This window comes from Pelodiscus sinensis, chromosome 3, assembly GCF_049634645.1.
Source record: "Pelodiscus sinensis isolate JC-2024 chromosome 3, ASM4963464v1, whole genome shotgun sequence".
In the NCBI taxonomy this organism is placed as follows: domain Eukaryota; kingdom Metazoa; phylum Chordata; order Testudines; family Trionychidae; genus Pelodiscus; species Pelodiscus sinensis.
Window position 1 is genome coordinate 62243305 of NC_134713.1, and position 144179 is coordinate 62387483.

At 45.1% G+C, this 144179-nt stretch overlaps 2 protein-coding genes across 3 annotated transcripts; one reads left to right on the plus strand and one right to left on the minus strand.

The window, feature by feature from the left end:
* Positions 1-17230: 17230 nt before the first annotated feature.
* HTR1E (5-hydroxytryptamine receptor 1E) lies at positions 17231-73629 on the plus strand. Its single transcript, XM_006133328.4, has 2 exons — positions 17231-17662; positions 72148-73629. Exon 2 carries the CDS (start codon positions 72348-72350, stop codon positions 73440-73442), a length of 1095 nt encoding a protein of 364 aa, XP_006133390.1. The 5' UTR covers positions 17231-17662; positions 72148-72347; the 3' UTR covers positions 73443-73629.
* A 41883-nt stretch (positions 73630-115512) lies between these two features.
* On the minus strand, positions 115513-137370 carry CGA (glycoprotein hormones, alpha polypeptide). Of its 2 annotated transcripts, XM_006133327.4 has the most exons (5): positions 137191-137370; positions 133723-133767; positions 123719-123825; positions 120198-120382; positions 115513-117854 (listed from the first exon to the last, which is right to left on the minus strand). In XM_006133327.4, exons 1-5 carry the CDS (start codon positions 137199-137201, stop codon positions 117777-117779), a joined length of 426 nt encoding a protein of 141 aa, XP_006133389.2. In that variant the 5' UTR covers positions 137202-137370; the 3' UTR covers positions 115513-117776. The 2 variants fall into 2 exon arrangements, with proteins under 2 accessions (XP_006133389.2, XP_075779271.1); XM_075923156.1 differs by lacking the exon at positions 133723-133767 and having other exon boundaries at positions 137191-137368.
* Positions 137371-144179: the final 6809 nt, after the last annotated feature.

The window sequence follows — 144179 nt, forward strand, 5'->3', positions numbered from 1 at the left end:
AAGTGAAACCCATACCCATCATCTTTATCGTCTATAATAGATCACATAGAATTTAACCCCAATAAAGGCATTGGGCGTTTGGTAGTATATTAAAGTTTTGCCAACTGTTTAGAGACAAGAGAGACAAGGTGGCTGAGGTGGCATTTTTTATTGGACCAATTTCTGCAGATAATAAAGACAAGTTTTCAACCTTCACAGAGCTCTTCTTCAGTTCTGGGAAAGGTAACTAGTTTGTCACAGCTAAATAGAAGATGGGACAGATTGCGAAGCATGAGGCATTAATATATGTTTCAAAAAACAACTTAAAAGGACGTGGCCTCTTTGCAGTGACAGAACAAAAGATGCTTAGTATGTTACAAATTGCTATAATGAGTCATAGAACCAATGTCTCATGACTCCTAGGGTATGTCTACATTATAGAGAAGATTGAAGATGCTACTGTTGATCTTCCAGGGTTTGAATTAGTGGTTTAGTGAAGACATGCTAATTTGAACTGAGAGGGGCACTCCAGTTGATGCCAGTAACACTGCTTCCATGAGGAGTAAGGGAAATTAAAGGGAGAGTGTGCTCCCTTTGACGACCCACAGCCTGAACGGCGACAAAAGTCAAGTTAAGGTACTTCGACTTCAGCTATGCAAGTAACATAGCTGAAGTTGTGTATCTTAAATTGACTTTATCCTGTATTGTAGACAAGCCTCCTAGGGTATGTCTACACTACCACCCTAGTTCGAACTAGGGTGGTAATGTAGGCAACCGGAGTTGCAAATGAAGCCCGGGATTTGAATTTCCCGGGCTTCATTTGCATCTCGCCGGGCGCCGCCATTTTTAAATGTCTGCTAGTGCGGACTCCGTGCCGCACGGCTACACGCGGCACGGACTAGGTAGTTCGGACTAGTTCGGACTCTGTGAAACGAGGAGTAACGGTAGTTCGGACTAGAAAGCCTAGTCCAAACTACCTAGTCCGTGCCGTGTGTAGCCGCGCGGCACGGAGTCCGCACTAGTGGACATTTAAAAATGGCGGCGCCCGGCGAGATGCAAATGAAGCCCGGGAAATTCAAATCCCGGGCTTAATTTGCAACTCCGATTGTCTACATTACCACCCTAGTTCGAACTAGGGTGGTAGTGTAGACATACCCCTAGTGTTTAGCAGACGTATGAATTTAAGTGATCTTGTTTGTCTTTGAAGGAGTTGTACCAATTTTCTATGAGAACAAAGACTGATAGGTAAAAAGTGTTCATCATGGGTGATAGTTTTTTTTTTCTTTTTATCATTTTTATGTGAGTTCATTGGAGTGCATAGTGATTGTCTGATTTCACCCATGTAGATAGAAGTTGTTGTGACATTTGTTGGACTGGGTGAAGTACATCACATGTGATAGGAATGTGTAAGCCCCATGGATATTCAATGTTTGTTGTAGGGGTATAGATCATTGTAATAAAGAAAATATGTCTACTGGTTTTGCATGTGTTGTTCTGACAGGGTCTGGTGCTACTATGAGTTAGTGTGTCCTGGTCTGTGAGGTGCTTGTGTAAACCACACACTTGCTGGATGTGGTGTATTGTCCCTTCTAATGGCATTTAGATCACATATAGAGAGAAAGAATAAGTCTGCTCTACAGACTCAGCTGGCTTTTAGCTCAAGCTATAGAGGTTCATCCACTAAGCTCCAGATGTCCCAGGTTTAGTTCCATCTACTAGCATTACATTTGCTTCTGATCATGCACTTGGAAGGCCTGGGCTGTTGTTTGAAGATCATAAGGAGACCACATCCTGGAATAACATCTTTCCCAGTTCCCCCATCAAACATGGGTTGTAATTGGCCAAAACTCTCTTGTACGGGTTATAATGTGGGGTGACAATTAGGCCTCTGTCATCAGAAGGGTGGTGTGACAAGGCGTCTGCCCTGCATTGCCTCTTTTAGGGCAAAACACAGCCCTGAGTGAGGGCTGAAAACAAAGCCCCTTCTGAGGCAGGTATTGCTAATTAGGGCCCAGTTGGGGGCTATATAAAGAAGGGCTCCTGGAGGGATATAGGAAGACTTACTCTGGCTGGAGAGCCAAAGTGAGCTGGCTGCCTGGGAAGCAGGAGGTTTCGTGGAGTAGGAGCAGTGCTGGGGAAGCAAGGCAGTACTGGGGAACCTCTTGCCAGGCAAGCTCCCAGGCTGCAGGGCCTGAAGCAAGACCTGAGGCTACTAAGGCTTTAGAGAGGCATCCAGAGTAGGCAAAGGCAGCTGCTCCACATCCCCTTGTCAATTTCAGACTGCAGTTCGCCCCTGAGGTAAGGGGCTAGATGAAAATCTGGCAGTGGATCACTGAGGCAAGGAGGATATGGGAGATTGGGGGTTCCCTAGAGGGGAGCTAGGTGTTACCTGGGAGGAGAACAGGGTGTTCCCTGAGATGGGAGGATCCTGGAGTACAGAGACTGATAAATACACATACTTAGAAGGGGGTCGAGAGACACTGGAGTGGGCACTGCCGGAGGGCAGTGTCCTGAAGAAGACACCGCAGTCCAAGAGTGATGCAGGTTCAGACTGGAGACTGAAGTGAGGATATGGAGAGACACCACCCAGAGGGATGCATTTAGCGAGCAAACAAAAGCTAATTCCCCGGGCTACCGCAGGAGGCACCGTGGCGGTGAGCCTGCCCCGTGACAGGTGGTATTTTTGTATGGAAGCAGGTCCTCTTGCTGTATTTAGGTGGCCCATTCAACGATGCAATCTAATGAAGGCAATTTTGTGTGTGTTCAGGTGTGTATCTCAGACTCTTTCTTCAGAGCATAGTTTGTGGTACCTTCTTGCCTGGCTGTAGATAACAGATTTCTTGGTATGTTTCGTGTGCATTGTGCAGTGTCTGTCACACCCTGGCAGAAGGATTATAACAATACTGGAGAGGCTGTGTGGGAGCCAGCCAATTAGGAAAGGGCTTGTAGAGACAGCCAATGAGGAAACAGTTTAGAGAGACAAACAGTCAGGGCCAGGTTGGGACATTAGGAAAAACTTCCTAAGTGTCAGGGTGGTTAAACACTAGAATAAATTGCCTAAGGAGGTTGTGGAATCTCCATCACTGAAGATATTTAAGAGCAGGTTAGACAGACAACTGTCAGGGATAATCTAGACAGTGCTTGGTCCTGCCATGAGGCAGGAGACTGGACTTGATGACCTCTCAAGGTGCCTTCCAGTTCTAGTGTTCTATATAAGAAAGGGTTCTGAGCAGAGCAGCTTTAGTCACTCCCTTGAGTTTGAGGAGAGAGAACTGGCTGCCCTTAAGGAGGGAGAAGAAACAGCCCCATAGACAGAATAGTGCTGGATCAGGTAACAGGCACATGAGTGACCTCCCCGCTGACTGCTGCCAGACTAAGGCCCCAATATAAGGGCAGAGAAGGTGCTAGAGCCGCAGAGAAATGGCCCAAAGAAGCAGACAGTGAGAGTGGTAGGTGATGCTGTGTGTGGCTGCAAGCTAGATGGTCTCTGGGCCAGGACCCAGTTCTCTCCTCCCCCTTTTGTCCTCACTTGCCACTGAGGGGAATGGCTAGACACTGAACTGCAGCCTGATACTCAGGCAACTAGCTGGCCAGAGGCATGCCAGCACTCCAGAAGGGGGGAGAGAATGGAACGAGGTACAGCCAGAAGGCTGTTTCCAGAAGAGGACACTGCAGTCCTGAGATTAACATGAGTCCCGATGACAGAAATGATGATAGCAAAATGAAGCCACTAGATGAAGGCACACCAATGAACCAGAGCTAATTCCTAGGACAGCCAGCTGGAGGTGCCATGGTGGTGAGTAACAGCCTATTACGGTGTGGTTACTGTATCTGTGGAGATAAGTCTGGTCATTTGAGTTTCTTGTACATAATTGTCTGTAGGTTTTCACTGCTGAAGCAGATCATGGCATCTGGGAAGTTGATGCTGGTTTGGGAGTTTTCTAGGGACATGGATAGATGATGGTTGAAGTTGTGGTGGAAATCAATAAAGAAATTTAAGTTGTCTTCTTAAATGAGAATGAGAATGAAAATCTTATCACTGTAGCTCAGATATGCCATTGACGTATGAAAAGATAAAAAATTGGCTCCTATAGACACAATTAGGAGAGAAAAGGAGAAAAGCTTAATGTTGCATAGAGCTTTGATAGGACAGCTAAAAAACAGGTTGCACAACTAAATGTAAGAAAAGCAGAAGTTTGGGCCTAAACATGAGATGAACAAGACTGAAGAAAAATATGAAGAGTAGGAAAGTATCAACCACCGTATGTGATCAATATTGGTAATTTGAAGAGAGTGACAGCTAGTAGGTCTTGTCAATAAAGCTTTAGGAATTTTCTTATGACAATTTATAGTTGTATATTTTTGTATATACTGAGTTTATCTCTACTTAAGTTGTAAAACAAGTTTGCTCAAAATTATGTTATAAATAGATCTGTTAACAAATAAAACTTTCAAAAAAGCAACAGTCATTCCCATTCATTCATTATCATTTGGCCAAAAATGTTATTTGAAAGACATCTGCTTTATGCTGAACCCACATTAGCAGAACATCATGTAGTGGAGTCTGTAAATTCTACATGTATCTCATGGCTATACAAGTACTATGACTGACAAAATTATAGTGGGAAGTCACCAAAATGAGTGAAGGTTTTGTGGGAGTTATTTCAAAACTATAGCTATATAGTGCTTTTCATCCCAGAGTAGTTAAACTATGGCCCTACTCCTACATATACTTACACATGTACATAAAGTTATGCACAGGAATATCTATTTCATTGAACTCTCTGTGAAACTGATCTTGCTTTTTTACTATTCCCAACTGTGTCTTTTCTGTTGCTTTCAAGCTTCAAATTCAATTAGAGGAAGCATCTGCTTCTTCAATGTTTTCAGTTTTCTAAACTTACTTTACAAATACACTTAGATATTTAGAATTATAAAGTTTTAATCTATCATTCTTTATGTATTCATCTGTGATCTAGGTGTGTGAAAGTCACTTTAGAGAATTTCTGCTACGTTCTCAGGACATCACTGAACTGTTAAAAATACATATAGAAACTTAAAAGCTATCTGTCATTTTAATCTTTTGGAATAGATTGCAATGTACATATTTTAATACAAATCTATTTTCCCCTGTGAAATAGTCTGACTCTGCATACTGGCACGTGTTTTGTCTGATGTATTAGAACCTGCTCATAATATACACTGTAATTGAGTAAAATCAATATACATTTTGAAAGAATTTTTAGCAAGTGTGTAGTTTGCACATTGCTCATTTTTGTGGGTTTTTTTTTTTTAATGAATTTTCTTTCCAGCATCTAAGGCTATGTCTACATTACAAGGGCCTGGCAGGTAGCAGCTGCCCAGGGCTGCTCAAAGCCATGGACCACGTGAGTGTCCTCTGCCACCCACCCTGGGAGGAAGGCCTTCCGCTTGCACTCCACTAGATTGTGGAGCACACAGCAGGCCAACACCACCTCGGGGATATTCTGCTCCCCAACATCCAGGTGGGTGAGGAGGCAGCGGAAGCGTCCTTTGAGGCGCCCAAATGCACACTACCTGCATGCAGGCTCTGTTGAGGCATGAATTGAAAATGTTCTTGGCTTCATTGAGCTGGCTGGTGTAGGGGCACATCCAGCCAGGGCATTAGTGGGTATGCAGCATCCCCCACTATGCACACTGACATCGTGTGCTCACCCACAGGAAACTCCCGGCGGGGGAAAAAGGTGCCCACCTCCAGCTAGGCACACAGGCTGCAGTTCCTGAAAATGCGGGCATTGTGTGCACTGCCCGACCACCTCATGTAAATGTTTGTGAAGTGGCCATGGTGGTCCACCGGGGCCTGCAGGACTACCGAGAAGTAGCCCTTCCGGTTCACAAACTGGGCCACTTGATAGTCCAGGGCCTGGATGGGGATGTTCGTGCTGTTGATGGCTCCCCCGCAGTTGGGGAACTCCAGGACAGCAAAGCCACCCACGGTCCAGGTCCTCCACATAGATGACTGCGCAGCATCAGGGAGTTGATAACCCGGACAACCTGCAGGAGACAAAAAAACCACACAGAGAATGGGAGAGGGGTTGTGTGATCCCAGTGGGATGTGCCCACTCTCTCTCCCTCCCCCGGACCTCTGCACTCCCAAGAGCCTCCCCTGTGAGTCTGTTCCCCCCCCCCCCCCCCCCGCGCAGCAGAGCCGAGAAGGCACAAGCCCCTAGGGCCAGGGCTTTTGCCCCACCCCCAGTCCACCCCATACAGTCCCCAGCTCCCCTGTCCTGAGGGTCTCCCTTATGCAACACCCTCCCCCCTGGACAGCCTGTGATCTCCTTACCTGGATCAGAATGGCCCCGACAGTGGACTTCCCCACCCCAAACTGGTTAGCCACCAAGCGGTAGATGTCTGGGGTAACCGGCTTCCATAGTGTGATTGTGACCCACTTCTGGAGTGGGATGGCAGGCCGCAGGTGTGTGTCACATCATTGGGGGGCGGCTGTGAACCAGGCACAGAGCTTCTGGAAGGTGGCCTTGTACATCCAGAAATTCTAGACCCATTGCTGGTCATCCCACCTCTCCAAAACCACCCAGTCCCACCAGTCCATGCTGGTCTCCAGCCTCCAGAATCTTTCCTGTATGGTGGGGTGTGGCAGCCAGAGTGGAGCACCCGCAGCTAGACAGAGGCTGATGAAGAGGATTTTGGGGTCCACCTCCAGCTAGAACAGGAATGCTGCTTGAAGCAGGCACTGCAGGGAGTGCAGCATGGCCATGGGGGTCCTTCTCATGTCCAGGGGCAGCTCCGGCTCCAAATCACACAAGGGAGAGGAGGAAAAAGCTGTGGCATCCCCAGAAAAGCACAGGGCACACACAGCAGGCACTGCTGAAGCTTTGCTTTCCCAAAGAGGCTAGCAAGTTGGCAGCAGAAACAGAAGCGGCTGTCTGAGGGGGTTCCTTTAAGTGCGTGCCTTTGGAGGGCTCCAGCAACAGCACTCAAGAGCAACTGATGACCTAAAGCCCGGCTAGATCTGGTTCCAGGGGGCTTTATATGCAAGAGCGCATCCAATAGTGTGGACGCTCTCTTGTGCAAAAGCACATCAATTTTGCAATGCGCTTTTGAGATGTGGACACACTTTTGCACAAAAAATTTTCGTGGAAAAGATCTTCTAGAAAAAGCTTCTTACGCAAAAAGCCTGTAGTGTAGACATAGCCTAATTGTCATCAGACAGCAGAAGTTCATAGTTGAAACCCCTCGCAATTTACACTAGTGCCATACAAAGATTAGGACTGGTTCTTTGTTTATTTTAGCATATCCTAAAAATGTAGCTATAATGTATGACATTCTGAGTAATTACAGTGAATAAACTGTATAGTCAGTTGCTGGTCCTGCCTTGAGGGCGGGGGGCTGGACTCGATGACCTCTCGAGGTCCCTTCCAGTCCTATGATTCTATGACCATACTTTGGTTCATTATGAATATACTCAAGAAATCAAATAATCAGCATCAGTCAGGTTTATGAAAATGGTCTAGGGAAAAGGTTCTATAACAATACCAGTCTCCAGGGAACTGTCCCAGGCAGCAATATTACATTTACCCAAAGGTAAATGCTCCTCAAGTTATACATTTCAAAGGGTGTTATTAATATTATTTTACAAGTTATGCATCTTCTTAGAGATCTAAAACCCAACCCATCAGTTTTTCCAGTTCTCTAACATGTTGTTCTGTTCCTTCCTTATCTTTGTTTTGATTATTGTTATTCCAGGTACTGGTCCTAACTTGTACTATGATATATTATGAATGTATTTTGAATTTGACCTGTTTCCTATCCACATATGCCAAATACTTCAGCAAATGCAAAGAGTTATGGGATACTTATCATAAGTGAACAGGATTATGATATAGACCAGATCATTGATGCAATATTTGTGCTTAATATTATTGGTGCTTAATGTATACTAACATATAGATAGATAGGCTGCCATCTTACCTGCCATCACACTGGTAATCAGCCCCCCCCCCCCCCAAAAAAAAACCCTTGCCCCAACTCCACAGCACCTGGGGGGAGTGAAAAAAAGCCCCTGGTACTTAGGAAGGGCTGTATGGAGAGAAAAGGTCCATGCCCACTGGGACCTCCCCTACCCTGAGCCCTTCCTCAGCCCCCAAACCACAGTTTAGCATCCTCCACGTCCAACCTTTTGCTCCCCACCGCCTCAGCTGCATATTTCCAAGGACCTACCCTAACTCCTGCATGCACACACTCCACTGTCAGCCTCTTGCCCTGAAGGACCCAAGCAACTCCAGGTAAGAGAGAGAGAGAGGTGTGTGTGTGTGTGTGTGTGTGTGTGCTGGGCTGGAGCAGCACACCCGTTTAATCAGTTAACTGGTTACATTTAACATTTAACCAGTTAATTAATTAAATGGAATTTTACATCCCTAATATAATCTATATAAAATAATAATATAATATATTACGGATGTAAAATTCCATTTAATTAGTTAACTGTTAAATTTAACCAGTTAACTGATTAAACAGGGGTGAGGGGAGGGGGGGAACCTGCACTGTGCTGCTCTAGTCCAGCTACTTCTGACCCCATGCTGGGCCCACACAGCTACAGGCAGGGCCAGAAATGGCGGGGTGGGGGGAAGGGCTGCAAGCTCCCAGTCCTCACAGGCTGGGAACTGAGAGCCGGCCAGCAGCCCTACCCTTCCCCCTCCCCCTTTACAGGATCTTCAAGTCCTTGGTGTTCTCCTGGCACTGGGCAGTCATCTGCTCATTGACCACTTTATTCTGCCTCCATTAAATTTCCCAGCACAGACATGGCTTTCTGGGAGTTATACGTGAACAACTGAGAGGTTACAGCACCACCTTGTATATGAAGACATGTGTAGTTGCTAGTACAACCATCACCAAAGATAGTCACTAGTACTTCCTCTAATGGTATATACTGGATATTATATTGTAATCTTACATATATTTTGGTTTAACTGTAGTAAGCATGATCCAAGTCTACAGCTCCAAATACAAAGAAGGATGTTAGTTTGTAAATTGGTTTGTGGAGCAGTGAGTGGTGGACAGTAAATTATTGAATGCTGAGGGTTCACTATTTCTATATCATTCTTTTACATGAGATAACAGAAAACTTCTCCTAATGCAGAAAACTCAACTGAATCCTGGGATGGTTCTGTTTAAAAAGATGTGACAACACAGGAACAGAAGGACTGCCAAACGGAGTAACATCTGAGGTCCGTCTAGTTCAGTATTCTGTGTTTGACTGTGGACACCAGGTGTTTCTGGGGTAGGTTCAAGATTCTCTGAAGTGGACATTTGAGTTAATTTCCAACTGCTGAAGAAAAAAGATTCTTGGTAAGAGTAAGCATTTGGGGGTCACATAGTACAGTTACCGTATTCACACATGCTGTATGTAAAAATTATGTGTACATGCGTATCACATTGAAAACTATAGATATTTTATACCATCATTTCTTTATCCCTTCTTCAGCAAGTGCCATCTTTCAGAATTTGGGTTTAGCTTACTAGCTCAACATTACAATTGTTCACTGGGAAATTGTAAAGGGGTTTGGTTTGGTTGCTAAGTTACTGACTTATTTGATATACAGTAAAGTTCCACTGGATTTTAATAACCTTTAATAACTAATGACTACAGCAGTCAGTTACAAGGAGGCTATAGTATGTTAATCTGTGAACATATATTATAACATTAATAAAGGCCAATGAAAATAAGACTGAATGAGTCAGGAGATTGGTACTTGGGTAGAGGATATTCGGGCTTTCATTTAAAGTTTACATTTATACTACTATTTTATTTGGTTTTGGTATTGCCCACAATGCAATAGCCACTGAAATAAACTGTTTGTCTCAATGCTATTTAGAGTATAATTTAATATAGGATATAACAGTACTTTGATATCCTTGTTTATGGCGCCAACGGACTAAATGAGTATGGAGAACGGACAAGCCTTTTGTCTGGAAGTGGTCCCACATAGTTGGGGTTTAGGCACAAACACTTGTTGGAGAAGAAGCAGCAACCATTAACACCGAAGAAGGGACTGGACTAGAAAAGAACAATACAAAAAAGAGAGAAAAAGTTTGTGTGTACAATCATATAGTCTCCTTGATAGATTTTACCAGCTGAGAATGACATTCTAATTCATATGTTGTATCCCAAAGCTCTGCAACTATGTGGGCAAGATTAGCATAAACCCAAGTAAAGAAGACATCACATCTTCCATATCCTTCATGTCTGACATGGAAGACCTCCAAGCAATCACTGAATGAAGCCTGAATCCAACCAATCTTACCTGACAAAGAGATTTCCCTTCAGAATGAGAATCCTGTGCATCTAAAAGGTGACTCCGCTTCATCTTGACAAAAACTAAAGCTATGTCTACACTACCAAGTTATTTCGAAATAATAACTCCCAAAATAAATGTTTTGAAATAAGCTTATTATTCTTTACAAGCAGGAGCTATTATTTTGAAATAACAAGCCCATTATTTTGAAATACTAGGCTTGGTAGTGTGGATGCTCGCCTTGTTATTTCAAAATAAGAGGAGTTATTTCGAAATAACTCCCTGCGTAGACATGCCCCAAGTGAGCACTGAAACTAAACCAGATTAGGGTTAGGATACATTACCAGGGCTTTGCCAACACCACCCATTTAATGTATGGTCCTCATTACTCTAGTCTAGTATCTGACACCCTCACAATAATGCTTCATACTTTCAACAACCATTTGAAGCAGGGAAGTGCTATTACCCTCATTGTACCCAACTAGAACTGAGGCACAGAGACTGAGCAATGTATCCAATGTCAGATCAAGAGACACAAACTCAGCTGTGTCATGTCCTATCCTAACAGCCTAACCACTGGAGCATGCTTCTTCTGTACATAGGGATAAAAATGAACATCTATAGCTGTCTTTCCAACACTTTTCATAACAACTGAAATTCACGTAATCTTTACAGATTAAAAAAGGATAATTATAAGACTTCATTGGTTTATAATGCTTTCCTTGACAGTCGCTATGAGACACTCTTACCCATATAGCTCCGAGTGACTTGATATTTGTTCCTTTCACTGAAATTCCATTGTCTGGGTAGAAATCCTTCCTTGAATACTTTATTTGCTTAACATTGCTTTTGCTAAACCAGGGAGGTTCTAAATTCTATTACAATAATATTTTTAATGCCCACCACTTTGAGATGTTTGTATTGAAGGCTCTACATAAGTAAATGATGAATGAATCCACGCATCATCCTATAAAGCAGTTAGACTGAATTGAGTGGAAATCATTTATTCTAACCATATTTGAGATATGACTTAGGAGGGACGGTAGGATGTATGAATCACTACTTGGTATGATGGTAAAGAGAGAGATGGTATTATGAAGTTATATGATATGCTGTGTCACATCCCAATGAGTCTCTAAATAAGTATTATCTTTTAAATAGATTCTTATATGTTTTTAGATAGTACCTAAGGGCTCCCAACTGAGATTGGGTCCCCAATATACTATGCACTGTGAAAGAAACATTCCTAATTCCCAAAAGTTTACAATCTAACTAGACAAGATAGAAAGTGCTATGAAAAGTACTGAACGTTAATCTCACAAGCTATGAGGCTAAGGATATAAAGAATGTGAAAGAATATTTTCCAGTTTAATGAAAACAAATTGCACAGTGCGATTTGCTTCTCTGCTCCCACTTGGTGTCACAGGAAGAAAAGTCATCTAGTTGGATGCTTGCTTATTTGGGAATTGTTTAGTTAAAGAGGTGCTCTGTGAAAGAAAGGAACCAGTTCTCAGACAGTAGGGGAGCCATGGTTGCAGGGCCAGCTGCACCTCTGACAGAGCCAGAACTAATCACAGGCTGACTATTGCAAAAGGCCCTGAGCAGCTCAAGGGGGTCCCCATTCACTTTTTAAGTATGTCTGTGGGGGCAGAAAGATTTAGTGCCAGCAATTGGCTAGCACTGCCTCTGACCCCATCCATAGACTCTGGTGCACACTCCCTCAGGTCTCACATCTTCACCTCTCAGGGTGGAATCCCACAATTCTCCCACAGCCTGAAATACCTTGTGTATCAACCTTTCTCACCCTGCAGGACTGAATGGCAGTCTGTGACCCCTGCATTACAGTGACCCAAAGCAGCTGTCTTAAAACAAAGACATGGTTTATTTAACTAGAGTAACTGAGGGTATGTCTACACTACAAAGTTAATTCGAACTAACAGACATTAGTTCGAATTAACTTTGATAGGCGCTACACTAGCAAACCGCTAGTTCGAACTTAATTCGAACTAGCGGAGCGCTTAATTCGAACTAGGTAAACCTCATTCTACGAGGACTAACGCCTAGTTCAAATTAAGTAGTTCGAATTAAGGGCTGTGTAGCCACTTAATTCGGACTAATGGGAGGCTAGCCCTCCCCAGCTTTCCCTGGTGGCCACTCTGGGCACCACCAGGGAAACTCTTCTGCCCCCCTCCCGGCCCCGGAGCCCTTAAAAGGGCACGGGCTGACTACGGTGCCCGTGCCAGGTGCAAGCCTGCCAGCACCCAGCCAGCAGATCCTGCACCTGGCACGGCTCGAGCCAGCCACCCGCTGCCACCCAGCCCTCCGCCTCTTCCCGGGACCAGGCTGGCAGCTCCCGGGAGCCTGCCCAGGTCCGCAAGAGGCGGGCGCCCGCCTGGTCTAGTGCAGACATCATAGACCTCATCCACGACCTCCGCACTAGGCACAGGAAATTGGCTGTCTAGGGCAGGATAGCTGCCAGCCTGGCCACCCAGGAGCAGGTGTGCATGAAAATCAAGGTGGTCCAGTGAGACCCCCGACCCTGAGTCCTGAGCTTAGAATGGCCACACTGGGTCAGACCAAAGGTCCATCTAGCCCAGTAGCCTGTCTGCCGACAGCGGCCAACACTAGGTACCCTGGAGGGGATGGACCGAAGACAATGTCCAAGCCATTTGTCTCCTGCCATCCATCTCCAGCCTGCCACAAACAGAGGCCAGGGACACCATTTCTACCCCCTGGCTAATACCACTCCTTGGACCCAACCTCCATGACTTTATCTCACTTCTCTTTAAACTCTGTTCTAGTTCTAGCCTTCACAGCCTCCTGCAGCAAGGAGTTCCACAGGTTGACTATTTGCTTTGTGAAGAAGAACTTTCTGTTATTAGTCTGAAACCTGCTACCCATTCATTTCATTTGGTGTCCTCTAGTCCTTCTATTATGGGAACTAATGAAGAACTTTCCTTTATGCACCCTCTCCACACCACTCGTGCTTTTATAGACCTCTATTATATCCCCCCTCAGTCTCCTCTTTTCTAAGCTGAGAAGTCCCAGTCACTTTAGCCTCTCTTCATATGGGACCTGTTCCAAACCCCTGATCATTTTAGTTGCCCTCCCTTCTCCCACCTCCTTTTCCCAGTCTCCCCGAGTTTTGTTCAATAAAGAGAGTTTCTATTTTTGAACACACATGTCCTTTATTTTGTACATCAGGAAGGGGGGCTAGGGAGGGGTAAGTGCAAGGAGGTGAGGGAGGAATGGGGTACGAGCCCCCGATGGGGAGGACTGGGGTAGCTCTGCGGGCTCCTCTGGGTGGAAGCTCTCCTGCAGCCCCCCGATAAACGCCCCTACCCGGATGGCAGCCTGCGGCAAGTGCAGCCGGGCTGATGGCCGAGTGCTGTGATATGCCGAGTGTGGGTACTCAGGGCACTCCAAGCCAGGACTGCTTTGCTGTCCCTCATCGAGTTAGACAAGCGAGCAGGGAACCCCTGAGAACTGTCTGTCCGGGGTGGGGGTCGGGTCCCTTTAAGCACAGCCCTCGGCTAGCCTGAGACAGCAGCTCCATGCTCTAAGTCCTCATCTGATGCCCTGCCGGCACTGCTTCCAGCCATCTTTAACCCCGGTTCAGGGTCCACTCAATGTGGACATGCTAGTTCGAATTAGCAAAATGCTAATTCGAACTACTTTTTAGGTCTAGATGCACTAGTTCGAATTAGCTTAGACATACCCTGAAGTACTAACTTCTCCCACCCCTTCCATGAATACTGGCCTGACAGTAAAGAGAATGCTCTGGTACCATAACTTCTGTTTGAAATAAGCATGACATTTCCAAACATTATTATGCATATAAAGAGCAGAACATCTCTAGTACTGTTTCAGCTTTCCTCCAGACTTCATTTGGCAGTATACCACTGAGATATGTTTATATTTCAGACAATATGCTTGTGAAATAGAACAAGTAGAACCCAGAGTTGTTTATCAAAAGATAAATTCTGCCTATAGCTACATAAATATTGCTCACCTTAACTTCACTAGGAGCCGCACATGAGTAATCATGGGCTAACTATAGTCCTATAGTGTTGTTATAAAACCCTTCAACAATTTACTCCTTTATATCCATCAACTCATGATAATTTACATCACAAATTCAGATACATCAACTTGAAACAGGTCCTGTAATTATAAAAAAATCACTGGGTCAGAAGAGTAAACCTAAATGTCTAGACACATAAAGTAATAGGAAATTGATCAAACTACAAACACACAGATAGAAAATAAATGCAGAGACCCAAAATAATTATTTAGAAAACTGAACAGGAACAAAAGTATGCTGAGTCAAACAAAACAAGCATTATTCATTAATTCAATTAGAAAGTAAAGGGGCATTTTGTTCTAGGTACAGTTTTTATTTTTATCAATGATGAATAACAATTATTTTCTTATCACACATATTATTTTTGTAGCTATTACAGGTACAGCTATTCTACCTAATGTTCTTATTAATTTGATCTATCCTATCTATCTTTTGATCTTTCCTATCTTTTAAAACAGGGGTGGTGAAGGAAGGGTTCATTCTAACGGTTTTCGGGTGCTTTAGTTTGGTTTACACCCTGACCCTCGTCTGTGCTAGTAGAACAAATTTTAAAAAGTATTGAATCATATTCTCAAGTACAAATCAACTTCCACTGACTTCACTCCTTCTGATCACAATTTAGACTCTGAGGTTATGTCTAGACTACATGGCTCTGTCGACAGAGCCATGAAGATGAGGTTTCTAGACATAGGAAAATGAAGCAACGATTTAAATAATTGCCGCTTCATTTACATCAAAATGGCTGCTGCGCTGTGCCGATCAGCTGTTTAGTGGCACAAAGCGGTAGTCTGGACACTCCGCAGTTGACAAGGGAAGCCCTTGTCGACCACTCCGTTATGCCTCGTGGAATGAGATTTACCGGAGCGGTCAACAAGGGTTTCCCTTGTCGACCGCGGAGAGTCCAGACTACCGCGCTGTGCTGCCAAACAGCTGATCGGCACAGCGTGGCAGCCATTTTGATGTAAATGAAGCAGCGATTATTTAAATTGCCGCTTCATTTCCCTTTTTCGAGTACACTAATCTATATGGCTCTGTTGACGGAGCCATGTAGTTTAGTCGTACCCAGACTCTGATCATTTCCTTTTACTCTGCCAACTCTCTAAGGCTACATCTACACTGCAACACTATTTTGGGATACCAGAGTATCCCGAAATAGCTATCTTGCATCTTAATAGCAAGCCTGTTATTTTGGGCTCGCTATTCTGATGTATGATAAACCTCATTCCATGAGGAGTAAGGGATATTTCAGAATAGTGGGTTATTTCAAAATGTGGTGCTGTGTAGACAGCCCAAATTATGAAATAAGCTATTTCAAAATAAGATTGAAATAAGATACACAATTTGTGTAGCTTAAATTGAGTATTTTATTTCAAACTACAGTGCAGTGTAGATGTAGCCCAACTGAACTGTAGATGTAGCCCAAGATGTAGATGTCTTTGCCAATGATATCATTTTGTATCTAGACCTGCCCTATTTGGAGTATTAGGAGTAGGTGCATGGATACCAATTTTAGATGGTAAAAGTGGAAAGTATGCAGCCACAAATTAGCTCAACTCAGCAGAAGACAATTGCCAGATCAGAGTTCCCAGGATGTGAGGGGCGGGCCCAGTTTTCTGTTTGTGTTGTTCGGCATTAAAGGCAACACTTGTTCTCATTTTGATGGCTCAATTGACAAATTTCTGGTTTGTGACCAAAATTTGGCAGAATCTGAGCAGTTGTGGGACTTCTGTGCAGAGAGGGTCCAAATGTTTAAGATACAGTAGGAATGGCTAGAGTAGGGGTAGCCACCCTGTGCCATATGTGGCTTTTCAGAAGTTAATATATGGTTCCTTCCATAGGCACCAATGCCAGGACTGGAGCCACTGGTACTAACTTTCTAATGTGCCAGGGGGTGCTCTCTGCTCAATCCCCACTCTGCCCCAGGTCTTGCCCCCACTCCACTCCTTTTTCCAGGGCCCCAACCCTTTTCCCCAGTCTGCCATGCCCTTTCTCCTCCCTTCTCCCCTAGCCTCCTGTAAGCCTCAAAACAGGCATTGGGTGGGAAAGGGAAGGAGAGGTGCTTCTGTGCAGGGCTGCCCACAGGTGAGAAGTGCTGTGGGGGTGGAGCTGATGGGAAGCTGCCACCATATTACTGTGTCCCTTTGGCCATGTGCATTGGTAAATTCTGGCTTCTTTTCAGGCTCCTGTTAGGCCACTCCTGGGCTAGAGACAAGGCCATTCCTTAGGCAAGCGAATTGAGGGGCTAGAGGTCACAAGCTAGCAGGACCCAGTCATGGCTCTGGTGGAACCAAAACTCTAGAGCTTGAGCTAAAAGCCAGCTGGCTCTCAGCTGCGGCTGCAGCACCCTCCTTTCTCTCTGCAAGTGGTCTCAGTGCCACTACATAGACAGCGAACCACCCCCAGGCGATGTGTGGGCTACACTGGGACTTTGCAGCTCTGTGGCATTTGTGTCCAGACCCCGTAGCTGGAAGGAGAGGGGCTGGCAGGGACACTGGTCTGTGTTTAAGCAGTGGCTTTGGGGAAGGGGCAGCCCCAGAGTGGCCACGGTCCAGCTGACAGATCCAGGGCTTCCCGTGGGGGGACTGGCGCAGCTGGGCATGCTATTGGCTTAAACAGTGGCAGTTAGGGGTTGGGCAGGGGCTTTTACCTTTCCCCCTTTGTCCCCTTCCCCCAAGAGCTCCCGCGCTGCGCAGCAGCTCCCAGGTTGAACAAGCGGGAGTTTCGCATTCCCTGGTGGCTCCAGCGATTAAGGCGGGTCTAGCCCTGCCGCGCCCCTCCCACCCAGCCCCCTATTGCATGGGACGCGCTGCCCCCTAGTGGCCGCGGCGGGACTGGCTGCAGCTGGTACCCTGGCAGAGAAGTCAGAGCCGCCGCTCTCCCCAGCCCGCTGTCTCCTCGCCCTCCCGCGCGCGCATCCCTGCGCTCCCTCTTGCCTCCCCCTGCGCCTTTGCCGCCTTGCGCCCACCCATTTCTGCGCCCCTCCTCCGGGCTGCTTTCCACACCCTCGCTGGGATCCGCGCGCACCGTGTGTCCTGGCACCATTGCTACCTCCCAAGTGAACGGACCCGGCTTCCACCCCTAACTCAGCGGCTGGGCTGGACCTGCCGCAGCATGAGGAGACCCTTGGAGGTTCTGCTTGGCGGGCTCTGGTTTTGGGAGACTTGAGCTGAGATCAGCCACGATCCGACGGGGGCGCAGGGGGAGAGGCCGGGTCCCCGGCCAGCAGCGCCGAGCATGGTGTTGGGATGAATGAAAGCAGCGCGGCTCGAGCCAAGCGGGGGCCTGGAGGAGCCGGGGATTTCCGAAGGTGAGTGACACGCGGCACAGGAGCGTGTTTGCCAGCGCGCAGGCGACTGTAAAACAGCCCCTCGGCTCGTGGCTTAACCCCTTGCTGCAGTTCCGTACAGTCAGGCGGGGCAGGGCAGGTGCTGGGGAGCCTGGGGCATAACCCGTGTCACTTATGTCACTTGCTGTGAAGTTCCCTCGGTGCCTCGCCTCGTGCGTTGATTTGCGGAGTAGCGGGATGACTATACGAGACGGAAAAAATGCTCCTGGGAGTGGGGACGCCGCTCACTGGCCGGGAGGGGCGCCCCGGGAGCGGAAAGGGCTTGTCTCTTTGCCCCTCTAAAACACCTGGCCCGGGGAGGCGGCGGGGAAATGATGCTGGGTTCGTAACGCCGGGGAACCAGAAAGAGTCGGATAACTCAGAGCGCAGGGGGCCCGCTGAGGTCCCCCCAGCCACGCAGCAGTGGGCTGCCCCGCCGCTCTCACCGTGCAGTAGCGCGCCAGGGCACATGTGGGAAGGGTGGCGGGTCAGCTGCCTCAGGAGCCTGTCGCTGAACAGCGCCCCTGCCACCGGGCGTGGGTCTGAGAGAATTCTCACAAGGGAAGGCTGGGGAAATAGTGAGCTGTGTCTGTATCAGGGATTTCCCTACACCCCCATGCGGTGTATACCCCCCGAATTTCCCCTCCCCCAGTTTTGTGAACTATGGTGCCATACAGCCCACCTTCACCCTCACGGTGTCACCCCTCATCGGCCCTGACACCCCCCTTGTAAATTCGAACACTCCCCCCCCCCATTTCAATTCCTGGGGAAGCTATTGGTCTGTATTCACAACAAGGAACGTCTGCGTGATACCTGCACTCTTGTGTGTATCGCATAGTGTATGCGCAGGGCTTCACACCCTCGTGGGTCCTAAGAACTGCGGGGAAAATCCACAGCGTCTATGTTGACGGTTTGCTGCTTCTTGCCATTTCTTACAACCGCTGTCCGTGCAGCCAGGCTGGGAAGACTGGCCCGTGCGTGCCTGCTCTTTAGTTTGTCTGTGAAGTGCTTCTGACTGCATGGAGTCAGAATTCAGGTCCTGGCTCGGCAAAGCACTATCTTATGTGTACGTTCAACTTCAGGCATGTGAGCAGATCTGTTGAAGTCAATGGGGCTTAAGCACGTGCTTTTTGGTCCATTTTTGCGGGTCTTTCTTCGTCTTCATTGCCCTTCAAGTGGATGATATGGCTCATAAAGTGCTTCAAGCAATGGCATCAGAATTATCACGGGTGCGCATTATTCAGCTATTTCACTTTTGTCGTCTAGGTCCCGATGCTGATAGGGATGTGGAATTAAAGAAAAACTGCCATTTCTTTTTTAAAAATCGATTAATCCCTTCATCTAGGTATATGACTAGGCAAGCCACCGCTTTAGAATAAAACCATTTAAAATGGAATAAAAACTGTTCACAGGAAATTGAAATACAGCCTGCTAACAGTGGACTCCTAGTTGGTGGTCTCCAATATTTTGCCAGTAAAGAAGTATTTTGCAGCAGCTAAATGGCTACACAGAGAGAATTTGACAGTGGTTTCAAAGGACTTATGTCATTATTATCTTCTTTTGGTGTATTTTCCCTAACCCCTTGCTGTGAATAATAAAGCCATTCATACAGCATGGAGCAAAATTCCGTAAGCAGTACTTTTTGTGTGCCTTGCCACCTTATGTGTATATGAATTGTGTCTGTTATCTGGTTTTGTGCCCATTCCAAATAGAAGAGTGTCTACATTTTGTCTGGAGGACTATGCTCCTGACCACTCCCTGGGAAAGAAAACCTTTTCTCCATCTCTACTACTACATGGTTTCTTGATGTCAACAAGAAAAAACAATAGTCTCTTGCAGTTTTTCCTGCATGATCTATCCCAATAAGTCCCTTAGATGGTAAAATTAATCTTTGCAACAGCCATACAAATAAATTATTGCCAGACATACATTGATGCCAACAATCTACCTACCTAACAGCTAATTTTAAAGGGACACTATGAAAGCTGACAGGTGCAAAATGGAAACATTTTTTTTCTAACTTGGATTTGAAAAAGAAAGCTAAGAGCTCCTCTAAATTTAAAATGGGAACATTATTAAACTGACTTCATTTTTTCTTGCTTTAAGAGGGTGGGACAGTAGAAGGCCAGATATCTGGGGTTCAGAATATGTTTGCACTCATTTTCAAGTCTTACCCCACTTTTCCCAGTTGCTCCATTTAGGGAAGCAGCCAAGATATTAAAAATCAGAAGTACTACAAACTGAAACAAAAAAATCTAATTCTTTGAATTTTAGAGGAAATTTGGAAAGTGCAAGGAATGTCGGATTGGACCCTAAATAGCTGCTACCAGATTCCCTCAGGATCTGTGGGAGGCTAAGGCTTCGAGGCCCTGTATGCTGGCAGCCTCCTCTTTCCCCCAGCAGCGTAGTTCCATTGAGCCATGCTGCTAAGAACTCCTCCTTAGCTCTGGCAGCTTAGGGACCAGAGCAGAACTCAATGGAAATGTTAATACAGGATGAACCTCTCTAGTCCAGCACTCTTTAGTAAAGCAGTATCTGTGGTCTGGCATGAATTTAGTTAGCTGCATATCCACTTATCATGGGTGTGGTCACGTTTCCCATGGCCCCATACACTTTATTTTCAGGCACCAGTCCTGGCTTTCAGTGTTTTATGCTGTTATTTAGGTAGAATTTACCCCTAAATGTCTTCTAAGAGCTCAGTAAGCAGTGAAAGTGTTGATAATGCTGCTAGACAATATTGATCTCCCATGGTTTGGCAAACTCTCTGGTTCAAAAATGGTCAGGTCCCTGGGATGCCAAATTAGACAGGTTCAACCTGTATAGCCTTCCACCTGAAAGAATATCTGTCACAAAGCTGGAAGTGGAACAATGTGCATGTCCCCTTTGACCTGACTCCATCCTTTTTTCTTTTTCTTTTTTAAATGTAGGTTGGACCTTACAGTAAGCTATCAACAGTGTAAAGAGTAAAAAGAGGAGTGGATAGGGCCTTAGCAGCCTCTTTTGCAGAGATGAGACTGGGTACACATAGAGGACGAATCCAGGGATTTAATGCATCCAAAGGTGCTGAGGGAGCTAGCTGATATGATTACAGAGCCATTGGTCACTATATTTGAAAACTCGTGGTGATCAGGGAAGGTCCCAGATGATTTGAAAAAGCCAAATTTAGTGCCCATCTTTTAAAAAGGGAAGAAGGACAAGCTGAGGAACTACAGACCAGTCAGCCTCACCTCAGTCCCCAGAAAAATCATGGAAGGGATCCTTAAGGAATCCGTTTTGAAGCCCTTGAAAGAGAGGAAAGTGATCAGGAATAGCCAACATATATTCACCAAGGGCAAGTCAGGTCTGACCAACCTGATTGCCTTCTGTGACAAGGTAACTGGCTCTGTGGACATGGAGAAGGCAGTGGAAGTGATATACCTTGACTTCAGCAAAGCTTTAGATATGGTCTCCCAAAGTATTCTTGCCAGCAAGTTAAACAAGTATGGATTGGATAATTGGACAGTAAGATGAATAGAAAGCTGGCTAAATGGTCTGGCTCAAGGCATAGTAATCAACAGCTCGATGTCTGGTTGGCCGTCAGTGTCAAGAGGAATACCCCAAAGTTCAGTTCTGGGGCTGGTTTTGTTCAACATCTTTATTAATGACCTGGATGAGGGGATGGATTGCACCCTCAGCAAGTTCGCAGATGACACTAAGTAGGGGGAAAGGTAACTATGCTGGAGGGTAGGGGCAGAGTGACTTAGACAAATTGGAGGATTGGGCCAAAATAAATTGGATGAGGTTCAACAAGGACAAGTACAGAGCTCTGCATTTGGGGTGGAAGAATTACAAGCACAGCATAGGCTGGGAACCAACTGGCTAAGCAGCAGTTCTGCAGAAGAGGACCTGGGTATTTCAGTGGATGAGAAGCTGGATTTTAGTCTACAGTGTGCCTTTGTAGCCAAGAAGACTAATGGTATATTGGTGTGCATTAGTAGGAGCACTGCTAGCAAATCTAGGGAAGTGAGTATTCCTCTTTATTTGGCACTGGTGAGGCCACAACTGGAATATTGAGTCCAATTCTGGGGGCCCCACTACAGAAAGAATTTGGACACACTGGAGAGGGTCAGAGGAGGACAACCAAAATGATTAGGGCAGGAGTGGCCAACTCATTCTGGGTAAAGAGCCACGATAGCAGTGGATCCAGTGCAAAGAGCCACAGCAAAGTTGTCGAGCAAAAAAAATAAAAATAAAAATAAAAAAATTAAAAAGTTTCTGCCCCTTTAAGAAACCACATTTAAACATGTTTTTAGGCTTTTTGGCCACAGCAGGTGTCTGCTGCCTGCCGCCATTTTTATTTCTGTAGCTTTCATGGCTGCACCGGATGGCTCCCCTGCCTAGATCAGCACAGGGAGCCAGGATGAGAGGGCCGTTTTTCGGGACACGGGTGCAGCTTTTGAGCCATAGGGGGAAGGAGGAGGCTTCAAGAGCTGCACCCAGGGGGGAAGGAAGAGCTGCATGTGGGTCACAAGCCTCTGGCTGGCCATAGCTGGATTAGGGGGCTGGAGCATACGACGTACGATGAGAGGCTAAGGAATTTGGATTTATTTAGTCTACAGAGGAGTTAGGGGGGATTTGATAGCAGCCTTTAACTACCTGAAGGAGGGTTCCAAAGTGGTGGAGGGAGGCTGTTCTCATGGTGACAGATGACCAGGAGCAATGGTCTCAAGTTGCAATGAGGGTGCTCTAGGTTGGATATTAGGAAAAAAACTATTTCTCTATGAGGGCGGTGAAGCACTGGAATAGGTTGGTGGAATCACCATCCCTAGAGGTTTTTAAGTCCTGGCTTGACAAAGCCCTGTCCGGGATAATTTAGTTAGGATTGGTCCTGCTTTTAGGATTGGTTCTTCTTTTCAATGATCTCCTGAGGTCTCTTCCAGCGCTAAGAGTCTATGATTCTATAATCTCTCCATGCGAAGATCAGAATGGCTCAAAAGTGCTGCTTCCATGGCATTTCCATACCATTTCAGAAAAGCTGACAAAACTCCCAATATATTTAGGGGAGTAGGCATTAAAAACATTTCTCTGTGCCCCTTCTCTCTCCTTAGTGATATTCACTTTGCAGAATTTAAACAGGAATTTTAACAAATTTCTCCAAAGTGCTCACTCTTTGAAAAGTGTTTATCAGCTTTTTATCTTGTAGCCGGTGGTGTGATGAAGGATGAGTTGTACCCGCACAAAGAAATGCTCAAGAACATACTCTAAGACTATGTCTACACTCGCGGCTTCTTGCGTGAGAAATATGCAAATGAAGCTAAGCGTGGAATATCGCCGAGCCTCATTTGCATACCTAATGAGCTGCCATTTTTGCAGAAGAGGCTCTTGCGCCAGAAGGAGCTGTCTACACTGCCCCTTCTTGTGCAAGAAAAAACCTCTTGCGCAATGCCATTATTCCTGAAAATAATCGGCGTAACAGCATTGTGCAAGAGGTTTTTTCTTGCACAAGAAGGGACAGTGTAGACAGCGCCTTCTGGCGCAAGAGCCTCTTCTGCAAAAATGGCGGTTCATTAGGTATGCAAAGGAGGCTCGGCGATATTCCACGCTTAGCCTCATTTGCATATTTCTTGCGCAAGAAGCCACGAGTGTAGACATAGCCTCTGGGTGCTTCTACACTGCACCTGTAGCTTGAAATAAACTGCAATTTGAGCTAGACAAATTAAGTCGCTTATTTCAAGTTAATTTCAAAATAATTTATTTTGTAATTTGGCGCGGTCTACCACAGCTCCAAATTTCAAAATAAACAACTATTCCAAAATGTCCCGTAATGCTCATGGAATGAAGTTTACAGGGACATCAGAATAGCAAGCCCGTTATATTTCAAAATAACGGGCTTGTTTCAAAGATGCGAAATAGCTATTTTGGGATACCAGAAGTATCCCAAAATAGCTCCGCAACGTAGACATACCCAATGGGACTGTTCATGAGATGCATATTTATTGAACTATGTATCTGGACTTCCCAATAATTCCTTCATCTTCACATGTCTAAAGACATCATCTCTCCTGACTAATGTGCAGCTTTCACATAACTTTACATGGGGCTCAGGTACAAACAGACTGAACTACTCTAGGACTGTTGGTTAACAGCTCTCCCTTAGGAACTGGTGTCTGGAGGAGATCACAAACATATAGGAGCCTCCAGAGGAGCAGTGGGGAGCACAATCATCAGCTGCAGTCGCCGCTCTTCCAACGACAGCCCTGTAGTCACCTTCCCCTGTTCACTGGGGCACGGGACACAAAGCCACCATTACACACTACTCAAATACACACACCCCACAGTGTCACTGAGCAGTACTGGAAGCAGCTTCCTTGTGCTCAGGTTGTTCATGCTGTGGATAAATGTGGCAATAATCCACAACATCAGCTACAACGCTTCAGTTAAAGTAAGATGTGCGCCACTACTTGTCAATAATTGGCTTGTTGATACATTCGTGGCATTCAACTACAACTTTCCTCACAGAAACAGTGGGAAGCACTCCCTGTGAACAGGCTGAGTGTTAACAACCCTATAAAGAATTAACTGAATTAAATCACTCTCCTGTGGCCACATTCTCTGCTCAAAACCCAGCATGACAGATTATCTAGCGCATTGTGACATATTCCCCTGACTTGTGAAGTTCACCCCTCTTTTTATCCTAGCTTTTGCTCTAGAAATGTTGCTGCTGTTTCTCCTAATTCCCCCCAGGAGACAAACAAATGCTGACCCACAGACACATGAGAAATCAAGGGAAATGTTTAGGTGCTGAAGTGGTGACAAAATGAAGACAGACAGACAGACTAATGAGCAGTTTTCAGGTGTTCCGTTTGGTACCAGCATTACTACCAATTATCCTCCTTTGGTAATATTACATCTTTTAATAAGGTCCAGTAATGTCATCCTTTCTCAATACTAATCTGACAAGCAAAGGCCTCTTCAAAAGCATTGTCTTGCTGTGTGGAGATTGCTAACATTTCAGGCTGTCAGTTCCTGAATGTACAGACTTCAGCACTTGAACAATCTAAAGCCAACTCGTTCTCTTTTGGTGGGAGTCTGGGATAAAAGCAATAGAGCTGAAAAGTAGCATAATGTATGTTAAAGTCCTGCGGTCAGAAGAGCATGTCCAAGTGTGCCGGGTAATCTGTGATGTTGGCTCTTAAGGAGCAAGCACAGCTGCAGGCAATTGAATTCAGTTTCAGTAAAGAATGAACACTGGGTCTGCCTGTGGGACGTGGCTTGCTTTTCATCCTGTTCCCTGGACTATCAGGGAGTGAGGGGAAAATACTTGCATCCTGTGCATGCCTCTCACACCCAGCATGAGTTCAGGTGTGAGAGGCATGCACGGAATGCAAGTACTTTCCCCTCACTTCCTGATAGTCCGGGGAACAGGATGAAAAACAAGCTGCATCCTGGAATACAAAGCTGTTGCCCCCCTAGCCTCTTGAAACTCTGCCCTTGCCTAAGGGGATTTTCAAATGTGCCTAAATGAGTTAGGCATCTAACTCCCATGGGAATCAATAAGAGTTAGGTATCTTACCTACGTGATTTTGAAAACCACTAAGGCACCTATCTGCAGCTCTAGGTAGCTAAATATCTTTGTAAATCTGGTCCTTTCTGCCTCAGCCAACTGAGCAAGCAGATCTTTGGGGCCTGTTCTTCTCTGGTATCTCCAAAGTACTAAGCACTACACTACAACCCCTTACTCAGATGAATATATGGGGCCTAAATTACATGGTTCCCATTGAAATTAACCATTTATTTCAATGGGAGCAGAGTTAAGTGCTTTTGAATACCCATCCAATGAGAATCGTGTGTATCACCTTAAAATTCACTCCACCCAGGTGCTTCTTTTAAGTGTCTTGATTGCAGGCTCACAAAACCAAGTGATGCCCTGCTGTGTGATGCAGAACCAAGCCTGTGGGGTTCCATGGTCGATGGAATTGAAAAAAAATGTGCCACTTGGTAAAGTCCTTGGGATTGTGTCATTTATATTTTCAAAGGTTACAACATCCTGTCTTTTTGCAGAAAGTCTAGATGGTCGAAGGCCCCGTAGGCTGGCACTGTAATCCTTCAGGAGACATACATCTGATGTAACAAAACTTGCATATTGGGAGTCATTCAGAGTGTGAACTGCTGCTACACAATGAGCTTGGATGGCACAGCAAGACATAGAAAAGTGTGTTTAAAATCAATTACATGCTGAATGCCCCTTCTAATCTGATTAGTTGAAGTGCTCAGAATGTAGTTCTGAGCTTGGTAGGGGAGCTTGGGGAAGGAGGTTATTGAAACATTTTCAGGTCACCTTTCAGAAAGGCTGAAACACTCTGCTATTTTACTTAAAAGCATTCTAGAGCAGTGTTTCCCAAATGGTGCTCTGCGAAACCCCAGGATTCCGTGAAGTGAAAGTAAGGGTTCCACAAGAACTCAATCACTCTCCTCCCTCCACCCCCTTAAAGAGACAGAGAGGAGCCAGCATGCAAAGATGCCGGCTCCTTCTCAGGTTTACCGCCGACTTTCAGACACCTCCCCTCCCCCGCTGCCACTCTGCATTTCCAAAGCCTGCTCAGGACATGCATATCTGCATTTTGGCCCCCAGGTCTCCCCGGTCCACTCCCCAGTGGTGGGTTTTGGTTTTTTTTTTTTTCTTTGCTTTACAAATTTCCCTCTGGGCTGTAGGAGTTCCTCGAAATTCTTCCGAGTTTAAAAGGGTTCCGTGGCCAAATAAAATTGGGAAACACTGTTCTAGAGTAATCCGTGTCTCCTTTATTCTGTCACACAGATCATTTGGTGTGATGGTGAGCAATGGAAAATGTCAGCTTCTTCCACAAAAGCTGTTTCACACTGTTCACGGGATGTACAAACATGAAATTCAAAATCTGTCCTGAAAAATAGTTTCAGGACATCTGATCACCTGGGATCTATCGCTCGTATCCCAGAGGACATACAAATGAAATTGTAAGGTGTTTGGGGAAGGGACTGTGTTATTTCTTTGCCATTGTACAGCACCTAGCACTACGGGGCCTGATCTAGTGGTCTTAGACTCTTTCTCCTCAGAATAACCATCCCTAGCCATAACCACTTGCACACTTAGGGTACGTCTAAACTACATGGCTCCGTCGACTGAGCCATGTAGATTTGTTTGTTCGGCAAAGGGAAATGAAGCCGCGATTTAAATAATCGCAGCTTCATTTAAATTTACATGGCTGCTGCGCTGAACCGACAAACAGCTGATCAGCTGTTTGTCAGCTCAGCGCGCTAGTCTGGATGCTCCCCTGCTGACATGAAAGCCCTTTATCAACCTCCCCGGTAAACCTCATCCTATGAGGCATAACGAGGAGGTTGATAAAGGGCTTTCAGGTCGGCGCGGGAGCGTCCAGACTAGCTCGCTGAGCCGGCAAACAGCTAATCATCTGTTTGTCGGCTCAGTGCGGCAGCCATGTAAATTTAAATGAAGCCGCGATTATTTAAATCACGGCTTCATTTCCCTTTGCCTATCAGCCTAATCTACGTGGCTCCATTGATGGAGCCATGTAGTTTAGACACACCCTTAAAGTTGAGTACTTGCATAGATGCTTGTCGAACTGAGGCCACAGTACAGCAAAGGTTGACCCAAAACTCAGTGAAGTCAAGGGGAGTCTTTCCATTAGGCTTTGGGTCAGAGTCCAAGAGAATATATTGGGGTGACAAGGTGAATTGCTCAGCACCTCTGAAAATCATGCCACTTGTACTGAGATGCCTTAATATGAATTCAGGCACCTAGCTTTAGGTCTTGAGTTTAAAATATTGTCTTAAGTGACTTGGCCCATATTACCCCATAAATCCAATGATACAGTTGTGAACAAACAACAAGTCTACTTAATCCATAAGACCTCATTGGTCGCCAACTAAAAATGAACTTGGGTGGCCACAAATGAAGTTCATCATCCATGGTTGACTATTGAGATCTAATATTCTTCCATTTACATTTTGAAGAGTAGTTTTATGTTGTTCCATTTTCTTATTCCTTTGCTCTCATAAATGTAAATGTTATGGTAAAGAATTAGTGTGTGTAAATTAAAGGCATCATAGTTCCCTGCTCCTTACCACTGACAAGAGAATTGAACAGACTTACCTACAACTAAAATTTTGGAGTAACTTGCGGGTTGTCATAAATTGTGGGGTGAAAACAGAGCAATCATGTTATTTTGTCTGCCATGGACTGAGTAGCAGGAGGACTCTGAGATTTTGTAATGATAATCCACACTACTGAAACCTCCTCTTTATGTGTTTTATAGTCGAACATCTCATTCAAAGGTCACATTAACAGGCCTCCAATTTATGGAAAGTTATAGCAAATCCTTAGTCAGATAATAAAGACCCAGTTCAGTAAAGTGACCGATTAATGTTCTGAGCTGCCCATTCCTGGAACAGAGCTGGACTGGCACTGGCACTGCATGGTGCAGTATCGAATGTGTTTTTCATCAGTTTCTCTGTGGACCTTTGTTCCATTTTTTTCCTACAGTTACAATTGAGGCGGTAGACACCAGTTATTTCAGACCATCTTCAATGGAGGTTTAATATAAAGATTGGAACAACATCTTTTAACATAATACAACATCAGAATGGACAAAGCTATAGCAAGACATAATAAAATGAGAATCTGAGCAGTGTAATGGCAAAATTTGATCTCTTTTATGTTTGGTCCCTGCACCCGTTTCCCAAGTGCAAATGGATTGATCACTTTTGCTTTGATTGAGGAGAAGTATTGTCTACTCAAAAGAAAAGAAAACAGGCAAGAAAATCCAACAGGCATTTGAATGAATCACAAAAAGGAAACCTTTCAAAATGATACAGTCCTTGATGACATCAAAGTCCAAGTACACAGAAACAAAAAAAGGTTTCAGATGAAACCAGAGCTGGAACATCCCATGAAGTGCACATGTACCCCATCACAGAAAATCAAGGAGCCCTTCTAAACTTTGAAAGTATTTCTATGAATTTACTAAACTTTTTTGAAAACAATTTGATAACACAGAATATGAAAGTCATCAGAATTTTGCATGTGATCATGCAGGAATCAGGAAAACTGACTTCTACAAGAATGAGATCAGCAAGGAAACCAGTCCTGTTTGTAAGATGGTATAAAAACAACTACCAGTCTTGCAGATTCTTCCAAAGTGAGTACTCATAGAAAGTCAGGATCCCAGGGGAGTATTAGGGTTGGTACAACTGTTCATGCTTTCAATAAATATTGTTAATGTAATGAAAGCACACAAAACATCACAACTGGTCTCCTGAGGTGTCTAGATTTTCAGTTACAGATGATCAGCCTTTTGGCCTAGATACACTTTGGTCACTGCCTTTATTACCGAAGGAAAAATTAAATAGGTAAAGATTCCACCATAGTGAGGATAGCATTACTCTGTGTCAATAATTGTTGAAGCATTCCTAATTCTCAAGAAGCAGTTCTGGCTCAATATATCACCAGACTGAAAGCTCACTGAAGTGCTTTAGAACATGGGTGTATCACCTGCATGAAGGTATTAAACTACTTCACAGGAGGAATTGTTGGGTAGTGTCCACAAATACAGTTTTAGTGTCCGGAATACAGTTTTAACCTGGCAATTTGTAAACATGTGCATGGACTTTGCTGACAAAGTACTGCTAGCAAAAAGTTAAACAAATTATTCTAAACAGGTTCCTCAAGAATAAGAAAATACATCAGCTGCTTCCTCCATATCTATCTTGTGTTTCACTAGTCCCCTCGATATTCTGCAGCACAGAATGCAAAGGTAGTTTTGCACCCTTCTGATTTGGGCTGCTGCAGAGTTTGGCACCCAGAGTATTTTATAGCAAACTGTCCCCAGCTGCTTATGGGCAGAAGCACCACCAATACTAACTGCAACATTACACATTGTCTTCCCCCCTTCTCCCACCAAGAGATCTCTCCTCACCCAATCTCTATTCCTGATATATTCCCATGCCAGTGGCTTTGTTAGATAACATAAGATGCTGTGTGCAAAGGTTAAAGCAAGGGGATTTCTCCCTCGGCCAGATCCATGGCTGTAGAAATACAAAAGGGCCATATCAGACGGGGAATGATTTTCTGTGTGTCCTGTCACATTTTGCAATAAATATAATCACATATTTTCCAGTCTAAATCAGGGACTCTCAACCTTTGCAGACTACTGTACCTATTACAGCACTCTGATTTGTCTGGAGTACCCCAAGTTTCACCTCACTTAAAAACTACTTGCTTACAAAATCAGACATAAAAATACCAAGATGTCATAGTGCACTATTACAGAAAAATTACTAAGTTTGTCATTAGCTTCAGAGGGTAGCCAAGTTAGTCTGTAACTGGAACAACTTAAACAACTAATAGTCTAGCAGAACCTTAAAGACTAACAAAACATGTAGATGGTATCATGAGCTTTGTTGGGCACAACCCACTTCTTCAGATTAATGGAGTATAACTTTGTCATATTTATCATATAATTATAACAAATCAATTGGAATATAAATATTGCACTTGCAGCTCAGTGTATTTGTGTATACAGCAGTATAAACCAGTCATTGTTAGTACCATATTTTAGTGTGCACTGACTTTATTAGTGTTTTCTATATAACCTGTGGTAAAACTAAGCAAGTATCTAGGGGTATGTCTACACTACAACGTTAATTCGAACTAACGTAGTTCGAATTAGTTAATTCAAACTAAGCTAATTCGAACTAATGCATCTAGAACTAAAAACTAGTTTGAATTAGCGTTTTGCTAATTCGAACTAGTGCGTCCACATTAAGTGGACCCTGAAGCGGAGTTAAGGATGGCCGGAAGCAGTGCCGGCAGGGCATCAGAGGAGGACTTAAAGCGTGGAGATGCTGTCTCAGGCTAGCCGACCCCCACCCCGGACAGACAGTTTTCAGGGGTGCCCCGCTTGCAAAGCAGTCCTGGCTTGGATTGCCCGGACTACCCACACTGGGCACATCACAGCACTTGGCCATCAGCCCGGCTGCACTTGCCGCAGGCTGCCATCTGGGGAGAGGGGGCAATTGGGGGGCTGCAGGAGAGCTTCCACCCCCAGAAGCCCGCAGAGCCAGCCCAGTCCTCCCCATCGGGGGCTCGTGCCCCATTCCTTCCTCACCTCCTTCCACTTACCCTTCCCTAGCCCCTCTTCCTGATGTACAAAATAAAGATACCGTGTTTTCCAAAATGGAATCTGTCTTTATTGAACAAAACTGGGGGAGACTGGGAAAAGGAGGTGTGAGAGGGGAAGAGAGAGGCTGGGAGAGGGGAAGGCAACTACAATGATCAGAGGTTGGGAACAGGTCCCATATGAAGAGAGGCTAAAGAGACTGGGACTTTTCAGCTTAGAAAAGAGGAGACAGAGAGGGGACAGGATAGAGGTCTCTAAAAGTAGGAGTTGGGTGGAGAGGGTGCATACAGAAAAGTTCTTCATTAGTTCCCATAAAGAAGGACTAGAGGACACCAAAGGAAAGGAATGGGTAGCAGGCTTCAAACTAGTAACAGAAAGTTGTTCTTCACAAAGCAAAGAGTCAACCTGTGGAACTCCTTGCTGCAGGAGGCTGTGAAGGCTACAACTAGAACAGAGTTTAAAGAGAAGTGAGATCAAGTCATGGAGGTTGGGTCCATGGAGTGGTATTAGCCAGGGGGTAGGAGTGGTGTCCCTGCCCAAGGTTTGTGGAAGGCTGGAGAGGGATGGCATGAGACAAATGGCTTGGTCACTGTCTTCGGTCCATCCCCTCCAGGGTCCCTAGGGTTGGCTGCTGTCGGCAGACAGGCTACTGGGCTAGATGGACCTTTGGTCTGACCCAGGACGGCCATTGTAAGCTCAGGGCTCAGGGTCGGGGGTCTCAGTGGATCCCCTTGATTCTCTTGCACACCTGCTCCTGGGTGGCCAGGCTGGCAGCTCTCCTGCCCAAGCCAGCCACTTTCCTGTGCCTAGTGCGGAGATCGTGGAAGAGGTCCACGATGTCCGCACTAGCTCAGGCGGGTGCCCGCCTCTTGCGGTCCCGGGCAAGCTCCCGGGAGCCGCCAGCCTGGTCCCGGGAAGAGAGGGAGGGCTGGGGGGCATCGGGTGGCTGGCTCGATCCGTGCCAGGTGCAGGGTCTGTTGGCTGGGTGCTGGCAGGCTTGCACCTGGCACGGGCACCGTAGCCAGCCCGTGCCCCTTTAAGGGGTCTGGGGCCGGGAGGGTGGCGGTAGAGTTTCCCTAGTGTTGGCCAGAGTGGCCACCAGGGAAAGCTGGGGAGGGCTAGCCTCCCACTAGTTCGAATTAAGGGGCTACACACCCCTTAATTCGAACTAGCTAGTTTGAACTAGGATTAATCCTCGTGGAATGAGGATTACCTAGCTCGAACTAAGCGCTCCCCTAGTGTAGCGCCTATGAAAGTTAGTTCGAACTAACGTCTGTTAGTTTGAACTAACTTTGTAGTGTAGACATACCCTAGATGAGCTGATGTACCCCCGAAACACTCTACTACTGGTTAAGAACCATTGATTTAAAGGGCTTATTAATATAGCATATGAAACTGCTCATATGACTTATTGTATTGAACTTGATGTGGTGGCCAAAGGTTCTCACATCAGGGGTTTCAAATGCACTTTAAAATGTGGCTCATTGGTCTATGAAAAGTGACTGCTCCCTGTATCAATTATCAGCTGGTGGTGAAGCTTCACCTCTCTGTACAGCTTGTGCCTCTCCAGGAAAGGGTTAAACCACTCTTCACTAAATTCAGGAAAAAGTGAAGCAGTTCCTACAATAAGGTGAAGGAGGGGAATAAGGAGTCTCATGGCCAGCAAGTTCTGGGAAAGATCTTTGCTGGTTATGCCTGCAGAACGTACAAAGGACAAGACATGAGCCTGAACTGTCAGGCAATGTCTACACTGCAGGCTTTTTGCACAAGAACAACTGTACCTGTGCAAAAACTTGCAAAGCGTCTACACTGCACACGTGTTCTTGCACAAGTAAATTTACAGTAAAGCATCAGAAAAGAGGGCTTCTTGTGCAAGAGTTATTCCTATCCCCATGAGGAATAAACCCTCTTGCGCAAGAAGGTTGTGTGGACGAGCAACAAGGGTTTCTTGCACAAGAAACCTCTATGGCTAAAATGGCCATCAGAGCTTTCTTGTGCAAGAGAGCGTCCACACTGCCATGGACACTCTTGCGCAAAAGCACATCTCTTGCGCAAAAGCACATGGCAGTGTGGACACGCTCTTGTGCAAAAACTCTTATGCAAAACACTTTTTGCGCAAGAAGCCTGCAGTGTAGACATAGCCTCAGTGTACAGCACAGCCTCTGGAAAGCTGCTGCAACATGAACCGTAAGACAGCACTGGCTTGGCAGAAGGCCAGCGTGTCTCTGGTGATTCCTCGAAACAAAATGTTCCCTGTGACATTTCCGAGATTGTAAAGGATTCACTAGCCCCCACAAACCCTCTGTTCTGTGTGTGCCACACTGACAATAAGAGAGCTCACCCATCAGACAGGCAGCAATTCACTAGCCCACCCCTCACGGCTAGGTCAGAGGAATAATGAGAATATTCACTCTTCAGACAGGGTAGAGATTCACTAAGCCCCTATTTTTCATCTATTATCAGATGAGTAGGATGTTTAGTACTTCTCCATGTGGGAAGTGATTCTTGGATTAATTGCACAGGGTTGCAAGTGACTTGGAGTTTTACCAGTTACACTGATGTAGTCATAATCCCCAGGAGACATTTATTCTGGCATAAAAGAGCTTTTTGTAGCTTCACTTAAACCCCTTCCCATCAGACCTAAACTAAACTGAAAAGACCACTTTTACACATGGGGAGGAGAATGCACTCACTGCTAGCGCACCTCCTCCTGGCTGGGTGTAGAGTAGCAGATTCCTTGTGTGCGCACCCTGCTGATAGCTGACCCAGCCCTGCAGTTGTCTGCTTGTTCTCCCTTCACAATCCTCTTCTCATATCATGTTTGGTCCCTGTACAAAGACCACCCCCAAAGTCATGGTCGGTGGTCAATTTTTATTACACGTCTTCCCTACTACCAAGCCCCCATGGGCCAACCTTACAATACAGTTCCCTCCTTTCAACTTGGATGGCTGCCGTGCCAGGCCACACGTTACACCCATCCAGCTGCACCATCCAGCATTACGCCCACCAGCGGTGGGGTAGGGAGGCTCGGGCCTGCCCACTCTCCTGAGCCCCAGCCCAGGGCCCTAAGGCAGGGGGAAAAACGACCTCCCACCTGCCTGCTGATGGGCCCTGCCCAGCTCTGGGAAGCTTCTTGCCTGTGGGCCCCTCCTGGCCCACACGCTTGCTCCCAAGCCCTCTGGAGGGTAGGGTCACTGCCTTGCTGCGTCAAGAAGTCCCACTCATCAAACGCCAAGTCTATCGGGGTCAGTTGCTCGGCGGCAGTGGCTCTTGGTCCAGGCGTAGTGCAGCGGGCCTCATCCCCTTGAGCCACCGATGTGACATCGCCTTCTCCCGCCTGGCTCCCTTCCTGTCTGGCCCAGCAGAACTGTACTAAGCGCTTGAACCCAGGCCAATCTGTCCCCAGCAATGCAGGGTGGGTAAGTCGGGGGGCCACTGCGACCTTGCAAACTGCCTCCTCCCACCCATTGTTAATTCAGATTTGGACCGTGAGGTAGGAGCTTATGTCCCCAAGTACGCAACGTATCCAGATCCTGCCCCCTGGCGGTAGGTGCGCCCCCACCATGTCCATCCTCACCATCATTTGCCCACACCCCGACTCCATTATTGCTTTGACCGACTTCCCATTTATTGTCACCCATCGGGTGACTGGCCGTTGGGCCAGTTTGTCCCGCGGAACACCCACCTGGGTCGGTTGTTCATAGGTGCAGTCCATGACAGGGCAATCCTGGCGAAAATGCCACTCCTTCCCGCACTGGTAACAGGCCCCTCAGGCTGGTGGGGCTCCCTTCAGATGGGCTCCTGGTTCCTCTCCAGCTGGCTTTACTCCGCCGGTCGCAGGGTCGGGGTTTTGCCACACCGGCGCTAACCTCCTTTCCGGCTCTGACCCCGGGGTTGGGGTCTGTCCCTCCCTTGCTCGTGGGGGAGGTGGATGTTTGAGACCCCCAATGGGACCAGGTGGCTTTCCCTTCCCTTCCGTGCCTTCGGCAGCTGTGAACCGCTCCATCAGGGTCGGTTTCTTCTAGGGTGTCAGGAAGGTGCCAGCGGACCCATCGTTGGCCCTCGGGGGGAAGGATCTGTACGTACTATTTCAGGATCACCTTGTCGGCAACCTGCCCCGCCATCTTATTCTCCAGTTCCAGCCATCTTCTTCCGGCCTCTTTAACCCAGTGGACGACAGTGCGTGGCGTCTCGCCTGGGCTGTACCAGGACTCCCGGAAGCACTGCCGGTAGGACTCCGGAGTGATGCCCAACTGGTCCAGTATCGCCTCCTTGACCTTAAAATAGCATAGGGCCTCCTTCGCCGTCATGCCCCGGTAGGCCATCTGCGTGGGTCCGGACAGGTATGGGGCCAGCAGGGTGGCTCACTGCTCCTGCGGCCATCGGGTCATGGTCGCCATCCTTTCAAAGGTTACGAGGAAGGCTTCTAGGTCATCTTGGGGGCCCAGCTTATATAGCCGTATCAGCAGCTGAGTCCCCACATTCAGTCCTTCTCCAGCAAGTGGCCCTTCTCCTTCACTGTGCGGGCCCCCCAGCCCTGGAGTGGTCTCGCCCATTTCCCGGACCAGCTGCCTCTGTTGTCTCTGTGCAGCTAATTATCATAACAGTTGAGTTTGCTGCTGCTGCTGCTGCTGCTGCTGCTGCTGTCTCTGGCTGTCCATCAGCCATTCTAGCAGTTTGTTAACCTCCATCTCTAGATCACCTTGCGAAACAAAATCACACTAAAATGTCTTAATCCCTTTTCTCCTGCTTCCCTAGCCCTTCTGCAGGGACAGGGATCTTACCCACATTCTCCACCACACATACAAAGGCCACACCCAAGGTCATGGTCGGTGGTCGATTTTTATTACATGTCTTCCCTACTACCAAGCCCCCACAGGCCAACCTTACAATTCAGTTCCCTCCTTTCGACTTAGATGGCTGCCACGCCAGGCCGCACAGCTGCACTGTCCAGCGTTATGCCCACCAGTGGTGGGGCACTCTCCTGAGCCCCAGCCCAGGGCCCTAAGGCAGGGGGGAAAACGACCTCCTGCCTGCCGGCGGATGGGGTGCAAGCCCCTAAACTCGCTTGCACTTGGGATCCTCAGGCCAGCCCTGGGCCACTTCCTACCCTGCCTGCGGTCCCACTCAATTCGACTGGCGCGGGGTCACAGCTCACCCCGGCCGGTTACCGGAATATGCCGCCCTTCTCCTCCAGGCTTGTCACGCCCGCCTTCCCTGTGGCTGACCCGGGACTCTCCCCCCTCTCGGCGGCGTCCCAGCCACTTTTGAACACCCCACCCGGCCCACCTCATCAGCCGGTGCCAGTGTTGTGATGCCGGCCGGCGCAGGGGTGATGTCATCAGCTGGGGATGCCCCTCTGGCACGTCGCGTGCCCTCGGCGCTTGGCCCAGAGGCATCTGCTGGGCCGCCATTTACTTGGCCGGGTGGCATGTGGGGCCGCTCTGCCCCATCACAGTCCCACCCCCACTGGTGAAAGCAATCCAGTAAACTAAATGCAACAAAATATAACTTCAGCCCATTTAGAGTCGCACCCCCACAGACTATTCATCCTTTCCCAAGTGCTGGAGGGTTTTCCTCCTGCTCATGCACAGAGTAACACCTCTCAGGGCTTTCTCCCTGGTGGCCCAGCTCCAAATTCAGCACTCCTTCTCCTCACATTGTCAGGGGGCTCAGCGCCCCTTTCCCAATGGCCATTAGGGGAATCCACACCTTTCCTCTCCTTTGGGTTCCCTCTGGTGAGCAGATCCTTCTGCCTTCTCACTGCCAGCCTGGACTTCTTCCTACCTTGGCCTTTCCTCAGGCCCTTTCCTACAGCTCCTCCATGGGTTTACTGTACCTCCACTTCTCTCTAGGCCAGGAGTGGGGAACCAAAGGCCCAGGGGCCAGATGCAGAACCCAGTTTGCCTGGATCTGGCCCCTGAGGCTCAGGGTTCCCCTCAGCATTGGGGAGCCCACACTGGTGAGGGGTGGGTTTTTTTGTTTGTTTCTCACTCATTTGCAGTCCCCAACTGGTTTTTCTGTGGGTCAGTGGCCCCCGACCTAAAAAAGGTTCCCCACCTATGCTCTGGGCCCTTCCTCTACTCTGTAGCACTCAAAGCAGAACTGCAGGTTTCCTCCCTTCTCTCCCTAAAGCCCCCTTCTCATCTGAGTTTCATCCCTTTATGCTTCTCCCCCCCCCCCCCCCCCCGCCGCCCCGAGCTGGGCATTGTCTTCATCTGGGCCTGGCCCACCTCCAGTACAAACAGGTGCTTGCTAGCTGCAGTTAACCCTTTTAGTACTATGTGGGGTGTGCACCCTCAGATACAACAGCACAACAACAGCAGTTGGAAATCACAACTTAGGTTAAACTGAAAAAAGCTACCTAGCATGGACAAGGCATAAGATTGCTTCAAACTAAGATAAGGATGGGTGAGGGCAATCCATCTGAGATAACTGGGCAGCTCATTGTTTCTCTCAGTTCATGTGACAGTGACTGCAATGCTGTAAGCACAGCTGACTCTGAAGAGGAGATGTGAACTGGGACTCACACCCTGAGCTTGGAGTGCATATATCACCATCGAGGGCATTGCAGAACTTCATATCCATTTTCCCATGGAAGCTAATCAGTTATTGTAAGTACCACACAAAATAATGCAAAAACGTCAGCATGGTTACCGCATGGTAGTCCAGTCAATATTTCCTCAAGTGTGTGTCCCCTAGCCTACTATTGCTATGTGACTAATATGTTATGTGACTGTTATGTGACTAAAATATATCACAGGTGCTCTATCTCTCTGGCATATAAAATGCCGTTCAGGGTTGTAGCAAGAACTACCCAGCAAGAGAGGGGAGGACAGCAAAAAGGGAAGGATTAGATGAGCACAGATTTAGGTAATCTTATCTCTGCATTTCCTGATCTCCGTGGGTTTACAAATTTAATGCTGTAGATTGTAGGATTGAATTCACCATTGGAGGGAGGATCCTCGCCAAAGGCACTGCATGTTCCAGAACAACTTTTCTACTCACAAAAGCCTTTTTTAGCAATATATTCCTGAGGCTGTACTTTTTCAAAAGTTACCAATTCACCCTAGTATTGAAACCGAGTTTCAGCCTCCGTATGTTGAAACGTAATATTGTGTAAAAGTGGGTTTGTCTCTAAGAGTATGTCTACACTACAGTGCTAATTCGAACTAACACATCCAGACTAAAAAACTAGTTGGAATTAGCGTTTTGCTAATTCGAACTAGCATGTCCACACAGAGTGGACCCTGAACAGGGCTTAAGGATGGCCAGAAGCAGTGCTGGCAGGGCATCAGATGAGGACTTAGAGTGTGGTGCTGCTGTCTCAGGCTAGCCGAGGGCTGTGCTTAAAGGGACCCGAACCCCACCCCGGACAGACAGTTCTCAGGGGTGCCCCGCTTGCAAAGCAGTCCTGGCTTGGATTGCCCAGACTACCCACACTGGGCACATCACAGCACTCGGATATCAGACCGGCTGCACTTGCCGCAGGCTGCCATCTAGGGAGAGGGGGCAATTGGGGGGCTGCAGGAGAAGTTCCACCCCCAGAAGCCCGCAGAGCCACCCCAGTCCTCTCCATCGGGGGCTCATACCCCATTCCTCCCTCACCTCATTCCACTTACCCCTCCCTAGCCCCCCTTCCTGATGTACAAAATAAAGGACAATTGTGTTCAAAAATAGAATCTCTCTTTATTGAACAAAACTGGGGGAGACTGGGAAAAGGAGGTGGGAGAGGGGAGGGCAACTAAAATGACCAGGGGTTTGGAACGGGTCCCATATGAAGAGAGGCTAAAGAGACTGGGACTTTTCAGCTTAGAAAAGAGGAGATGGAGGGGGGACAGGATAGAGATCTATAAAAGCACGAGTGGGGTGGAGAGGGTGTATACAGAAAAGTTCTTCATTAGTTCCCATAATAGAAGGACTAGAGGACACTAAAGGAAAGGAATGGGTAGCAGGCATCAAACTAGTAACAGAAAGTTCTTCTTCACAAAGCAAAGAGTCAACCTGTGGAACTCCTTGCTGCAGGAGGCTGTGAAGGCTACAACTAGAACAGAGTTTAAAGGGAAGTGAGATCAAGTCATGGAGGTTGGGTCCATGGAGTGGTATTAGCCAGGGGGTAGGAGTGGTGTCCCTGCCCGAAGTTTGTGGAAGGCTGGAGAGGGATGGCATGAGACAAATGGCTTGGTCACTGTCTTTGGTCCATCCCCTCCAGGGCCCCTAGGGTTGGCTGCTGTCGGCAGACAGGCTACTGGGCTAGATGGACCTTTGGTCTGACCCAGTACGGCCATTCTAAGCTCAGGGCTCAGGGCTGGGGGTCTCAGTGGACCACCTTGATTTTCATGCAAACCTGCTCCTGGGTGGCCAGGCTGGCAGCTCTCCTGCCCTAGACGGCAGCTTTCCTGTGCCTAGTGCAGAGGTCGTGGACGAGGTCCACGATGTCTGCACTGGACCAGGCAGGTGCCCACCTCTTGCAGTCCTGGGCAAGCTCCCGGGAGCCGCCAGCCTGGTCCCGAGAAGAGGGGGGGGGGCTGGGGGGCATCGGGTGGGTGGCTCGATCCGTGCCAGGTGCAGGGTCTGCTGGCTGGGTGCTGGCAGGCTTGCACCTGGCACGGGCACCGTAGCCAGCCCGTGCCCCTTTAAGGGGCCCGGGGCCAGGAGGGGGGCAATAGAGTTTCCCTGGTGTTGGCCAGAGTGGCCACCAGGGAAACCTGGGGAGGGCTAGCCTCCCATTAGTTCGAATTAAGGGGCTACATACCCCTTAATTCGAACTAGTAAGTTCGAACTAGGCTTAGTCCTCGTACAATGAGGTTTGTAGAACCTAGTTAGAACTAAGCGCTCCGCTAGTTCGAATTAAGTTCGAACTAGCGGAGCGCTAGTGTAGCGCCTATCAAAGTTAATTCGAACTAACGGACGTTAGTTCGAATTAACTTTGTAGTGTAGACATACCCTAAGGTATTTTATTGCAGGAAGTGCATTCAACAATAAATTGGCAACAAACTTATTTGTTTGTTTACTGGTATGTTCATTGTTATTATAGCATGCAGCAATTACACTGCATATAGCATGATTCACAGTATTTTATTTTCTAGGCTTATGGCAAAAGGTTGTTGAACCAGGTGTTTCAACATGCTTTTTAAAAGGAAATTTCTGTGAAAAGAACTGTGTAAAAAGGCAACTTTTTATTCCAACCAGACAGAACCCTGATGATATTCAAAGGGGTGTTGACCTTTTGAAAGCAAAATAAATGTTGATTTTTTTTAATTCCTCTTGCACTGTAGAGACAATACAGCCAAGAGAGAGTAAGCTGGATTCTAGCCCATCTTATGCATCAACAGAATTGTTTTCTCAGTTCTAATCAGTTACACCTGTGTAAACCCACTGCCAAAAAACAAGGCTGTACAGGTGTCATTGAGGACACATTAATGTATGATTTTCAGAACCCAGGACCTTTACAGGGTAGGTAGTAAGAAAAAAAATGTCTTCCTGTAAACTGTGCACATTTGGTATGGAAATAAGTGAAAGACAAATATAGAACCTGGGATGCTGCCCTTATCAGAATTAGTCAAATAGAAAATTATCCAGAGGAAAAAGGCAACATTTGCAACAAATGATTGAGCTGGCTCTTATCTTTATAGTTATTTTCCAGAGTATGATTATTCTTTTAGAGTTTGAAAAATGAATGAAAGTAACAATAAATGTATTTCTATTAAATTAAAAATCTTAATTAATAGTGACCTGGTGCTCATTTTGTGCTCTTATCATGTAATAATATAATATACTAGGATATTTACCAGCCTTGCTCAGGTCCTTAACTTAAGTCATTTTTATGTTTTGGAAAATAAAATGAAAATGTACATGCTTCATTTAAGTCATTGTGGGGTAAGGCTGGGGATGAGAGGTTCACTATACAGGTTGCCCCCAGAGAATCCCAGGCCTGTTTCACTGAAGCAGCTTGGGGCCAGGTGAGAAATGCCTTTCCATGGTTGCTGCAGCTGCAGCGAGTACTGCCAGGGAAGGGTGCATGTCCCCTGGCTGGGGCAGGTTATGTTCATCTGCTTTCTGCACTCCCCGGTCATAATGAGGTATGCATCAAAGTGAGTACTTTCCCCCGACTCTACTCTAGAGTACTTGCCGCTCTACTCTGCACTAGTTAGGCCTCAGCTGGAGTACTGTGTCCAGTTCTGGGTGCCACATTTCAAGAAAGATGTGGAGAAATTGGAAAGGGTACAGAGAAGAGCGACAAGAATGATTAAGGGTATGTCTACACTACCCCGCTAGTTCGAACTAGCGGGGTAATGTATGCATACCGCACTTGCTAATGAAGCCCGGGATTTGAATTTCCCGGGCTTCATTAGCATAAGCAGGGAGCCGCCATTTTTAAATCCCCGCTGCTTCGAACCCCGTGTAGCGCGGCTACACGGGGCTCGAACTAGGTAGTTCGGACTAGGGTCCTATTCCGAACTACCGTTACTCCTCGTGAAACGAGGTGTACCGGTAGTTCGGAATAGGCACCCTAGTCCGAACTACCTAGTTCGAGCCCCGTGTAGCCGCGCTACACGGGGTTCGAAGCAGCGGGGATTTAAAAATGGCGGCTCCCCGCTTATGCTAATGAAGCCCGGGAAATTCAAATCCCGGGCTTCATTAGCAAGTGCGGTATGCATACATTACCCTCCTAGTTCGAACTAGGAGGGTAGTGTAGACATACCCTAAAGGTTTAGAGAACATGACCTATGAAGCCAGGCTTCATGAACTGGGCTTGTTTAGTTTGGAAAAAAGAAGATTAAGGGGGGACATGATAGCAGTTTTCAAATATCTAAAAGGGTGTCACAAGGAGGAAGGAGAAAATTTGTTCCTCTTGGTTTCTAAGGACAGGACAAGGAGTAATTGGCTTAAAGTGCAGCAGGGTAGGTTTAGATTGGACATTAGGAAAAAATTCCTAACTGTCAGGGTGGTCAAATATTGGAATAAATTGCCAAGGGAGGTGGAGATATTTAAGAACAGGTTAGATAGACATCTGTCAGGGATGGTGTAGACGGAGCTTGGTCCTGCCTTGAGGGCGGGGGGCTGGACTCGATGACCTCTTGAGGTCCCTTCCAGTCCTATTATTCTATGATTCTATGATTCTATGACTCCCTGACAAAGGGGAGTAGCCAGCAATGTCAGAGGTATCCCCGTACAAATCTGGGCAGGGGGAGCTTCAGTCCTCACTTCTCTCCTTAAAGAGTACGGGGGGGGGTGGGAATCTTGGGGCTGGGCAGTCCCAGATGGAGGGGTGTGCACCCCCAGTCAGCCCCCTTCACCTGCTTGGTGATTCTGTCTCTCTTCCATGTGGTTTGCTGAGAAGCAGTCCCATTCCAGGCACATCCCGTTTTCCTGGCACAACCACATTTTTACCTGGCTTTAAGTTATGATAAGATTAAGCTGTACATCAAGTTTAGTGGTCCTAGTTCTTACCATTTAGAAGGACTTCTTGAACAGATGGACAGACAGACAGTCTCTCAAATATATATTAGATGTGGGTAGGAATAAATCATAGGGGCGTGCCACAGGGATGTGGTTTCTAAGACACACGAAGGTGTTGTGTATTAATTTGTCTCTGTAGACCCTACTGATGTGCTTTAATGTAGCGTTTGAACTACTATTACACTGATGCTACGTCTAGACTGCCTCCTCTTGTGCAAGATAATATGCAAATGAGGTGAAGTGGTGAATATCGCCGATCCTCATTTGCATACTTAATGAGCCGCCATTTTGTGCAAAGGGCTTTTGCGCAAAAAGGAGCCGTCTACACAGCTTCTTTCTGCAAAAAAAACCCCCTCTTGCACAAGAGTCGTTCTTCCTCATTTTTTCAGGAAGAATGACTCTTGCGCAAAAGCCTCTTGCACAAAAACAGCTGCTAATTAATTATGCGATATTCTACTCCGCACTTCATTTGCATAAGCTTTTGCTGAAGAAGGCTGCAATATAGATGTAGCCCCCCATGGAAAAGTAGCACAGCCAAAATGTGTTCCAGCATCAGGTGATCTGGCCACATGTCTTTGTAGGACCAATCATAGTTCAGACTTACAGGAAAAACAAGACTGTTCACAGATCATTGTCTTGAGCACCAGTTCCTTGAGTATTGATAATGGTCTTCACTAGCTCATCTAGATATATCAATGGATTTATACTTCATATGTCTAACTTCACATGCAAGAATGACACATGCACACAGGTAGAATATACACATTCAAGGTATTACAAGTTTTTCAATGATAAGTTCCATGCCACATTTTGCACAATGCATATTCAAGTTAGGCACATTAATATTCAAAAATATATTTGCATGAAAATTAAAGGGGTGCAATATCACGCATATTACCTCACCATGCAGCCAAGCCTTAAGATAATCCCAATATTTTTCTGACATTCTTGTTCTTCTCAGTTCCAATATTTATTTTCTGTATTCTTGTGTTAATCTGTTTTTCAATATTAAATGCAGTTTGAAATCAGAGTCAATATAGCCAGTTGTATATTTACTTCAGAAATAGCCCAGGTTGCTATGGAAGTCTTGGATTCATAGAAAAACTATTTTTCTCTTTGTTCTAAATTATTTCGTATGTGTGGATACACAGATGGGAAGAAGTGCTGTGCCTCTTAAAAGAGCAGCATCAAACTTCCACTCCTCTGATCCTAGTCTGTTCTGTGTGGCCCTTTGTGAAACTTAGACATCCCTGGAGACCAGTCTAAGCTATAGCAGCCACTTCTGGATTGGCCCTTTGGCAAGAATATTGTTCAGAATATCCAAAGTGCTGCATGTTGCTCTCCTGTCCTCAACATGCCTCCTACACCAGGGCCTGCAAGGACCTCTTCGTAAGACAGCCTTATGGTTATCTTTCACAGTGTATCTGCCAAGAGAATTTTCTCTTAGCTGGAATCTGGAGATTTAAGGACCCTTTGAATGGCTCCAGCCCCTTTACCCATCATAACCCAATCCATAATGGTGCATTTCTAACCATCAGAGGAGTGACATTCCTGAACAGCATTCCAAGGGGAGCAATGCAGGCAAAGAACTCTAAGGGTACGTCTACACTACATGCCTCTGTCGGCAGAGGCATGTAGATTTGTTTATTCAGCAAAGGTAAATGAAGCCGCGATTTAAATGATCGCGGCTTCATTTACATTTACATGGCTGCCGCGCTGAGCCGACAAACAGCTGATCAGCTGTTTGTTGGCTCGCCGCTAGTCTGGACGTTCCCCCTGTCGACATCAAAGCCCTTTGTCGGCAGCCCCGGTAAACCTCATTCCACGAGGATCATTTAAATAGCGGCTTCATTTACCTTTGCCTACAACCCTAATCTACATGCCTCTGCCGACAGAGGCATGTAGTCTAGACACAGCCTAACTGTCTTCAAGACTGAGATTGATAAATTTTGGTATAGTGAGATTGCTTGCAATGACCAGCAGCTGATCTCTGACTGCTAGTAGCAAATATCTCCTACCACCAGTGATGGGACACTAGATGCGGAAAGCTCTGAGTTACCACAGAGAATTCTTTGTCAGGTGTCTTGACCACATGCTCAGGGTCTAACTTTGCCCAGGGGCCCAATGAGGCTGTCAGCTCCAATGACATAAAGCATAATACATTTTTCTTTTTCTTTATGTTTTATAGATTCACAATATGGAATAGTAATAATGAGATATGACTCAAGCTCTTCCTGACAGCTAGGCTTGGAAGGAGTCAATCTTTATCAGTGTACATCAGTAAATGTCAATTTAAACCCCTTCTCCCCCCACATGCAAAAAACCCAACAAAAACTAATTTCCAGCAATAATAACCAACATATACAGACAGGCAAACTAAGAAAAATGCTGCTTGAGAACTAATTACAGTTGAATTCAGGATATTCATTTTGTAAGTTTTGACACATGATGTTGACAATTTGTGTTTTAGCAATAATAAAGCTTTCACTTTTTGAATCTCAGCATCTACTGTCAGTAAAAATTGTTTAATTTACTGCAGCTGTAAAAACTTAAATTGATAAAAATTGAAAAAATAGTTCAAAATAAATATGGCTATGATCTATAAAAATTATAAAAAATATTGAGTTCTGCCACACTTGCTGATGGATATGGATTAAAGGCACAGAGCTTTGGCTCTCTCAACTAATTATTAATTGCCAGGAAATGCCCGTACCATCCTTTTTTTTTTTTTGACAAATCTGTTTTTCACTTCATACGATCTCTTTGTCTTGGTGTCACCACCTTATTGCTACATTATTTATGTCCCAAAGTAAAATAAATCTGTTCCTCCAAGGACATGCAGGGCCTTGGTTTATAGAATTAAGGTCTTTTTCACATCTGTATTGTTGATTGAGCATGTACAAATTTGACTGTCTAGCCCTGTGCCTCTGCAAGTGCTTTATGCAGCACACTCACCCACTAGTCTGTTCAGGGCTGCATTCTGAAAATTAGGTGCTCAGTGAACAATCTAGGTGAGCATACATTGTATCCCAGACTATTTAAAAACAGTACTTAGTACAAAGACCACAGTCTTGACTGGGGCTTCTCTAGGCTACAGGTTGTACCTCCAAAATCCGTCACTCTCTAGTCCAGCAACATCCGTGCTCTGGCAGGGCCACAGATGCTCCTGAACCAGACAGCCCAGGAGCCTAAGGACAGGAGGGCCAGCCTGAGGGGGCATCAGGATCGGCAGCCTGGCCACCAGAGTCCCGCAGCAGCCACCAGGAGTATGGGGCTGGGGGAGTAGTCCTGTGGCTGCCCCCGACTGTGCGGAACCGGAGCCCTGTGGCAGAAGCCGGAGCCTGTGCTGGCCAGGGAGCTAGCAGTAGCTGGGCAAGCAGCCCAGCTAGGTTGCGAGAGGGAAGGGGAGGCAGGGTTATCTGCTCGGGCAGCCTGTCAGCCACAGGTGATGTGCTTAGGGCCTGGGGGCAGGAGACCTCCCCTGGCCCAACAAATTCTCTCATTCAGGACCAGTCAGGTCTCGATAATGCTGGACCAGAGAGGTCCAACCTGTACTACACCAGTGGATATAGTGTACTTAGATTTCTAGAAAGTGTTTGACGAGGATCTTCAGCAAAGGCTTTTAAGTAAAGTTAGTTGTCATGGGATAAGAGGGAAGGTCTTCTCGTGGACTGGTAACTGGGTAAAAGAAAGGAAACAAGGGGTAGGAACAAATGGTCAGTTTTCAGAATGGAGAGAGGTAACAAGTGATTTCCAGCAGGAGTCTGTACTGGGACCAATCCTATTCAACATATTCATAAATGATCTGGAAAATGGAGCAAACAGTGAGGTAGCTGATAGTAAACTGCTCAAGATAGTTAAGTCCAAAGCAGACTTTGAAGAGCTTCAAAAGGATTTCTCAAAACCAGTTGACAGGACAACAAAATGGCTGATGAATTTTAATGTTGATAAATGCAAAGTAATGCATATTGGAAAACATAATCCCAACTATAAGTATAAAATGATGGAGACTAAATTAGTTACAACTACTCAAGAGAGAGATATCTTGGAGTCACTGTGGATAGTTCTCTGAAAATATCCACTCAATGTGCAGCAGCAGTCAAAAAAACAAACAGATTGTTAGGAGTCATTTAAAAAGGGATAGAGAATAAGACAGAGAATATCTTATTGCCTCTGTATAAATCCAGAGTATGCCCACATCTTGAATACTGCGTGCAGACATGGCCATCTCTTCTCAAAAAAGATACCTTGCCATTGGAAAAAAGTCAGAAAAGGGCAACAAAAATGATTAGGAGTTTGGAACAGCTGTCATACGAGGAGAGATTAATAAAACCGAGACTTTTCATCTTAGAAAAGAGGAGAATAAGAGCTGATATGACAGAGATCTATAAAATCATGACCAGCATGGACAAGGTAAATAAAGAAAAGTTACTTAATTGTTCCCATAAAACAAGAACTAGGAGTTACTAAATGAAATTAAAAGGTATCAGGTTTAAAACAAACAAAAGGAAGTATTTCTTCACACAATGCATAGTCAACCTTGCTAGTTGAAACTCCTTGCTAGTGAACGTTGTGAAGACTTAGATTAAAAAAAAAAGAACTAAATAAATTCCTGCAGAATAGGTCCATTAATGGCTATTAGCCAGGATGGGTAGAATTGGTGTCCCTAGTCTCAGTTTGTCAGAAACTGGGAATGGATGACAGGAGAGGGATCACGTGATCCCCCTGTTTTGTTCACTCCCTTTGAGGCACATGGCATTGGCCACTGTCAGAAGACTGGATACTGGGCTAGATAGACCTTTGGTCTAATCCATTATAGTTGTTCTTATGTACAATATAAATTATTATCAGTAACAATAATAAAAATGTAAAAACATTTTTACATGTCAATGTTTTAATTGGACTTGATTTAAATATGCACAAGGAACTTTTGGCAAAGGAAAAGGAGTAAAGAAGGTCTCATGTAGAATCTGATGATAGAATCATAGAAGATTAGGTTGAAAGACACCTCAGGAGGTCATCCAGTCCAACCCCCTGCTCAAAGCAGGACCAAGCCCAACTAAATCATCCCAGCCAGGGACTATAACATTCTAGTCAGGGTTTTGAGTCAGCTCAAACAACATATCTGTATTTATGGTTGTGGAAGAAAATAAACCTTCACTCTGCGTTGTGTTTAAGCAACAAGTAGCCAGAGGCAGTTTATTCGAGCAATATTGCAAGGGAAGACATCCATAAGCAGATCTTCAAATACAAAACAATTAAAAGCCAATATATATACCTTTCTATTACATATAACATTAAACAATTACTTCCCTGCCCACTCAGTTCCCATCGGACACTGTCTTATCTCAAGGCTCTCACTGAGGTAAGCATTCCACACTTATCAATATGGGAGAGACAGAGAGGCGAACACAGCGTCTCTTCTGGCTCTTGCATTAGCAGGAGTCAGAGTGACCCAGACTCTTGCTCTGCTACTGACAAACCCTGAAATGGCCACCCAAATCCCCTTTCCCTTAGTCCTGCTTCCACATGGTTGTTTCATGGTGGTGGGAGAGTTTATGGTGGTACGGTAGCCAGAAAATCTGATTGTAGTGTACTGGAAGTTAACTTTTCCATGGTGGCAGTAATGTTCAGGATAATGTAGCCCAATACTGCATCTTGTGAGAAACTAGGTAAGACAGTAACAAGTACACAGTATATATGTAAGTGTAACCAAAATATATATGGGCAAATGAAAAATTTACATGTAATCACTGTTGTAAAATGAGCTGGGACAAGATGCCTTATATTCCATAATGCGGATATTCTGTAGATTTAGATATGTGTTTCTGAGTCACTGATTTTCAGTGTGAAAGATAACAAAACTCATAAAGCTTGAATAAAATAAAAAGGTTTTGCTTTAAGTCAACGCTGCATGAGGTATTGTTTTTGAATTTCACAGCATGATGCAACTCACAGGCAGTGTTTTAAAGCTGTAATTCACAAATGCAATCCATTCTACATGGATCTCTCTGATGATTATGGTCAGAAAAAAAGTAGAAATCCAAAAAGGTGCTATGTAATGCAAACTGTGCTTTTTCGAAAGAGAGCATCCAGAATGCCTGGGTGCTGTCTTTCGAAAAAGCGACTTGCTTTTTCAAAAGTACTGATTGCAGTCTAGACGCTCTTTTTCGAAAGAGGCTTTTTCAAAAGTATATTTCAAAAAAGCTTCTTTTGAAAGAGGCTTGCAGTCTAGACATAGCCACTCTTTTGAAAAAGCCCTGTTTGTATTCAAGAACGCCTTTTTTTGAAAGAGCTCTTTCAAAAAAAGGCATTCTTCCTTGTAGGTTTACTGCTGTCAAAAAAACCGCCACGTTCTTTTGATTTAATTTCGAAAGAACGCTATGGCAGTCTAGACGCAGGTGAAGGTTTTTTGTTTTTGTTTTTGTTTTTTTTTAAAGGTCACTTACTACATTGTATTTACACTTAACTTACTCCAGTCATATTGGTCCTGTATCAGTTATCTGAGTTTAGTAGAAATTTAAAAGAATCAAAGAGTGTAAATATAGTTTAATTACATTGGCAATTGGCCACACGTAAAAAGTGTATTTACATGGGGACTATCACTAAAAGTAGTAATCTCTAGCATCAAAATGAATTTTAAATTATCCCACTATAATTACAGTGTAATTATAGTCACTGTATTACAAACGAAATATCTTTAGGTGTTGCCAACTTCAGTTATGCTTTGATGAGAGTTCATGTGATCAGGTGGCCTTTGCTAGCAATAGCAAAGCTCCAGCAAAAATAGCAGCTACCCTCTTGTATATATTTTTACATTTATAAAAAATTGTATTTACAGAGCTGCCCTTCCCATTTATTTTACAATTTTGTTTTCATTAAGAATGTTGTTGGGCACTACACTGTGGAGAGTATTTTAAAGTCTTTGCCATATTACTGCATAAGTGTGAGCTAAGGTAACTCCATTAAACTCTACACAGTTCTACCAGCCTGACAATAAGTCCTTTCAAAGGGGTAATAACAAATGAAGGGGGAAATGTGTTGCATTCCCCAAGGTATGGAATGTAGCCTGTGAACCTGTAATCTATATTCCTTTCCATATACTTTACCTTTTCACTATATTTTAGCAGTAATGCAAGGGCTAACAGGGGATTTTGCCCTGTATGAAGTTAACTTCAGTAGTGTTATAAGTAAAGGTTAATACATACTTATAAGTAAGGGCTAATCTATATCCCATTTATTGATTTTAGAAGTTGTGAAAGGGTTTGTGGTGAAATCTTCAGTTGGGTCAGAATACACATAATGACCAGACTGTGTGATAATATATGAGTCAATGTCTTGTGAGATCTAAAATGGTCCAAAATGTAATGACCCAGCCAAATTGACATCCTGACCAAGGAAACAGAAGGCATTGGTACCTGACCTCAAGTTCCCATTTTTCCCACTTCAGGGAATTTGTCCAGCAGGGCATCAGATGACCTTATCATGCATATTCAAAAGGATGCCCCAATTTAATCATCCAATCAAATATTTGTACCCACAAAAATCTCAGGGTGCAGAAACCTGGTTTTGGCTTTAAGAGGTTGGATAAAGGTGACATAACATGTGGGGCTTAACTCAAAATAAGCTACGCAAATTGAGGTACGTCAATTGTGTATTTTATTTTGAAATAGCTTATTTTGAAATAGGGAGCATCTACACAGAACTTATTTAGAAACAGAGCACTCTTCCTCTGACTTCCCTTATTCCTCATACAATGAGGGTTACAGGACTTGGAGTAAGAAGTCCTCCAGCTTGACTATTTTGACACTACAGGCAGTCCCCGGGTTACATACAAGATAGGGACTGTAGGTATGTTCTTAAGTTGAATCTGTATGTAAGTTGGAACTGGCGTCCAGATTCAGCCGCTGCTTAAGAACCCCAAGCGTCCCCAAGTCAGCTGCTGCTGAAACTGATCAGCGGCTGATTCCAGGAAGCCCGGGGCAGAGCAACTCTGCCTCGGGCTTCCTGTAGTCAGCGCTGGTCAGTTTCAGCAGCGGCTGACTTGGGGATGCCTGGGGCAGAGCAGCTGGGGTGCTGCTGGGTTGCTCCAGTAGCGCCACTCCTCGGCGCTACTGGACCAACCCAGCAGCACCCCAGCTGCTCTGCCCCAGGTCCTGATTCAGCCGCTGCTGAAAATGACCAGCAGCAGCTGAATCAGGACGCCTGGGGCAGAGCAGCTGGGGTGCTGCCGGGTTGGTCCAGTAGTGCCCAGAGCGGCGCTGCGGGACCAACCGGCAGCGCCCCAGCTGCTCTGCCCCAGGGTCCACAACAAAAGCCTGGTCTGCTGGGGGGGGGGGCACACTAGCTGCACCCCCCCCCCCCAACAGACCAGGGACACGGGGAGCAAAGCCGCAGCGGCAGCAGGGTGCCGCGCCTCTGAGGCTCTGCTCTGGCAAATCCACAGAGGCGCGGGACCCCGCCACCGCTGCGGCTTTGCTCCCAGTGTCCCTGGTCTGCTGGAGACAGTCCCCAGCAGACCAGGGGCACCGGGAGCAAAGCCGCAGCCGCGGCGCGGTCCCGCGCCTCTGAGGCTTTGCCAGAGCAAAGCCTCAGAAGCGCGGGAACCTGCCGCTGCTGCGGCTTTGCTCCCCGTGTCCCTGGTCTGCTGGAGACGGTCCCCAGCAGACCAGGGACACCGGGAGCAGCTTTTCTCGCCCTGGAGGTCGAGGTGGCGGGACCGCTGCCTGGGAGCTCTGGGGCGAGAAAGCCCCGTTCGTAAGTGTGGATCCGCCGTAAGTCAGATCCGCGTAAGTCGGGGACTGCCTGTATTTCGAAATAACTGCCTGCTGTGTAGACACGGACTAAATTATTTTGGAATAGTGCTAGTTATTTTGAAATAGTGTTGCAGCGTAGACGGTCCCTTAGTGATGTATTTCCCCTCTCAGTTTCCAGTATGTCCTTTTTGGTGTGTATTATCACAGAGAGTAGAACCATACTCTTCATGCACCATCATTGGCTTCATTGGGATATGATATTGTTCAGGGTAAAAAAAATATGACCCTTTACCAATATAATACAATCAGCATTTTTATTTGTATAAGTGTCACTTTTCCTCTTTCAGTATAATCTAAAGCCATTCTATGAGGTAGCTGTGTTATTTTATCCAACAGAACTTAGACAGATATATACTAAGGTTTAATCCAACACTCAGTGCAGTTGGTGGGAGTCTTTCCATTGATTTCAAAGTGTTTTGGATCACACGCTAGCACAGTGATACTCAGACTCCAGGCTGTCCTTAGGAATACACAGCATACATGGCTCTATAGGGCACCTGGAAATTTGTGACAGCACATAAGATCAGGTTGTCTTCCACACACACAGTGCACACTGCAGTCTCCTTAGGCAGAAGTATTCACAGAGCTGAATGTGCCAGCACAGCACATTTTATGTGAGGGAGAGAGCATGGTAGTGTCCATGGGGATCTGTGACTCACCGCCACCATGAGGTGAGCCGGGCAGCTCAGTACCCTTTGCTGCTTCATCCCTTCCTTCCAGGTTGTGAGCACAGGTTGCCGCAGCATCTGCTGCATATGGAATCTGGTGTGTCAGCAATGGGAGGAGTCTCTGTTCTGGGGCACCACTTTAACACAAAGCTCTGGCTGTGTTGATTTAGTTGGGATTGGTCCTGCTTTTGGCAGGGGTCTAGACTTGATGACCTCCTGAGGTCTCTTCCAAACCTATGATTCTATGATGCTATTAAGAATACTGCATAGGGCTCCATAAATCCTAAGAACCATTCCCAGACAGAGGCTCAGAAGCATAAGTGGATCTTTAATGTCTCCCCTGTGGCTCTTTGCAGCACATCATATTAAAACACCGTAATTTCATTTTTAACCAGTCTAAGTTACTAACCAATCAAGATGCTTTTACTGTGTATATTAACCACTTATAGTTGATAAAACAATAATACTTGGTCAGTCATTTTACTCCATGAATTATATATATTCGCATTAAATGTTTTCTACTATTTAAATATGACTGTATATATTATTTGTGTTAATGAAACAATGAATTCACACTACTGCTATGGCTCTTTTGTATTGCTAATTTGGCTCCTGAACCATTGAGGGGTTAGTATCACTTCATTGGCACATTTGTTTATATAGGCTTAGCAGAATTTGATTTTTTAACATTTTAATTGATACAATTCATGTTTATTTTAAGTACTTTTTATTTATATCTATTTAAATTTTCAGTATCAGGAAAGAGTCAGGTAATAATTATTTAATGACAATAGATTTTAAGATTTTAAAAGGTAGAGCTTTAGAACCATTGAAACACAAGTTGTCAACATTAACATCATATGTCAAAATATACAAAGTAAATATCCTTAGATCAAACCCTAAAAAGTTCTCAAACACATTTTTTCTTACTTAGCCTATCAATAAATTTAAATTATTTTAATTATTAATAAGAGAAATAATTTTTCTTTGGTTTGTGTATATGGTGAAATCAACATTTTGTCCATTTATCAATAAAAATCTAATCCTTCCAGGCTTATTTATTTAGTTATAATGAGAAGCTTTAGCCTGTCTAATTTATACAGTTGGGCTTTTAAGAATGAGAGAACCATAGTTGTTCATTGAACAACAACATGTATAGGTCTAATACAGCATGTGTTAAAATAGTCTTTCAGCCTCCTGACACAGAATTGTAATGATATTATAAAGAAACAAACACTGGCTTTAAAAACGAGACATACACTGTGACATACAGCTTGTACAATATGATAGTCTCCATGTAAAATCTAAGTAGGACCATTTCCCCAGAGCTGAATAAATGACATTCACTGGTTCTGAGGTAAATATTTATGTGTTCAACATGTCTCTAAGTAGCAGATAAGAAGTGGAAAATGCATTCACAAGAGAAGGCTCCCACATTAAAAATCTATATGTCATCACTATTTTGCCCACAAAGGCTAAATGCATCTGGAGGATTTGGAATAGCAGAATATGATACATGTATTTTACTAATTGGTGGTAGGGAGATCACCCATCCTGAATCACATGAGACAGAAATGCAGAGTTCAAGTTACAATACTAGACAGAATGACTCTGAGCAACATTTATCCCAGACTCCTTGCAGTGCCTTAGCCTCCGACCCCCTTGTTACAAGGTCCTAACCATGCTCCTCCTCCTCCCTGATCTGGGCCATGGTAAGAGTCGCCCAGAAAGCCCAGGTCATGCTGTAGAGCCAGGGACTCTCTACCTGCCTTGGGTGGCATGCCCTGTGGGGCAGGGACATGGGGCGGGGGCTGCTTTTGGACACCCTAGAATCACATTCACGGCTGGCGGAGGGTCTGAAGCTCCCCACAGTAACCTAGGCTCTCTGGACAGTTCTGGCTTCCAGCCTGACCAGGAGGTATAGCTTGGGAGAAGAGACAGAATGGGGGGCTTGGCGAAAGAGGCGGAGCAGGATCTGGGCCATGGAGGGGGCAGGGCTTCTGCGTTTGTCCCTCTTTTGCCTTTTCAAAGGTGGTTACCCTACATGGTGACTTAAATTGAAAATAATTGATGTCATGCTAGCTCCCCCCGCTAATGACATGATCCTAGCACACAACTCAGCTCCAGTGTAAGGACTCAATCCTGAAAACATTTGTGGTAAAATTTTCAAAGGTGCCTGAGTGACTGAGGAGCCTATACTACAGTGACTTTCCGTGAGACTTGTTCTCGTCGGTGTTTAAATCTTTTTTGAAAATTGGGCATAAAGGGGTCTTTTGAAAAAGTCACCATTAGTACTGGCAGCAGTGCTTACCAATGGGAGTCAACAGTCAACCACACTCATAATCAGTACATCTGGTAGTGACAGAAGCGTGTGAAGTTTAATTAATTTATGTAAAGAGCCCTGAAAAATTTGGATGGAATAATGTGTAAGAGAAGACCACTTTTCATGATAAAAACTTGTTCCACCTAGTAACTCTTGTTAGACCTGATTTGGCTTCCAGAGAGTTTAATTTGAGAGGTGCCTTTCAAAGAACTAGAGGGGGAAAATAGGGTTTCAAAAATGCCCCACTGATGTGGCTTAGTCATGGGCTGATTGCTGATGAACCACATTTGCTTTTAGAAGAGAAGAATAGCTCTTTTATATATTTTTTCTGCCATTCATGGTTGTCCTTCCACCCAGGGTCTCTCCCACTGCATCCCAACATATATTGGTTGAGACCCAAGTAGGTGCTTTGCCTTGGCAAATAGAAAGCACCTGGATCACTTTGTCCCATCAGAAAGGCTCCCAAAAGTAGGAACACAAATCTAAAAATTGTACTATTCTATTCTGTATAGGTTCTTACATCATTCTCATAACTGTAGTATCTGAGTGCTCCTCAGAACTGAATTGCACCCATCATGAATGGTTTGATTGTACTAAAGTCGTTGTACAGATTCAACCTCTTCCTCTCCTCCACAATGGTCCTCTCCAAATGAAGGAGAAAAAAATGGCCTTAAACTCCCAAAAATTGGAAACAGAGCCCTAGACGAGTTTATTTCTTCCAAATTACTTAGACAACAGGTTGTGCAGAAATAGCAAATATTCTTCATATCAGCATGGAAATACGTGTTTGTGTGTACCTTTCAAAGCTTTGTTCAGCAATAGAACCATTAGTGAGTGGAAACAGCCCCTTTTCACTCAAAGTTACCCTTGTTTTTTACCTTAAAAAGAGATCCCCTGGGTAGTTCCTGGATCTGTTTACATCATGAACTAGAGCACTTTTCCAGAGAACAAAGCTCAAGGAAAGTCAGCAACACACTGACTATGTGCGGCTAAATATAAAAACATATTGACTAGGCAGTTTCTTTTTTCTGGGAAATAATAGCTGCTGCCACAGAGTGTCCTCTGTAATTTCTGAAAGCACAGACATTTGTAATAGCTTTCACTTTGGGAGAATGCTCTCTGGGGCAGGTAATAGATGGATATGCTCCTTTATCCTGTGTCTGGGTGACTGACAGATTCCGTCACATCCAGACACTGCAGTGAAGAGTCTTAGCCCCATCTCCTTGTGACAATTAATAGATACTAATTTCCGGGAAAGGAAATTGACAGGAAAGGAAATTTCATCTCTCTCTTTTTGGTACATGAGCCAAACACACATTGACAGCACTGTAAATTACATATGCTCACTGAAGAGAAAATAAACCTTTTCATATTTGCATCCTCATTCTGCAATTTAAACATATTAGAAAACTGTCCCTTAACCACTCTGCTCCAGACAGATCAGTCAAATATAGTCTCCTGATCAGCTCTGTAAGTAATAAAGATGACACACTCTCTTTCTCTCTATGAATTACACTAAGGAGTTCAGAACTTAGTTGTCAGCTCTCTCATTATTTGAGCTGTCCTCCCACCAGTATTTCATCTGATTGCAGATCTTAGTCAAATATTCAATGAATAAGGTGAATGGAATTTTGAACCGGAGGAGGAAAGATTATGAAAAGCCCTGAGGACCTGCCAATCCTCAGTATATTATGTCTCACTTTATTGACTTGATGAGTGTTTTTCTTTTCTTTTCTTTTCTTTTCTTTTCTTTTCTTTTCTTTTCTTTTCTTTTCTTTTCTTTTCTTTTCTTTTCTTTTCTTCTTCTATATAGTCAAATAAAAGTGAAAAATACAGTGTTAAGATATTGTGAATTATGGCAAAAATAACTGCAGATCTTGTATATTTTGAAATTTCAGGTTTTCCACAAAAACTATGTCGTATTTCTTCTCATGTGAGCACCTGCACTGCTCAAAGCACAGATTCTGTTCCTCATCAACATCTTCATGGAGGTTAGGTCCATCAATATTTACCAGCCAGGATGAGTAGGAATGGTGTCCCTAGGCTCTGTTTGTCAGAGGCTGGAAATGGATAACAAGAGAGGGATCACTTGATGATTACCTGTTCTGTTCACTCCTTCTGGGGCACCTGACATTGGCCACTGTCAGAAAGCAGGATCCTGGGCTAGACGGACCTTTGGTCTGACCTAGTATGGCTGTTCTTATGTTCTTTTACATTCACAAGTTTTCTGTGAAGTATATTTACTTTTGTTTGTTTTTAGAAATAATGTTTCAGCATTGCAAACATACAATCTTGCACAATCTTTGTAAATTTCAAGAAAAATATTGCTAAACCAAAGTTAAACTTTTAGGTAAATTAAAACTTAAGGAATGCTTCTTAATAATATGGTATAGTTAAACACACACACACTCAAATAACTGTAAGATGGGAAGTTTGAAAAAGATAATACTTTAATAATCAAAGATGGGTTGTAGAGAAATGTGTAGTTAGGGTAACAATCACCTTAACTTAAGGTTTTGTTTTAAAAGATAATACTAACCGTGTAATAAATTCATGGCTACCTAAAATTTGACAGCTGTCAGTACTGTACACAATGACCATTCAGTACTTGTTTGAAGAAGCTGGAATAGAAACAAGATCTTGTGGCTCAAAAAAATCATAGGCCTCCATCACTTGATCTGAAAGATCTGCAAAGTTCATAGGTTTCAGTAGTATACGACTTATCACACAACTGACTTTGTTAATTCTGTCCAGTAGATGCCACAAACTTCATCTGTATGTTACAAAAGCAAAGATGACATAGAACAACTTTTTTTCCTTTTAGTTTGAATACTGTATTCCTCTTTGGTGTTTGCTGCCTAACCATTACAGCAGCATTGACTAAATAATAAGTGAAAAGTAAACAAATATTTTCCATGGTGTGAAATAAGTTAGACTTTTAAATATTCAAATTCAACAGCCTAAGGTGTTATCAAGAGAGGTACAGAATTATTTTAAACGACTTTTAATCTGACAATCACTCATCCACTTTACTGGCAATGAGGATATTTTACCATGTATGTCTGGTACATACAACATGAAATGTGTGGTTCATGTTAGTTTGGGCATGTCCAAGGCTGAACAAATAATGCAATCTGCTCGCCCGTGGTGAGTAGATTGCAACCCGTAAGAGCCGGGTTCGGGCAATCTGCGCATGCTCAGAACGATCTGCACATGTGCAGATCGCCAGACAGCGCGGCTATCGAGCGGGGCTCGCCACGGTTCAGCGAGCCCTGGGCATGTCCACACTGCAGGGTTAATCTCGAAATAAGTTACGCAACTTGAGCTACACTAATTGCGTAGCTTAAGTCAAAATTGCTTATTTCTACTTTTGATGTTGTCTACACAACAGTTATTTCATAATTTTTTCAAATTTATTTCAAAATAACGGGCTTGCTGTGTAGATGCGCACTACGTTATTTCCAAAATAACACTGCTGTGCAGTCATAGCCTCAGTGTCAAACTGCAGCTCATCACTGTCTGACAGGCTTGCCTGAGATTTATTAAAGTTTTCTTAACAGAGCTGTGCAAAAATGAATACTTATCTGTGAATGATAATTGTGCTGCTACACTAATTGTTCTTTCTCATTTGTTTGGGCCAAGACCTACCTGGGAAGTTTACCTTTTATCATGGCATTCTGAAAATATCTCTCTAAAACTGATATTATGCCTTGTGAATTGACTTGTATATTGTCTTTCAATGACTTCAGATCAGATTTATTCAGGCTTGGTTTACACACAGTCTTGCACCAGTCTAATTACGTGTGGTTTTTATACCAATTTAGTTAAGCCAATTCAATACTCTGTGTGGATATTCCTGAATTAATTTAAACTTAGTTTACATCAATTTAGATTAAAGTGATTCTTTAGCAAATGCAGTTAAATCACTGGAAGCCTGGATAAATCGATTAAAAGTCTCCATGTAGGGCTTTTATATCAGTTTATGTAAATTAATTTTTAAATAACAGTTTGCATGCAGATCAGCCCACAGTTTTTAGAAAGATAATTTCTAATTTCCAGACCTGTGGGTGTGCTTGGGATTTCAGTTCTTTGTCTTTTTAGCATCATCTGCAAAAAGATTTTGTAATTGCAAACATTCATAAATTTGTTAATAATGGGAAAAATTCCAGCCCACCTTCTCCTCGGGATGTTAGTTTTTCAGGACTAAGAGGAGTTACACATATTAAAAACCTGGCATTTGTCAGAAAAGTAAACAAATATGAGCTTGAATACACATGTGTTCAACTAAAAGGGGGACAATTTTATATAGGCAATGTTTTAACATAATTTCTGTTTAAAGTCTTTTGTTTCTAATAAAAATACACTGATGTGTATAAAGCAGATGTGTATTGTTTTAAAAAGTTTTCACATATAACAAACCTTTGTCAGCAAGGACGGAAACCAGAATTTTCACTCTCAAAATCATAGCCAAATGCTACCACTTCAGCTAAGGGAAAACTCCTTGGCTGTGCAGTCACAGAAATCAACCACTAGAGGAAGATGTACTCACAAGGATTAGGCCAGCGTGTTAAATAGTCTAGATAGACAATCTTTCCCAAGCATGTGAGGTCAACTGAAGTTCAAACCCTGTTTGGGGTACTTTATTTTTTAAAATGAGCCATAGCCACATATGCACATGCTTGTTAGTAGGTTTAAACCTGGAGCCTTCAGCACCAGAAATACAGGCCTGCTACTTTGGCACCATAGTAGAGCTTTATTTTTTAATGTTGACGATCCAGGCTCAGTGCCCATTGAGAGCCATGCTGTCTATGTGTTTAGCCACAGTTTGCTATATATGTACCCTAGGTCCATGTAAACTGATTTGTATCCATCCAACATCATTATAAACAATTAAAATGGTGTTTTAAAATAGAGGGGGGCAGACACAGTATGGCAAATGACTGCAATTCAAATTCAAGGAGCAAGTTAAAGTGTGGTAAGGATAGCTCTTTAAAAAGAGGACTTATCATAAGACCTTCAGTGAAGGACCATGGACGGAAATGAAGCAACAAGTGTAAGATGCTAAGTCTGTGGAATAAAATTGACAAACTTGGTGCATCACATTGCCACTCAAGAATGAAATTTTGTAAATACTGCAAAACATACCTAGGCTCTACTATGTGCTCCATTAGTCATTGAAATTAAAACATCAATAATCTGCATTAATTTAATGTATTGCAGTGGTTTTCAAACTTTTTCCCTCATGACCCAGTTGAAGAAAATTGTTGATGCCCATTGTGGCAGTGCATCAGGGATCCCCCCGATCCTGCACCCCCGTAGCAGCAACATGAGACTTCGCCAGCCAGTAGAATAGAGAGGGTTTATTGCTTCTCCGAGATACAGCACAGCATAGACATGGACATAAGGAGTCAGGAGCTGGCAGCCCTAGACCCCTTGGGGCAGGGGTGAATAGGCCCCTCAACTCCCAGCACTCTCCTTAGTCTCTTCTCTTCATGGTTTCCCTGCAAAAAACTTCCTCACTCCCAGGCCCTGCCCCCCCGGCCGTCTCCGCCTCCCTTCCTTTGTCTCTCCCCCTTTCCCTCCCCCCCCCCCCCCCCGCCCCAGAAGAGCCTTGTTATCTGCTCAGGCTGGGACTAGGTGTCTGAGCCAATACATATGTGCAGGGCTTGCTGAACCATGGCGAGCCCCACTCGCCAGCCGCACTGTCTGGTGATCTGTGCATGCGCAGATCGCCCGAACCTGGCTCTTCCGGGTTGCAATCTACTTGCCACGGGCGAGTAGATTGCATTATTTGTCGAGCCCTGCACATGTGGGTGAGTTAGTGGGAATCATACATCACAGCGCAGGGGAACCCCAGGTTACAGAGTAGACAGCACCCCCACAACGTCACACGCATGACCAAACACAATTATATCTTTTGACTAGAGTGAGGGCTATGGTGTGGGGCCAGGATGGAGTTGTTATGTGGGGGGAAGGAGAGGGCTCGATCTGGGTTCGCAGGCTCTGGGGTGGGGTGGGATGAGTTTTTTAAGTATAATAGGGGGTTTCAGGCTGGGGGGCAGGGCAGAGGAGTTCAGGGTATAAGAGGTGGCTCTGGGCTAGAGTTGAGGTGGGTTTCAGGGTAGGTGTAGGCCCCATCTTGGGGTGCAGGCTCTGGGGTGGGATGGGATCGAGATGTTTGGAGTGTAGGAAGGGGCTCTGGGTTTAGGGAGGCTCAGGACCAAGTCAGTGGGTTTGTGCTCAGGGTTTAAGCTTAAGGTGCTAAGGCGAGCTTCCTGCCTTTCCTGGACTGCACTGTGCCCCAGAAGTAGCCAGCAGCAGGTCTGATTCATACGCAGAGGTGCTCTGCATGCTGCTTTCACCCACAGGCCACCAGTCAGTTCACCAGTTTGCACCCTACAAAATGTAACTTGAGGGTTAGGCCCTGAGGTTTACTATGACTTGTGCAAACCTCAGTGTGTTTTGCTGCTTACTTGAATAAAAGTAGGTTTGAGCCTTCAACCCTAACCCTGAGTCTCCATTACTGAGCTAGACATCTCATGAACACAGACTCTTGTAAATTTCTAATACATTTCATTGATCTAGTACAAAAATAGCCCCCCTATTTATTACTCTCCTGCACTTTTACTCTCCAGTAATGAAAACCATAACAGACCCTCTCACAGCTTGACTTCATGTTCTTTATGGTTTTGCAGTCCCCAAATCTCACACTATAAGGAAGGTAGGACTAAGATGCAAGTTGACAGGTTTAGTTTGCTCTACAGCCCTGACTACTCCCATTATCCTAGCTGTTGCACAAAGTTTTTCCAATACTATTTGTTCAATAAGAAGGAAAATACCCTATATTGTGCTGTCAATTAAAACAACTTTGGTAGAATGACTCCTGCACCATGCAACTTTATGGAAGTCTAAAGAAGTACTGATACCCTAGAATACATTTTAAACATCAACTGCCTTTAGTTAACGTTAAGTAATATGACTGGCAAATAAAAAGCAAACTAAGATCAGTGTGTTTTTTCTGAAACAAAACATTTCTCTGAATTTCTCGTTTATGGGAATTTTTTTTAAATAGTTTTGTTCTGATTTGGAATGAAACTGAATTTCAAAGTATCATTTTTTATGAACTGGAAATTCCAAGTTTTGCCAGTTCCAGTATTGAGATTTAATTAACATTTTACAGCACTTTGAAAAATACTGTGTTATATAAGTGCTAAGTATTATTTTCCACAAGATACCACATTTTTAGTACATGCAGCAATATTTTCTTCCCATTCACAACTGCAGCCTCAAAAAGGCCAGTAGGCTCAAGTACTCAAATCAAGTCATGTTGTAAGGAAAGTGCTTACACTTCAAATTGCTACCGAGGGAGCAGAGATATATAATTAATTTGTTTACTGTGGACTCAAAACCAAGAGACAATTTTAAAAGAAAAAAAAACCAAGGGAATCTAGAGAGTTGTCTCTCTAGTGAGCTCCCATGACAAAATGTTCTCATCTGAGAAGATGGCAACTTTGGGGAGCTTTGAGTATATGAACCACTTTCAGACAATATAGTGGAATAGATTCTCCATTCTCCTGCTCCTGGTGCAGCCACGTCATCAGTGCAAAGGTGAGTATACAAAGCTACCTAATTAGAATGGTAATGCACTTCACTGTTTTAAATGAACCCAACATGCAGAGCAATGGAGAATCTGGATGTCTGCACCAAAGCAAGTAAGAAAGAATTTTAGAAAACATAGACTGACTCCAAGCCAAGAACCACCAGGAGTGAGAAAAGATACATATCTGACAAGGTGTTGTGACTCAGGGGGAGAACCAGGATTGGTTTGTAAAAGTGATTGAGACATGGAGCATGGAGACTGGAAGAGTGAGCCAGGTGTACAGAGATTGGATGAGGCTAGCCAGGAGGCCAGTTGAGGCATGCCTGGGATTTTGTGGCTGCCAGCTAAGCCCAAGAGGACAAGGCTTGGTTGTGTTTACGTTGCTGTGAGACTTTGGGTAAAATACTCCTCAAAATGATCTGGCTGGAGGGCCAAGATATTCTTCTGGACAAAGTAGGCCAAACAACAGGGAGAAAACCCAAGGCAAAAGTTGCTGCAGCACCATAGCTGGCCAGCTTGGAAGGGAGGTGTTGGAGCTTCACCTTTGCTAGAGTCCTCTAGAAAATACTCCACTCTAAAGCCTGCAATGGAACCCCTCTGACTCACCATTTCTCTGCTGTCAGCGAACATCAGTGAAACCCACTGGTAAAGTGCTGGTCTCATTCCCCACTAGGGCTAGTCCATTTAGAGAACCAGAAAATGTACCTGGTGTTACTTGGGTCCTTAATTCAATTAATTTTTTTCTTTATTTAAATCATTTCTTTGGGATGGGGCTGGGTGACGGGTTCAGTATTCAGGCTGCTCTGGGAAGAGAGGACAACCCCAGCCCTCTCTCACTGCAGCAGCGTGGGGCAAAGTAAGAAGTGCCTGTCGATGGATGCTCACAGTGCTCCCCAGCCAGAGTGAGGAATGAAGTAAACTGCACTTTCCCATTGCTCCCTGACAAAGGGGAACAGCCAGCAATGTTCCCGTTCACATACAGGGAGGAGGCAAGTTACAGCCCCCCTCTCCTCCACCAAGGGCTACTGGAATTGGGAGTCTCAGAGCTGGGACAGTCCCAGACTGGTAGGCACAAAAAGTCTCAAAAAGTTTAAGAAACACTGCATTAGCTCAAGTGGCAAAGGTCTGTGTGGTGGCTCTAAAAGCTCCCACCCTGTTGATGACCTATGCAGGTTTCAATATGACACCAGATGACGGATTTTCTGTTTTATCAGTTTGCTCTTATAAAACTTAGGAAATTACACAGAAGAAAAAGCTTATGTTAAAACAAAATTATTCAGGTTGCAAAGTCAAACACTCACAAGATAAGAAATACCAGAAGTAGCGTCACATGCACAACCTTTATTTGGCCCACCTGTACAAATGCACTGTGACAGTCTTTAACTACATGATCACTTGTTTTTTCTATAGGACCCCTGATTAATTTAGTGCATAGTATGGGCCTACTCTGGGGAGGAATCTGAGCTGTGTAGTAAATGAGGCTGCTTGTTGTTTAACTCCTTTGTCATTTGTTGCAGATGTGGAAAGATGTGTAGTAAATGAAACAGGGCATTGCAGAAGGGCAATCTTATAATAAAGGCAGTTGCATTCAGGCCTGGTAAATTGATTCTATTCCTGCTTCTTGCACACATTTCCTATATGTTGCAAGTCAAGTCACGGAAGCCACACTTTTCACAGGTGGTTACTAATTTTGTATTCCTCATTTTCTGGGTCCTCATGAGAGCGTAGGGTTTGATTTTCAGAAATGCTGAGCACTCCCAGCTTCCACAAAAGTCAGTAGAAACTGTGATTGAATATATGAAGCTCTGTAGAATGCTAAGTGCTCTGAGAAAAAAATCAGGTTTCTGGCGTCTCAAATAAGGCACCCAAAATTAGTAGAAACTTTTGACCTTGATCTGTCTCTGCTCCCCTTATAATAGAGATAATACAATCCTGTCACATTGTGGAGATAAATTCATGTTTATGAAGCTCTCGGATACTAGAGTAATGGGCACCATAAGGAAATTAATAATTCTGTCTCCAGAGCAGGGTTTTAATAGTGTGCAGTAAAATAGGCCTGGGGCTGCCCATTGAACACTGCAGAGAAAATGAAATATTGACTAGCTTATCATTAAGGCCGTGTCCAGACTCAGGGGTTCTTTCGAAAAAAGTAGCCTTTTTTCGAAAGAACTTCCCCTGCGTCCAGACTCAAGCCGCGTTCTTTCGAAATTATTTCGAAAGAACGCGGCTTTTCTTTCGATGGCGGTAAACCTCAATTTACGAGGAAGAACGCCTTCTTTCGAAAGTTCCTCTTTCAAAAGAAGGCGTTCTTCAATGTAAAGAGGCCGTCTTCAAAAGAGAGCATCCAGACTCGCTGGGTGCTCTCTTTCGAAAAAGCGGATTTCTCTTTCAAAAGATCCGCCTGCAGTCTAGACGCGATCTTTCGAAAGAGGCTCTTTCGAAAGATGCTTTCGAAAGAGCCTCTTTCGAAAGAAGCCTGCAGTCTAGACATAGCCTAAGTGAGAATAGTAGCCCAATGTCTGTGACTCTATAACGCTGAAATGCTGGCTGTTCCCTCTGGGCTGCGCTGTTGCCTCCTGCCATGGTGCTCGGCTGACTTCTGCGCTGTTCAGCTGAGCCGCCGCGCGGGAGTAAGCGGCGCAAGCGGCTGTTTGGGGTCCGCGCTCCCCATGCAGCACGGGGGGCTTGATCCTGCGCGGCGGCCCCGCTGAGCAGTGCAGAATTCAGCTGAGCACCGTGGCGGGAGGCAACAGCGCCACCCAGAGGGAACAGCTGAAGGGCGGGGCCTGGATGAGTGTGCGTCTCTGACGTCAGGAAAGGGCGCCGGATTCAAAAGAAGGAAAGCGGAGCAGACACGGAGGACGCAGAGGAGACAGAAAGGAGAACGGAGGAGGCAGAGGACAGTGAGAGAGTGAGAGAGACACAGCAGAAGGAGGAGAAGAGAAAGAGAGAGAGATGGAGAGAGAGGCAGGAGGCAGATGAGAGCTGAGAGAGAGAGGGTGAGGCAGTAGGAGGAGAAGAGAGAGAGGCTGTTTGCGCCACTTGCTCCCGCACGGCGACCCGGCTGAGCAGCGCAGAAGTCAGCCGAGCGCCATGGCGGGAGGCAACAGCATCCCCCCAGAGGGAACAGCCAGGAGGTGGGGCCTGGACGAGCGTATGTTTCTGACATCAGGAAAGGGTGCCAGATTCAAAAGGAGGAAAGTGGAGCAGATGTGGTCATCACAGAGGACGCGGAGGAGACAGAGAGGAGAACGGAGGAGGTGGAGGACAGTGAGAGAGACGAAGCAGGAGGAGAAGAGAAAGAGAGAGAGACGGAGAGAGACACAGAAGGTGGAGGAGAGCTGAGGGGGAGGGGAAGCAGTAGGAGGAGGAAAGAGAGAGAGACGGAGTGAGAGACCGGAGGCTCAGGAGAGAAGACCGATGTGGAGGAGAGACCTGAAAATCCCGTCTTCTGGCGGGCTAATTGGCTAGTTAAGTGAGAATGGTACATTTTATATACTCTGAATGAGGCAATGGTAATATATTGATAATATAGTGTGGCACCATATCATTCAAGGCCATATCGTAATACAAACACAAAAGGGAGAGGCAATGAGGTTGCATAGGCAAACTTCATTCTGGCTTTTCCTAATGAGTGACTTTCATTTTTCAACCTTAATCCTGTTCTTTGAATCTAGCTATTTGTGAATAATATTTATTTCTGTTATCTCTCATGTGCTCAAAGTTCATTCCAATCATTGAGTGCAGGTAGTGGAAACAGCTTTCACAGCTATGGATTTTGACATGAATGAATCAGAATATTGTTGGCCAGAAATTGGCATCTCAGCCTGCTTGTTCTGAAGTACCCGCAGATTTATGCTTTACCGAGAGAGGCAGTTGTGGTTTGGTTTGGAGGTTTTGTGTGGGGGAAGGATTGTTTGTTTATTTGTTCTGCTCAGTCTTTTTAGTTACTACAGTGGTTTCCAGGAGGTAAATCCAATCCCGTTCAGCAGCAGGACATAAACAACCCAATGGCTGATGTGCATGCAGCAGTATGTTGTGTTCTAATGAGAGCATTTACACATGTGCCTGTTTAACTAGGGGTATGTCTACACTACCCCGCTAGTTCGAACTAGCGGGGTAATGTAGGCATACCGCACTTGCAAATGAAGCCCGGGATTTGAATTTCCCGGGCTTTATTTGCATAAGCCAGGCGCCGCCATTTTTAAATCCCGGCTAGTTCGAACCCCGTGCCGCGCGGCTACACGCGGCACGGAGTAGCTAGTTCGGATTAGGCTTCCTATTCCGAACTAGCTGAACTCCTCATTCCACGAGGAGTACAGCTAGTTCGGATTAGGAAGCCTAATCTGAACTAGCTACTCCGTGCCGCGTGTAGCCGCGCGGCACGGGGTTCGAACTAGCCGGGATTTAAAAATGGCGGCGCCCGGCTTATGCAAATAAAGCCCGGGAAATTCAAATCTCAGGCTTCATTTGCAAGTGCAGTATGCCTACATTACCCTCCTAGTTTGAATTAGGAGGGTAGTGTAGACATACCCTAGGATAGCTTACTTATGGAAATTATAGTAAGCAAGAAAAAAATGTGCTTTTAAAGGCGTCTATTAACATAAAACATAAGAATGGTCATACTGGGTCAGACCAAAGGTCCATCTAGCTCAGTATCCTGTCTGCCAACAGTGGCCTATGTCAGGTGCCCCAGAAGGAATGAACAGAACAGGAAATCATCAAATGATCCAATCCTGTTGCCCATTCCCAGATTCTTCCAAACAGAGGCTACAGACACCATCCCTGCCCATGCTGCCTCATAGCCATCGAGGACCTATCCTCCATGAACTTACCTAGGTTTTTTTAACTCTGGAATAGTCTTGCCCTTCACAACATCCTCTGGCAAGGAGTTCTACAAATTGCCTGTGTGTTGCGTAAAAAAAAATACTTCCTTTTGACTGTTTTAAACCTACTCCCTATTAATTTCATTTGGTGAACCTTGGTAGTTGTGTTATAAGGAGTAATAACAATTCCTTATTTACTTTCTCCACACCTAGCATGATTTTACAGATCTCTATCATATCCCCCTTTAGTCATTTTTTTTCTAAACTGAAAAGTTCCTTCTTACTGCTCTCGCCTCATAGGACAGCCATCCCAACCTCCCAGTCATTTTTGTTGCCCTTTTCTGAACCCTTTCCAATTCCCTTATAAATCTTTTTTGAGTTGGGTGACCACATATGTGCAGTTTTCAAGATGTGGGTGTAGCATGGATTTATATAGAAGCAATATGATGTTTTCCAATATTCTGTTCACTTTTTTGATTGCTGATGCACATTGAGTAGATGTTTTCAGAGAACAATTCATAGTGTCTCCAAAATCTCTTTCTTTAGAGGTAACGCCTAATTTAGACCCTATCATTGTATATGTATAGTTGAGATTGTTTTCTAATGTGTATTACTTTACATTTATCAACATTGGATTGCATCTGCCATTTTGCTGCCCAGTCACCTGGTTTTGTGACATTCTTTTGTTGCTCTTCACAGTCTATTTGGGACTTAACCATCTTCAGTAGTTTGTATCATCTGCAATTTTTGCCACTTCACTGTTTAGCCCTTTTTCTGGATCATGTATGAATATTCGGAATAGGACTGGTTCCAGTACAGACCCCTGAAGAACACCAGTCCATGTTGAAAACAGACCATTTATTCCTACCCTTTGTTTCCTATCTTTTAACCAGTTATCAGTCCATGAGAGGACCTTCCCTCTTATCCCTTTACAACTTAGATTGCTTAAGAACCTTTGGTGATGGATCTTGTCAAAGGCTTTGTGGAAATCTATGAACATTGTATCCACTGTATCCCCCCTTGTCCTTGTTCTGGCTAAGGTCAAGTGTAGTAACTGGAGCAGCAAAGTTACTTTTTAAAGACTTCATGGGAATCTAGAGCTCAGTCCTGCACATCATGAGCAGTGTTCCCTCTAAAGTGTGCACCTGCACAACCGCACATAAAAAATTCTCCATTCGCCCATCTACTTCAGAGCTGGGTGGCAGCACTCACCTTCCTGCTAGATTTTGCAGGTGAGTGGCTAGGCTGCTCCCGCTGCTAGAGCTGCATGGTGGGCAGGGGTGGAAATGGGCCCAGGGCCATTGCTCTGGCAGCTGGAGCTGTGTTGGGGGCTGGCTGTTCTGGGGGCTGCCAGGGCTGAGACTGCATGGCAGGTGGGTGGTTGGTGCCAGGATTTGGGTCATGGGCAGGCGGGGTGCTGCTGTCAGGGTTTGTGGCCACATGGAGAGTTACTGCTGCTGGGGTTTGGGCCGCGGGCTGGCAGGCAGCTGCTGCCCAGGTTTGGGTTGCAGGTAGGTGGGCAGGTTGCTGCCACTAGGATTCAGGTCATGGGCGGGTTGGCTGGTTGCTGGTGCCAGGGTTTAGGCCACGTGGCAGGTGAGTTACTGCCACCAGGTGTTGGGGCCGCGGGTGGGCACACTACTGCCACTGGGGTTTGAGGCCACGTGGTGGGCAGGTTACTGCCATTGGAGATTGGGGCGACATGGCGGGCAGGTTGCTGCCACTAGGATTCAGGTCATGGGCGGGTTGGCTGGTTGCTGGTGCCAGGGTTTAGGCCACGTGGCAGGTGAGTTACTGCCACCAGGTGTTGGGGCCGCGGGTGGGCACACTACTGCCACTGGGGTTTGAGGCCACGTGGTGGGCAGGTTACTGCCATTGGAGATTGGGGCGACATGGCGGGCAGGTTACTGCCACTGGGGTTTGGGCCATGTGGGCAGAGTGCTGCTGCCGATGTTTGTGGTTGCGGGAGGGTTGCTGTCCAGAGGCTGAGGCAGCAGCCAACCAGGACTGTGTGGTTCAAACACGGGGTGTGGAGGAGAAAAGGCAGAATGAGATATAGTGAGAGCAAAATCAGCATTTCTTCTGTCTTGAGTGGGACAGATTCTGCTCTCACACAGCTGAAAATTAGCAATAGTAATAAAACAGGTATGCAAATAAATGTTTACACTTCCTTTAAAAAAAGAACAGATGAACACAATAACATTTTGGGAGCTGTTTTACTTCAGCACTAGCTTTGGAGCATACTCTGTACATTTATATTCTGATGCATTAGAAATGGGATCACTCTGTTTTGAACTGCCCTTGCAGACTAAAATGTAGGGGTTTTACAGCTATTGGTGGTATGTGCAACGTACCTGATATTAGACTTCGTTCTCCCATACTTGTACTGACATAAAAGAATCTTTAAAAATGGAAGGAAAAAGAGATTTTCTGTAGTAATCATAAGCAGTGGAATATGGAAAATCTAAACATTCTTGGCTGTGTCTACATTGGCAAGATTTTGCGCAAAAGCACTTGCTTTTGCGCAAAATCTTGCCTCCTGTCTACACTGGCCGTGAGTATTTGCGCAAGAACACTGACATTGTAATGTACAAAATCAGTGCTTTTTGTGCAAATACTCTGACACTCCCGCTCAGGGATAAGTTTTCTTGCGCAAGTGTTCTTGCGAAGAGGCCAGTGTAGACAGGTAATATCATTTTCTCGTGCAAGAAAGCCCGATGGCTAAAATGGCCATGGGAGCTTTCTTGCACAAGAGAGCGTCTACATTGGCATGGATGCTTTTGCGCAAAGACACATGCCAGTATAGACGCTCTCTTACGCAAATACTTTTAATGGAAAAACTCTTCCGTTAAAAGTATTTGTACAAAATCATGCCAGTGTAGACGCAGCCTCTTCAGTATTGCACAAAGCAAAGCCACAGCCTATCTAAAATATACGTATCTGTATTGCTCTTAGCTTTAAAAAGAGTGTTGGGGTGAGTGGAAAGGTTGTCTGATTTTGAACCAGAAATAAGAAGCTGCTGGTTGTGCTTCTACTGGAAACAATAACAGCACAGGTAGGAGGATTGCTGTGCAACTCTTCCTTTGTATTCTTTCTCAAAACATTAATTAATCTGAAATTATTACTTGCTTGGTGCTCTCTGTGAAACTACTGACAGTGACATTTTTACTACTAACTGCAACTAATACTGTTGTCAAATGCATTCTTCATCTCCCAGTGCTGGTACAAACATTATTTACCAGCTTACCATCAGCTTCTTGTGCTTTTGCCATAAATTATATGTGTCATTAATTGTAACCATTTCTGGTTACTCTTCCCAATACAGTCCAGAAGACATATTCTACTTTCCTCTATAGATATAGCAAGTAAAAGAAATCCTGTATCACAATAGTGTAATTTTGAGTCTGCATGTTCCTTTGGAAGACCCAATTAATTAACTGTAGATGCACACTGATAATAGTTCTCCTCAGCTGGTGATTTATCTGGCTCGGATACTGTAGTAGTTCTGAAAAGCTGCAATTTTCAGGCTGCTGCAGCTCAGCTGTCTGTCAGCAGGCTTGGCTATGTTTGCGCTGGCTACTGAACCACAAAGCTTAAATCCTTCAGAAGTGTTACCCCTCACCTCCGAAGGCAAAGGTTTTGCAGTGGCAAGTACCACTGTGATCAGTGTGTGATGGGCAGGAGCAGGGGCGGATGAGAGTTTTACAGGGCCCAGAGCAGCACAATTTTGCGCATGCGCGCCGATGCACACCGACGCCCATTGCATATTCACACCGGCACTGGCGCGGGGCCTATTGAAGCGCAGGGCCCAGGGCAGCCGCCCCGCTTGCAAAAGAGCTGATGAACAGCAGCTACTCTGCCTGAATTTTAGTGGCATGACCGTGTTGCTGCCGATTCCAGGAGCCAGTGCCCTACCAGGCCCATCAATGGGGGATGGGGGAGAGGGCAGTTTCTCTTTGACTCAGTGATTTGAAAGGGCCTAGGGCTCTGGCCATTACTGCCACAGTATGAGCAATGCTGCAGTGTGCTTATTCTTGGCCTCCTGTGACTTCTATGCAACTGTGGAAAGTGCAGATTTAAAGCAGCCTTGTGGCTAATCTAACATCCTGAAAACTTTGCAGTATTAATTTTCTTTTTATTTGACTTCATATTAAATAAACACATAAATCCATACACTTCGTTAATTATCTCATGTTTATAATTTGGGTGCCATGGTGGCACACATTCGAGCAAGTGCGCATGACCTCAGTATTAGTGCACAAGACAAAACTCACCCCGCTCATGAATGGAAAATCTTAGAGGGAACACTGATCATGAGTGCCCAAAATTCTCACTGACACCAATCAGTCTGGAGGTACAAGAAATACGGGGTAGGTTCACAATCTGGAATTTTCATCTGAACTTTTTCAAAATAAAAAAATACAAAATTTGTTTCAAAATAATGTCTTTGGAGATTTCTTCATGCTTGTCATCTCACTGGCCTGTATGACAGTATAAACAATTTGATGTGAACCTCCAAGCAAAGGCATATGCTTTTTTGTGTCTCTCCTCCAAAGGTATGCACAGTAGGATATGCCAAATGTCAGCAATAATTACACAAAACTGCATAGCCTCTTAGCAACATTAATGTACTGTGTGAAGCTGAATATTTGTTATGAAACTTTAAACATTTGTTTGAAGGCTGCTTATTATAAAATAATCTGGGTATTTTAAAATGTGTTGTTTCCACAATATTAAAGACAGATATTTGAACATGAAAAATGCACTGAAATCTATGAAAGCTAGTAAACATTAGCTGAAAAGGGCTTTTGTTTTAAACAGATATGCAGGAGTAATGTTTATTAAGGTAGCAATTAAAATAATAGGATAGCTTTTCTCTACTCATAGGCTGCGTCTAGACTGGCATGATTTTGTGGAAATACTTTTAACGGAAAAGTTTTTCCGTTAAAAGTATTTCCGCAAAAGAGCGTCTAGATTGCAAAAAGTGCTTTTCCTCAAAAGCATCCGTGCCTAGTATGGACACGCTTTTGCGCAAGAAAGCTCCGATGGCCATTTTAGCCATCGGGCTTTCTTGTGCAAAAAATTAAGGTGCCCGTCTACACTGGCCCTCTTGCGCAAGTATTCTTGCACAAAAGGGCTTATCCCTGAGCGGGAGCGTCAAAGTATTTGCACAAGAAGCACTGAATTCTTACATTAGAACGTCATTGCTCTTGCACAAATTCAAGCGGCCAGTGTAGACAGCTGGCAAGTATCTGTGCAAAAGCAACTGCTTTTGCGCAAAATCTTGCCAGTCTAGACTCACCCATAATGTTTTGGAATTTGATTTGCAAAGAAATAAAAGAACTGGATCCTCAGAGGATATAAATTGGCACAGATCTAATGAAGTCAATGGGATTATACTAGTTTACCCCAGCCCAAATGTGTTCTTTGGGACTAAACAGTAGCAGGAAAAGTGAATAGTGGGGAGGGAGGGAAGAAGAAGGGGGGAGAAGAGGGTAAAAAAAGAAGTAAATTACCAACATTCTTGTTTGTGGCAATAACATTAGAAGACAAGGATTTAAGAAAAGAAAATAGTTTGATTTTCCTACCCTGATTAACTAATATAATTTTTATCTTCTAGGAAATCTGGATGCTTTGAGCTTTAGGAAAATTGGATGATATGAACTGATCTAGTGAAAATGGCACACAAGGAAGTTAACATCTGAAGCATCTGCACACTTTTCTCAAATGGAGGGATTTTACATGGGAGCAATGGAGGGATTTTACATCATCTAGAAGTGACAGCCTTTTTCTTTGTGTATCCTGGAGTGGGGTGGGGAAATGAATTTCACAAACTGCACAACGGAAGCCAACGTGGCTGTCAAACCCAAAACAGTCACTGAAAAGATGCTTATTACCGTAACCTTGGCCATAATCACAACCTTGACTATGCTGCTGAACTCTGGTGTAATTGCAGCAATTGGCACAACCAAGAAACTACACCAGCCTGCAAATTACTTAATATGTTCACTAGCTGTGACAGACCTGCTGGTTGCTATTTTAGTCATGCCCTTGAGTATTACATACATAGTGATGGATACATGGACTCTGGGATACTTTATCTGTGAGATATGGCTTAGCGTTGACATGACCTGTTGCACATGTTCAATTCTTCATCTTTGCGTCATTGCTCTGGATAGATACTGGGCGATCACAGATGCTATTGAATATGCCAGGAAAAGAACAGCAAAAAGGGCTGGGCTTATGATAGTCACTGTATGGGCTATATCCATTTTCATTTCAATGCCACCTTTGTTTTGGAGAAATCATCACAGCATCAGTATTCCCAGCGAGTGTCGTATTCAACATGATCATGTGATCTACACTATTTACTCCACTTTTGGGGCATTTTATATCCCCTTGACACTAATCCTGATCCTCTATTACAGAATTTATCATGCTGCCAAGAGTCTATACCAAAAACGTGGGTCAAGCCGCCACCTTAGCAACAGGAGCACGGACAGCCAAAATTCGTTTGCTAGCTGTAAGCTCACGCAGACATTCTGTGTGTCAGACTTCTCTACGTCTGACCCAACCACGGAATTTGATAAAATAAATACATCAGTGAGAATTCCTCCTTTTGATAATGATCTGGAGCTGGCCGGTGACCGTCAGCAGATTTCCAGTACACGGGAACGAAAGGCTGCTCGCATCCTGGGACTGATATTAGGGGCTTTCATTTTGTCTTGGTTGCCATTTTTTATTAAGGAGCTTATTGTGGGCCTGAGCGTTTGCACCGTATCTGCAGAAGTTGCTGACTTTTTTACATGGCTTGGTTATGTCAATTCCCTTATCAATCCTCTGCTGTACACTAGTTTTAATGAAGATTTTAAGCTGGCCTTTAAAAAGCTTATTAGGTGTTGGGAAAATGCTTAAAAGCACCCAAAGGTACATATGATGTGACTCCCTGGCCTTAAAAATGAGTGAAATGAGCTGAGTTTAGCAACATTCTACTTGGTAAAGGGGATTTTTGTGTTTGTCTTTATGCTTGACTTCTCTTTGGCCTGTAACTTGTTTTTCTGTTTTCTACCTCTTGTGTTATTACGGTACATAGTTTTAAATAAATTTTATTATACTGAGCCACAGAATTCTTGAAAAAAAAAACCCTAAAAACCATTCATTTTAAAATATTTTATTTAAGAAACAATTTAAAAAATACATATTTATAAAACAAATGGTTGATTTAATTTGCACTATGACATAGATGCTTATCATATATAAGTATATATATATATCCACATAAGTACTTATCTGGTAAAGGATAAACTCAGCTGCTAATCATAGCACCTAATGAGTACAAACTGAACTGTAAATCTGTAATACGGAGAAAACTACCATTCATTGAGAAAGAAAATAACCACAATTTTTAGCTTGGTTTATTTCCAAATAAACCTGCTCAGAACGCATTCTGCTTTCCTTACACAACTGCTACTCTGGTAAATCTCTCTTTCTTTTTCTGAATCACCTTAGATGTTGTGGGGAACAGGAGACATGTATATAGCAATCTTCTGAGCCATGGCTGTAAGGTCATATGCCTCCTGATTCCTTCCTACAACCTGTGTACTGCTCCCCGAAGCAAAGAGGTCCTTGCTAATAGACCAAAATGTCCAATAATCTGCTCAAATACGTGGGATGCAGACAACACTCTCTATCACTTGTTTGTTCATCTAGTCTGCTTGGAAACTCAGCTTCCCATTTACATGCAGGGCTCAAAGGGACAGTAAGTTCTCCACCCATAAGCAGAGAAGATAAAAACCACTGCCGCAGTATTGTTGGCTATTGCTAGCACATTTCGGGCACTAATGCCATTGTGGCATCTCTGACTGCTTTGAACTTGGAACAATTGCTACTCTGCTGGAACTCCCTTCTTGTCTGATTTGGACTTAGTCCCCTTGGGTATGTCTACACTACCCCGCTAGTTCGAACTAGGAGGGTAATGTAGGCATACCGCACTTGCAAATGAAGCCCGGGATTTGAATTTCCCGGGCTTCATTTGCATAAGCGGGGAGCCGCCATTTTTAAAACCCCGCTGGTTCGAACCCCGTGCAGTGCGGCTACACGGGGCACGAACTAGGTAGTTCAAACTAGGCTTCCTAGTTTCACGAGGAATAACGGTAGTTTGAACTAGGAAGCCTAGTTCGAACTACCTAGTTCGTGCCCCGTGTAGCCGCACTGCACGGAGTTCGAACCAGCGGGGTTTTAAAAATGGCGGCTCCCCGCTTATGCAAATGAAGCCCGGGAAATTCAAATCCCGGGCTGCATTTGCAAGTGCGGTATGCCTACATTACTCCGCTAGTTCGAACTAGCGGGGTGGTGTAGACATACCCCTTGAGGGGGCAATGATTTCTGACTCTGAAAATTCTCCTGCAGCTGCTAAAGCAGGGACCTTGAAACTTCTTGGCCCTGGCACCATGGAGTCAGATTATTATTCCTAGGCTTGACTCCCTCCTCTCAGGGCTGCTAATCACATGCTCCTGTGCCCAGGAAGCCATTTTGTCCACTGTTTATCCCTAGGGCTCACACATCAAAGAAGGGTTCACAAAGCTTTCCATACAAATGGGCTCCAGAGATTCCCCTTTGGCAAAGGGGCATACCTTGGCCATTGTGTCCATACTCCCTCCTCAGCTGGGCTGTGATTGTGGGCAGCTTACAGTCATTCTTCTCCAGTTAAAATTACTACTAGAGGAAACCTTTCCAACACTGTAACATGGGGGCAAATATAGCCTGTTTTAAATTCCATGCACATGTGCACCTCTCTCTGCCATAAGAAGAAGAGGGGAAAGAGACTGAAGTGGTTTCATTGAGGAGGAAATAACCCAGAGCATCACATAGGCTGTTAGCATAAGAGGCTAACCTACCACTACTACCTCCAGAATTTGAAGGACCTTGATTCTTACACAACAGTAATTTCTTGATTTAAAGGTGACCTGGACTGCTACTTGTCTAATGAGTGAAGTAGTGCTAAGAGAATAGAAAATGTACTAATTTCACTTTATAGGCAACTATGGCAGGTATACAGAAGCCTTCTGAAATGGATAGGAAAGCTGTAAAATTCAAGCACTGTACAATATTAATTTCTTTTCATTGCATACTCTTCCCTTCAGCGACTACCACTCAAATTACCAATTAGTGTTAGGTTTAAAGATTGTATTTAATTTTAATACTCAGAGATAATTAACAGTAAAACAGATGGAAATATAACTCACATTTTCCTGTTAAATAATGGTTTAACATTCATTGCCAGCTGACTAGAGATTTTCTAATTAAGTCATCAGCTAAACACAGAACTAAATTTTCTAACAAATGATGAAGACACCAAATTGATGTAGACCTCCCCTGTACATTTTCCCACACAAAAACAAAGCTGAAAACAATTCAAAGGACTGTTTATTTACAACAGTTAAACTGAGCTCCTAACTTGATTGGAAACTACTCGATGCAAGTAAAAACATTCATTAACATGGCACCACTAGTTGGCAACTTCATTTGACTAGTTTCAGTCTCGGTAGATTTATAGAGGGATGGAGGACAATTGAAAAGTTTTTGCTTCATGATCTCTGCAGCTATTGCGTCAGATACCTCCCTCCAGTTCCATCCAGGAGGCTCTCCAGTCAGGCGTCCAGCCTTGACACATGCCTGAAATTGCTCTCATCAAGATGTTTAATGGTCACTTCATTGACAAATCCCACTCTGCATTCATCCTCACTGATCTCTTTGCTGCTCTTCACATCCATCTTCCTTCAAAACCACATCCTTTTATTTTCATTCTACTGTCATGGATAGTTCTCTTTCTACCTCTCGTGTGATTCTTTCCACACCTGTTTTGTTGGATCCTCTCCCATTTGTCTGACCTACTCTCTGAAGGGATGACACAGAGATCTGTTCTTGGCCCCTTCCTCTTCGCTGCTTGCCAAGGCAGAGTTTCAGGTGAGGCAGCAGCCGTGCATACTGGGATGTGGCTTGCTTTTCATCCCGTTCCGTGAACTATCCGGGAATGAGGGGAAAGTACTTGCATTCCGTGATTAACTCCTCCTCCCCCTCCCTTCACCAGACAGGAGTGAGAAGCATGCAGGGAGTCCAACTACTTTCCCCTTGCTCCATGATAGTCTGGGGAACAGGAAGAAAAGCAAGTCTCATCCTGGTATGCACGGGTACTGCCCCCCCCTCCCAAAACTCCGCCCTTGCTGCCTACACTTTGCTTTGGGTGATCTCTATCGACATAGCTTCAACAGCTATCTTTATAGCACCAAATCACAAATCCACCTTTCCACTCCCAGCTGTTTCTAACAAGTCCTGTTTCTCTCTCACATTTCCTGCTGGATGCCTCTCTGCCAACCTAAATTTAACATGGGCCAAAAAATGTCTGATTTTTCTGCCAAGTCCTTCTCAGCACCCCCAGTATTTTCCATTGTTAACAGTACTGCAGTATAACAGTCATTCAGGCCTGCTCAGAAAAAAGCAAATTACTGATGAACTCAGAGTAGCCATAATATAAACATTAGTCCTCTTTTTCTTATGCCCCTGTCTAGACCAGGCTAGGACAGGGTTCTGGCTTCACACAAAACTAGCCCCTGGCCTAAAAGAAGCAGTCATCCCTTTTTAACTGACCTGCTGGACTCTGATTGGAGTCTGTCTGCTCCCAGCCCTTTTAGGCACGGGAGGACCAACTCTCACTGTTCTGCCTAGAGCTCATTATGGAAGGCCTCTCTAGGCAATCTCTGGAGAGCCAAACTCATGACTCTTCTCTTCTAGTGAGACATCTTTTTTATGGAGAAGTACACCTAAGTGTCAGATCGTTTAGCAGGGGTAGCAAACACCTGGGTACACTCCATCACACAATAGTATATTGGAGTAGGTTACAGAGCATGAGAGTTAACAGAGCATGCTGATCTTCAAGTTGACAGATAGGTGTCGATGACCTTGGATTTTTAAGAGACAGTTAAAAAGAGAATCCCAGTCCCAAAAAGCTTGAAATATAGAAGACTAATTGTAAATATCTCATTACCAATCCCCTGAGGCACCCAGCCCTCTCTCCCTCTCAGCCGTCAAACTCTATTTTTTCCATCTAGAAGTAGCCTTTTTCCTGTACATGTAACAAAGAGTGAAGCAAACTACAACCAGAATCACTGGGTTTATTTTGACACTAGATGTTAAGAGAACAAGTATTTTTAGTCATTCTATTTCCTGCTTTTAGAGACTATTCCATTTTGTCTGTATTTAGTTTCCATTAACGGAAAGCAAACAGTACTACAGTGTTGAGGGGAAATACAATCTTTCAGTACAAGCGGAGAGATTGCTTGTCTGCTTTGTGTAGTCTGTTTAATCACTTCAAATGTCAATGTCAGGTATACTGGTTTAGTTCACATTTTACACATCCAAATGATCGGTAGGAAGAATTATCTTAAATTGCTTTATTGCTTTAGTGGACATGGTAGATATAGTGATATCTTGTATTAGACTAGCCAATAATTTACAAGCATGTATTACATAAGAATCCAGGTGAAAACAATATTCCCTTTGTAATTACTATCACCTGTACTCCTGAGGCCCACTCATTTTAAAAAAAAATTATTTAGGTGGCTAATTGCTAGTTCATCATCTGAAAAGTTATTCTTTAAGCTGCCTACAAATTACGGTAAAGATGACCATGTGACACTGATATGTACTTGTTTTTCCACAGGTGCTTTTTTACTTCTTTATATATTACACAATTGTATGGTGTGCTAAAAATATTCCTTTTCCACCCACCACTCCACAATCTAATACTATGCTGCAAAACACATTTCAAGATGAATTAGGAATGAGGTGTCCAAACACATCAACAAACTCTTGGGAATGAGTCAGTAAGATTTAACATAATTTAGACTGTGTTTTAGCCCAACTCTACAATTCAGCAGGGATCACTACTTAGTCATTGTGGATTTAATCCAATGCTCACTGAAGTGACTAAAAAGAATCCCGTAGACCTCAGTGATCCTTATCAAGACTTAGAAGCACAGATTCCCAGTTATGCCATCTCCCACCCTACATTTTTCATGCGCAAGATCTTGAGATGACACAGCTGCCTTGAATCAGTTGATTTACACCTGTGGACGCTCTTGCCTGGTGGAGGTTGGAATTTACTTCTTAAATATTTCTACAACTATTGATCTGGGTAAAAATACAACCACCATCTCATTGAAAACAACATGTGGTAGATGACAATATGAACCCTTATTTTTATGCTCTAAAGAAATTAGTTCTTTCATATCTTCCCCTCTTAATCAATGTTCACACTACTCTGATTCTTTGATTTTCATACACTCCTAACTTTTAAGAGGAATAAACCATTATTAATTATTTGCATTACAGTAGCACTTATGAAGGACCAGGACTGCACTGTTAACTAATCCCTATCTTCTTCCTATTGTAGCTACAGGGTAATACCATGCAGCTTCATTTCAGGCGGTTAGGATCCTGAACCCAAAGGCTACGTCTACACTGGCACCTTCTTGTGCAAGAACTGTTTTGCGGAAGAGTTCTTGCGCAAAAAGTCTTCCGCAAGAGCACGTCTACACTGACATGTGCTTTTGCGCAAGAGATGTGCTTTTGCGCAAGAGCGTCTATGGCAGTGTGGATGCTGTCTTGTGCAAGAATGCTCTGATGGCCATTTTAGCCATAGGGCTTTCTTCCGCAAGAAATTCATGTTGCCTGTCTACACTGCCCTCTTGCACAAGAGCTCTTCTGCAAGAGGGCTTATTTCTCATGGGGAGAGGAATAACTCTTCCGGAAGAAGCCCTGTTTTCCGACACTGTACTGTAAATTTGCTAGCGCAAGAATGTGCATGCAGTGTAGACAGCAGGCAAGTTTTTGTGCAAGAACAGCTGTTCTTGTGCAAGAAGCCACCAGTGTAGACAAAGTCAAACTGAACTGTGGTGTTGCTGTGCACGTCCCAGCATATCATCATTTTCTGGAAAATTACATTATTTCAGCAGTAGTTAAATGATAGCCATGTACAGTATGTGATTTGTAAAATGCTTTGAGAGGCTCTCAAACTAAAACCTAGTTTGGAATCTTTTGCTTTTTTCCATGTGCACAGGTTGGTTTCATGCCACCACAAAACACACCTGACCACAGAACACCGCAGTTATCATTGAGCGGGTAATCATAACACGTTTTATCCCACTCCACTCACCAGCATCATACTGGAGAGAGAGTGTTAACATACAGAACAGCTACCTCATGCTTTTGCAAGTACAGGCAGTCCCCGGGTTACGTACAAGATAGGGACTGTAGGTTTGTTCTTAAGTTGAATCTGTATGTAAGTCGGAACTGGCGTCCAGATTCGGCCGCTGCTGAAACTAACCGCCAGTTCTGACTTACATACAGAATCAACTTAAGAACCCCAGGCGTCCCCAAGTCAGCTGCTGCTGAAACTGATCAGCAGCTGATTCCAGGAAGCCCGGGGCAGAGCAGCTCTGCCTCGGGCTTCCTGTAGTCAGCGCTGGTCAGTTTCAGCAGAAGCTGACTTGGGGACGCCTGGGGCAGAGCAGCTGGGGTGCTGCTGGGTTGCTCCAGTAGCGCCGCTCCTCGGTGCTACTGGACCAACCCAGCAGCACCCCATCTGCTCTGCCCCAGGCGTCCTGATTCAGCCACTGCTGAAACTGACCAGCAGCGGCTGAATCAGGACCTGGGGCAGAGCAGCTGGGGTGCTGCCGGGTTGGTCCAGTAGTGCCCAGAGCGGCGCTGCAGGACCAATCGGCAGCGCCCCAGCTGCTCTGTCCCAGGGTCCAAAACAAAAGCCTGGTCTGCTGGTGGGGGGCACACTAGCTGCGCCTCCCCCCCCCCAAGCAGACCAGGGACACGGGGAGCAGAGCCGCAGCGGCAGCGGGGTGCCGCGCCTCTGAGGCTTTGCTCTGGCAAAGCCTCAGAAGCGAGGGAACCCGCCCGGTGCCCCTGGTCTGCTGGGGATGGTCTCCAGCAGACCAGGGGCACCGGAGCAGCTTACGAACGGGGCTTTCTCGCCCCGGAGCTCGCAGGTAGCAATCCGCCACCTCGACCTCCGGGACGAGAAAGCCCCGTTCGTAAGTGCGGATCCGACATAAGTTGGATCCGCGTAAGTCGGGGACTGCCTGTAATTTGTCATGCAGGAAGTTACTTCAATTAGGCATGAGGTCCCATGTTCTTAGGGTACTCGCATCTTCTCAAGTACTGGATTTTATGACAATAAATAGACATTTTTGGATTTGATGAGTAAAAATAAAAAGACTGTGTCCTTCCAACTGCACTTTATAAACTACATTTCTTTCCTCAATTTAGAAATAAAATCCACCTTGGGGAGCTGGAGGGGAGAGTTGCCTTGTAAGCCATTGTTTTGTACTTAAGATGACAGTTTAAGTTGGAATGGCACAATTGCCAGCAATCAGTTTTCAAAAAAGCACAAAAAATTCATCCAAGACATCACAGGGTACAAGTCTAAATTACTGGCAATAAACAGAGGTGACCTTTTCATGAGTCTAACAAGAAGTTATTGTTTCCTTTCCAGATTATCCACCATAACCTGCTTAGAGCAATAAAATGTTCCAGGCAACTGCCTCTCTTTTGTGACACAACCAGAAATAATATCTCACTCATTTATAACTGCAGCAATCTGACAAGCTGCTGGGGTGCATGGATAAGCCCAGACAGGCTTACATTTCTGCTATAAAACAAATCAGCCTAACACACTCTATTTGAGACTTTTTCCCATTAGATTCAAATTTACGGACCTCTGTTCAGGCTTTCCTTTTACTTATATACATTTTTAATGCTATCCATCATTTTGTTATTCCCACGACTATACTCGAGGAATACAATACTTATTGCTTCCCTTTTATTTTACATTATAAGCACATATTCTTTTTTTCTTTTGTTGCAGATGTCAGAATTACTTTTTATGACTAGCCATTTAATTTGAAGCAGTCAGGGGAAGGTGGGGAGAGAAGCCTTCATCTAAATATGGATTTGGTTGCAGATATTTACCTAATATTGCAGAAGTGGTTCCCAAGCATAGATGATTTTATCTAGCCCTTATATACAAATCACAGATGACAATCCTTTGATTATGCCACAGCAGTTGTCCTCCCCTCTGGTAAGGGACGGTGTATTTGAACCTGCTGTATTTTCATTAAGGATCAGTAAAAGATTATATTCTGTCCTATACTTCAGAAGAATAGCTTATTTCCCCTCTTTCTTCCTCTTCAAAACAGCTTGTAAACAACTAACCAAGCATGTTAATGCTATGTGGCCTGCCCCCCCAACTGTCAATACATATCTAAGGCAATAGCAAGTTTTCCTTTATTCCATAGTTAAAAAATAAAAGTAATTAATTTTTGAAAAAACACTACGGGTATGTCTACACTACAGCACTAATTCGAACTAACTTAATTCGAATTAGTTAATTTGAACTAAGCTAATTCGAACTAACGCATCTAGAACTAAAAACTAGTTCGAATTAGCGTTTTTCTAATTCGAACTAGCATGTCCACATTGAGTGGACCCTGAACCAAAGTTAAGGCTGGCCGGAAGCAGTGCCGGCAGGGCATCAGGTTAGGACTCAGAGCGTGGAGCTGCTTTCTCAGGCTAGCCGAGGGCTGTGCTTAAAGGGACCCGACCCCCACCCCGGACAGACAGTTCTCAGGGTTCCCCGCTTGCTTGTCTACCTCGATGAGGGACAGCAAAGCAGTCCTATCTTGGAGTGCCCTGGGTGCCCACACTCGGCACATCACAGCACTCGGCCATCAGCCCGGCTGCACTTGCAGCAGGCTGCCATCCGGGGGGGGGTCAATCGGGGAGCTGAAGGAGAGCTTCCGCCCTGAGGAGCCCGCAGAGCCACCCCAGTCCTCCCCTCACCTCCTTCCGCTTACCCCTCCCTAGCCCCCCTTCCTGATGTAAAAAATAAAGGACACATGTGTTCAAAAATAGAAACTCTCTTTATTTAACAAAACTGGGGGGGGGGGATTAACCTCTGGGGAGACTAGGAAAAAGAGGTGGGAGAGGGGAAGAAAGAGGGTGGGAGAGGAGAAAGGTAAACCTGGGAGGAGGGAGCTGGAAAGGGGAAGCCAGGGGAAGAAGGAGGAGGGGAAGTATCAAACTATAGTACGCCCACATCTTCAGTACTGTGTACAGATGTGATCTCCTCACCCCAGAAAAGATGTTTTGGCCTTGGAAAGGGTTCCGAAAAGGGCAACTAAAATGATCAGGGGTTTGGAACAGGTCCCATATGAAGAGAGGCTAAAGAGACTGGGACTTTTCGGCTTAAAAAAAAGGAGACTGAGGGGGGGTATGAAAGAGGTCTATAAAAGCATGAGTGGTATGGAGAGAGTTCATAAAGAAAAGTTCTTCATTAGTTCCCATAATATAAGGACTAGAGGACACCAAATGAAATGAATGGGTTGAAGGCTTCAAACTAATAACAGAAAGTTCTTCTTCACAAAGCAAATAGTCAACCTGTGGAACTCCTTGCCGCAGGAGGCTGTGAAGGCTAGAACTATAACAGAGTTTAAAGAGAAGTTAGATAAAGTCATGGAGGTTGGGTCCATGGAGTGCTATTAGCTAGGGGGGTAGGAACGGTGTCCCTGGTCTCTGTTTGTGGAAGGCTGGAGATTGATGGTACGAGACAAATAGCTTGGTCATTGTCTTCAGTCCATCCCCTCCAGGGTAGCTGGTGTTGGCCGCTGTCGGCAGACAGGCTACTGGGCTAGATGGACCTTTGGTCTGACCCAGTACGGCCGTTCTTATGTTCTAAGCTCAGGGCTCAGGATCGGGAGTCTCTCTGGACCACCTTGATTTTCATGCAAACCTGCTCCTGGGTTCGCATGTGGCCTTTGGTGGCCAGGCTGGCAGCTATCCTGCCCTAGACGGCCGCTTTCCTGTGCCTAGTGCGGAGGTCGTGGACGTTGGAGGCCTCCCCCCAAACCTGGATGAGGTCCACAATCTCCGCACTAGACCAGGCGGGCGCCCACCTCTTGCAGCCCCAGGCAGGCTCCTGGGAGCCACCAGCCTGGTCCCGGGAAGAGGTGGAGGGCTGAGTGGCAGCAGGTGGCTGGCTCGAGCCGTGCCAGGTGCAGGGTCTGCTGGCTGGGTGCTGGCAGGCTTGCACCTGGCACGGGCACCTTAGCCAGACCATGCCCCTTTAAGGGCTCTGGGGCCGGGAAGGGGGCAGACGAGTTTCCCTGGTGGTGCCCAGAGTGGCCACCAGGGCAAGCTGGGAAGGGCTAGCCTCCCGCTAGTTCGAATTAAGTGGCTATACAGCCCTTAATTCAAACTACTTAATTCGAACTATGCATTAGTCCTTGTAGAATGAGGTTTACCAAATTTGAATTAAGCGCACCGCTAGTTCGAATTAAGTTCGAACTAGCAGTTTGCCTGTGTAGCGCCTATGAAAGTTAATTCGAACTAATGGCTGTTCGTTCGAATTAACTTTGTAGTGTAGACATACCCTAACTCTGCCTTCCCTCCTGCCCACAAATATCTGAATTCTCCTGTTTTATTTTCTTCAGGGTCTGACAATCAATAAAGCATCTCTTCCCATCATCCTTACAGCTCCCATTACTCTAGTATCTGAGCACCTCACAATCATCAATGAATTCACCCGTACAACATTCCTGTGAGGTAGGGAAGAACCATTATTTCCACTTGATGCCAGCGAAGTGAGGCACAGAGTGACTAAGGTCACATGGGAAGTCTGGGATGGAACAAGAAATTGAACGCAGGTTACCTCTTAGGGCAGCTTTCTGCTTTCTATTGTAAGCTACCATCCTCAGAGTCTTTAGCCTTTACTACAGGAAGTTCCCATCTTGGACATCACCCTGGAGAAGTGACAATGGGGCTGGATGTTGACATAGGGGCTCTGCAGCTAGCTGTTTCCGGTCTTCTGGCCCTTCTGCTCCTGCACCGTAGTACAACAGACTAGGAAAGGGAGAATGGAGGAGCCAGGAGAGTAAGAAGAGGCAGCTGCCAGCTGTAGAGATGAAGCAGTAGCAATGGCCCCTGGTTGAAGAAGACTAGAGGCACAGAATTCTAATACTGGTTGGATCTCACTAGAACTTGCCAGACCAGAAACAGTCCCCTGCCACCGGCCCCCTGAGCCTGCCGCCCCTCCTCACCTCTAGCTCCTTTGGCCACTCTGACCACATGGTTGCTTTAGACCTGCTGCCATAGCTGCTACTCCTGCCCCCTGCCAGCCCAGCAGCACACAGCACTGGCCTTGCTGCCACAGCATCAGCTCCACTGCTGGCTGGCACACGTCCCCAGTCGGGCTGCCGACCTGCCACAGCCCGAGACGGGCTTCCCATCCTGGGTTTCTGTGGCCTGGCCTTGCTGCCAGCTAGGCTGCCACGGCTCTGTCCTCACTGCCAGGCTGGCACGCGGCCCCTCTTGGGCTACTGCAGCACAATTCCGTTGCCGGACCGGCACACACAGGCTGGCTGCCAGACCATGGACGTTGCTGGATGAGACAGTCCCGGTTTAGGGAGGTGCAACCTGTCCAACACTGTCTCTACCAGGGTGCTGCAGCAGAGCTACTGTTGGTGATAGTATTGGATCTCCATGAGCTCCCACAATGCTTTCCTGACTACTGCTGTGGGGGGGAATCCCTCACTGAATTCCTATTCATTAGGCATGTAAATCCGCACGTGCCATTGGGGCAATAGCAAACCATCCCACTCCCATTGTAAAAGGCCTCTGCTATATGGACCACTCACATTCAGAGCTCATTCTTCGGTCTCCCCTAAACTAGGACAATAAAACCTGCTCTCCCCTCTCCCTCAGAGAAAAACATAACAGAATGGGGGACTTAGACTTTTTTTTTAAAAGGAAAGTATGTGACATTCTCTGTTCCCATTGATGCTGTCTGGAAACAAGCCATTCCCGTACTACAAAGCCCATCACCAGTTTGTTCAGACCAGAGGGATAATTGACAATACAAAATAGTATGTTAAAACTACTGAGAGTAAACACAAGCCTTACATGGTAACTCAAAGAGACAATGGCAATGCCAGCTAATATTCCACACTGAGTCAATTACAAGGTAGCACTGACAACAGTTAAGGAAAGAATCAATAACATCTACTGTAAATCGGACCCATTAATCCTAGCGTGTAACAGCTGGGGCTTGGTCATGTGATTTTAACAGGCTTCACATCAGTTACCAAGATGCATGAGAGCAGCCAAGACACACACACACGAAGGCAAAACTTCAGCCCAGAGGCCAGCCTCTGTTGTTGGTGTAGATGTAGGGGAAGGAGAAGAATGGAATTCTCACTATCAAGTAAGAGAGCAACAACAGATACACTCGACCGTTGTTCCTGCAGCCCTGAAGTGGAGTTGGCCTCATGGCCCCTCCACTGCATGGGAAGGATGGATATGACTGAGTCTGTTTGGCAGTAGCATTCTCCAAACTTTTTTCTGGTCTGCAGCATGTGAAGTGGGACATGGAGAACCTGCCATGGGACTGTGCTTTGCTCCAAGGATGTGCATTCCCAATGTAAGCCCCAAATTCTTGTCACCATGATCTGTAGTAAAGCTGTGACACACCTGTCTTTATTTCCAGGGCCCAATCACACGATGTAGGTCAGCGCTACAAAAGATTTAGTACATCTGGCACATGGCAGGGGACGGTATGGCCTGTTTCTAGTAGCTACTTTACATCTTCCCTTGTTTTTCCCTCCCACTCTCTTTTCCAAAACCAAATACAAATAAACAGAATGTAATTCAGGAGTTTTCAGCTTTTTTCTTTCTGAGGTGCCCCAAACATGCTATAAAAACCCCATGACCCAGCAGTGCCACAACTCTTTTTCTTTATATAAAAGCTGGGGCTGGTAGGAAGGGGTACCAAGCAGGGCTATTGCCCAGGGCTCCACTCCACACGGGGCATTGCAAACTAACATGTTCAGGTTTTGTCTTAATCCCCAGGTGGTGGGGCTCGCAGCCCTGGGCTACATTTCTGTGCAGCAGGACTTTTGCTTTCTGCCCTGGGCTGAAGCATGTCTAACACCAGCCTCGCCCCAGGTCCTTGGTTGAGAATCACTAGTGGTAATTGACCTTGATAGTGACCAAGAACAACAATCACATATTAGCGGAGACAGTTAACAAAACACACAAATGAAGGCATGTAGGCTGGCAGTCAGCGTAGGCCAAGGGTGGGCAATAATTTTTGATGGGACGCCACTCCAAGATTTTGGAAGGTGGTCGAGGGCCGCTCTCTTTCATGATATTAATGGAGGTGTAGGGTCTGGGATGGAGGTTGGGCACAGAAGGGAGCTTGGGGTAAGGGATTAGGGTGCAGGAGGGAGCGTGGGGTCTGGGAAGGAATTTGGGTGAAGAAGGCAGTTGTGACCTAGGGCAGGGGACTGTGCTGCAGGAGTTTGGAATGTGAGCTAAGGCAGGAGGGGCAGAGGATGGGGTGCCGGATCTTGGCGGGATATGGGTACAGGAGGGGGCAGAGGGTTTGGGTTATGTGGGGTAGGAAGGCGGGAGTGGAGGAGCAGAGGGTGGGGAAGGGAGGGGCTGGCATGCCAGAGCCAGGCTCTGGCCGGGAGACTTACCTGGGTGACTCTCAGCCCAGCAGGGTTCTCAGGCAGCCTGCCTGCCTTACCCCTGTGCATGTGTGAATAACTCTGAGCTGGGGGATGATGCTTTGTGTGCTGCCTGTTTTTCAAACAGTAGCTCCCATTGGCCACTCAGCCGCTTTTCTGAGCAGCGTGCAGGCAAGGTGAGGCAAGCGGGGAGCTTGCCTGGGGCTAGGGCTGCATCTGCAATCCAGTGGCTTGGCAGGCCGGGTCCAGCTTGCGGGCTATATTTTGCCCAGGCCTAGCGTACGCTCTCTGAACCCCTTTGAGAGACTATTCTTAGCATATAGATGTGCCTACCACCTCCAGCTGAACTGGGGGCCCATTGTTCTGGGACTGTACATACATATATACACACAGAAAGAAAAAGCAGGAGACACTCCTATCCCAAATTTAAGTAGACAAGACAGAGAGGAAATATTATTAAACCCGTTTTTCAGGTGGGAAACTGAGCCTCGGATATTAAATGACTTTCTCATCCTCAGACATGAAGCGTGTGGCAGAGCTCAGCAATTAACATGAACCCCGATGTACTACAGTGCCATAACCCCAAGGAGAGACCATCTCTCATAGGAGAGGATTCTCTCTCCCTTTACGGAATATCTGTCAATAACGGCTCTGCTGAATCCCTGGGGAGGATCGGCCTCCAAGAGACAGTTTGTGCTTCTCCACATTTTGTCTATTGTCAAAGACTGTGTGGACTTGTGTCATTTCTCTCAACATAAGGAGGTAGTATTCTGGATCTTCTCAACAACAACAAAAAGGGCCACCATTCTCCATCATTTTGTTTAGATGGCTTCTGTGCTTCCTGTAGGAAATACACCTAGGCAAAGCTACAGCATTTGAATTGCTGTGGGAGATAGAGCTGCTATCTTCGCAGGTTGCCAGACTCTTTGTCAAACAGTCACTCCCACTGAAAAGCGGGAGAGAATATTGTATTTCAAGTATTCTTGTCACGACAACAATATCAGGGTCTATTGTCTGTTTCTCAAGGTGCTTGTTAGACATTGAAAGCCATTTTCTGATTGAAAACGAACAATTTAGCCCTATGAGATATTAAAAATCACTCAAAGAAACCTCTTTCAACTACCTTTTTGAAAAAGCATCTCTAAAGTGCACCTACTAATTCACACTTCCAGCACCCTCTACAAATATGCATCTATTGGTGTGCATTAAGGGTTTCTTCACTTGCAAATAAGGAGAGATGCACCTGCTCATTTTGCTCAGACAAAATGATTATGAAGGAGGTTGCTGTCATTACCCCCATTGTACAACTAGAGAAACTGAGGCATGGGACAATGAAGTTACTTACACAGGGTCACCAGCAGGCCAGTGACTAAGAACAACAAAAGTTTCAGTCCAATGCTCTATACACAGAGTGACTTTTTTTTGCACTAGCAAAATATTATGATAAGCCTTTAAGAAAAAATGTTTTGGATGGTTACATGCTTCAATTCATTTGAAAAATTATTAAAACAATATATGCCCTGAGTGATTCATAACATGCCAAGTACAAATATAAAATGCGTCATGTTAAATAATTAGCAAATTTAAGGTACAAAATAATTTACTTTAAATCAAGACTAAATTGGCCAACCTCATCCAGTGTGGAAACCCATTGACATCAATTGCTTTGCATAACTTGGCCCAAAAAATCATTAAAATTCAGACTCGTTTTGCAATTGACTTTAACAAACAAATTAAAATTTGTCTGCCTGCCTTATAGTCTAATGTATTAACATTTCTAGTGGTATTCCAGAAAATGTTATGCTTCCAAATCAATATATGAAGTATGTTTACCTTCTGATCCGCAATACTAAAAAATAACTTGTCAGCTAGCTTCTGTTCTGGCTGGCTAAGATAAAAATGCTTCTGCTGTCCAAGTTGTCTCACCAGGCTCCGCACACTGAGAATAGGCACTTGCTCTGCAGTTAGAAAGCATTCTGGCTTGTTTAAAATGCTTTCAAACTGTCACTCTATTTGAAATAAATTTTGGGAGTTTAACACGCCAAAAGAAAGTGTATGGCTTGCTGTAGTTTCCATCACTATGCACAACAAGGAGCAAATAGTGGGCTGCATAGAGGAAGGATATCTGGATCTTCTGAATTAATACACAGCCTGCGAAAACCATTGCATTGACATGTATGTGAGCCTGTCTGGTATTCTTTTAAACTCAGCAGGCTGCTTGACAGGCCTGGTCTCTAACTATTTTTGAGTAGAAATATGTTAGTGTTACAAAAAGTGTCAGGTATCAGCTGCAGGAGGGAAAAAATCTGCTAATTGTTAGCTAAAACCAAATTTTAATCCTGTCAGGGCTCAAGATGAGCCAAACCAATCTGACACATCCATGGGTACTTCTACTGGCTAAGTCTGTGTATCTTCATCACTGTCTAATGCTGCATGGAATGACAGCACTGCTCAGGTGTGTGAGGAAAATTGTCTCTCTAGTTATTGGCCCACAGAGGATACAAGTCTTAATATTGCAGCTACTCATGGAGAATTCCTTTCAGTGCATATGACAGGCACTTGTGATTCTGGAGCTGAAAATACTGGTTCTATACCTGTCAGCACATGTGTCAGGTTTAAAAGATTATGATGTCTTTATGTGTGTAGCACATAGAACAGTTATCAATCATTGCTGTGGTTTGTTTGCTTTTCCCTGTCATCTCGGGAATGACAAAAGTCTCAAAAATGCTGATTTGAGGGTGCCATGGATGTTCAGATTACTTCTTGAAAGCATAAGATTCTTAAGAAAACAGCTAAAGTTTGCCAACAGCAAAATGCAAGTCTATGAAGATTAGGGGTGTGTTTTTGTTCTGATTCCAGGCCAACATTTTGCAAAGTCCTGTCCTAGGTAAGGCATTAGCTTTGCTGTGGCTTTAGTTTAACTAGCATTTAAAAGATGTTATATATTATTGTCTGTATAGTGCAGGCCACAGATTTCAATTACCATTTGATGGCTCACGAGAAATAACATGGAGGTCTCAAGTCAAGTTCCAGTTCAGTTCAATACTACATGGTATCACTCCAACAAGTGGAACTTATGTTGGAAGCTTCAATAGACCTATCAAGGACTAACTGGATATGAAGACAACAAAGCTTTTCTATGGTTCACACATCACAAAATATGATTTTTATGAAAAGGAATATGACTATTTTGTGTCTACAAAGCAGTGACTCTTCCAGAATAATTTTGCTCGGTCACACTACAATAAATGATGAGACTATAATTAAAACATCATTGAAATATTTATGTTAAACAACACTGGGCTTATTTTAGTTCATCTTTCCTGCAATTAGGCTAATATAAGATTCACGAGTGTGATGAAGATTATGTTTGAAAAGCACTGTTGAAATATTTTTAAATAATATTTAGCACTTAAATTGTAATGTACACACAAGAATTAATTAATCCTTGTATTGCCATGGGATGTGAGTTAATGGATATGGTGATCCCCATTTTATTTAGGGGGAAAAATAAAAGACAGAGTTTTAGTGACATATCCACAATTACACAGATGCAGTAACAGAATCAGTGTTAGGGTGCAGAAATTCCTTGTTCTTCACTCTATAATTCGATCCAGGAGACTATACTGCCTCCTAAATACAATTATACTATGATCATAAAGTAATATTCATACTTAAGCACTCATAAAAAAGCTTTATAACTGTTTAAATATATATAACTGAATCACAGAAAGCTTGAGAGTGACTTTCTTCAAGGTCACACATGCAATTTACAGAAGGACTATGAATCAAACCCAGATCTCCTGAGTTGCCTAGAAGTTAGGCGTCATGGATGGAGATGTATCAAAAGCATTTCCTAAACCTTGACCTTGAAAAAGGATTCTATAGGAGTGGGTTCTTGCTCCAACACAGAGAATCATTGAAGTCAGAAGGACTTTGCACGTGCATAAATTTGTCCTGTTTGCATTTCCCTCTGAGAGGGTAATGTGCAGAAGACTGTGCGATATACTCCAAAAATACTGTAGGAGCAGGAAAAGAAAAAGAAGGAGGGCAAATCACATACTGTATCATGTAATTTTCATAGCAGTGTATTCTACCATAATAATAATGGTAGACAAATTACTCTAAAGCAGAGAATTGAGGCTGTCAGCTGCGTACCTTTTCAAATCCCTATAGTCACAGAAAGCTATTTAAAGAGAAAATAGCCCCTTCAAACAAACTGCTCAAATGCCAACAAATTACTACCCAAAAGCCGGTTTTCTAGTTATGTTTTTTAAAACAAAGTGTTTGAAAAACTTTCCCTGACTAAAGAGCTTATATTGTGGTGTATGAGAAAAATTTCATCTAGCACTTGCCACAGCCTTTCCCTCAGTTGCACACAAATATTCCCTGACTCTCATTTCTTCATACTCATGTGCTGACCAGTAAGCTGGAAAACAGAGTGACTCCCTTTGGGAATAAAGAAAGGTGAGAATAATCATTTATAGAAAGGGAAAGACCCACCTAGCATGCAGTGAATGTATCAGCCCACTAGGAAGAATGATTGGGGTCAATACATTCACTGCATGCTAGGTGGCTCATAAAACTAAGATTATGGGCCACCTATTGTTAAGTGAAGGACTTGACCACCTTGAGAAAAGAATTTACCTGTGACTAAACAACAGTGCCTGTACCAGTTCAGTTGTGGGTGCACCTGCTTTTTCTGCCTGTTTGGACACCATAGCTTGTATTTTTTATTAATGGCAGCTATTGAATGTCTTTAAAAAGAGGGGAAGCAATGTTCTTTATAGCCGTGTACAAAAGAAAGTCATTGTCTACAGCAGGTAGAAAGGCATTGTAAACAGGTAATTGAAACTCCTATAGCATGTGGTGCAAATACGAGACCCTGCATCCACATGCAACCACTGTCCAAAATGTAGTCCAAACATTGGGCCAGACTCTGGTCTGATTTGTGCCACTACATAAGAGAGTATGGAGCCATAAGGCTACCGGCAATTCAGATAGCATCATGGAAAGGGTAGTCCTTTGTGACGGTTCTCAGGGTACCCACAACTACACAGATGTGACCTTGTCACTGCCCCCACTTCCTGCCTGAGGGAAACTTATTTGTACTTAACTGACTGTCAGCTCTATGACATTGTCAGCCTGTTAGCTGTCCAAATAACCTCCTCCGAGTTATGCCAGCTGTTACTTTGCCTCACAAGTTAACTGTAGAGTCCTCCAGGTTCCAAGACCCTTTGAAGCATTCCCTTGTCATGGCTAGCTCTTTATCTACTGAACGCTCTTGGAAATATCAGGTCTTCTGGGGAACAGTGTACACAGCATCTGCCATGGGTCAACTCAGGATCAGCTCCTTGCTTAATATCACAGCACTGAGATACTATTCTCTATATATGTGAATTTATAAACAATAAGTTTATTATAAAAAAATTCAAGAATCAAGAGACAGTGGCTAAGGATACTGGAGACAAAAGATTTATATATAAAACAAATCCATAAAATGCTGTCTAGATACTAAACTTACCTACTAGGTTTACCTTCTGTTTAATTAATTTTTAATCTCATTCAAATGTTGCTTCCTATGTGCAGAATGTAGGATGTCTTTGTTCCCCAATATAGTTCAGTAATCCTTTCAAGTGTATCTCCAAATAAAATTCTCTTCCCCCACTGTGTGCTTTTTCCTGTTGACTTCATATCTCACTGTTGACTTTGTATGTAAATGTGCCTCCATATGTTAGCTTACAATGCTTAATTTATATGCTGACAAAGAGAAAAGACAAATAAATATCTTTTGTCTGACAGGAAACCTTTTTCTCTCCCTTTGCTATGATACAGAACCTAAGAACCTATTTTCATTGTAGATACATAACTCCTTACACAGTATCTGTACATACATTGCACAATGATAACAATTACCAGTGTGATCCCAGCTTTCACTGAAGACCTTACATGACATTCCCTAGTGAGCCATCTTCTATATGCCGGAATCAGGATAATCTCGTAACCCCCTTGCTAGTTGGTATTATGGGGATACACATAAGTACATTATGTAAAGATCTAAAGGTGCAGGTTTAGCACTGTGGCCATGGGCATCCTAGGTTGCTGACACACTCGTATTGCTACCAAAGGAAAAGGGCAAAGAAGCATCTCACCAATCCTGAAAGGTCAGGTCTCACAGGAGGTCCTAGCAGAGCACCGAAGGCTTGTGGTAGCCTTATTAGCTCATTCCCTCTGCTTAAGCCAGGAAGTGACCTGGCTGGCTGTCTAAACAACTGTGCAGGCCCGCTCTTCTTGCAGCACTGACTGACCCTGCTCTTGCCTGCCTCCTGCCTTCTAAATCCAACTCTGTCCCTGACTCCTGATCTGCTCCTGATGGGATCCTATATCGCCTCTGCCCTAACTCTTTGTTCCTGCTCTGTGTCTGATCCTTGGTTGACTTCTGGTCCCTGTCCTGATGCCTCACTCCTAGGGAACATAAACCTCTTCTTAGTGGGAGGTGCAGAGGTAGACTAGACAGAAAATTGGATGGGATGTGATGAGGCCCCACCCACTCCACTGCCTTTCTCTCTCCTCAGGTAAGTTCCACCTTCACCTCCTCCTCTCCCTCCTGCTGTCATGTTGGAAGATAGAAACTGGAGCTGGGAAGTGTTGTTATGCTTAAACAAAGCACACAAGATCTTTTATAGGGAAAAGGCAGTACGCTGCATTTATTGAGAATACAACAGTAGCATATGCTTTTCAGTCACTCACATGCACAAACACCATACACACAGTCCCGCCAGATGATGTTATAGTTACCAGTCCAGAGTCTGGATCAATCTAGTGGCCAGCCAGATCAATCACAGAGGGGGAGCTGGGCTTTGTTGGTCTCGATCTGATGCTCTCCTGGAGTTGGTGGCAAGAAGAACCCAAAGTTCCATAGCAAAGCACCCTGCTTTTATAATCCTCTTTCCCTCTTGAAGTCTACGGATTTTGCTGTGTCAGTCTGTGACCAGTTAGTGTTTGTTTGTTTTTATGTTGACATTCCAAACATCTCCGAGAGGTCATCCTGTCCTGGATTGTTAATCCGTTGTTTTTAGGAATGCCTTCACGTTTAGAGCCATCAATCTTGCCCCTTCCTTAATCATGATGCGCGCTGATGATTTTTCTGCCGCCGATAAGTTTGTTTTTCACAGTCTGTCTTCACCCCGCATTTTCCCCCTTCTCTCTTGACCATCTGGCTCTAACAACGACCTTCACACCTTATCTCATTCACGCAGACTTTCACAGAGATACAAACAGCAGAGTTTTATATTGAACAAAAGCAAAAGCATTGTAAATTGCCTTACTAAATCTTGTAATCAAAACAATTCACATTGAAGGCTTGGGCCTTCAGTATTTCTAATCTAATTAACATAGACACAATACCAAAATCCTGTCTCGTTACTTACTAAACTTTAAAAGAAATGTATATTTAACTAAAGGGTCTGTCCAGGATGAAATTAAGTCCTACATTACTACATTATTAAACCTAAAATACAAATATAATACTTGTACTCCAACTGTGTAGAGTGGCTGCGGCGCTGGCAGGTCCCATCTCTTTCTCCTGCTGGTGCCCAGGTCTCCAGCTGCTCCTCAAGTCCCCACTGCCCTTCTACTGGTCACAGCAGTAACAGCTGCCAGGGAATGGGGACTGGAATAGCAGAGCTCTTGGGAAGCAGTGACTGTGGGAGGCAGGCTCAGGAGCTCAGGCCAGAGCACGTCTGTCTAGATCTCTGTGGAGATCCCTGAATCCTCCCCCGGCCCTGGCAGCACACCCTCTCAGGTGGGGAGATGGGCCTGGGGCCACTTTCTGGCCCACTCATTCCCCAACTAGGCTTACTCCTTCACTGCTGGTGGCAAAGGTGCTGCCTTCAGAGCTGGGCACCCAGTCAGCAGCCACCACTCCCTCTGCTCTGCCTTCAGAGTTGAGCAGCCAGAGAGCAGCAGCTGCTACAGGGTGGCTGTGGTGGGGGGTATGGTGAGGCTAAGGCAAATTTGGGGGTGGCTGTAGCCCCCTCTCTTATTTTTCCCTCCTCCAGTGCCACCTCTGCTCACTCCTGACCATCGAGTACCATTCCTGACTCTGACTCTAGCCCGATTCTTGGCATCCAACCCTGGCTCTGATCTTCAGCTTTATTCCTGGTTCTAAATCCTGGCTCTACCTCTGCCTCTGGTATTTGGCAACTGACTGTTTATGAGCTGGACAACCACCCCATCTACTGGACACCTACTTCTGCTGTGGCCAATAGACAAGACTATCTACGTCCCAGTTCCTAACAAGCTGCTTAGACTGTTTGGACTCTCTCCTTACAGTGCCAGAAAGAAGGACATGGGCCTGCCACTACCTGGCACCATTACACTAGCACCCAACCCCCCCAAAAAAAGTTAACCAACTCCAGACCAAAAATCTAGCATTGCGGATGCGTGTGACTCAGAGTGGGATCTTTGGGGAAGGGATGGACTGGGGGCAGGAATGGGGGTGGAGCAGAGTAGCTTGGGTCAAGGAGCAGTTGGGATCAGAATGTGGGTGGAGTGGGGGTTGAGTACCCTGGGGAAAATTAGGAGCTCTCCCTGTGTCCAAAGCACAAACAACAATCATCAGAAGTGTAGGGGATTTTTTAATGAGTGCCATGTGCTCTTATTACACTGTCCTCCTCACATAGCTGGAAAAGATTAGAGGGAACATTGGCGCTGGGATACACATTCATCTCCTTCCTGATCAGAAAAGCTCCAGGAAAACAATGAACCCAGGTATGGTAATTGGAAGCCAACTTGGGCACCATTTATTTTCCCATCTCAGTGCTACCTTCCAATTGACCACTCAGAAGTGAACTGAGACCAAAAGGGTTTCCCTGAATTTCCAAGTTCCAACAGAGGTGGGAATCCTCTAGCCACCTCCTTCTCAGTGGGCTCTGATCAACTCCAGGCTAGAGACAATTTTACTGATGGCAAGACAGTCCACACCTTGTCCCCTCTCATCGTCTGCCCATTTGGCAAGACTGTCTACCACCCAGTTCCTAGCACATTAATTCTTTGGGGTAGGAATTAAAAAGACATTGAGATTTTTATGGATTATCTTGACTATTCTGTTTATTTCAAATGCCATGTTTATATGTGTGTGCTTTATCCAAATTCTGAATTAATTACAGTACTTCAGTTGGAAGAAAGACTAATATAGACACATTATTCTCCAGGGACAGTTAAGATTTCTTTACATTACAGAGCTCTATAATGAACTGGCATAGTGAATATCAAAAACTCCACATGTGGTGATCATACACACTGCTTTTATGAATCTCTTTGTAGAGAAAAGCTCCCAAGTGAATGTTCAATCTGTCAATCTAAGTGCACATTGAAAGCCTCTGAAATCTGGCCTTCTCTAAGAACATCTGTTTTTTCTGTGCTAATATTTATCAGCCACACTCAATGCAACTCACATTTCCAAAACTGAGACTAGTGAATTGGAACTGAGACATCCGTTCATTATATTGTATCTGAAATCCTAATATTCTTACAGAGACTAAATCAAGCTGCTATATACAATATGCTCTCTTAGGGTTTGTCTTCACAGCAAAATTAACTTGAGTTCTAACTCCAGTGTTACCTCTAGTCCAACCACCCACACACAAAAATCTCTAGTTTGAGTGTGGTGGCACTTTAAACTCAAGCTACATTGCCTGTCAGGGGACACGGGCTGAAAAACAAGTGTGAATGACACATAAACAACTATGTGTGGTGTGGTTGTAGCTAGAGTCCACTTGAATGTTGATAGTGTCCCAAGTGCCTTCCCCAAAATTTTCCCAGGGCCTTTTTTTTTTTGTTTGTTTTTCCATTTGCCCACTTCCTGTTTCCAGATTGGATGTTACCTCCACACAGTACAAATCAACCTCTTTGGTGTTCATAGACCTCTAACCCTCGCATAGCTTTCCTGTTGCACTTGTACACATCAGACGGCATCTGGGAGAGCGTGCACCTAGTTGCACTGAGATTGACACCAAAGTTCTGATGGACCTTGGGATGAGGGCAGCAAAAACTGTGATGGCTTATCTCCCTGGAAGTCCTCTCCTGGAGTATACTGAAATGACTGCTGCCTGCCCAGAGACTCATCACTCTCCAGCCCGACAGCCAAAGAAGGTTAGGCAGGGATGCTCAGCATTCTGGTTTTCTGTCTGCTTGGCTACCAGGCTAGAAGAGATGCAGGTAGGTGGAAAGCCAGGGCATTTGGCTTCCAGTAGCCTGCCTGAAAGGGTCTTGTCAGTTTCACTTTTTGCTGAAGGTGGGCAGCCAGCAAATCCTATTTCAGTTCTCCCAAAACTGAATTTTTCTAGAAATCATTACCTGGCCTTTTTGTCTTGATTCAGGATGAAATTTTGTTCTAATACATGACATTTTTCACAAGAACTGATTTTAATTTTCCATCCAGCTCTATTTGACACCAACACCTTCTCCTTAAGCACGGTACAGCATCTAGCTAGCCAATTCCCAAATTCCACAGGAATGAAGGAGTTGCTACTGTGGATCAGACCAGCAGTCCATCTAATCTGGTAGCTTGTTCCTGACGGAGGCCAGGACAAGATGCTACAGAGTACAATGCAAGTAACAAAAATAGGCTACTGTGGAATAACCTGCTCTTTCTTCCTACTCTCAGGGTTAGTCCTCGTGCTAATTGAAGAGAGTTTATATGCCTCGTATCATTTAATTCTGTTACATAACTGTGGAGATGTTTATTATCCATATTGTTTCTTTAAATCTCCTTTCTGAAGCTCTGACCTTGATAATATCTTGTGGAGATGAGTACCACAGATTAATTAAATGCTGTGTAAGTATTTCCTTTTATCAGTATTAAATTTGTTGCTTTTCCATTTTATTGAATGTCCTATAATGAGCATAGGTCTTGTATTATGAGACCCAGTAAACAAGAATGCATGACCTTCCATAAATCATATGTTATCTGTCATTCCCTCTTCTCTCTCAAATAAACATTGCTAATCTTTTCAGTCTAACCTCATATGGTGGTTCTTTCATTCGTTTGATAATTTTCATCACCTTCCTTTTAATGCCTTTTATATCCTTTTGGAGCTAGGGTACTGTGTTCATTTCTTGTCACCCTACACGATGAAGTATGTCCATCACTACTCTGTACATAAAATAGTATTAACAGCAACTACATTCATCCTCCACCATCCACAAATGGAGGTCAAGTGCTATGGGAATAGCGGGAATTAAAGGCTGCCTTGAATTATCTGGTTTTCAAAGCTCCACAGTCAAATGCTTTGGGCCTGTACTTAGAGAAAGAAAACAAAAATAAATCTTTTTCTCTACATAGTAGCAGCATACCCTTCACCCCTTACACTTTTGGGATTTAATTTTATATTGTGCCTAATTAACTGCTAAAACAATAATTAAATCAGCTAGAACTTCCCCATGGTATCCTTCCTAATTAACCCAGTGCTAAATAACTGACATTAATTTGTCACATCTTAACAGTTACTTGAAAACAATCTCTGTGAAACAAATGGCAGGAGTAATGATATAATCTATTTCTGAAATTGAAAGAGACCCAAAAATCACAGGCCAGCCTTCATTTATGGTGTCACAACAGAAGAGTGAACACAACTGAAGACCTCACTAGCATAATTTACAATTTATTTAATTTGCAGTACATTAGTTCATTAACATGTTGCACTGGTTGTGAAAGTCATGCGCATAAAATTCAGACTGGAGTTGTGATGCCCTCTCCAGCAAGAAAGTGGGAAATATTTCTTAATTTTAAAAATGCTGATGTAGCTATAATGTGATCACAGGGCGCACAAGTTTCCCACCCAGCTTTTCTGTGGAACCTCAATACTTACCCTTGATATGTAAGAAATTCCAATCAGAGGCTGACAAAATGCCAAATTCTGGGATAATTTTCTAGCCAGGATAAACATCTGTTCAAGACAAAAGTCAGGAGATATGGTATTCCTTTTAAAAACATGTGACATCTATTTTTAACTAAATTTTATATTATTTTTCTCCCGGGGCAATTGACCCCTCTGGCCCCCTCACTACGCCACTGCCCCCCCTCCTGCAGATCTATCATCTTATGCATGTGCAAGATGTGTGAGAGCCATCCCATGAATCTGCAGTTAGTGTCTGTGGCTCCTGCTTCTACGTGGTGTCTCAATGCTGCCACATTCACCTCCAAAGAGGGGGCTTCCCAAAGCAGGCCCTTGATGCAGACCCCCAAGGCATCCACAGGTCCAGTCTTCTTTCAGTGGCCCACTTCCCAGGGCTCATTGATCTTGGATCTGACTTCCATCCCCTCTCCAATCTTTGCAAGTGCCCAGAGGTGTTCACCTTCCGCCTTATCCATTCCCACCTCATTCACCCCACAGGGACAGTCTCTGCCTCACTTGTCCCAGGGACTATTCTACCAAGACTCAATACAAAGCTAAAAACTTCAATGAGAGAATGATTAATACAGAGACGTGTCTACATCTGCCCCAGGGAGACACCTCTGCCTGCCTCCACCCCTCTCCCCCAGAGTCTACAGCCCCATTGCTAAGCGGGGGAGTGGAAGGAAAGAGGCTGAGGCCCATCAATGGGACTGAAGCAGTCATGAGCAAGCCATGCCCAGGAGCCATTCTCCTGTCCATTGCTGGTGCTGTGTTGCTTCAGGCACGCTGAAATGCAGTCACCTCTAGGGTGGGCTGGACAGCTGTTTAACACTTGCACAAGGTTTCAGGCAGGGAGCAGTATGGGCTGCCTTCCTGCAGAGCCCCCATCAGAACTACTGTGCCCTCCTGGCTTAGGAAAAGACTAAACAGGAGTATTGGAAATTAACCCGCCCAGTCTCACGTCCCCTAGGCAGGGACTGAGCCATCTACATTAGGCCCCAGCTGGAGTATCATGTCCAGTTCTGGGAGCCACATTTCAGGAAAAGTGGAGAAACTGGAGAAAGCCCAGAGAAGATCAACACAAATGATGAACGTTCTAGAGAACATGAGATATGAGGCAAGGCTGAAGGAATTGGCCTTGTTTACCTTGGAAAAGAGAAGACCGAAAAGGGACATGAGAGCAGCTTAATACAAACTAACGGACGTTAGTTCGAATTAACTTTGATAGGCGCTACACAAGCGCTCCGCTAGTTCGAACTTAATTCGAACTAGCGGACGCTTAGTTCGAACTAGGTAAAACTCATTCTACGAGGACTAAGCCTAGTTCGAACTTACTAGTTCGAATTAAGGGGTATGTAGCCCCTTAATTCGAACTAGTGGGAGGCTAGCCCTCCCCAGCTTTCCCTGGTGGCCACTCTGGCCAACACCAGGGAAACTCTATTGCCCCCCTCCCAGCCCCGGACTCCTTAAAGGGGCACAGGCTGGGTAGGGTGCCCATGCCAGGTGCAAGCCTGCTAGCACCCAGCTAGCAGACCCTGCACCCAGCACGGCTCAAGCCAGCCACCCAATGCCCCCCAGCCCTCTGCCTCTTCCCGGGACCAGGCTGGCAGCTCCCGGGAGCTTGCCCGGGACCGCAAGAGGCGGGCACCCTCCTGGTCTAGTGCGGACATCGTGGACCTTGTACACAACCTCCGCAGTAGGCACAGGAAAGTGGCCGTCTAGGGCAGGAGAGATGCCAGCCTGGCCACCCAAGAGCAGGTTTGCATGAAAATCAAGGTGGTCCATTGAGACCCCCGACCCTGAGCCCTGAGCTTTCAATGGCCATACTGGGTCAGACCAAAGGTCCATCTAGCCCAGTAGCCTGTCTGCCGACAGCGGCCAACCCTAGGGATCCTGGAGGGGATGGACCAAAGACAGTGACCAAGCCATTTGTCTCGTGCCATCCCTCTCCAGCCTTCCACAAACCTTGGGCAGGGACACCACTCCTACCCCCTGGCTAATACCACTCCATGGACCCAACCTCCATCACTTTATCTCACTTCTCTTTAAACTCTGTTCTAGTTCTAGTTTTCACAGCCTCCTGCAGCAAGGAGTTCCACAGGTTGACTCATTGCTTTGTGAAGAACAACTTTCTGTTACTAGTTTGAAGCCTGCTACCCATTCCTTTCCTTTGGTGTCCTCTAGTCCTTCTATTATGGGAACTAATGAAGAACTTTTCTGTATGCACCCTCTCCACCCCACTCATGCTTTTAGAGACCTCTATTATATCCCCCCTCCATCTCCTCTTTTCTAAGCTGAAAAGTCCCAGTCTCTTTAGCCTCTCTTCATATGGGACCTGTTCCAAACCTCTGATCATTTTAGTTGCCCTCCCATCTCCCACCCTCTCTCTTCCCCTCTCCCACCTCCTTTTCCCAGTCTCCCCCAGTTTTGTTCAATAAAGAGAGATTCTATTTTTTAACACAATTGTCCTTTATTTTGTACATCAGGAAGGGGGGCTAGGGAAGGGTAAGTGGAAGGAGGTGAGGGAGGAATGGGGTACGAGCTCCTGATGGGGAGGACTGGGCTGGCTCTGCAGGCTTCTGGGGGTGGAACCTCTCCTGCAGCCCCCCGATTGCCCCCTCTCCCCAGATGGCAGCCTGCGGCAAGTGCAGCCGGTCTGATGGCCGAGTACTGTGATGTGCCCAGTGTGGGTACTCCAGGCAATCCAAGCCAGGACTGCTTTGCAAGCGGGGCACCCCTGAGAACTGTCTGTCCGGGGTGGGGGTCGGGTCCCTTTAAGCACAGCCCTCAGCTAGCCTGAGACAGCAGCTCCACGCTCTGAGTCCTCATCTGATGCCCTGCCGGCACTGCTTCCAGCCATCCTTAACCCCGGTTCAGGGTCCACTCTGTGTGGACATGCTAGTTCGAATTAGCAAAACGCTAATTCCAACTAGTTTTTTAGTCTGGATCCGTTAGTTCGAATTACTTAGTTCGAATTAACTAATTCGAACTAAGTTAGTTCGAATTAGCGCTGTAGTGTAGACATACGCTAAAAGAGTATCATAAGGAAGAGGAAGAAAAATTGTTCTGCTTGGCCTCTGAGGTTAAGATGAGAACCAATGGGCTTAAATTGCAGCAAGGGAGGTTTAGGTTGGACATTAGGGAAAACTTCCTGCCTGTCATAGTGGTTAAACACTGGAATAAATTGCCTAGTGAGATTGTGGACTCTCCTCGTGGAACGTACAGATAGTGCGGAATGGCTTGCTAGTTCAAACTATCTAGCCCGTGCCGCGTGTAGGCGCGCGGCACGGGGTTTGAACAAGCCGGCATTTAAAAATGGCGCCGGCCAGCTTATGCAAATGAAGCCCGGGAAATTCAAATCCCGGGCTTCATTTGCAAGTGCGGTATGCCTACATTACCCCCCTAGTTCGAACTAGGGTGGTAGTGTAGACATACCCAGAAAGACCAGAGAGCAGACAGGGAGTCAGACATCAGGAGGCAAGTAAGGTCAGAAACTGGGACTGGATGACCAGGGATGGATCACTGAATAAATTGTTCTGTTCTGTTCCCTGTCCCTGAAGCATCTGGCACCCAGCACTGTCAGAAGGCAGGATACTGGGCTAGGTGGACCATTGATCTGTTCTTATGTGTCTTGTTAAATTCAATTCAAGTACATGAAAGCGCACAAGCTGCTCCTACTCTTAATAAGCAGTGAATACCTAGACAAGATGCCTTTTACAGTACAGGTGGAACCTCTCTGGTCAGTCACCCTCGGAACCTGACTGGTACCAAAGCAGAGAATTTACCAAGTCATAGTAGGTCAATACTATCTAGCAGCATTACCAGCACTTCCTCTGCTTACTGGGCACTTGGAAGACCTTTAAGGGTAAATTAGAGCTAAAGAACAGCACAGAACACAGAGCCAGGACTGATGGCTGTGAACAAACTTTATGGAACCATAGGAAGCTTGGCTGCACCCATGATAAGTGGACATCCAGCTAACTAAAATCATGCCGGACCACGGATGTTGTTGGATAAGAGAGTGCTGGACCAGAGAGGTTCAAGCTGTAGTGCAGGCAGGGGTAATTATGGGTAGTTTACCCTCTTTTCATTTGGACGACACAACATTTAGGTTAATTTACTTACTTTTTAAAAAATCACTATGGGGACTTTAGGGTACATTTGCACAGCACAGTCCACAGCAGACACCCCCCCAAGTCTGGACCAGCGGACTCAGGCTGGCAGAACTCACACTACCACACTAAAAGTAGTTGTGGAGACATTGCCACTCAGGTTGGAACTTGAAGTCACAATGTCTACACAATGTCTGGGTTTGGCACAAGCCTTGCTATAGGTCAAGTCTGTCAATATGGGATCAGAAACTCACTGTCACTGGTTGTGTGGACATTCCCTTAACTTCCAAACATGGGCCATGCACTGAAAAATATATACTGGTTGCTACTGTCTTTAGGAGTCGTATAGCTCATCCAGACTCTCCAAAAGCTCAGGATGCTATAGAAGTGCATGTGGATGGCATTTTGAGAAGCCTGACAGCTCCAGCTAGGTAAATAGCAGATTTTTCTGTTCACTGGCAATGTCAAAAAGCCAAAGGCAAGTTTAGTTCTGGACAAACCAAAATCTCAACTTTTCAAAACCTGCAGCAAATTTTAAAGTTGAAAAAACTGTTTCAGTTCAAACTAAACATTTTGTTGACTCTAAAATAAAACATTTCATTTTTATTTTGAGCATTTTAAAATGCTTTTGAAATTTTTCAAATAAAATTGAAGGAAGGTTTTAGATAAAATGTCCCTTGAAACCAAAAAGCCAAAATGTTTCATTTTAAGAATGTTGAAATAAAATGCTCTGATTTTTTTCAGACATTTTCTGTCATTTTTTAAAATAAACAGTTCAGTGAAACTGGCACAAATTCATGAAATGTTTTCATGCTGCTGAATCTGAAGTTTTACCAAAAATATTTTGATCAAAAAAATGTCTCCCTGCTGTACTGCCAGCCACACCATAGATATTAGAACTGACTGAAATGGCCACTAATCCTAACACACAAGCACAAATGGTATGCATGTTTACAAGACATACCAAGGTCAGTTACTACAGTATCATGGTCAACCCAGGATGTCTATGCAATGTCTGTGAAACTATGAAACCTCAAATAGGCTGATCTCACAATGAAACTCCAAACCATGCAAAGTTTGCAAGATTTAAGGTTTGTTATAAATATTTCATATTGCTATAATATTGCCAATTTATAAATACTTTAAACTATAACATTTCCATCCATTTTTCCATTAGTGCAGAGGTTTTCAATCTGTGGCTTATGGCTCCCTGAGGATCCACAGACTATGTCTAAGAAACCCAAAGGTGTCTGCACCACTATCTGAAATTTTTTTAGGGGTCTGCAAATGAAAAAAAGATTGAAAACCATGTGTTTAATACTGGATATGGAATAATCTGGAATACAACTGGTCTGCACTGTCACTAGGTGGCACTCAAAGTCCATAAATGCTGTATAGACGCAATGGAAAATGCACCTTCTACAGAAAAAGAAAACAAGCATTTAAACCATCATGTGCTTTTTTTTGATTCTCAGTAAAGCTTCACACATTTTCTACATCATATTCACATTGTCACACACCGAAGAAAACAAACGTGGATGACTGAAGACATTCTTTGGGGAAGAAAGCTTTCCTATCAGACTTAACTGAATCTGCAGTTGGATAAAAACAGATAGCACAAGAGACTTGCAGGGATCAATATTCTGCTATCTCCTGTCACCTGGGGTATGATTAGCAAGTGGCAGCATTTAGGATAAAGCTGCAGTGGAAGCTTAAATTCCTTGCACAGTCCCAGAGGGCAATGTTTGAACTGGGAGAGTTCTACCTTTGTAACCTGTTGTCTCTGGGTATGTCTACGCTACAGAGTTGAATTACGTCCACACTGCAATCGCGTTCTTTTGAAAGAAAATCAAAAGAACAGAGGGGTTTTCCCAACATTGGTAAACCTCTTTCTATGAGGAAGAAGCCTTTTTCCAAAAGAGCTCTCCCTGCCACAGGCCTGCTCACTCAAGCCCCCTGAAACACTCCTGGCGCTCACAGGGAGCAGCACCAGGGCTCCCAGAACCCACCCAGGGGGACCAAGAGGCGGGCATCCTTCTGGTCCAGAGCAGAAATCCTGTCCCTCCTTGAGCTGTGGGGCAAGGAGGAGACACTCCAGGATCTCTGCTCCAAGCACCGCAGCACCGACATTTATAGCCGGATGGCCGAGTCCCTGGCGGAGCGCAGACACACACCCCAGACCTTGGAAGAGGTCCGGAGTAAGGTCCAAGAGCTCCACCAGGGATACACGAGGGCCAGAAATCGCAGCTCGTGCTCCAGGGCAGGACCCCCCACACACACACATTCCTTTACTACCAGAAGCTGCACTAAATCCTGGGGGGTAGGGAAGCCATTTCCTCACCCGTGGTGGAGGACTTGGGCCTTGACACGCCCGTTGTCGCCAAGCCGGAGGCCACGGCAGAGGAGGACCAGGGACAGCACAAGGAGGAGAAGGCGGATGACACAGCCACCATCACGCTCTCCTTAGAGCCAGTTCCCGTGATCCTGGACATCTCCCAGGCCTCCTCTGATGCTGGAGAGGGAACTTCAGGTGAGTGCTCTTAGTTTGTCACACGCACAGGGTGGGGGAGGCGGGTGCAGAGGGGGAGGGATGTGAGTGCCGCTCGGCCTGCATGGGCTGGACATCGTGCTGCAGTCCGTGCATGTGGACCCACGTGCAGCATTAGTGTGCGCTACGTGGACTGAGCAGGCAGGCCCTGAGCACGCCCAGGATCCTGCTCCCAGGCTCTGGGGAGCCCACACACGCGTCTGGCCTCAGGGGAGAGGGGAAGCCCTCCAGCACCTGCCACGGCTGGAAGCAGGCCAGCCACAAGGGCGCAGGCACAACCCTAGACGTACCGAGGACTGCTGCACACAGCACATGGGCATGCCTGCACGTGCAAGGTAGGCAGCACCCACTCCCGCAGGCAGAGCTGCAAGGCACAGCTGTGTAGGCCCCAGGGATGGTCAGGCTGCTCCAGGCTCCTCTGCCACCCGTGAGGGGATCTCACTGTGGCCTGACACTTCCCTTTTCTGCTTGTCCATGGGCCAGGGAGGGTGGGGGGCGCAGGCAGCATGATTCCCTGGGCAACTCGGGGCCTCTGTGAAGCAGGGCATGCTGTGCAGGCCACACATGGCCTTGCTCCCAGAACATCCCCCTCCTCTGGCCCGAGGACTGCTGCTCGCTGCTCACAGAGGAGGGCATGGCCTAAGGGACAGTGTCTGCATGGATGACTAATCGCCTCTTTTTGTGTTCTCCACGGCTGGACCAGTCGGGACTGAGAGGCGAGCCACAGCACCCGAGCCAGCCGCCAGAGCCCAGGAGATCCGAAAGCGCACCAGGCTCCAGGAAGACCTGACGTGGCAGCATGTCAGCATCCTGCGCGACATGCAGCAAACCCTGGTGCAGAAGATCCGGGAGAACGCAGAGTGGCAGAACCGTGTCTGGGCCCAGCTCATGCAGCAGTGTGATAGCATGTGTGCCATTGTGAGGGAAATGATAGAACACCCAGCTGCTGTCGCTGCTCCTGCCTCCCATCCTCCTGCCCTCCCTGCTATGCCCATTCCCCCTCCCTCTGCTCCCCAAGCGATGCCTCTACTCCCTCCCCAAGCAATGCTCATGCCCCCTCCTCAAGAGATGCCCATGCACCCTCCCCATGCACCCCCTGCCATCCCTGACCCAATTCCAGCCCCACTCCTGTAGCTGTCAGGTACTTTTGCAGCCCCTTGATCCTGGAAATGTCCCCATATAACCTAGCTGTGAATGCTTGCTTAAATTACAGCAGCCTTTCCGGACTGCCCTGTGAGCTGTGGCACTGCCTGGCATTTCCTTACCCCTCATGTTAATGCCTCGGCCCTGATATAGCCCACCTGTCTCCAGCTCCAGCCCCCTCCCTCACATACTTCTTACACCAGGGCTTGAGAGAAAGTCCTCAGCACCTGCCTTTTGGGCTGTCTTCCACAGTACCTGCCCATGCAGAATCCTCCCCTGGTCAGATAATGAAGGGTCGTGAGGGCCTATTTAGGTGGCTCAAGCCATATTACATGGCTGTGGTGCAGCTTGACAGACCCCATACTAGCTACAGGCAGTCCCCGACTTACGCAGATCCGACTTATGTCGGATCCGCACTTACAAACGGGGCTTTCTCGCCCCGGAGGTCGAGGTGGCGGATTGCTGCCTGCGAGCTCCGGGGCGAGAAAGCCCCGTTTGTAAGCTGCTCCCGGTGCCCCTGGTCTGCTGGAGACCATCTCCAGCAGACCCAGGGGCACCGGGACTGAAGCCGCAGCAGCAGCGGTTCCTGCGCTTCTGAGGCTTTGCCAGAGCAAAGCCTCAGAAGCGCGGGAACCCGCCGCTGCTGTGGCTTCGCTCCCGGTGCCTGTGGTCTGCTGGGGACCGTCTCCAGCAGACCAGGGGCACCAGGACTGAAGCCGCAGCAGCGGCGGGGTCCCGCGCCTCTGAGGCTTTGCCAGAGCAAAGCCTCAGAGGCGCGGCACCCTGCTGCCACTGCGTCTCTGCTCCCCATGTCCCTGGTCTGCTGGGGGGGGGGGGGCGCAGCTAGTGTGCCCCCCCCCCCCAGCAGACCAGGCTTTTGTTGTGGACCCTGGGGCAGAGCAGCTGGGGCGCTGCCGATTGGTCCTGCAGCGCCGCTCTGGGCACTACTGGACCAACCCGGCAGCACCCCAGCTGCTCTGCCCCAGGTCCTGATTCAGCCACTGCTGGTCAGTTTCAGCAGTGGCTGAATCAGGACGCCTGGGGCAGAGCAGATGGGGTGCTGCTGGGTTGGTCCAGTAGCGCCAAGGAGCGAGGAGTGGTGCTACTGGAGCAACCCAGCAGCACCCCAGCTGCTCTGCCCCAGGCGTCCCCAAGTCAGCCGCTGCTGAAACTGACCAGCGCTGACTACAGGAAGCCCGAGGCAGAGTTGCTCTGCCCCGGGCTTCCTGGAATCAGCCGCTGATCAGTTTCAGCAGCAGCTGACTTGGGGACGCCTGGGGTTCTTAAGTTGAATCTGTATGTAAGTCAGAACTGGCGGTCAGTTTCAGCAGTGGCTGAATCTGGACGCCAGTTCCGACTTACATACAGATTCAACTTAAGAACAAACCTACAGTCCCTATCTTGTACGTAACCCGGGGACTGCCTGTAATGCCCAGCAAGGCATGGAACAGCACTGAGCCAGAGAGGCCTCATCCTTCACATAAGCAGGGCATGCTCCCGGTGGAGGGACAGTGTAAGAGGACATTGGTAGTGGGTGACCGCCTTTTCAAATAGCGAAAGTGGGACACGTGCAGGAGCCCTCACCCCATGGCCCAGCCCCATGCTTCTCCTCTTCCTCTGAGGCCCTGCTCAAAATAGAAGGTGGAGCCAGCTCATAATAAGAGTCTTCCAGGGAGCTCTGTCCTTTGTGAGAAGCCTTAGACCCTCTACAAGCCCTGATATGGAGCCAGGGGGCCTGAGAGCAGCGAGAGTTGCCAGATGGTTTCAACAAACATACCGGATACACTTGACATTACATGACAATCTACCTTACCTCTTATTTAGAAAATATCGGACATTTATATTTTCTCAATTTGTTTCCTGAACAGAAAGCTCAAATACTGGACTGTCCGGTTCAAAACCAGACACCTGGAAACCCTAAGAGCAGCCCCGCCGACTGTGTCGCCTCTCCCTTAGAAGAAACCAACAAGCTGATTATCGCAAAATTGGAGGGAAATTGATATATTTTTAAAAGATGTTTTAATAAAGCATTACATTACCCCACAAGCCCAGTTTGCTACCCTGACCACTTTACTTCTTGGTTGTACCTCTTTCCCCTTCCGTTTGTCTGGTTTTTTAGCTGACAAGCTCTTCAAGCAGAAACTAGCTTTTCCTTTATGTTCGGGAAAATTCAGTAATGACAGAAAAATAGGAATTGTCACACTGGATTCGGCCCTAGAGCCATCTAGTCTAGTGTCTAAAGAGAGTGGTGACTACTACCTGATGTTTCAAGGAAATGTGAGGAAAAAAAATATCATGCACAGCCATTCATGCTGAGCAGCAGAAGATGGAAAAAAATCATTTCTAATGCTCCCAAAGCCACTTACTCCCTGATGCATGATATATATTTACTCTTATCATTATCTTTGCCTGCACAGCTACAAATGTCACTAATAGTCAGACCATTCTCCAGTTCTTTTACATGTTAAATTCCAGCCGGTTGAGTCTGCTGGGTCCAGCCTTTTGACTCTGAACCCCTGTCATCTGTAACTCCTTCCTCAGACTTCCAGGAAACTGCTCTGCCTTTATGTCTTTTCAAGACAAAAGTTTAATATTTGGGGCTTTCATTTGTTTGGTGGCTTTGAAGAATTGCTGTGTTACTGTTGTTATTACTGGAAGCCTCCCATGGGAGGGTATTTGCATGATAAAGAAGCTATGAAAGGGTTAGCATAAAAATAAGCAAAATGACAAATGAATGTACAATTACAATTATTCTAATTCAAATGAAATGAAAAATTAAATGGGGGGAAATTAATAACTCTCTCTACATTCTCTTTCCTGGCCTTATCTGGGGCTGTGTATGTGGTCTTGTAACTTGGACTAAGCACATGTGAAAAATCCTGTGAAAGCTATTAGCCCTTATACTCAGTATAAAAAATGCTGCCTCATTCACTTACTGCCTCTCTGGAGCAAATGAGCAAGGAGAGAAGGGGGATAGGTCTTCTGACCTACTTACCATCTAGCTTACCTCACACAGCCTGAGTGGCTTATGCTGTTGTAACCAGCCCCCCACTTCTCTGGAGGGAGGTGAAAGCAGAGAAGGAATTATGCCTCAGGTAATGGACTCCTGCTTTACAATGCCCAGCAGGGTCCTGGGTTGGAACCTGACGAAGTGGAAGGGCCAGGATTCCCCTACACCTGTGCTGCTATGCAGGGCTACCATCACAATCTCTGTCTACTGGAGGAGGAGGCTCGCCCCAACATACAGCCACATGGTTAGAGATTTCTAGGCTGCAGAAGAAGCTCCCCTGCCAATGATTGACAGGCTTGGTCAACCTTCAAAACTGCATAGAACAGAGACCCAATGCCATCATTTTGTGACCTCACTACTCCAAGAAAAGAAGTTTTCAGCTAAAGCACATATGTTTGACTAGTCCATGACCACTTCTTCAGGCCACCAATGCTTCATGTGGTCAGGGTAGTTGTAGGGGCACTATCACAGCTCTAACCATCTAAGAGTTCCTCTAGGCAGAAAGAACCTTTAGGGCAGGGGTTCTCAAACTTTGTAATACCGCGACCCCCTAAAATTCTAACTGAATTTGTGTGACCCCTCTCCCACCCTCACTGCGCCATGAGTAAAGGGGGAATTGGGGGCAGCAGGGCTGGGTGGGGGAGATCAGGTGGGGGAACTGGCCGGCGGTAAGCAGGACTGGCGGGGGGAGGAGAGTCAGGGGCAGCGGGGCTGGCCAGGGGAGATCTGGCGGGGGAACTGGCCAGCAGGAAGCAGGGCTGGCGGGTGGGGGGGTTGGGTGCAGCGGGGCTGGCCAGGAGACATTGAGAGGAGAAGTGGGGGAGAACCGGCTGGGACGGGGTTGGGGGGAGCATGAATCAGCTGGCAGGGAACGGGACTGACCCGGGCATGTGTAGCTCCCAGGGCGCTGCCCGTCCCGCGCACAGTCCCGGCGAAGCGCGAGTGAGTTCAGCTGCGGCTCCATCACGCACTGGAACAGCGCTCAAGAGCACGTACAGGGTTTCCCCTCCTCCCCAAGGTGTCACATGAAACCAGAGGCTCTCAGCACTGATCACACCCTGCCTCCCAGCCACTCTCCCCGCCCCTGCCAGGCTTCCATCTGGTGCCCAGCCGGAAAACTAGAAAATACTGGACATTGCACATGTCCAGCCTTTCTGAATTTTTTTTACCAGACTGTCCCAAAAAAACAGACTGTCCTGCGACCCCCCTCTAAGTTGCTCATGACCCCCAGTTTGAGAAACACTGCTTTAGGGATTGGCTTCACCAGCTTTAGGGCAGCTTTGTGCTGCTGGATTGGGTTCTAGTAGAGCAGCTGGTTGGCATGTCGAGACCTCAAGTCCCTTCATCTGATAACTTAAACAGATTTGAGAAGATCAAAAGAGTCCTATTGTTGCCCCTTATTTGAAAGGTATGCGGGAGGTCTTGGCCATCCCTCCCATTCATGCCCAGAGGGACGTCACACCTCCTTGCTGCTGCATCTCTGCAAAGATTGACCTAAAAGGGAGTTAGCAGCCTTGGAGGCCCTGATCCCCTAGGCAAAGCAAAGCACCAACCTGTCTAAGGGCTCAGATCCTTAGACTATATACAGTCTTTCCCCCTACATCCTGACTCAGGCAGATGGTAGTCAAGTGCAGATTTTTTGTTCGAAGGTGTTGGGACAGCTCTGCCCTGGAACAAGCACAGTATTCAGCCTACAGGATGCATATGCTTTTAAAAACTACATTAATGGAGGGAAACATTTTTCATTTGAGGGGATTGTTTGATATTTCTTTGGACTGAACCCAATTGCCATATAGTTACATTTACCTAAGTCCATTTCTGGAGTGTGTTCAACTTCTCTTTTGTTGTTTCACTCAGTAACATACCCTCTGACCAAAACACATGTCCTAAAAGCACTAGCTGAAGCAATTCTGTTGGGCTTAATACATAAGATACGGTATCATGTATACACAGAGACATTTACTTCTCTCGTTCCCACCCAGAAGTCATCTATTAACCGAGTGTTTTATAGAAAAATGTCTGAGGGACTCGGGAAACTGCAGATCAGAATAGCAATCAGGAACAACTATAGAGAGCACCTCAAAAAAAGAGGAAATTCTACAGACCCTAATGAAATGGTTTAACTGTCACTTTTGCCTCATAATGCAATGTGCTTATTCATTGCCTGAAATTATATCCAAACCATGAGTGAAGCAATATTTCCACAAGGAAACTTTTGGTGACACAATCAAAGGTACTTTTATCATTGAGTGAGGCTGTTGCATATGGTTACCTTGTTTCCCAGAGCAATGCAGGATGGTTTTCTTAAAGCCACAGCTGTAGAAAAGCCATGACTGGTCATAGTGAATAATAATGAATAATAGGAATAATAATTCCTGGAACCAGTATATCCTTCCTCCTTACCATTATTTTAAAACAATGGGAAGGAGGAAGGATATCATGGGTAAAAACCCACTTTATCAATGGGTTTTTACCTAGAGAAGCTGATGCCCAAATACATTTGTTAGTCTTTAATGTGCCATAGGACTCCTCATTGTTTTTGCAGATACAGACTAACACAGCTACGCCTCTGAGACTTGTCACTATTTTAATGTCATCATTTAACTGGGAAATTGGATAGCAAGATAAGGAAATATTGCCAGACCCACATGTTCAAAAACTGTGAGTCAAGCTCATAAAAAATCATGAGATTGGCACCCCTTTATTTATGCACTGGGGATAGATGCTGATAATTGATAATGGGTTATTGATTTTAGGACTGTGATCTTTTGGATTTATATAGGTCACTAATAATCTAAAATAACATTATTTATCTCTGCAGGATGTGACCATGCTTGGTCTTCAGCATTTCTGAGTATTGGCCTGGCTACTTTATCTCTAGTTATAAGCCGTGCTCACGATGACCCAGTTTTACCCTCCATATTCATATATCCTGCTCCACAGGTAGAGAAAATCTTCCTGGGCTATTTGTGCAAACAAGAGATTAGTCTTTGTCCTGATTTGGTGAAGTTCTCTGTTATCTTTGGATAATACATCACTGATTTAGTCTCCAGCTGAGCCATCTTATATGTAAGGAAATTATGGCTTCTAGAAATGAAGTTCTGGACCAGCCTTCCAACAGAAGTAGTGAACCAATCTAACTAGTTTTAAGAAGGAGCTTGATCAATTTATCAATGAATTTCTAGGATTGGATTGCCTGAAAGAGAAGGGTCTTGGACTTGGTGGCCCAGAGGCCCTTTTCAGTGTTATGTTTCTACATTTCCCTCCTTTATTTTCTATTTCTACTTAAAACAATGAGCAGTCCTATGACACCTTAAAGACTAACACATTTATTAGGAAATACGCTTTCATGGGCTACAGCTCACTTCATCAGATGCAGGAAGTGGAGTCAGCAGAGATTTATGAACACATTCAAGAGATGGGAATGTTACATTGTGCTAATGAAGCTAATTCTATTAGGGTAGATGTGGCCCACTTACAACGCTGATAAGAAGATGAGGATATCTTAAAGGGAAAGTTACTTTTTGTAATGAGTTAGCCATTCCCAGTCCCTAGTCAGACCCATTCTGTCAAGTTTTCATATGAATTCCAGCTCGGCAGTTTCACTTTCCAATTTGGGTTTTTTTTTAAGCTTTTTGCTCACGTATGGCAACTTTCAAGTCTGTTACTGTGTGTCCCGGGAAGTTAAACTGCTCTCCCACTGGTTTTTGTATGTTACCATTCTTGATATCTGATTTGTGTCCATTTGTATTCACAGGACTCCTCCTTGTTTTTGCTGAAACAGACTAAGTACCTCTCTGAAACTTATTTCCACTAACAATCCAGCAGAGATTATCCTTATATATAAATCATGAGTGTTTCCCAGTGTGTGACCTTATCCATATCCCAAATGGGTTGGAAACTGCTTATCCTCTAATAGGGTTAAATCCATTAACCTTCCAGTAGCAGATAGCAATTGTTTCTCATGGTTCATGAGATATCAGATTTGAAGTCATAATTATTCTGATTTTGTATTGTTTTACTTTCTCTTCGGTTCTTATCTGATTTTAGTAACCATAGTCTCAAAAACTGTGATAGCTAGGATAATGTTTGTACAACATCTGCAACCTCATAATGCATGAAGTTGTGATTAATCTTTAACCCTCAGGCTTTGTGAGAACACTCGCTTCTAAAGCCCTGAAGGAATGGAAGTTTGGATGGTGAGAGAGAATTAAAATGGTAATTCCAGAGCTACACGAAGGGCCATGTTATTCCAGGAAGGCCAAGTTTAAAGCATTGGTTTCATTCTCATGTACTGCTGTTTCTCAATATTTTTGTGGTTATTAAATGATAATTATGAAAACTTCTTGCTAGAATTCTAAAATTTATTTAGAAAAGGTAAATAAAAGTTACTATTTGCCTTTCAGCCAGTCCTTTCTTGTGGACAGCACAGAACTAGGTAGACACAAGCAAGAAAATGAGGCTGGCAGAACAACAGTGTAAGAAGATAAAAGCTAAGCAAGCAGGCGAAACTTCAGAAGGTAGCTCCTGACATGCTCTCCATTTCAATTCTGTGAAATCCAGCACCTGAAATTAGTGTATTTCAAACCCCAGAAGATTGACTGTGGCTGCTTCAATCTTACCTGTTGTGTAAACATGGACTAAGAAATGGCCTAAGTCAAACCAGGGGGCTTTTTCTTCTAAGACTGGACTTTAACAGCAGCCATGAGATCTCCAGCCTATCTCAGCTAGTGGCGTCTCTTTTCTCCAAAAAGAACAGATATTAGCTTTGATGCCATCTAACAGACTGGCAAAGAGAGGCTGGGGTCCTTCTAACACTCTCTCCAATGAAAGGGAAAGGCAACAAGGGAAGATCTTATGTAATTTTTTACATTCAAATGTTTTAACTATTTTCTTTCTTTTCTGCATCATTAACAAAATGTTAAAAGGATTTTGAATGTGTGTTTGCTATGTTGCTAAGCAGGTTGAGTTTTCTGGACCTTGCTTAAAATGGTTTAATGTTGTACAATGGCTGGGTTATGTTAATATGTTTAGCCTATATATTCCATTTATGTTAGCACAACAGCATCCACATGTACTTCTACAATGTCCTGAGCAATGAGCCTAATGATTGATTGTGCTCCTCACTGGGGTTTCAGGAAATGCCATGGGATATATTTTATAACACTTCAAAACACCTATAAAAAAAGACTCAAAATGGCCTACCAACTCTAGTGCCCCAAGCACCAATGGTAGATGAAAGGGAAATCTGGAGACTCTAGAACAAAAGCATTAGTGTCTACACAAAGTAGCCAGAACCTCTAATTTTAAATGTCTCTGCCAAAAAACTCACATACAATCAACTAGCTGGACTTCCACTTATTCTCCCTTCTAGAATGTGAGTCTGTGGTATCAAGGAATCTGAACATTTCAAACCAGAGAATTAGATTGCTAAATTTAAATATTTAATGACTGAACACGTGTTCTAAATCAATGAGTAAGTGCTATTATTTATTTATCTATTATTAAAAAAAACCTCTCCAGATCTAAAAGGCTGATATAAAATATGTCATGACATGGGGGTAAAGACCGCATTGTGTATTGTTAAATGTTTTATTGTTTTTAGATATTGTTCATATTTAATATTATATTTAAATAAGAAAGTTTATTCACATTGTTTCTTGAAAGTTCTACAATACCTCTTAGCTTGATTGCTTGGGAGCTGAATGCCAATCAGGTTCTGACCAGGCCTACCTCACCACCTCTCCCAGCAGCGGGCAGAGCCATGGCACGCTCCCACCAATGGCGAGGAAGTAAGCAGAGCTGACATGACAGAAGGGCAGCCAGGCCAAATTGAAATGGCACTGCAACCCTAGCAGCTGGGTTCCTGCTCCCAGTCCCAGGGTCCACTCTGAGATTTCATGTGTGTGTGAGACAGGATTCACATACCCGAGTCTCACACAACTCAGGTGTGAGACTTGAGCTGCCTGCCAAATCCTGAGCTGTTCCAGAGTCCCTGGCATAATTCAGATGGTTCTGGGGGGCTTTTGTATTACAACAGTCTCTTGGGGCTGCAGGGTGAAGTGAAGCACTGGCCACAATCTCCATTGCAGTTATTCTCCCAACATGGCCCTCTCATCCTCACCAGCCCATCTTATGCCGGAGCTGGTGAAGGAGTTCTCAGAAGGCGCCTTACGCGTGTCTTCGGCTGTGTCTGCACCAGCGGCACGCCCACCAATGGGAGCAGAGGGCAAAGTGGGTAAGTGCCCCAGGGCCCAGTGATACAAAAAGACTTGGAGCTCCTGGTCACTTCCGCTGAGCCCCCTGCCCTTTAAATTGCTTCTGGAGTACCGCATGGCATGCTCCGGGCAGCACTGAGGGCTGCCTACTCCTAGCCCTGCCCTTTCTGCCCAAGGCAAGCCCCTTCTGGAGGCGAGGAGCAGGGCGCCCTCCCCCACACACACTTTGCCCAGGAGCTCAGTGAGGCTATCAGCCCTGCTGTCCAGAGGGCTCCTGTATTGGAAAAATGAGACACCTTGACCCCCCCACCTCGGCCCTTATTTATGGCATAAAGGGCTCAGAGCCAGCGTGAGGTGCTTACACAAAGTGTTTGGGCTTTGTGTGGGAAATAAGCAAGGACTGGGAGAGATGGATTTCATTTATCCCGCCAACTGCAGGCAAGCCACAGAGCTGTAAAGCAATTCCTCCCTACTCATTACCCCAGCCTGTATGCTGGAGGAGTGACTCCCCATCCAGCTAATCCTACATAGCATTTTAGGATCAATGGATTTGCACAGGCACAAGTTCCATGCTCCATCCTAGCCAATCATCACTCCTCTCATGTGCTTGCCCATGTAGGGTTCATGCATTGCTTCTGGAGCTTATAAACACTCCACTTCAGCGGTACACAGAATTCTGAGGCTCCCTTTATGTGGATAGTCTGTTTGTACCTCTCCCTGTTCTCCGTACTGCTCCACATATGAATGCATCCTGAGTGAATTGTACCTTAGCAGCATCTGATTTTACATCCAATATAACATGTCTGAGAAGGACCAGTTCAAATGGGACGGGGGGAGGAAAGATGAGATAGAAAAAGACTGTTACATAGGGGTTCTGTGTGACTTCCTATGGCTACGTCTACACTGCACCTCTCTTGCGCAAAAGCCTGTGCAAATGAAGCATGGATTAGCATATTGCTGTGCTTCATTTGCATAATTAATTAGGGGCCGTTTTTGCACAAGAGCCTTTTGCGCAAAAAGGTACTGTGTAGACAGCTCCTTTTCCCACAAAAACCCCATCTTCCGCAAGAGCCGTTCTTCCTCATTTTTTCACAGCTCCTTTTTGCGCAAAAGGCTCTTGTGCAAAAAGGCCCCTAATTAATTATGCAAATTAAGAGCAGCAATATGCTAAACCACACTTCATTTGCATAGGCTTTTGTGCAAGAGAGGTGCAGTGTAGACATAGCCTATATGTTTGAGCTTCCTAGCCCACAGTGTAAGTTGTGAAAGGGAAAGGAGGGAAAACAGAAGAATAGACACTTTGCACATTTAAAAAAAAATACAGAGCTAAGCAAAATGAGAAAAGTGTATTCCCTTCCTCTTCGCATCTGCCCCTCACAAAGTCCTGGAGATTTTAACCCCTGCAAAAATGTTTTTAGTTTTAAACCATTATGTTGTCTTTTGCCTGAAGAAAACATTGATATTTAATTCACACTTTACTTAAAAATGGATCAAGTTGGTTTTTTGTCATGCAAAGTGCTATATTTCACTCCTAATGGAAATAATTAAACTCAGTTAAATACGTGATGAAGTAAAGTGGAGATAATAAGACGAACATATCATCAGATCATGAACTAAAATGCCCTGATCAGAAAACCTAATAATTTAAACAGCGGTGCAATAAAAGCTGAAAACCAAACAACTTCATTCATTGCCATCCTTGGTGACTACCGATGGGACAGGTTTTAAGATTTATGATAATAGCAGGTACTGCAGTGACAGTCTGTGTGGTTCTCTATCTTCACGTTGTCCTTCAGAGTAATCTTTTGGAAAGAAACACAAAAAATTACAATTAGCTACATGGCTAAAAAAAAAAGTTATTCATGCAAAGCACTCTGAGGCCCTTTTTAATCAACTAGATACTGTACAAATATCTTTGCAGGCAAGGGGGAGCAAAGGAAGCAATTGCACAGGGGCCTGAGTGATTTAAAGGAGCCCAGGGTCCTCTGCGTGCCACCACAGTAGCAGCAGCTGGTAGACACAGCCATGCTTCTGAGTCCCAGCACCCACCTGCTGAGCAGTTCTGCCAGGCCAGTGGTGCACCCTGTTGGACAGTGCTGGGGCAGGAGGGGCCCTGGGCGGCCAGGGGTGAGTCAGGACAGCAGCCCCCAGCTGCACTGGGCAGGCAGAGCCAAAGGAAGGAGTGGGTCTGGCTGCAGCACCGATCGCTGCTACTTTGTAACCATGTGAGGGAGCAGGCAGGGAGAGCTGGGCTGGGAATTCCTGTTAGTGGGGAGGAGCCAGGCTGGGAAGAGAAGGAGGGAGCTGAGCTGGGCACAGGACTATAAGGAGCGAAGGCTGAAGGGGATGGAGGAATCTGGCTGAGGAGGCAAAAGGTGGGGACAGAGATAGGCAGGGATGGCTGGGAAAAGGCAGTGAGTGGAGGCGGGGGAGAACAGGACCACTGTGGGACACAGCTGGGCTGGTGCTGCCTAGGAGTCAAAGAGGGAAGGAGCTGGGGGAGGCAGAGCTTGGCTGGGAGAGGCTGCAGGGGGCAGAGAGGGGAAGGAACCAACTGGACAGGGGACCACGGAGGGAAGAGCAGGCTGGCAGTGGTGTAGGAGCAGAGAGGGGAAGAAAGGTGGGAGAGGCACCTCCAGGCAGGTGGGGGATGGAGCTGCGACCAACCGAGGGACTTCTGATTCAGGGGCAACACTCGGGCTGAGAGGGGAGTGGCTTGTGGCTCTGTGAAAGGGAGGGGAATAGGGGGCCTGTGACATGTTGTCCTGGGGACTGGAATTCCTATTAGTGGGCTTGGATATAAGTAGTGAAATGGTACCTGAACCCTGCATAGTATATCCCTGGTTTTCTAAAGCTCAGGGCCAACAAGCCTGGAGGCAAGGTTTTCAAAAGTGATTCTGAATGCCTAACTTGAGACATCTTAGACAGGCCCGTGTTTCAGAAACTGTCAAGCATCCACTCTCCGAACAATCAGGCCCCTTTTCAGTATCTGAAGGCCCCTCCCCTTCACCCCCCTAATGTGGAGACATTCAGAACAACTAATAATTTAAAAATATGTTGGCCAAAGTATATTGGCTGATTGGGAGCGTGTGTGATCTGGGTGAGCTAAAGCAGTGGATCACAACCAGGGGCACTACACCTCCATGGCCAATATCCAGCCATTGTGGACTCACTGGATTGGTGCCTTACACATGTCCACACCCTTGGGTGATATGGAAATGGGTTACAAATAAACAGGGTGTGACGGCACGTTGGGGGTCCCCCGCCTCCTGCACCCCCAAAATGGCACGAACAGACTCCGCCAGCCAGTAGAATAGAGGTGGTTTATTGCTTCTCCAGGATACAGCACAGATGTCATCAGGTTACAGGGCAGGCCTAGGATGCCTCAGCCCCCCCTTGATATGGGGAAGGGGGTCTCGGCTTCCAAACCCCCCAGCCTGTTGCTGAGGCTGCTTCCTCCATGCTCCCAGACAGAAACTAAACTACCTCTCCTCCAGCCCTGCCCCCCAGCCAGGGGCAGCATTCCACCTTCCTTTGTTTCTCCCCATGGGGGGTAGCTGGTCAGACTGGTTTGGAGCCCCCTTTGCATAATGACCAGACAGCAGAGGTCGCCACAGCCCTAGTAAGGCACCCCCACTACGTCACACAGGGGTGTTTGGAAAAATGGGCTTCATTGAAGGTAAACTGGTACTGTTTTTCTTCTCCCTTAACATATCACTTCTTGTCTTGGGCAGTCTCTTGCTGCTCACAAGGATTCCTGCCAATGAAGAGAATAGGCAAGGAAATGACACCAAACAGAATCAGACACCAGTTCTGTGATATTTAGGGAGAGACTGAATGTCAAGGGGAATTGCCAAAAAAAATAACACCATGGGGGAAGAGTACTATAGAAATCATTGCAGTACTATATAAATCACTGGAGCTCCACTGATTTATTCACACCAGCCCTCAATGTTTATCTCGTATTAAACGTATAAATTTCTTTAAAAGAATAGAAATCAGTTGCTCAGAATGTAAGCATCTAGGATTTTTTTTCCCACTCAAATGGTGGCTAAATGCCCTTGGGCAGGAACATGTTCTATTCTGTTCATTGATTTATGCCGTATCACGAAGCAAGTTCAAACAGGTTTCAGTTTTGTCCTCACCTTTGTGAAGGCTTTTGCTACACAGCATGTTGCCTCTGATGTAATGTTTTTTGGAACCAGCATTGTCTTCTTTGATCTCATGGGAGTGGGATACGCCCTGGAGAAACAACATCCTGTGCACTGGTAAATGGGGGCTCCCGGCTTTGAGAAGAACCTGTTCTCCCCTAGCTTGCATTCTGGACAACCTATCACAAATACATAAGTAACAGAGACAGTAAACAATCCACTGAAATGTTTCCCAATTCAGCATAGCCAATTTGAAGTTAGATTCTCATTTGCACTAACAGATACAAAAAAAAGTACAACTTGGGTGACATCGCTGGTCATCGCCAGTTATCATTTAACAGAAAAATGGATTTTCTCTGTTGGGGGTTTGGAGCTCTGGAATACTCACCACTTGCAAGGCTATCTTCATGGCATCTTTCCAGCCTTAAACATTTATTGTTTCCTTTCCATGTTTCTAGTTATTTTTCTTTGCGGGCGGGTTGTAGGTAAGTAAGTATATTCAGTTGTCCTTTCTAAACGCTTGGTAGTGGCTTTAGATAAGTAAGGAGTATTATCACAGTATCTGCAATATTCTTTAGACATTCCCTGTGTTAAGCAATTAAATTGTCTAAGGCAATGAAGAATAGTTTTTAAATTGCATCACTGTAGCCAAAATTTTCAAAAGGGACTCCGTAAAGCAGGGCTACTCAACTTTGGAAGCCTCAAGGGCCACAGCACATGCTGAGGGCCGCAACTTAAGTGTGGTTGCACATACATGCAAATATATGCAAATAGCTTCTTTCACACTGACGCGCATGAATACAAAGATTAAGGCAAGGCTACACAACACATAGGCTCCATTTAAGTCAGTTCTGCTGATATTAATAAAATGCAATATTTACCTGATTTGCACCCATATGGCAGCACTTTTAATGAGCAATGACAGTCCAGGAATTTAACTACTAAAATGCCTATCAACAGAAGACCATTATATTGACTACTTTTTTGTTTTAGTGCTCACCCATGGGCTGCAAAACAACGGTCCACGGGCCGTGTGTGGCCTGTGGGCCGCATGTTAAGTAGCCCTACCTTAAAAGAACCTGATTTTCAGAGGGCAGATGCTCCTCACTTTTTAAAAGTCAAGCCCCTTTAAACATATTGGGTTGGGCACCCAAAAATTCAGGCACCCATAATCTTTATTAACAGGAGTATGTGTTTAAATTCAAGCATATGGTAAAGTGCTTTCTTGAGCAGGGATTAACTCAATTATGTGCCAAAAGTTTGCTGCTGAAATGGGGTCTCATTTGGCATAATCCTCCTTGCCAGTCATGAGTAATATGGTCATCCCACACTGAGGTTAATGGGTCTTGAATGTGCTTAAAATTGATCTTATATATAAGTGTTGTTCTGAATTTAGACCTTGATGAATCAGGGCATACATGTGCCCCATATTGTACAGAAACAAATATTTTACAAATGTTGAAGAGAGTTTTACATTTTTTATTGGGTCTTATTTTTATAATCCTCCCACATAAAGGCCAGAGGCCAGATTCCATGCTGCACACGTATCAAAGAACAGCAGTACAGAGCTCACTACTCAGGGAGTAGCCCAGGTGAGTCCATTTCAGTTCCAGCTGTCTCCTCATGAACTGCAGCACTGCCTGGGATCTCCACAGCACTGAGCTGCATGCTGTGGCCTGGCCCTTGACACATCCCTCCCACATTGGTTATGTCCACACTGCACACTGAGCCTGGGTTCTGACTCAGGATTGAGCCAACATCCCTCTTCATTCACACACAAATCAGTCTGACTCAGGTCAGCAAGCACTCAGGACCCAAATCCAGGGACCCTGCTAGAGGAAGGTTGAGGGAAGGAGGACTGGGACTCAGATTAAATCCCTATTATTCTGCAGTGTTGATGCACCTCAAGCCACAGACCTGAGTCAGAAGGGCTGTCCAGTGCAGTTTGGATATGTTAGCACAGTTGTGAGACTCAAGTACAGCAACAGTAAATGCAGGTCTACAATGCAGTGTGGGCACTCAAGCATGAGCTTGGAAACACCGAGTCCATAAGCCCTGGTACTGCAGATCTGGGCTTAGTGGGCAATGTAGATGACAGCCCTCCCCCGAAACATGGCCTTTACACCAGGGTTTGAGAGAGAGCCCTGGGAGACAGCCTTATTGCTGTCTTCTTCAATGCCTATGCCAGGACTCTTCTAGAGGCTCCTAGAGCCTTTTTACAAGGTATCTGCCATTTTACACAGCATAAGGGCCAGAGCAGAGGTAAGGATGTCACCCCTGGTGTGTTAGCATGAGATCAATTGCACAGGACTCCAGGGGGGAGGGAAAAAATGAGAAATTTAAAATACCTCTGAAACTAAGATAGTTTTTCTATAAAATCTAATGACTTTAAAATCCACTATCCCAAGATCTACTAGGGGTAGACACATATGCTGTATGTTATCATGAAAGGCCATAGCTCTTCCATTTCTCGTGTTATAAAGCTGCCATTTGTAGCCCTGAAGGGTCCCAAATAGATTTTCAACTTGCTCTAGTTCAGGAATTAATATTATCCACCAGTGCCTGAGGGCAATGTCATTTGGGAAAAAAATCCCACATTTGGGAAAAATCGCATGTCTGGGGAAGAAAAAGGAAATATTTGTTATGGGCAGGGCTTGACAAACGGCGGCAAAACCTACTCGCCAGCTCCGCACTGAGCATGCACAAGACCCGCATTGCACATGCACACGCCGCAGGTAAACGGGGCGACCGGCTGAAATCTACTCACCATGGGTGAGTAGATTCAGTGATTTGTCGAGCCCTGGTTATGGGAGGCTGGCATATGGGGTGTTTTTAATAATAACCGCTTGAAGCTTCTTAGAAGTTTGGAATGATAGAAATTGCCCTAGTAGAGAAGGGTTAGTCAGTAGACTGTAGATGAAACGGGCAAAAATCTTACGTGTAGGATGGACAGACTGGTTGGCTTCTCAAAATGAAAAACATGATGGAGGGTATGTCTGTATGACAGAGATTGTATGTGCTATCATAACTCCATAGGAATTTAGGCACACACTTGGGTGAACAAAGTTAGCTATGCTCATGGATGCCTCCTCCCATCAATATAGCTGTGTCTAAACTGAGGGTTATGTTGATACAGCTTCCTTGGTTAGGAGTGGGGATTTTTTCCACATCCTTGACCCTTGTGGCTATGCCAATGTAACTTTTCAGTCCAGACTAGGCCCAAGTTGCAACTGAACAAAGGGAATTTTCCATTTGTCAAACTCTGAGCTAAACAATGTAATAAGAGATGTCTTAGAGTTAGATGAAATGTACCTAGTGGCACTTAATGAATATGTTACATATCACTAAAGCATTATATTTTCATTTCATGTTCATAGTACAGTCTAGCATGCCAAGAAATGTACCTGCTAGATAAGATTTATGACCACAGTATCCGGCAAGTGGAAATTGAATTGTTTTTATTGATACACATCTTAAGTTTGTATTGTTATTTCTGAATGTTAAAGGAAACTCACCCTGCATGAGGAACTCGCCATCTGGAAAAGAATGAAGAATATGCAGAAATACGGACAACATGACTACAGTGACTGCTGCGTACTTCCCATAGTAATCCATGATTCTTCTGCAAAGAACAGACAAAAACAAAGGCTTCATCTGACACTCTTGCATTCCCGTCACCTTCAGATACACCATCAGATACAGAGAGTGTTTAGAATTATGATTAGAAACTGCAGATGTATGGTACTGGTGTTCATTTTACAACCTTATATCATCATCATCATCTTCGAAATAATCGTTTCTCTCTTTGTATCTTTAATACATTTTCTGGGTGTCAGCATAAACATACACTATAAAAGCTATAATTGGTAAATCTTTATAGCAGTTTCAGAAACAAGCAACAGATTTGGGGAACACACAGAAGCAAACACCTGTTGTCTGACCAGGAGAAGGAATCTTGAGATGATTTTCAATTAAAATAATTGCATAATTAGCACATTAAATGTCAGGCTAAGGGTTTGGTCCCCAGCCATACTCTGAGCCTTTGGGGGGCAGAGCAATATAAGGGACCCTCAAAACCGCATGTCTATTTGGGAGTGATTTCCCCTGATGCAGGCACCCACAGAAGGCCGCTGCATCCTGAGCACCACATGCCCAGGCAGAAGTGGCCCCCAGGGGGCAAGGCTGAGAGCAGAAGGGTATCAGGCCAGGGATCATGGAACGGTGCAGTCCACAGAGATTCCAGGGAGTGCAGCAGAGAGGTGCTGCCATTAATCAGACAGTCCCCAGGGCTATCCATGTTATACCAATGGCTTCTCCAGCTGCCAGAGCTGCCCAGCTTTGGAAGGATGAAAAGGTAGTTTAAAGCCATTGACACAGGGTGGCTGCTCATGAAGCAGGTTTGGCTCCTTTAGGCTAGATGTTGTCAGTTTGGCCACCTAAGAGGGTGAGGCAGCACTGGAGGGTTAAAAAAAGATTCAGGGGAGCCCTGCGGAAAGTCAGTCAGGAAGCTGAAAGAGATCTCCGGGGAAGCTGCTGAGAGCAGAAAGCTCTCTGCAGGCCGTCCCTGGAAGCCAGTGGAGGAACTAGCCTGAGCCAAAGTCAGTGCCAGAAGGCAGAAGAGGGCTAGGAAGCCAGGGGAGGGGCTATCCTGCTGACTTGCTGGACCCAGAGAGCCATGGAAAAGCCTGGAAAGGGCTGAAGGCAGACAGGAGCAGAGGGAGATGCCTCCTTGCTCTCAAAGCTGGAGAGTTAAAGCTGGAGGGCCAAAGGTGGCTGACAGCTGGAGGTGAGGTGTGGCGAGTGATGCTGGGCCTCCACATCTACTTGATGGATTGTCTGGACTATGGTTATAGGCAGTTCTTTTTTGGTAAGAAAAAAGGTGCCGGTACTCTGGGGCAAACTTGTTGAGCAAAAAAAAAAAAAAAAACTGTGATGGGAGCCGGAAAAAATAAACACTGCACGTCCCAAGCAGGCTTCCATCAGGAGCCAAGCCACCTCAGGAAAACAGGTGCCAGTACACGCAAGGGAAATCCCATTCCCTTTCTGTGGGCTGGAAAAATAGGTGACAGTCCGCCACTCCAGGCAGTACCATCACAAAAAAAGTACTGGTTATAGGTCTTGAGTTATGCTTTATGTGCAGAGGGTTTGCCTGGTGCTTCCCAAGGGCTACTTATACTCAGAAAGGCTGCTTGGACTATTTCTGGGGACTCTGATGGACAGATACTGAGGGCTTGTCCTCACTGCTGTGAAGATTGATGCTGTGGTGGTCAATCTTCTGGCATTTGATTTAGCAGGTCTAATAAAGACTTGCTAAATTGAATGCTGACAGCACCCCTGATGATCGTGGTACTCTTCACAGTCGCGAGGAAGTTATGGGCACATTTCTCCTGTTGACTTCCTGCTGTAGGGCTGCCTCAGAAAATCAATGTAAGGTATGTTGACTCCATCTCCGCAATTGCTGTAGCCGGAATTGTGTATCTTATATCAGTTTTCTCCACCAGTGTAGAAAGCCACAAGAGGGTGCTCCAAATGTGGCTTCCCTGAGATAGGCTGAAATCAATTGCACAGTACCCTAGACTGTGAGCTCTCTCATGTGCACAGCACAGAATCTCATCCCAAATGCTTTGCTTATCTAGCCTGTGGTTTGTTTAGGTTATTTAAAGCTTTCATTGAGCAGGAAACTCTTTGGCAAGTACTTTGGGAATTCTTGTTTTTTCTTCTGAAGCATCTGCCCTGGGTCACGGCTGGAAATAATGATGAACTAGCTGGACCATGGTCCTTTTCCTTCCACAAAATCCAAAGTGACTTTCTCTTGCAGAGCCCAGTCTCAGAGTAAGGGCCATCTGACCTGAAGGGGTCTCACACACTTCTTCAAATGTGAGGTGGATTCAAGGTAAGTGTTAAAGTCTTGTGTTTGTCTGCACAATACATATAGAATCTACAACGGGGAACACTTCAGCTATTGTAAATCAGTTGGCCATCTCTGAGCATAGCTATTGTCTTTGGTATGATGTCTGCACACTTTCATCTCAGGCCCCAAACTTCCTTGCTGCACAGTCAACCAAAATGTGCCCATTCAGCCCTGCTACCTTTCCTTTTGTTCCACTCTATTTCAGAAAACAAGCTACAGTGGTAATTGCCCATTTTAAAATAACTGTCCTAGAATGGACAGATCTTGACCCTTTCTTTCAAAGTGAATTGAAGTTATTTATATCCTGTGCTGAGATAATGGAATCCATGGAGAAAAGTATTCTATAAAGGAAAGCTAAGTATTAGATTCTACATCTAAAGCAATCTGATCAGATAAAGGGAGTGCTCTTTTGATCTTACAGGGGCCGACCATGACTCAGTTTAAGGATTTTATTTCAAGTCTTTTTACACTTGACACACCCAATAGCTTATAACAATGGATTCCTTATTGTTAGTGTAGACACCCCTATCAGGGGGTTCTTGGTGACTCTTGCATCCAAATTATTCCACTGTTGTGTATTCACACTAAGGTCTGATCCTGCAACTGGATCCTCTAGAACAGACCCTTGCAGCTGCACAGAGCCCCACTGATGTTTTTAGGCTAAGCTCTGGCACAGAAGTCTGAGCTAAAAAACCCAGCTGCAGGAGCAGAGTCCAAGCCAATGAGCTAAATACTGTACATACATTCATTTTCAAAGAGAAAACTTTACTGTGCATAGGCAGTGAAAAAAAACATATTCTAAATCAATTAACTTTTTGTACTTAAACTTTATCAACAAAATGATAATGGTCCTTGAGAAAGGGATCACACCAAAAACTAGCACTGGGACACTCAATTTTAACTAAAGGAGTCTTCTAAAAATATAGAGGCAATCAAAATAACACTACAGCCAAAAATGAAGATGTTAAAACCCTTGGACTTCTCATGCAGGTAACATAAGCATCCCATGATACTCACAGAAGGCACGCACAACCCTAATAGCAGAAGGGGAGGGGGAAAGAATAGGGGTAGATGGCAGGTAATTAATCTAATAAAGGCTCCAGAAAGGAACAAAAATTAAACAGACAATGTGCAACACACAAATTAGCAGAGTGAAGTGAACTTTGAAGAGAAAATGGTCAAAGACATAAAAACAAATGAGAAATTAAAGTATATCAGAAACAGTTATCAAAATCATGCAGAAAAACACGTAAAAGCCAGTTTTATGAGATCAGCATCAGAAAAGGTGGTAGGATGAGATCGTCATGCTGCTCTAGCTCTGTTTAAAAGGGTCAGAGCAGACTCGCCAACAGGGGTGGGGAGGTGGGCAGGCCTGTATGTAAGGGGGGTGCAAATGCACCTTTCCATGGTCCCCCCAGCAGGCATGATGGGAGAGTCTGGTGTCAGCCCCTCCCCTACGCCAGCCAGTGAGGGAGGGTCCAGTCCCTTGGAGGTCCCCTAGGTGGGGTGCTGCCAGGCCATGTGCGAACAGCACAACGCATAGGCCACTACGTGCAGCTGAGGTAAAGGAAGCTGCAGGCTACATTGCACAGCCACCACCACCGGACCAGAGCTCTAGGCACAGGGGCTCCCCCTGTCCTACTCTTTGGTAAGATCCCCGCTGTAAACTGGGGAAGAGGCTGGGCAGAGAGTGGGGCTGGGGCTGCCGAGCTAGGTGGGGAGGCCACTGCCCTTTAGCAATGCATTGGAAACTCCCCTCCCCGTGCTCACGCTTTAGGGGAAGGGGGTGGGGTGGGATGGCTGGTGATTTCCTGTTTCTTGCTCTGCCTGTAACTGTAGTTAGTGCAGTTCCCTCCTGTCCCGGCACCCTCCTATCCCGGCTTGATGTGGTTTCCATCATACTCAAAACAGATTTAAATATCGCTATGGGGAAAAAAGAGCAGCAGGAAAGAAAACAAAAGGCCGCAGCCAAACCTTGCCTGAAGATAGATGCTCCTGTAAAGCCTAGGAAGGCTGTTGCTGAGACAGATAGGAATACAGATGAAACTCGAGAATCAGCTATAGTCTGTCAGCAATCGGGGCATGTAGAATCAGGATTTGAAGTCAGTGAATGTCATGCAGATGAAGAAAGCCATCTACTAGAGATGGAAAGAGTGATGAAGACAGACTTTTTGTTGATGATATCGGTACTATTTTGAATGCCACAATGATGAAAGAAGAGATAATCCAAGTTGTTAATTCATTCTCAGCTACTCAAAAATGCCTCCCAAGGGCAGCTGGTGAGGCTAGCGTTGGGGGAGGCAGGCCCCCCCTTCTGAGGCCCCTAACAATCATCATCAAACAAAATACCACAACAGTTCTATGAGTGCTGTAGAACACCAAAAACAGTCTATAATGAAGCCAGAATAAAGCATCCAAAACCATTACGATCATATAAAACAAAAAAACATAACTCAAAACAGACATATTATCAAGTCTGTGTCTGAAGCCATCTTTTAGGTTTAATACCATTTCTGTTATGTGGAAATAACTTGCAAACCATTGATGAAGAAATAGAGGCTTCCAGAGATGACCTTCCAGCACCAGTCCTGATTCATGAAGAAATATTTCCGTAGAAAGTCAAATATAGCAGCAAGCCAGAAAGTGAAACACCAGATACAGCTGCAAAAGCCATCAAGAAATGTGATGTCATATTTACACTCTTGAAGATATGCTGTACTATTCTTATCACGAGTTGTGAATGCGAACACAGCGTAAGTGCTCTTCAGAGACTGCACACTTACATGTGTGCCTGCATGACACAAAAGTGATGGTCAAATCTTGCACTCATGCACATCCACTATGCAGCCAAAATGGACTTGGATGAAGTGGTGGATATCTTTGCTCGAAAGTTCCCTAGAAGACTGGAGCTTCAAACTCTTCTTAAAGACGGAAACTAACGATGAACATGTCTTAGACCAGGGCTACTCCACTATGGAAGCTCCAGGGGCCTCAATGATACTCACAGCACATGCTGAGGGCTGCAACTTAAGTGTGGTTGCATATACATGCAAATATATGCAAATAGTTTCTTTCACACTGACAGGCATGAATACAAAGATTAAGCCTTAAGCCGTGGCATTGGACCCAAACGTGGTTGGTTTGAGCTAGTAAGCACCTCTCAGGCTCTGCCCACAAAGCCACACAGCCAGCACTTCCCACAATGCCCCGGTGTTCCCGGCACCTCCTCTCTGGGGGCTAGAAACACCAACATCCTGTACCCGTCTGTTCCAGCCAGCCCTTTCGCTTGTGTCTTTCAATGCTCACCCCACCTGAGAGACGCCTCGCCCTGGTGGAGCATGTTCCCAGTGGAGGCCATGTTCAAAAGATCCCACCCGCGGGCCGCATGTTGAGCCCTACGAAAACCCAAACCGCACCACGGGCTGCGTGTTGAGTAGCTCTGTCTTAGACACTGCTGTGAACTTAGTGTCATGAAGAAAAGTTTGCTGTTACCTAAAATCTATTTCACTACTACTAGCCTATATAGAGTCTTAACTGAAAAAGTCTGAAGATGAAGACTGGAATATTTTGGAATATTGTTTTTCACTTACAATATCACAGTAAGACCCCAGAAGGTAATTTGTATAAAACCTTTATTACTATATACATTTTTAGTTGTATTATAACAAAATCATTTTACACAAATCCTCAGATTCATCACCCACAAAGGACGGTGCAGATTTGGGAATCTCCCTAACGTCCTCAGCCGTGAAGACTGAAGCAAAGAAATAATTTAGTTTCTCCACAATGGCTTTATCGTCCTTGATTGCTCCTTTTATAGCTCCATCGTCTAGGGGACCCACAGGTTTTTTAGCAGGCTTCTTGCTTCTAATGTACTTAAAAAACATTTTGTTATTTCTTTTTGAGTTTTTGGCTAGCTGTTCCTCAAAATCTTGCTTTGCTTTTCTTATTACATTTTTACACTTGATTTGACAGTGTTTATGTTCCTTTCTATTTATCTCACTAGGATTGGACTTCCACTTCTTAAAAGATACCTTTTTGTCTCTCACTGCTTCTTTTACATTGTCACCTAGAGATGGACACCTAGAGGGTAAGCTGACATTAGACATAGACTTGCCAATACAGGCCATGAGACTAATAAAAGGTAGATTTATATTGGTTTTGATGGATCCTGTATTAGCCTTGATGGGCTCATTGAAGAATAAAATGGCAAGTCTGCCAGTAACCAGTTACACCTGTTGAATGAAGTTCAGGACGGTTTCAGCAGCTTAGCAATAGTGATAGACCGTTCAGGTACACTGAGGATCTGCATTGACCCAGAGGAAATCAGTACCCATCACCAGCCAATGAAGACGTACTACTCAGTTTTACTAGTGCAAAGAATAGGCTCTGGCATACTGAACTACATGAGCCACCTTTCAACCTGGGCCACACCTTTTGTTAGGTACCACTGGCTACAAATGCCTGTTGGTGTCCACCCAACTCAGAGGTGTAAACTGAACCAGAGACCAGAGGGTTTCACAGGTGTCAAGGCAGCACAAGACATTCAGAGAGATCAGGGAAGAACCACTCCAGGACCATGATACTGAACTGCTACTACTCCTGTTCAGGTGCCAGTAGCAGGAAATTAAGCTGAATGCAGACAAGCTGAAGCTAAGGAGAACTGGAGTCTTCTACATCAGATATATGCTGATTTCTGTGGTACATGGGAAGTGAGAGATACTAAACAAATACCCATACCAAAAGATGGGAAGGAAGTCCACTGATTTACAGGGATAGCCGACTGTCTTTCTAGATTCTGTGCACCCTGCGATCCTTTGTCCCAGTTAACACACAATTACAGAGCATGGGATGAGTCAGAGACCCAAGAACAGGCATTTGGAAGAGTACTAAAAATCATAATCAAGGCACTGGCCCTAAGTACTACAAGCCTGTAGAACAGGTAGCATTACCATGTGAGACCTCAGATGGAGATGTAGGAACAGCACTGATGGGCTCCTCGCTTTGCATAGAATTTGCTACCGGAGCCCTGTCAGACCCAGAAATGGGATATGCTCAGACAGCAAAGAAGCTAATGGCTGTGCTCTCTTGGAATGGAATGATTCTATCAGTTTCCTTTTGGGCACCAGCTGGACATGCCGTCTAATTACAAGCCATTAGACAGCATCATAAAGAAGCCATTGCTGAGTGTACCCAAGCGTCTACAACACATGCTATTGAGACTCCACTGTTATGAGGCGAGAATAAGGTATTGTCCAGGGAAGTTCCAATGGGTGGCAGACACATTGAGCAGACCATACCTTCAAAAGTACAATATAGATGGTTTTGTGGAATAGGAGATTGTCTAGCTACAATACCAGCACTTCTCTGATGGAAAACTCCAGGCAGCCCAACAAAGCACCAGATAGGATAATACCAGCAATAAAACTATCAAATTGGAGGATTGGGCCACAAGAAATCTGATGAGGATTGGGCCACAAGGACAAGTGTAGAGTGTTGCACTTGGGATGGAAGAATCCCAAGCATTGTTACAGGTTGGGGACTGACTGTCTAAGTAGCAGTTCTGTAAAAAAGGACCTGGTGGTTACAGTGGATGAGAAGCTGGACATGAGTCAACAGTGTGCCCTTGTAGCCAAGAAGGCTAATGGCATATTAGGTTGCATTAAGAGGAGCATTGCCAGCAGATCCAGAGATGTGATTATTCCTCTTTACTCGGCTCTGGTGAGGCCACATCTGGAGTATTGTGTTCAGTTCTGGGCCCCCAATTACAGGAAGGATGTGGATGCATTTGAAGAGCAACCAAAATGATTAGGGGTTTGGAGCATATGGCCTATGAGGAGAGGCTGAGGGAGTTGGGTCTATTTAGTCTGCAGAAGAGAAGAATGAGGGGGGATTTGATAGACGCCTTCAACTTCCTGAAGGGAGGTTCCAAAGAGGATGGGGAGAGGCTATTCTCAGTAGTGACAGATGGCAGAACAAGGAGCAATGGTCTCAAGTTGTGGTGGGAGAGGTCCAGGTTGGATATTAGGAAAATCTATTTCACTAGGAGGGTGGTGAAGCACTGGAATGGGTTACCTAGGGAAGTAGTGGAGTCTCCATCCCTAGAGGTGTTTAAGTCTCGGCTTGGCAAAGCCCTGGCTGGGTTGATTTAGTTGGGATTGGTCCTGTCTTGGGCAGGGGGCTGGACCTGATGGCCTTCTGAGGTCTCTTCCAACTCTATGATTCTATGATTCCAAGATTGGCCAGATTGAAAGAAACAAGTGCCACAGGGACAAGCTGTGTACACAAGAGGGGATTTTGCTTAAAGGGAACCAAGCACTAATCCCATCAGATTTAAGAGCTGACATCAGGAGACGTGTCACATGTGGGAAACATGCTTGAAATGATCCACGGAGTATATCAGCTGGTCAGGCGTAAATGCTCAGTTGAAAACATTGTAGCATACAGTGTGCAAAGGTGGGCACAGAGTACTGTGATCAACAGCAAGAGGAGATACTACAGCAGTGGCAGCCACAGCTCTATAAACATTTGTACTGTGTGTATTGTTGGTTCTGAGCAAAGATCCAGCAGCCTCTGCCTCCCCTCCCATCCATGCCCCAGACAGCAGAGTTGGCAGCCTTGTGGTAGGGGAGCCAACCCCTGTATAGGAGTAACAGGCTGTGGTGCCTGCCTCCCAGCCCAATGGGGGAGCCCCAGATGGAGACCTGGCACTGCAGACTGGGATGGGAGTCCCAAATGAGGCAGTAATAGGGAGAGGGGGCGTAACCCAGATACTGGGGCTTTCCAAGGGAGCAGGGCTGCTGGGAGCCCCAAGGGGTGAACGGTACCTCCCTCTGTGTTCTCTGGGTTACTCCCTGCCCTGGCACCAGGCTTGGGATGTCCGGCCACTCCTTTCCTTAGGGCTGGCTGCCTAGCCTTCTACTCACTGGAATGGAATGAGTCTATCATTCATTGATCCAAAACCACTTAACAGAGCATTAAAGGAAGTTAGTAGCCATTACCAGCCAGCGAATCCCAGGCCTCTAGTGCAGCAGCCCCCTCCCACCTGCTGCCCTACATGGGACAGGGGGCTATGGGAGGTGCTGGGGTCTCTCCTCCCAGCCTGGGACTCCAGCAGTGGTTCTCCCATTGAGCTGGGATGTAGACACCCCAGTCTGTTACCCCGTGTGCAGTTAGGGGCAATTGCTGTGGCATTATGCTCCTTCAACCCACACCCTTTTCTCTCCCCCATCAATGATGCTTAAAATGGCAGACAAGAAAAGAAAAAAAAATGCAACCATCAGTTTACATTGGCTGAATTCAGTAGCACTGTAAGCTGCTAGTTTAAACACCCACCATCTCCTCTCCCAAAACTAATTATTTTACCTTTCAATTCTCCCAAAACAATAGCTCACCATTTCTTTTCCTGATAACGTACAGGAGTTCAGATGCAAGAGCTGAATAAAGTCCTGGGACCAAGTTCTCTTCTCATTTGTATTGGTGCAACACTAAAGGACCTGACCCAATGTTTTCAGGTTAATTGTCACCTATGAGAACTGTGAGTTAAAAGCGAATGTCTAGAAAAATATAACAACTTTTCCTTGTTCATAGTAATGGAAAAAATATTACCTTATTTCAGTGTGTCCAGTGCAGACTGAGTAGTTGATGCAGAATCTGAAAGATGGTTTTAGTTTATGTGTGGTGTCGCTGAAGCTTATATGTACCTTTCTATCACTGTGATAAGACAAATTTAACCTTTCTTTTATAGTAGTCTCCCGCCTACATATAAGCCATAGGATCAACTGTGCATTCTGCCTAATGACTGAACGTTACTTGATGTAATTACCATTACATCATTGTGATCTTATCTCAAACCCACTCTCACAGATGACTTTTTTTTTCATTACACAATGTAAGGAAGGTCAGCTTGCAGGCCCAATGCTCAGTTCACCATGTTTTTTCTTGGGGATTTTTATATCCTACCTTTTGCAATTTGCTGCAGTTTTCAGTTCTCTTTAAAAAACAGAAGATTAGCTGAGATTTCCTACAGCTTTATGAACTTTTCAAGGAATTATTTTAAAAGAGCATAAAATATTTCCATATTTGTGATCTTATTTTACTAGAAAATAGTAAAATGTAAAAAAAAACCCCACACAAGACCACCTATACAAAATAAAATAGTAAGGCTCTGAATTAAATGCCGAGCATAAGGAATTGTTGCCTGATATTTAGATTTTGAGGAAGTAATTAGTACTTTTCCAAAAGAGTCAGGAGCTGGAGAAAAAATTAAAACAGATTGTGCAGAAGAAACGGGGCAAAAAAACCCTGTTAGCAGGAGCAAACCGTTGTCATCCTAAAATCACTTAACAACTATAACTTAGATCATAGAAACACTGGTTGTTGGACCGAATCAGGGAGTTGGAAAGTATTTGTGACAGGTTGAAGATCATAGAATGAATGCATGGATGAATGCATTTTTACAGACTAAATACCTTTACAAATCTAGATCTCAGTGCCTGAGACTCTTAAAAAAAATGAGACTTAGGATCCTAAATCACTTAGGCACTTTTGAAAATTGTACCCTACCTCTAAAATTTGATTCTTAAAATTTTAAATCTCTTGAATTGCATATGTCTGTTTCCATTATATTCATTCCCTGCCCCTCTTTCCATATCTCTTTATAATAACAAAAAACCCTACTAATTTGACATTTGAAACCTATGGTAAGAAAACAGTTTTAAAATTCCCATAAAAGATAGAAATATAATAGTGTGTAATTTAAAGCAAAAGTAATGACAACTGGAAAGGTTATAGCATATGTGTGACTCAGCCTATTCTCTGTGATGACTTGATACCGTGACTGCATAGTAATCAACCAGAAGCTCTATTGGGCATCTCCCTTGAGTCTGAGTAAAGCTTTTCAACAGACAGACAACTATTTCCATAGTCAGGAGAACACATTGTCTGATGTATTCATTTTTTGACCTTCATGTACACTGTATACTTTGGTGTATCATCTGGTAAATAAGACTGGATATGTTTTTTTTTAATTGACGAATTCACTGTAAAATCTACTGCCACTCCACAAAGAAACAAAGATGCCTTGGGCTTGATTCTCCTTTCACTAGAATGAATTAGCAATAATTCTTTTGAAGTCAACAGAATTACACTGGTATAAAAAAAAGCAAAAAAGCTCTTACTTTTAATAAGGATTTTTTGTTCAGCAAACCCAGATCTCCAACTGAAACATGCTTGACCAAATCTGCTCTCTTACATCATTGAAAGTGAGAGCAGAATTTGACTCATCCTTTTGAAAATGTGACTCTTTTGTTTAATTTATTACACAGTGCAAATTGTAATTATGTAATAAGATTCTCACTAATTGCAGACATAGGTTCTCTACTAAGTTTTTGTTGCAGACAGGTAGTACTATGATAGAGGTCATATAAGTATCTAGATAGAAAGATATGTGAGCATTTGTACCCTATTTTACTATCAAATATGCTTTGGGGATTTTTGCCATTTATGAGCAGAAAGGAGCCATATTCTGAGGGGAAGAAAGGGAAAGAATTGCTGGCAAGGGTGACACGTCATATAGTCTGGGGAAGGCTGTGCCACAGCATGGCCTGTCCATGCTCCTCCCCGAGTCATCTCCTGCTTGCCCTTTCCCCTTGGTCTCAGCCCAAGAAGGCTACTCCTCCCTAGGGAAGTCTGCTGGGGCTGGGGCAGGAGCTATAGCAGTCAGGACTTGGAGTAGCTAGAGCCATCCTACACTTGGGGTCCCCAGGCACTGGGGCTGTGCCACCGAGCACTTGGAGAGAGGGGGGCCTGGAGGTGCTGGGGCTGCCTGCCCTCTGTTAGGAGAGGCTGTGGGGCCAGCTGCCCTTTGCTCAAGGCCAAGGAAGGCACATACTGCCTACCCACCCTGCGCTAGGTGGAGGGGCACACACCATCCCAGTACCCTGCTCTCAGTGGCCACTCCATGCACAACTGGTCCACCTACCAAGAGCTAGGGGCGCCGGAAGGAAGAGCCACATGTCGCCCACTTAGAGCTGGGGCGGGGCAGAGGGGGGAAAGAGTAGCAGGGTGGAGCTGGCTAGGGGCTAGCCTCCCCCAGCTGATTGTTTTGCAGCTGCCCGCAATTGTGGGACCTTTAAATTCCTATGATTCTACAGTCTTAATTAATTAGATTTGGTCTCTCATTAAGTTACAACTGACAGTGTAGATCAGAGGGCAAGAGGCAGCCAGCAGGTTAAATCCAGCTCACCAAGCAGCTGGATCTGGCCCACAGGCCTTCCCTCAGGCAGGGAGCATCCCCATACCACTTCAGTGTGGGGGAGGGGAAACTTACAAATAGGAGCTGAGAAATTGTGCCAGGGACATGGACAGCATGCAAAGCCCCCTCTCCTGCAATGCCCAGAGCAGAGACCTCCATGAAACAGCCAGCCATTTTGAGCAACCTGGGGCTTCTGGCAGGCATGAAACCTGCCTCTGGTCCTGCAGCACAGCTGACCGGGTGTCACCTAGGTAAGTGCCTCCTGGGCAGAGCCTGACTCTGCCATTCCACCCCTTCCCACACTGCAACTGCCTACCCCAGGTTACCACTCACACCCTCTGTGCCCCCTCTTCCCCAGGTCACAAGTGCATCCTAGACCCTGCACACCATCCTACACCCCTCCCCCAGGCCAGAATCCTCTCCTGCAGCCATTTCCCATCCTGGACCCTGCACCCAAATCCTCTGCCCCAGGTCACAACCCCCTCCTTCATCCAAACTCCCTCTCAAATCCAGCACCCTCTCCTGCACCCTAGTCCCTTACCCCAACCTCCCTTCTGCATCCAAGCTCCATCCCAGACCATGTACCTCCTCCATAGAAAAGTGCCGCCTTTGACCACCTACCAAAATCTTGAAGTGATCCTCCCCATCAAACATTACTGCCCACCCCTGTTGTAGATATTACACTTCCAGCCTTGGCCCAGATATTTCTTCCCTGCTCTGTGCCTGTTTGAATTCTCACTAGAGTCCACTCCAATTGTTCCATTTTCCTGATACATAGTTCATATACAGATCACTGGAGTGACAAAATATTTAAACTTGACCTTGCAGGCATAAGCTCTGTTCCTTTATGACAACAGCTGAGTTTCTAGAGGACAGGGAGGAAGGGGTGAAGGACCATAGCACCTCCACCCACTCTCAGCCAGCCAGGAACTGGTCAGGATCAAGGAGGAGAGAGATCAGCCAGACACAATTCTTCCCTGCTATGAGTAGCCACCTACAAAGCAGTGAACAGCTGACTCCAATTTTATAAGGGCTATTGTTGGGCCTAATTGAGAGACTAATAGCAGAGGCTTTGTTCACCTGTGGGCTGTTTGAACTCTGCTTGCAGTTATAAAAGCCTTTCTCTAGGAGCTCAGGGAGAGATAAAAGCCTGTGTGTGTGTGGATAAGGAAAAAAAATAGCCCTTTGAAGTATTTCCTCCAGGAGCATTTCTGCTTTTTGCTACAAAGGCATTCCCCAGAAGCCTTTCCCCAGTGGGGATCTTACCTAGCGAGACATTCACCAGAGGCTTTCTCCTTCCACACCATTTTATAGAGGAATTTAATAACAGTACAATATTTTGAATGGGTTTAAGGTATATTGTATATGTTTGTGCTCTTTGACATTATTTTGCATAGCACTGATTGGTCAGAGCCTTGCAATTTATTCCCTGCTACACTGCAGAATCAGGCTGTCAAAGGGTCTGTGTCTGCAGGAGGCTAGAGAGGATCAGCATGTGAGCAGTCATTTTCCAATGTGGTGAAGCTTACTGTTTTCTTTCCCTCCTAGGACATACCTTCTAGGACATACCATGGCTTCTTGTTCTTTTGAAGGGGCTTCTCCCTTGTATCACCTTCTATTTGGCTTTGTTTAGGAAAGAGGTACTATTCTTCCTCCCTACACCTGCCAGTTGCTATCTCTGACCCCTCCCGCCCCCCACTCACACCCCTGTTTGTAGATCATGTTGGGACTTAGGTATAAGATAATGTGCAGATACTTGTATACATGCCCAGATGCAGAAACTTAGGCATCTAGAAAATTTTTACAGCAGAAATTTAGGTACCATGTGAACACAGGTGCTTACTGTGTTGGCAGCAGCCAAATGGGAGTTTTCTGGATTAAAGAGGAGTCTAAAATGAGGACTTAAGTGTCTAAGTTTTCTTGTGGATGTGAACCAGAGCGTGTATCTGTCTCCCGACTGTGTATTACTGCTTGTGGAGAGGGACTGCTGCCTGATCCTTTCCCTTCCCTCACCTCGCAGCTGGATGGAGGCATCTTTCTTCTTTGTTGCTCAGCAGAAATCTAGGACACCTCTCAGATATTATAAGCAAGGTATGCAACTTACAAGGGCCCTAAATCTCCATTCTCCAGACAATTAAATTCTTCTGTTTAAAAAACAAAATAAAACAAAACAACCTTTTAAAACCCTGCTGGACTATAACTGTCTGACCACCATCATTCTCCTACAGAGCAAAGACCAAGGAAATGATAAGGACAAGTATTCTTCACTGATGCAGTTCTTGAAATATTTGACTTTAGAATGGATTTAAGTGATTCTTGTAGAATAAAAATCACCTCCATTTTTAACTTTTTCCAAATTCAGCTAAAATTAAACCTTTCGTGTTTGTATAGTGAGAAAAGTTGTGCTATTCTTTCACAACCTTAAAACCAGCCTCTCTTTCCTTCCTTGTGATCTCACAATATACCTTTTGGCTGCTTCTTACATGTTTTGCTTCTCCTATAACCTCACATACGTCCCACCACTTTGCAGATTCTGCTGCAGGATTCAATAACTCTGGTAGCAGGATTTTGATTCTCACCCCATTTGTTTCTTATGTGGGGCACAATGCATTCCTCAGTGTTATGACCATAGAACCTCCCAAATGCAGTGGACTGATGTAGCCAGACTATCAGAAGTGATGAAGCCCAGTATCAGTAAAAGGTCCTGTAAAATGGGCTGAGGTTAGCCCATGGTATACTGGAGAATAGGGTTACCAGGTGGCTTCAAAAAAAATACTGGACACACTTGATCTTAGATTGGGGGTCAGGTGGGGGGAACACACCGGCCAGGAGAGGAGCAGGAATGGCCGGGAGGATGTGTGTGTGGGGGGGGGAGAGGGGAATAGGCTCGCAGGAAGCAAAGCTGGGGGAGGTTCAGGGGCAGCAGGGCTGGCTGGGGGAGATGGGTGGGAGACCGGCCAGCAGGAAGCAGGGCTGGTCGAGGACAGCGGGGCTGGCCGGGGGAGATCGGGGAGGGGGGACTGGCTGATGGGAAGCAGGGCTGGCCAGGAAGGGGCTGGGGGGAGCGGGGCTGGCCAGGAGGGGGAGCAGGAGGAGAGAATGAGCCAACGGGGAGCAGGACTGATCTGGGTGCAAGCAGATCCCGGGGCGCTACCTGTCCTGTTCACGGTCTCAGCGAATCATGAGCGAGTCCGGCCCCAGGGATTCCCTTGCTTCTGCACCCGGCCCCGGACTCCCCTTGTGTAGTTGCGTACTGCCTCGCTGGTAGATACTCCTAATAATAATAAAACTTACCTAATTAGAAAATACCGGACATTTTAAGTGTCTGGTATTTTCTTAATTTTTTCCCTGGACAGAACCCTCAAATACCGGACTGTCCAATTCAAAACCGGACACCTGGCAACCCTACTGGAGAGTCCCAGGAACAAAGGGAGAAAGATGTGAGTCATAGAGAGGAAAGGAGCTGAGAATTCTTCTGTGTTGTAGATGTAAAATCAGATGGGCTTCTTTGGGAGAGAGGAAAGAAATGTCCTTCAGTGAATTCACAAGGAGGAAGCAGACATCTAATGTAGAAAACAAAGATATATTATAAAATGGTTCAAAAACAGGGATTATTTTCTGAGCCCTCTCCACTTTTTTTCAGGTTTTATCTTCACTATTGCAGTTGTTTTCAGCTGTTAAACGAAGGAAGACCCAGCATAAAAATGTATCACTTTTTATTTGCTTCACAAAGAGGTCAACAGTGATTCAATGAGCACATGCAAAACAACAGTACATGAAAAAATGGAAAACAGCAATAGGGAGCATTATAAAATGGATAAATAATCCATATTTGGATTAAATATTTTACAAAAAAAGCATATGGTATTTCCCAGCTTTATTCATGGAAGAGACCTCAGGAGGTCATCGAGTCCAGCCCCCTGCCCAAAGCAGGACCAACCCCAACTAAATTATCCCAGACAGGGCTTTGTCAAGCCAAGACTTCAAGACCTCTGTGGATGGAGATTCCACCACCTCCCTAGGTAAACCATTCCAGTGCTTCACCACCCTCTTAGTGAAATAGTTTTTCTTAATATTCAATCTAGACCTCCCCCACTGTAACTTGAGACCATTGCTCCTTGTTCTGCCATCCGTCACTACTGAGAACAGCCTTTCTCCATCCTCTTTGGAACCTCTCTTCAGGAAGTTGAAGTCGGCTATCAAATCCCCCTCGCTCTTCTCTTCTGCAGACTAAATAAGCCCAAATCCCTCAGCAGTCTAATTCAACTGCTTAATATTTCGCTGAGACAATCTCCTTAGGCCCATCCTATGCCCACTGAAACCATGTTGTAATATTTGTAAAACAAAACAGTCTAATAGAAAAGACATGCATCAAGTGTGAACATCTTTCTTTAATTTTTTACTTTACATCTGATAAATAATCATGCACACTGTACAACACAAGGTATTTATATTCATTTCTACTTCCAGTTCAATTAAAACAGAAATCTGATCAATAATGCAAAGATGTCCAGTTTTTGTAGATAACGTTATTAGCAACTCTATTACATACTCAGAGAAAGACAGAACTGTTGATACAATTAAACAAACTGTTTCCTGTCTAAAATGTCAATAACTTTAAAATGCAGTTTTTATATATTTATCCGTTCTTGTTTTAGCAGAGCTTTCTGCTGTGAATCATTTTTAGATTTCATATAACTGAATTTCTAGTTTTAGCAGATGAAAATGGAAAATGTACTAAAGCACCTAAACTGTGACATAAGCAACCTCTGTTAACGATAGTAGAGGAGCACACAAGACAGTCACTAGGAATCACAAAATGTATACTGATGAAAATAGCATATTTGTTATTTTAATAAAATGTTGTTGTTACGACTGGACTTACCCTTCCCACCATCATCTGGAAAAGCATCTGTGTCAGATCTCCCTCTGGACATTCAACTGAAACGTTAATTGTATCACAGTAGCACTTAACAGCCCCAGTCATTGGCCAGGACCTGTCTGCACTAGTTTCTGTGTAAGCACAGAATAATTAAAGAGTCCCTGCCCCCCAAAGAGTTTACAATCTAACACAACATTCTTTTCCATGTTATTCCCTCTGACAGCCCATCATTGTGCACTCTTAGGCTGTGTCTAGACTACATGCCTCTGTCGGCAGAGGCATGTAGATTAGACACATAGGCAAAGGCAAATGAAGCGGCGATTTAAATGATCGCGGCTTCATGTACATTTACATGGCTGCCGCGCTGAGCCGACAAACAGCTGATCAGCTGTTTGTCGGCTCGCGCGCTAGTCTGGACGTTCCCCTGCCGACATCAAAGCCCTTTGTCGGCAGCCCCGTTATTCCTCGTGGAATGAGGTTTACCGGGGCTGCCGACAAAGGGCTTTGATGTCGATAGGGGGAACGTCCAGACTAGCGCGCGAGCCGACAAACAGCTGATCAGCTGTTTGTCGGCTCAGCGCGGCAGCCATGTAAATGTAAATGAAGCCGCAATCATTTAAATCGCGGCTTCATTTGCCTTTGCCAAAAAACCAAATCTACATGCCTATGCCGACAGAGACATGTAGTTTAGACGTACCCTTCAGCAGTTGCCCTGTTCTCTCTGGGTATGTCTACACTTGCACCCTCTTTCAATAGAGGGATACAAATGCAGACATTCAAAATTGTAAATGAAGCTGGGATTTAAATATTCCATGCTTCATTTGCATAGTTGCATTATGGCACTATTTCGAAATAGCTATATTTTGAAATAACAGACGCTGTTAAGATGCGGTTATTTCAAGAGAAAATCCTTCTCTCAAAATAACCCTTATTCCTCATACAATGAATGCTATTTCAAAATAGTGCCATAACGTGAACATGCAAATTAAGCGCGGGCTATTTAAATCCCAGCTTCATTTACAATTTTGTATGTCTACATTTGCATCCCTCTATTGAAAGAGGGTGCAAGTGTAGACATACCCTCCCAGATGTGGGTGAGGTCTGGCTCTCTTTTTAAATGATAGGCTGTAGCTCAAACAGAAGCTACAGTCTCAAAGCAGAAATTACTGGGGGAGGTTTTATAGCCTCTGTTATGCAGAAGGTCAGCCACTATGATAATAATCATCTTTTCTGATCAATGAATGTCAGTGATCATTTTATATTCCCTACTACCACACAAGGGTATGTTGAGGCTTAATTTAATTATTGTTATTAATAATTGCAAAGTACTTTATGTTGATATCCATGGATGAGAAGTACTATAGGGGTGTGTCTAAACTACATGCCTCCGTCGACGGAGGCATGTAGATTAGACAGATCGGCAGAGGGAAATGAAGCCGCGATTAAAATAATCGCGGCTTCATTTAAATTTAAATGGCTGCCCCGCTCTGCCGATCAGCTGTTTGTCGGCAGATCGGGGCAGTCTGGACGCGCTGCGCCAACAAAGAAGCCTTTCTTGATCGGCACAGGTAAACCTGGTTTCACGAGGCATACTGGGTTTCATTTCCCTCTGCCAATCTGTCTAATCTACATGCCTCCGTCGACGGAGGCATGTAGTTTAGACACACCCTAGATGTTCAAAGTATTCCATTTCTGATTAGTGAGGAATCACTAAAAAAGTGAACTAGTTTGTGATGATTAATTCCTGATTGGACAGTATGGTATGCCAAAGTTATCCATCTCCAAAAAGAATGTTTCTGATATAAAAATGTTATACATACACAATCACATTTCATCAGGAAAGATCACAAAGTGTTACAAAAGCTGTAGTTACAGGATTGATTTCACACATCACTAAAATACAGTCACCTCTGGGATGCAAGACAGCTACCAGTCTCTGCCACCAACATTATGCAGCTTTTCTTAAGAATATATACAAAGTAAACTATGTGAAAAATTTAAGCAGACTATAAATGCCTGAGATAGATTTATTTTATTTTATTGGGAAACTAGAGCTAAGACCCTTAACAGGAAAAAAATTGCTATTGCACCTAATTTCCCATCTAGATTACCTGTTTATAGACATTGCTGTGCAATGGGTGAAACCACCAAGAAAGGGCTAAGAGTCACATGACTCAGAGGTGAAAAGATTGAAAGAACTTATCTTATTTCCAGAACTATAAGAATGAAAGGAAAATATCTCTGGGGATTTCAGCCTGCTTTGCTCTGGGAATCACTTTGTTTTCTGTTAACTCACAAGTTTTTGTATGTTTGAATAATAAATTGTGCCATGATTCAGAGGCCTGAAATAGATTCAGGCTTGGCATTTGCACTTTCCTGGGCTTGTGAGACAGCCCAACAGTTTATAGGCTGCCTGACCATTTAAGCCTTTAAGCATAATGGTGAGAAAGATAGAATCCTATTCTTCACTAAATCTTTCTGCAATAGACAATCGTAATTTGAGTCTGTTATATATGTTACTGTTTTGTTAACTAATATAGGTCCAGATTCTTCCTGATCATCCCACAGGTGCATGGAAGAAAAAAAGACAAATCATCTTTCAGAGAACAGCAACACAGCTGAGCTATATTGGAGAATTGGGTCCTTAATTTGCAATTCGTTTTGGGTATGTCTACACAGCAAAGTTATTTCGAAATAACAACCATTATTTCAAAATAACTTTCCTAGTGACTACACAGCCAAACCGCTATTTCTAAATAAAATCGAAATTAAATAAAGCAGAGGGCTTATTTCGAAATTCCACGTGGAATAGCACCAATTTCGAAATTGCTATTTCGAAATAAGTGCTCTGTAGACACTTATATCGAAATAGGGGGCCTCCAGCCCTTTCCAGGGTGTCCTGGTGGCCACTCTAGGCACAACCAGGAA

Coding starts and splice junctions, on each gene's coding strand:
- CGA (XM_006133327.4), bottom strand. Junction 123,826..133,722: donor ACTGGACACACTGAAATAAG/GTAATATTTTTT, acceptor TGTTCTTTGCAG/AAGAATCATGGATTACTATG. Junction 117,855..120,197: donor TAGCAAAAGCCTTCACAAAG/GTGAGGACAAAA, acceptor TCTTTCCAAAAG/ATTACTCTGAAGGACAACGT.
- HTR1E (XM_006133328.4), top strand. CDS start 72,348: ATGAATTTCACAAACTGCACAACGGAAGCCAACGTGGCTGTCAAACCC.